The sequence below is a fragment of the Cupressus sempervirens genome, chromosome 3 (assembly GCF_028749045.1).
Source record: "Cupressus sempervirens isolate cs-2001-9-10 chromosome 3, ASM2874904v1, whole genome shotgun sequence".
NCBI classification, from domain to species: domain Eukaryota; kingdom Viridiplantae; phylum Streptophyta; class Pinopsida; order Cupressales; family Cupressaceae; genus Cupressus; species Cupressus sempervirens.
In genome coordinates, this window is record NC_143120.1 from 1,109,749,178 (window position 1) to 1,109,893,356 (window position 144,179).

At 34.2% G+C, this 144,179-nt stretch overlaps 1 protein-coding gene and 1 pseudogene across 1 annotated transcript; one reads left to right on the plus strand and one right to left on the minus strand.

The window, feature by feature from the left end:
• Positions 1–36,585: 36,585 nt before the first annotated feature.
• LOC149570673 (AUGMIN subunit 1-like) lies at positions 36,586–67,986 on the minus strand (annotated as a pseudogene).
• A 174-nt stretch (positions 67,987–68,160) lies between these two features.
• LOC149570674 (protein PHLOEM PROTEIN 2-LIKE A10-like) lies at positions 68,161–97,412 on the plus strand. The gene is made up of 2 exons (XM_089817241.1): positions 68,161–68,182; positions 96,859–97,412. Exons 1-2 carry the CDS (start codon positions 68,161–68,163, stop codon positions 97,410–97,412), a joined length of 576 nt encoding a protein of 191 aa, XP_089673367.1.
• The last annotated feature ends 46,767 nt before the right edge of the window (positions 97,413–144,179 follow it).

Sequence of the window (144,179 nt, forward strand, 5' to 3'; positions counted from 1 at the left end):
TGCACTTGCCCAAAAACTGCTTAGGATGGGTTATTACTAGCCCACCATGCAAGCTGATGTTGTTCACTATGTGAAGTCTTGTCTAAAATGTCAGCTCCATGGAAACTTGATACATGCTCTTGGGCGAGAGTTAATCCCTTCTCTGACATATTGGCCATTTCAAAAATGGGCCTTTGACTTAGTAGGAAAGATTCATCCAAACTCATCTAGCGGTCATAAATTCATCATCACAACGATAGAGTATTTCACTAAATGGGTTGAAGTTGTACCATTATCTGTTGCTACAAACAAACATATTGCACTATTTATACTAAATCACATCATTTTCCGATATGGTATCCCATCCTCTATTGTTACGGACAATGGAGGGCAGTTCAAGAATAAGGACATAAAGCAATTGTGCAAAAAGTTTCGAATCAAACAACATTAGTCCTCTATTTACTATCCCCAAGGGAATGGCCAAGCTAAGGCCTCCAACACAACATTGTTTAAAATCTTGCATCGTACAGTTCATAATTCTGGGAGAGATTGGCATCTACAGATAAATCCAACACTTTGGGCCTATAAAACTATCATCCATACTCCTGCAGGGGCCACACCTTTTTCTTTAGTCTATGGCTCTGAGGCTATTCTCCCATTAGAAGTAGAGATCCCCTCCTTGCAAGTCTCTTTACATGGGTTGATAACTAATGAAGACCATCGAGCTATGCGGATACATGAGTTAGAGACTCTTGATGAGTGTCGTAAGGCAACTTTTGATCACATGAGAGCTTATCAGAAGCACATGTCTGCTCAGTATAACAAGAAGGTTCATCCACATGAGTTTCAAGTTGGTGACCTCGTGCTTAGAGAAAATCCAAAAAATCAATAACATAGGGAGTAGAAAGGGAAGTTTGAACCTAATTGGTTAGGCCCATACATTATCACAGTAGCATTTGGGTCTGGGGCTTATTAGTTGTCTACTCATGAAGGTGAAGAACTCGCAAAACCTATTAATGTTCTATAGTTAAAGAAGTTCTATGCTTAACAACTTACTGCTCAACTATCTTGTACATATCTATGATCCTGAAAAAAATCCTAAAAATTGCAAAATGTCAAAAAAAAAAAAAAAAAAAAAAAGAAAATCTTAAAAAAATTGCAAAAGGTGAAAAAAAAATGGTACAAAAGAAGTAAGAATGCCACCTTTGATTTAAAAAAGGGCAAGAGATAGCACTTTTTGGACTTCCCTAAACAACACAAGGTCTTGAATGTTGAAAAGGGTTGTAGTTGAATGGTTGATTTTCTATCCCTAAGACAAATTTTGGTTCTTTGTGGCCTTCCATTGCAATTAATAGAAGATAGCAATAAGAGAAGGCGGTAGCATTTACAGTTGAATTATTCAGAGGTATTTGGTGCAAAAGTATTTGTTTATCTGGGGCTGAGAAGCTTATAGCTTAGACTAGAGGAGTCTATTAGGCTGGTATTTGATCTAGAATTAATTTCACAGATACCCAATTGACAAACACTTTGGGTTTTCAGTTCTACTCTGCCAATCAGTGGTTGCTCAGCATTAGAAATGGATGGAAGTAGGGGTAGCTAGAGAGAAGGTTGTTGCTCAGAGGAAACATGGAGTCTGATTATGTATTGAGATACCATAGACATGAATTGCAAGAAAACCAATGCACATCTACACTATCCACTTTGGTCAATGATCTCCAATGTTTATTTTAGCCCTTAGTCAACCCACTTGGCATCATAAACTCCCTTTGTTGCCTCTTTAGGTATCTCATGTGGTCCTAGTTACCTCATATTCCACCAAATCTTGCTCACATCCTCCGTTTCACCCCTATAGATCCAAAAAATATCAAAAAAATTCAAAAATTTCCTAAAAATATCAAAAAAAAAAAAAAAAAAATCCCTAAAAATGCCAAAAAAATTCAAAATTTTCTTTAAAATGCTAAAAAAAAATTCAAAAATTGCCTTAAAATATCAAAACAATTCAAAATTTTCCTTAAAATATCAAAAAATTCCACAAAAAGCCTAATAAATTCAAAAGGGGGTAAAAATTGCCCAACATGGTCGTAAAAGCTTGAAACATTTACCACCCCAAAATTCTTCTCAATTTTTGATATTAAGAAATTGATATTAAAAAGAAGCGTGATAATGTCCTGAAATGTAATTCCAGGCTTAGGAAAATCTAGCACAACTCGGATAGTGGAAGAGATGCCGCAAAGCCGATTGTCGCCTTCCTTCCATGCAGCCATTATTAATGTGAATCAAGAAGGATTTTTAGTCTTATTTAAGTTGCAGTGGCCACAATTAGTCTAACAACCTTCAACAAATATATCAATGCTATCTTGAAAGCCTCGATATCCATCAGATTACTTCATCTTCATTTAGTTGGGGGCACAGAATAAGTAGGCGTAAGCGTAAGAGTTTGGCTCCCCTTTTAGTGCCTTTTTCAAGGTCCATCAAGTGCCCTTTTAGGCCCAAGCACCTTTTTCAAGGCCCATTAAGTGCCTTTTCAGCCCAAAGCACCTTTTTCAAAGGCCCAAGTGTCCTTTTTGGACCCCTTTAAAGCCTTTTTAGGCCCAAGCACCTTTTTCAAGGCCCATCAAGTGCCTTTTTGGCCCAAAGTGCCTTTTTTGAAGGCCCAAGCATCCTTTTTGGACCCCTTTAGTGCCTTTTTAGGCCCAAGCACCTTTTTCAAGGCCCATCAAGTGCCTTTTTAGGAACAAGTGTCCTTTTTGGACGCCTTTAGCGCCTTTTTAGGCCCAAGTGCCTTTTTCAAGGCCCATCAAGTGCCTTTTTAGGCCCAAGCACCTTTTTCAAGGCCCATCAATTGCCTTTTCAGGCCCAAATGCCTTTTTCAAGGCCTATTAAGTCCTTTTTAGGCTCAAGCACCTTTTTCAAGGCTCATTTGGGTCAAAGCACCTTTTCCAAGGCCCTATTTTGTCCTTTTCTAGGCCCTAGGTGTCCTTTTTGGGTCAAAGCACCTTTTTAAAGGCCCTATTTTGTCCTTCCCGAGGCCCAGGTGTCCTTTTGGGCCCCCAAAATGCCTTTTCATAGACCTTGAGAATGTTTGTCTCGATGCACACTTAGAGAAACATCCCAATGTTGGCCTTGTCATCATTTTTAAGGGCTATTAGTACATACAGAATTACGCTTTACACACTACAGCTCTCCAAATGTTATGCAAGTTTGTAGACATTCAGTTCCCCACATACAAGTAAAAGTTTTCCCTACTCTACGGATTGTATTATTCACACTTTTACGAAAATTACCTTTACAATAGTCTTCAAAAATTCCAAAAACATTCATATATTCTTCAAAAAAATTCCAAAACATTCACATATTTTTCAAAAATTCCAAAAACATCCATATATTCATTAAAAAGCTTACAAAACATTTAAAACATTTTCAATAAAATCACAAGAACATCCACCTACGGCATGAGATTGCCACGATCCACTTGAACAAATACTTCCTACCACATGATACACAAAGCCACAACATCAGTACAATGCTCATCAATGTCCTCCTCGTGTAGGTGGGGCATTTGGGTTTCCCATTGGGGGTACTCCTATTTGTGCAGTCCCAGATGATGAAGCTCCTAGTGTCAGTCTAGCACCTTCCCAGATTGTATCCATCAGAATCGAGATATGGCCGCGTCTCAACAAAGTATTCATCTAACTAATAAACATCCTATCTGAGAAGGATATTCCTCTCCTATGCTATGGAGGGATTGCCTTATGGTACAAACCCATGTAGTACGTTGCCTCTTGTGCTAGCTTCTCTGACTTCTCCCTCACTTCATTCATGTCTGCTCACAATTTTGCTACCCTAGCAACTATCGTTGCCTATTGAGCAGTGTCTTGTTCCATTTTATATGTATTCACTGTCATCTTCCATGATTCCCTCTCATGCTTTACTTCATGCATCTAGTTCACGAAGTGGGTGATGCTTGCGTTGGTAGCATTTAATTGATCTTGTGATCGGTATGCTATGGAATTAGTCTTTGCCATAGTTTCTTTGAATGCTTCCACTTGAGCTTGTAGTAGCACCATCTCATTGCAAATTTGTTCCAGTGCTGCTCGCTCTACTGCCAGAGATGTCTCTGCAATTTTTGCCCGCACTCATTCTGTTGACAATGTTGCTTTCGCACGCTTCACTTCCTCCCATGCTCCATCTTCTCAAGCTCTTTCAATCAAACCTTGAAAGAAATCTACATATTTTTTTTCATTATCAGCCTGCTCTGTCTTCGCCACCAGTGCTTTCTTTAGCTCTGCCTCCATCACCTTGGCTGCATCATGAACTAGTGACAATGCCATGCTAGGTTGTGCTTCCTTAAATGGATGAAAGGCAAACCTTAGAGAACCAATTGTGTTCTCCTCGGGGATGTTTCTCATACTCCCTAAGGATTTTTTTGCCCACCTGCATGGTGACACAACAAGCTTTAGCACTGGTCCTTGTTCCATATCTTGGGAAGGTTCCTCCATCAGCATTTGCTCGTCTGCTTGGCTATCTATGAAACTGATATGCACATTTGTAGTATCACTAAGCCTCTCCAGGCTTGGTGATCTTATTTCCTTTGTTGGTTTCTCTTCTTCCATGAGTCGTGTTGTACTCTTTGCTAACAACTGAAGTAAGGTAGGGTCCTCTGCGTTGTCCTCCATTGGAACCTAGACTGGTAGCTTCACTGAACTTGCTCCAGCCACTTCTGGGTTGGCTCTATGAACCCTTTGATGAGATGATGCTCCTCTTGGTTCTAACCACTTGTGCTTTTCTCTTCTCTATCCCCTTCGCCCCATTCCATCCACCAAGCTATCGCTTCCCTCATCAATCCATCCCCCCTTCCCAGTATCTATCATCTCTGGCTCTTGTTGCACTTTATCTTGAGCACTGGCCATCACTATAACAATTCACAAACTTTTTTTTTCACTCCAATTTCTCAAGAATACTACTAATCTCATAGAGTTTTGAATTGGTTCACTCAATGTAGCTGCTCATTTATAGAAAAACGTTCACATACATTGTTGCCTCTACATGTCATTTCAATCATCTTGCCATTACAAAGTGTCAAAGTAATAATGGGAGTAGGTGAAGTTGTCTATTGATTTGTCAATATTAACTTGGGTAGTTGTGGACAGGTGTCTCACACATCCTTTGTTATTATACTATTTTCTCAATTTGTCCATTGGATACTGCATTTTTCATGATACAACATGATTTTTTTCAATTTCCACTATCCTTTAATGGTCAAAACCAACTCCCACTTTTGCTTTATTCAATAGGATAAGAACAAATTGCACATTATTAAATACTATCACACACTATTTTGCAATAAACAAAGACTATGTGATGTTTTCTTTTCTTTTGTCCCATGTCTCAGCCACTCAATGATGTTCAAAACTAGGGGAGGCACGACTGTGGGATATGATCTTTTATTTATTTTTTGCTTGATGGTTTAGTTCCAATGATCTAAAAAATCCATATCAAAGGGGTTTCTACTATAAGAGCCTCTATCTCGTGTTGGATGGCTGTGTATACCTTGACTCATTTTGTATGGATGCTTTAGTGAGGTTGGTTCTTCTCCTTGCTTGTTGTAGTGAACTCTTTATGCTATATTAAATACTACTACTCGTCCTGTTAAGTAAATGTATGGGTCACTACGAGTATCCTTTGCAATCCTCTATCTCAGGTTACGAACACAAGGGTCGTTGCGGACAAAAAACTTCCTAATTAATTAGCATAAGACGGATCCCTTATGTGTCTGATGTGCTTGTCTGCAAGAAACATTCTGGTCATCCTAGCCTTTATGCTTTGATGCTTATGTTCCCTTGCTAAATTAAAAGGGATAGGTGTTCTAGTCATTCTGGCTTCTTGTGCCTTAATGCTTACACCTCATCCCGACATCCCGATAAGGTCATATTCATATCTTCATAGCTCATGCTAGTATTGATTGTATGATCTTATAATAGCTCAATGATGAAATTAAAGTCTAAATGTTTTGTACTCCTTGCTAGTAAACCAATTTGCATATTCATTTGCATAGTCTTGCATTCCTTCATATGGTGAGAGCTCTCTCTTTATTTTTTTCAGACATCTCAGCTAACTACTTTCATCTCATCTTTTACTTTCTTCTTGATCATGTCTTTTCACTCTCTTGATCTTTCACTTCGCCTCTTTGATATTCTATCATCAAAAGGGTTAACCCTATCATCACATCTATCTACCCTTTTGTATCTCTTATTATTTTTGACCCTAGCTAATTTTTCCATCCTGGATACATTGTCAGGATCAAAATCAAAATTTGAGTTTATCTTTCAGGTCAAAATCACATTTTCCCATTCTACCTTCTTCTCTACAGTTAGGTGACTATTGGAGGTTTAGTCCTTGAATCTCCACTGGGGCATCTTCATTCCTCCATGAATTCACCATTACCACACTTCATGTCTGCTTCAATTCACAACTTTCACCTCTACATCATTATTTTCGATTGATTTGACCTCATTTTCATATTTTATCATTCATGGTCAACTCTTTCTCACTTGGGGCATTCCATCACTTCTTTATGGTCAACCTTTGGTTCTAATAAGCTATAAGTCATCATGGACTTTGATTTTCTCATATCTTCTGCACTTCCTCTCTACCATTTCAATTTCGATCTCGAGGGGGTAGACATAATCTATCGTCACTATGCTTGACAACATGATCATATTCAGGGGCATATGCTTGACCATCTCCATTTGCTCTTGATCTATCTACTAGTGTTCTAGACTATCGCTATTAGTCTAGTCACTCAATGCTTGCTGCATCCATTGCTATTATAGTCTCTTTATTCTTTGACTACATGTGTTCCCATATCGATCACACATTAGTTAGAGAATGGCTTCATTCTTTGAAGTTAGAGCTATCTATCTATTTGCTATCATGGCTTCTTCATTTGATGTGTTCCCATATCGATCACATATTGGATGAATAATTTTAAGCTTTTTCTATTCTTTGACCACATGTGTTCCCACATCGATCACACATTAGTCAATGAGGGGCAAATGTAATCACCTAAAAATGGTTACCTAGACCATAAACCCCCTTCTAGCATTTATTGCTAATGTTACCAAGTGTTTGATCACAAAAATAAAGTAAAATCAATTTATTTGATTTTAACCTATAATTTGACCATCATATTTGATTAAAAGAATTTGCTCCCTTTTATTTCAAATATAATTCTCAAAAATCCATCCACACATTTCTTATTTCATAAATAAAAGAAATGCATTTTTGTCTACAAATAAGCCCCCTATTTTGACAAAATATTTTGTCTACACATGAAGGTGTAATTTTCCATGTCTAGAGCCTTCTATTTTGACAAAATATTTTGTCTACACATGAAAGTGTAATTTTTCATGTGTTGAGAAGCCTCCCATTTTGACAAAACAAAATTATTTTCTACAAAAATGCATAATTTTCTATGAGTGGAGCCTTTTATTTTGACTAAGGATATTTTAATGTCAAAAATTAGGCAAGGATTATTCTCCACCCTTGATTAACCATTTCTTGTCTTTTGATCTCAACCATCCAATTTTCTTTAAAAAGAGGGCTCTCTCCTCATATGAGGACACACTCTTGAATATTGTTATGCTGTAGGTTTTCTTGGAGCTTTTGGAGAACTTCTTATTTCTTGTCTCATTCTTTCATCTACTTCATATTAGTCTTAAGATTATATTGCATGTTAGTATAGTTTCTTTGCAAATAGTTAGATCACATAGCTTAATAGTTGGATTTGTAACATTCCCATCTCATTTTATCATAGCTTGCATTGCACATCTCATCCTAATATAGGTTCATTTTTGCATTGCATGATCCAAGAGTTCTTTGACACTAGCACTCTTGCTCTCGTCTAAAGAATCTCCCATTTTGTGGTTTACTAGCAAGGGCTACATTTCTAAGGCTCAGCTGAGAGCTCTTATATGCTCATTTGTATGCCCCTTGCACTCCATGACTAGGGAGCTCTAAGTTGGCATTCAAGTTTTCCAATCTATGGAGAATCTCAGATATAATGGTTTAGAGAAGTGCACCTTTTCTAGTGTACACTAGTTATCATCCCCAAAGGGATAGACAAACTAAAATTGTTAACAAATGGATAGAAGGTTATCTCAAAAACTATGTGACAAGACAACAAAATGGATGGATCAAATGGTTATACTTAGGAGAATACTACTATAATAACACCCATCACATGTCAATTGGGATGAGTCCATTTAAAGCATTAAATGGATATGAGGCTACTACATTTGGAGATCTGATCATTCAAGAGAGATGGGTACTAGGAGCCAAGGATTTCATCCAATGAAGAATTGATATTATGAAAACTCTCAAGGATAATCCCACCATGCTCAAAACTAATAGAATATATATGTTGATAAAAAACAAGGGGAATGGTCATTCCAAGTTAGAGATTTGGTATTCTTAAGACTACAACCCTACAAACAATCTTCACTCAAAGTCAACAGAGCAAAAAAATTAAAACAACATTTCTATGGACCATACTAGATCCTAAGAAGGATAGGAGAGGTAGCCTATGAGATAGAATTACATGAGAATAGAAGGATTCATAATATCTTTCATGTATCTAGACTTAAGAAAGTCTTCAGGAAACATATAAGCCCTTGTGTTGATTTGCCACCACTAGACAATGAAGGAAAGCTCATCTTGGAGCCTAAGATTATTCTTGAAAGGCATGACAAGAGACTGAGGAATAGGGCTATTCTAGAATACTTAGTGAAATGGAAAAATCTTCCCAGGGAAGATGCTACATGGGTGGGAGAAGAAGTCATTTCTCAATTAGCATTGCTTGGGGACAAGCAAATTCAGGAAGGGGGGACTATCATGAGCCAAGATTAATATATTTCTTCTATATCAAACATATGCTATATTTTTTTAATTATTAAAGTTAATATCTTCAATACATTATCATAATAGCATTGTTGTTGAATTATATCAATCAATAGCATACAAATTATAATTCATAGTATTAATGTTGAATTAATGATCACTGAATAAAGATGTTGAACATTTATCTCTCATAACTATGTTACAAATATATTACTAATTCAAAATACACTAATCAAATAAATACTATCATAAACTATACATTAACCTTTATCATTACTATAAACTATAACTACTTTCAATTCAATAAAATAAAAACAAAACCTCAACCTAATTAATAACATTCAAAACTATGGTAAAACCTATATTGAGACACAAATTTTCAATCATGTGTACCCTAAGCCATATTTATTAGGGTTAGGTTATTTGTTGAAGGATACAAAAAAGGTGAGAAGAGAATAATTACAAAGGATGTCATAAGTGCGAGGAGTGGATAAGAAAAAGTACATTATGAACATAAGACAAGCCAAGCACCCTCCATGTCCAGTAAAAATCTATGAACAAGTACTATCATTCATCAGCACCAACTGTCTAATAGTCTCAGCATCACAGTTCTATCAATCTCTACGTTCAAGGAGATAGTACTCACATTCCCTGCACAAGGGCTAACGTCAGGTACAACAGGTGTGAATACATTTGATTTTCATACTATTCCATATTAATGCATATACATATAGTTTGATAAGAACAATTGATATTAATTCATGGATAAAGGTATAGGCATTAATTTGTATTTGTAATTCCATTCAGGAATTATACATTACAAAAATGTTAATTCATAAACCTGTCCAATTCTATGGCATTCAAAGAATATAGATAGAAATTATTAATGAATTAAATAAAGAAATTCATATAAGTAAAGGAATAAACATTAAGTGATATTGGAAATATCATTAAAGATCGATACATACTATAAGTTATTATATATATATATATATATATATATATATATATATATATATATATGTATATATGTATGTATGTATGTATGTATGTATGTATGTATGTATGTATGTATATGTATGTATGTGTGTGTGTGTGTGTGTGTGTGTGTGTGTGTGTGTGTGTGTGTGTGTGTGTGTGTGTGTGTGTGTGTGTGTGTGTGTGTGTGTGTGTGTGTGTGTGTGTGTGTGTGTGTGTGTGTGTGTGTGTGTGTGTGTGTGTGTATTTATAAAAAAATATACTTCAGTATAGATATGAATATTTGACATATAAGTAATATTGATTTAAGGAAAACGTGCATAAGATTTTAAATATAGCAATTAGAATACATTTCAATTATAGTAAAAATAGTCTATCTCTCATCCAAATTACAAAATCTTAAGATAGGGAGTTGGTGGAGTAATTATGGGTGCATGACATATATCCTCTAGGGAATCACTTGTAGCCTATCTCACGCACCCTCTGCACTGGAAATCTACCATCTCAAGATAATCATAATAAGGAGAGAGAAAGTTATCTATGTAATATAAGAAGAAATCTTCCAAATGAATTAAATAAATTAAATTAAACACTCATCTCCTCAAACACCTTAATAATAAAGATGGCCATAGATTGCTTTAATTGGATGATTCCCTAGCATATGCCTTAATTTTGAATTTTAGGTCAAGGAAATAAAAAGGGTTCATCACACATAGGCTCATAGCTTAATGTTCTAACCCAATCTTAACATCATGCAATGATGACACAGAGGCCTTTTCGTAGGTTTGTAGCTTGAAAGTGAATGTTCTACTAACTATATGTGATGAAGAAATAACGTTTAACTTAACTATTGCTGCCATTTTTGCAAGGTCACAACTTAACATGTCTCTATCTTACCAACCATAGAAAAGTAGCTACAATTTCATACTAACCATAATCATACTTTTGCAACATTAAAATTCACTATTATTTCAAACCTACAAAGTAAAAAAATCTTTTCAATCTGACTGTGTCTCTCCTGTACAATTGTTAATCAGCAAACATTTTTATTTCTTGTGATGTTGTGATCATTGTTTGATTTACTACGTCACAATTTCATCATAGTTCGAGACTTAACATTTCTTTCATTTATGACATTGTGACAACTTCACACTTAACCTCTCAAGCCATTTTTTGCAACTTTGTGATTTGAACACTTAACTCTGCCTCTAACCTCATGATGGTGAGATTGCTTGCTTTTTCCCTATCACTACCTTAACTCTAGGTTACTTCTAATCACTTGAGGCCATGCAAGAACTTTTTTGTCTTAACTACTAATATCTCTTGCACCTTCATAGCTTAGATCCCAAGTTAGTTTTAACTCCTTGTGAAGCTACAATAAGCATTGATCTTTAAGATTTGATGGCTAGGGAGGCTCATCTCTAGGACCATTTGACTTTTTAATCAGTGACATGGAACTCTAGCTATATTTCACATTATTAATCTAATTTCTATCTTTGTTTTTGCCACATTTGACCAAGAAAATTTCTACTATTTAGTAGATTGATAATTTTTGAGCATTTGTTCTTTCTCTTCTACATTTGATTGAAAATATATGCTCATGGGCCAAAACCCATCGAGGAGAAGGAAAGCTTAAAAATTCTTATAGAAGTTTTAATATAAGGACTGAGAATTTGAAATTCATCCTTGAAGAAATGCATTATGTCATGATTGAGTGGAATATGATCTTTATCAGTTTAGGTACTAAACTAACCCATTAGGAGGCGTGAATTTAGGATAATCCATCTAGTTCATTAGAAGAAAAGGAAAATGAGGGAAACCTGATAAAGATCTCCTAGGATAAGGAAAATTAGACTTAGAATCATCATAAGGAAAATAGAAAAATGCCACTTTTGACTTGAAATCTAAATTTAATTTTTTTAACATGGGGAGAACAAAAGTGGGGGCAATAGTTTGCTTTGTATGGGGACTTAGAGATTCCCATGTCTAAGCAAGGAATCTAAGATCTCTAGTTTTGCAAAAGAATAAACAAAAAGGTGGAAACACAAGAAAAATAAGAAAAATAAGAAAATTTGAAGAATGAAAGGAAACTAAGGAAACAAAAATAGGAACTAAACATAACTATAATACAATATAGGGGTTACCTATTTCCAATTAGAAAATTGGTATAAGTTCAAATCTTTACCATTATAGGTCAAGGGCAGTACTTCACCGTCTAGATATGCCAACTTGAAAGAGTTTTCCTTGAAATCTTTATGAATGGTGAATGCACCCTTCCAAAGTGTTTCAAATTTTACATGCATACCTTTAGGCACTCTTCACTTATCCCATAGCAACACTACATCTCCTATGATGAACATCCAAGGTCTAGTTTTCTTATCAAACAAATTGTTAACTTTCATTTGATGTTGTGTAATATGATCTACAATCTCCTCTCTTTCCTCTTTGAGTTTAATTAGATACAAAATCCTCTTTTCTAAACCATCTTTGTAAATGTCATCTTCTATCACAGTTCTCAACTTACTAGTAGTCATTTCTAAAGGTAGAGGAAGACCTACCCCAATTCCACAAACAAGTTCAAAAGGGGAAATATTAATCACCCTCTTTGGACTCACTCTGTCATCCCAGAGTGCTTCATTAATTTTCTTGTGCCAAGTTTTGTGGTTATCTAACACAAGCTTCTTCACAATGTTAATCAAGTTTTTGTTGATGGATTCAGCTTGACCATTTCCTTACAAAAAATAATCAAATGAGTGACTAATTGTTATGCCATATTTGAGACAAAACTCAATAATTTCAATGGAGTAAAACTAAGCTACATTATCTATCACTGCTTTTGTAGGAACCCCAAATCTTACCATGATGTTCTTTTTGATAAATTTGCACACTACTTCAGAAGTAGTTCTTCTCATTGCCATGGATTCCACACACTTTGTGAAGTAATATAGAGCAGTGATTATGTAAGTATGACCAACACTGGATGTAGGATTTATAGGACCTATGAAGTCAAGACCTCACTATTGAAATGGACCTTGAATTACTACTACTTTGAGAGCTAATGATGCCAATTGATGTTTTCATGTGAACATCTTGCACTTTTCACATTTGTGTACCTGATGGTAGGAATCTTTGAACATTCCAGGCCAATAGTAACATTACCTCAGTATCTTGAAAGTAGTGACTAAAGAGGAGAACTATCGACCACAAGCTTCATCATGGAATGTCTTTAACAACCTCTCCTTTTTTTTCTTATCTACACATCAAAGGAAGGTTCCATCTATGACTTCTTTGTATAATCTATCCTCCCAAATAATATATTTGGCTACCTTTAGCTTTAGATCTCTCTGTTGTTTCATCATTAGCCCTTCAAGAAATTCTCCATAACTTAAGAAGTATGTGATGTTTTTAAACCATGGATTTTGTAGATTCACTATCTTCAAGTTCTTTATCCAATTGATTTTCTTCCATAGCTCTGCATAATGCATTCCCTCTTACCAATTTCTAGGTTTGATTTCTATGTCATATTCCAGAGCTTTAGCTATCCATGTCCCTCTATTATTACATCCTACCTCTTGCTGGGTTAGTATACTTTTTACCTCTACACTAGGGACATACACTACGGAGTGAAGATGTAAAATATAAAATTCTTCAGAGCTTTTACCATAAAAAAGGCATGCTGTTTGCTTGTGAATACTTCAACTCATTATATTTCAAGGGTATACTCATGAATGCGATAGGAGCTTGGATTCCTTCTTTATTTTCCTACATAAGAATGGCTAACAAGGTATGTTTGAAAGCATAAAAATAGATCATGAAGTCTTTATTATAATTTGGGTGACATAAAATAGGAGCTTTATCTATATCTTCTTTAATATCTTTAATATCTTTAAAATCTTGTTTTCTAGAGCACTCCATTTGAAAGTTGAATTTCTTTTTCATTATATCCACAATACATTTGGTGATCTTAGAAATGTTAGGAAAAAATGTCCTGAGAAATTTCACTTGACCAAAGAAAGATTTGACCCTAGTCTTATTTATAGGTAGACTTAATCTTTGTATAAATTTGACTCATTTTTGGTTGATTCTTATCCCTTCCTAAGAAACTATGTGGCCAAGTAGCTTTCCTTCAGTCACACAAAATATTGACTTCTTTGCATTCAAGGAAATCCCATGCTCTTGGCATCATTATAGTACTTTCCTCAGATCTCTTATATGATCCTTCCTCTTCTTTGAAAACACTATCAAGTCATCTAAATATATGACAATTATCTTACCTTTCATATCTTTAAAATAAAGTTTCATACCTCATTGGAAAGTGGCACCGGCATTGATGAAGATGAAAAGCATTTTGTGGTACACAAAAGTTCCCGATGGGGTGGTGAAAGAAATTTTATGTTCATATTTCTTTCCCACCTCAACCTAATTGTTTCCTGAGAAGTCATCAAGAATAAACATCATTTCTACACCTGCCACCATCTGCAATAGATGATGCGTACTAGGAAATGTATAATTATCTTTTAGTTATGCTTGATTCAAGTTCAAAAAATCTATGCATATCTTATCTCTCCATTTTTCTTCCTAACTAGCACTATGTTATCGAGCTAGGTGGAATGATGGATCGAGTATATGATTCTTTCCTTAAGAGTTTTATCCACTTCTCTAAATATGGCATCAAAAACCTTTGGATTATAGCTTCTTTGTTTCTGTCGAAAAGGAGCAACATCTGGTTTTAAAGAAATTTCATGCTTGAATTTTCCATTCATGAAGCTTTTCAAATCTTCATAACTCCATGTGAATACATCTTGGTACTCAAGAAAAAGTTTCTCAACTTCTTTCCTTTCATTAGGTGTGTAGAATTTCCCAACATTAAGCATTTTAGGATTTTGTTCACATTTGATGTTCACTCCTTTGTATTCACCAGTGGTAGGCATTTTATTTTTGATATAAGTATCATAGTGATTAAACAAATTTTCCAATGATACAAAGTAGGGAGGAATAGTATTACCTTGTAACTAGATGATTCCAAATTCTGCGCGCCCCCCACCCCCCTCGCCTCCCCCTCCCCCACCCCCCTTTTTTTTGGGATGATCTTCTTGACAATCACTTGAATCATTTTCATTAAAACTCCTAGTGTTCTCTAGAAATAATTGCAGGCTCTTGTCATCTTCAAATACCTAATAGTATTTTACATTATCAGGCACAAATGGTACGTATATGACTTCCACATGATACATTTTATCTTTAAATTCTAGGTGGGGTAGTAGTAATGACACAGATACTATTAATGAATCTTCCTTGACACTCAACTCTCTCAGCATGGATTTAATTGAGAAGGTTTCTAGTCCTTCAATCTCATCCCATACTTTATTTTAGTAGTTCCTAAACCTATGGTTCTTCATAGAGTATTGACTCTTTACTTTTCATAGAATCAGTTCGGCATCACCTCTAGCTCTTAGAATCTTTACTCCCTTTCTTTTGTAGTAATTATTCCAAGAGGTAAAGCTTCATATTTAGCTATATTGTTTGTGTTCTTGAATTTTAATTTGAATGCCATTGGTTTAGGTTCACCTTTCATAGGTATCAATATAATTCTTGCACCCAAATTAGATGAGGATCAACTTCCATCAAATTCTAGCATTCAAATTTATGGTATTTCTTGTTTAGCAGATGTTTGATTCTCTTCTTCTTCATCCCTTTTATTCATCATCATTATCATTAGTGAATAATATCTAGTTGTCAAATTATAATTCTTAATATAGAATTTGATCTTTGAGATCATCTAATTTTAGAACAGTGAATTTAGCCTTCTCTTTAGGTTCTAGTTTAATTTTCATATTACCCACTTGAATTATGGCTTGAGACCAGTCTAATTTTATTTCTTTACCTAAATCTCTACAAAAACTTCTACTCAACAATAAACCATAGCTAGCAAGGACATCAACAGCCAAGATAGTCAACAATAGTTTATGTTCTAGATGAACAACTAGAGCTACTTGGGCATCTTTGATTTGTCCAAGTAATGGAACTTTCTTTGGCTATAGGGTAGGGCATAACATTGCCAAAAGCTCCTAAGTCTATAATACATTTGTCAAACTTGTAGCCATTTATATATAGGGATGTATAGAAAGGCTCAGGCTTTTGGCCAAGAAAAGTGTCTAGAACCATAAGTTCTTCTTGTTCAAAAATATTAGATGTCAAGTTTTCATCTTCTAAGGTTGATGAAACATTATGATTTAGGTTTATATCATTACTTTTACAATGGTATATTAATCTTTTTAATTTAGCAGGACTAAAATTCAAATAATCTATGGGAGAAATTTGAATTTTGAAATCTTGGAAAAATTTAATAAAATAAAAGGGACTTTGTTCCTTACCCAATTGAAGAATCTTCATTACTTGACTAACATCTTTAGTACCTAAAGTAGATGGATCGTGAGTTCTTGAAGGAGAATTAGGAACAATGAATTTTCCTTTTTGAATTCTAGTGAACATGGTATATACAATACCATCCACCATAGCATAGCATTCTCCATGACATTCTAAGTTAGATTGGTACTCTAAAAATAAATTTATTGAGTCATCATTTAAGCCCAAATCTATTTTAGCTCCTGATATTGAAGTTCTTAATTCAATAGTCATCAATAACTGTATCATGCAAACTAAATTTGGGTACCTATCTCCATCATGGTCTATTGTCAAATTATTTATACACACATGTTTCCCTTCTTAGGAGTTGCTTCTATAGCCAACCTTTGTTGTAGACTAGTCAATTGTCGGGTTTGTTGGCTTGGTTTTTCACCTTTTTTCATATGTTGTACCTCACAATGAAAAACCCTAGGGTTATAGTTCAAAATTGGTATTTCTCTGTTGAAACCCTAGTACAAAATTCTTGATGATCTTTTAAATTCTCATTGTGTGCCCTAACTTTCATAAAAGGTAATCAATTATAATTTCCAAATTCAAAATTGTGTGGGATGAGCTTAACCTAAGTTTTCCTTTTTACAAAGATTACTTTATTTTCATTTTCTATGAATTAAACCTTTTAACTTTAAAGCTTTCCCTAACCATGGTTATATCTCCTAAGCAGTGTATGACACATCTAAACTTAGATGGTTAGTTTTGATTAGCCGTCGATCCCAGTGGGATCGATGATTGGTGCTTACCCACAATATGAAGTTGCATGGTTTTAAAGAAAAGTAGGGAAGCGTCCTTTCCAGTAGCACTTGTTGATGATAGGTCTTGATTATTGCATAAATTTTGAAGTTTGTCAGACCCCTTTTCAAAGTTGTCAGTACCTGTTAGTGCACATTCTAATTTCCTACAATCTCATTGGTTGGCTCATTTTAGTAAGGTTGTTTTTTTTCAATTTTGATGCACTATTGATCTTTTCACAATCAATGACTAGTTCTTTATTGCTTGAAGGAGTTGCTAGAGTATTAACTAAAGTAGGGAAGCATTGTGGTGACACTTGTCCAAGCTGATGATAGAAGAAATATTACATACAACTCTCAAAAGTTTTTCTTTTATACCATTGATCTCAATGAGATTGACGATTGGCACTTACCTTCAAGATGAAAATGAGAGGTTTTTAAACAAAGTAGGCAAGCACCTTCATGACACCTAGCACATAATGACATCAGTGACATAGTCTCTAAAGAATATTACTACTACTGATAGTTGTTAGATAATAGTGTGACAAGTGTAATGCATTCATTGGTTGGAGTAATTGATTGAACACTAAATGATGTAAATTGTTTCCATCATCGATCTTAATAAGATCAATGGATGGCACTTTATCGCTATCCCAAGATGCAAGGTATTTAAACAAAGTGGGAAAGAACAGTAATGACACCTATCCCTACTAACGCCATGACTAATGTCACAATGTTCAAAAGATACAAATTTTTCCACCATTGATCTTGGAGAGATTGAAAGTTGGCCCTTTACTGCTATAAGAAAATGATCAACATTTACACAAAGTGGAGAAGTGCCAATAGGACATGTAGCAGATAATGATCTCATGAACCCACTCCTTTCAAAGGCAATAACAAAGATTGTACTGTGGTAGTTGTTAGACGTGTTGGAAAAAAGGAAACCATTCTATTGGTTAGTCTAGCTAACTGGGCATTATAAAGGCACAACTTCATAGCACCATTGATCTTGGTAAGATCAACAATTAGTACTTACCCACAATGTAAAGTTACAAAGTTTTTTAAACAAAGTGGGGAAGTGTCATTTTTCCATGTGGCAATGTGGGACCTATGTAAATGAAAAGCTGATGATTCATGGTAGGCTAGAAAGGCACTGAGATGGAGTGAATTAATTGGCTAGATAAATTATTGCTAGCTAGTTTGGAAATGAGTGGGCCAGTGGGGCTTCTTTTCAAAAGAGTTTTATTAATAAGATATTTCTTTTTCTTGTGATTTTCAATCTTGGTAAGATCAATGATTGGCATTTTCCCACAATGTAAAGTTGCATGAACTTTAAGAAAAGTGGGGAAGCATCTACTTGACACATGGCGAGGATCTCAAAACATTGAAAAAGCTTTTATTTTTCATGTAAAGCCATCCAATGCTATGAGATCAATGGATGAAATTCAAATTAGAAATGCAACACAAAAATTAATGGTTAGAAACATTAATGTTGCTCTTAATTCCTTCATGTGATCTTAATACTATAGTATAACTTGCAGATTCACCATTACTAAGCCACATAATCACAAATTTCTCAAAAGTGCAAAGGTTTCTAGAGCTAGGGCCCAAAATTCTACAAGGTTCTTAGTGAATTACAAAGAAATTTATAGAGAAGATGAAGCATAAATCAATAGTCTGTGACTTTTGAAAATCAAGGAATTATAACTATTTAAAGTTGAAATTTCAAAATGCCTCCATGAATATAATTCTCTAGTCTTACTAATTACCTTAAATGATTTGTTCATAAAAATTTCCTTGAACAATTTCCTTTGTTTGTGCATGAATTAAAAAAAGGTGGAGAACTCATCCCAAGAGACCCTAGGTTGGTTGTAGGTGAGGGTTTTTATTATAGATCCAATTCGGTAAGGGATGCTCAAGTTTCAATGGGGGGTTTAGAATTGTTCAAGAAATGGTTTGTAGAACGCAACCTAGACACCCCAATGAGTAATTTTTGGGAGTTTGATATTGGTAAATTGGTGGTTCACAGGGTATTCTTTGACAGTGACCTATTGTCTAATATAGCCAAGAAATATGACCACATGACTAGAGTTGTAATGACCCATGTTGGAGATAACCTCTTTAGGGTCTCACCTGCCTTGATTAGACAGATGTTTAAGCTCAACCCTAACCATGCAATCCATGAGATGATTGATATAGATGAGTTTTAGGAAATATATAATGCATAGAGGGTATATTTGAGAGCAGGGCCATTACAACAACATATTGTTAAGATTGGGTCACTACTCCTGGTTACACCACGCACCCCAGAGCCATTGATGAAAAAATAATCTAATCCTAGAGCCCAAGCCCTATATTTTACTATTTGAAAAATATTTGGAATGGATGAGAAAAATTACATCCAAGGCTCTATTATTCTCATTATGGTTTAGACCTTACAGTTTGGAATGAGTACAATTCTTGATTTTGCCACTTTCCTATCTGAGAAAATTCAGAATGGTTTAGTTTGAATATCTCAAGGTAAGGTAATTAGGCCCTTTTGTTGGTATTATTTGTTAATGCACATATGTCTTTACAAGGGAGTCACCTTCTTCTCTAAGGAAATGAAGTTAGAACTAGAAAGGGATGGAGAGAAGCTCCTAGATCAATTATGGAGTGCTGACATGACTTGGTAAGTCAAAGATTCTAGCTATGTTAGATTTGATAGATACTTTGCATCAAGGCTCAGATTTCTCTTGAGAGGGGATAGTCCAAGGATCCTACAGCCTCTACTAGAACTAATTAGACCCAAGGAATATGCCATGAGACTTTTGGTTAGTCATAATTGGGGGGACATAATCCCATATAATGTTTCCAATGTGATTAAGGCCTATGGTTTCTTGAAAAAACCTCATGTTTTACCTTTTCAGGTGCCTCTGAAGATAGGAATTGTAGAATTGCTATGGTAGATTGGAACAATTGAGGAAATGGATATGGTGGGCAAAGGTAAAGGCACATTCTTCCCTGCTATCATTGCGGTGCATGATTTTTTTTTTTTTAAGAAAGGATGGAGGAATCTAAGTTTATTTTTGGATAGATATCACATGGCCCAATCCCATTCAGGATAGATTGATCTAGAAGGATTCTATGACCTCCTAAGGGAGAGAACCAAGGCTAAGGCTATTACACAAAATGTGTACTTCCCAAAAGATGTTATTAGAAATATTTTTTCATTACAGGAACAAGAGGTTAGAAAAGAAAAGTGGATAGTTTTCAATGAAATTTTAGAATTCATTAATTCTTTTGAGCCCAAGTATAACCCATTGGTAGATAAGAAGTATTGGGGGGCAAAATGAATGCATTGATGAATAATTTTACTGTGATAATGCAAACTACGAATGAAAGAAGAACATCTTAGTCAAAGCATATCCTAATAAATTAGTAGAGGTGGAGAGAAGGGTAAATAGAAAAATGATGGTTACTTTAGGCCAATATACACTACAAAGGAGGGCTAGATATATTGTGGCTCAAAATATACAACACATTCCCCCCCTAAAAAAGGCTAAGACTAGAGAGTTCACCTGACACCAGTGCACCAAAGAGACAGAGATTAGAATAGGGATCCTCTTCTCATGTAGGAGAGTATTCACCATCTCAAACCCCACTTAGGATAGAAGATGAAGCATGTCTAAGAGAACAACTAAGACAAATGGGTGGGGAAGGAGATATCATTATTACCACTACTAATATGGAAAGAGGAAGGTCTGAGGAGCCTCCTATGCCATCCTTTGACCTCATTGTTACTAATTATAGAGGTAAGGAGATAGATCCTATCATTGCTCAAGCCTCTCAAAAGTTGATAGATGATGAAAATTTTGTTAAATCTAGGGCCTTTGCACAATTTTTGTGGAGGGAAAATATAGGAAATTTTTAGGAAAAATGTAAAACAATAAAGGCAAAGCAACCAAGCAAGTTGTACTTTGAAATTTAGGAAGAGGTAAGGCCAAATTTTTGGATGACTTTGCCCAGCTAACACCTTAGGCCAAGAGATAGTTAGCTAAAGAGTCGGGAGTCTTGGTTTTGCCTGAATGCGACATAGCTAATGTTATGATTTTTGACTCCATTAGAAAGGAAAAAGATGTGCAATACAAAACTAAAGAAGAAATATTATAAGCACATAGGGGAATAAAATTTAGTAATGATCACCAAGCCCTAGTTATATGGTCTATTTTAAAAGGAAATAAGACCAAAATGAAAGATATTTCAAGTGCTAAACATACTTGTACTCTTATAATATACATGGCTAATGAAGTAGATAGTCAGCAAGTCACAAGAATGGCTCAAGAAATGTTAAATTTTGGGGGTGTGTGTGTTAGGAAAGAAAAGAGTACATTCTTAGAACTCAATGCCAAGTTTGAAGAAATACTTAAGGCATATGAGGAAAGAGGAAAGAGGATACAATTTTTTGAAAATTAAGTATCCCAAATGGACAAACAGCTTGGAAAAAGGAAAACGGGAGAAACCAGTAGGCCAATAATTGTATATCCTCAACCCCCAATTGAGCCAGTTAAATCCATCCCCATTGTTGAGTTACCAAATACCCTAAAAAGACCTGAGTTCTACACCACAGAGTAATTTGAAGAGGAAAAGAATAAATTGTGGGAAGTGCATGTTGAATTAAACAATCAATATGAGGAGAAGCTCAAGCAAATTTTTTTGTACTTAGTAGATAAGATTGATTGGCTAGCATTTTATGGTCAGCTAGTAAGAATCCTAGAGAAGTGGGATGAAATAAAAAGAGACGAAGAAACATTAAAACACATTGTTCAGAAGTGGAATGAGAGAGATAATGATGTCACTTCTATGTGTATCTCCATCATCAAATTGTCATGTGATAAGATAGAAAAAACTTTTGATATAGTTAACAATCTAAAAGAATTTGATGAAAAAAGAGTTTCTATTTAGAAGAGGATAACAATTTGTTTTTCCAAGTATATAGTAGAGAAGTTTGATCTCTTTCCCAGTGCACTCAGAAAGACTGACAAATTAAAACAAAAGGATGAATGGGGAAAGGAAATAGATGAATTATTATGCTATAGAATGAATAATGTTATAAATAAAAAAGGGGCATGTACTATGGGCAATGAACAATGAAGAAATTATCAAAGTACAATTATTCTACAATGCTATTAGAAAATATTTTGTTGAAATTGAAAAGATTGGAGATTTTGTGATAAAAAATCAGAGGGAGATCCTGAATTTTGATTTGCCTGATGATACTATTTTCAAAAAATGGAAAGAATAAATTTGTCTTCAAGATAGGTGGCAGAAGATGATGGGGTAACTGATGACACAGAAATAATTGTTACCCTAACAGTTCATGATGAAGATAGTGGAAATCCTCAAGTTGAGGTTAACTTGCAAGCATCAGAGCATGACACATCATTAGCAAGTTTGATAGCTACATATTCTGAGGAATCAGAATAGAAAAAGAGCCAATCATGGAATTCATAGCTTTTTCAAGGTGTAACAAAAAGTGGGCCCACCAAAAGAATACTCTGATGTAAAATTGTTTTGTTACACATAATTTTGTCCTTTTATGACAACTTTAAAATGTAAATATCTTTTGTCAAAAGGACAATTGTCAATTCTCTATGCCTAAAGCTTGATGCTTCTCACATTATATAAGTGAGATTTAAGTGAGATTTTAGGGCTAGAGAAAGGGGTCTGAATTATTGTCTTTCAGTCTTTTATTAAGCCTATTTGGTCTAGTTTTCTTGATAGATATTTTGTGATATGTTTTCTCTACAAGTTTATGAGAACACACCAATTTGATAGGATTTAGATGTTTTATCTTGAGTCATTCTAAGTCTTGTTCAATTGTATACAAATTTTCAAATGAAATTAATACAAAGGAGAACTGTCCCCATGTCTTTTTTGGTTGAATCTTGTCTCCATTTTTGTCACTTGGCTATTTTGAAGTTGTATGAGCAAGTCTTGTTCAATTGAATGCAATTAAATTGAATTGTATGCCAATTTACTATTGATTTTAATTCATAGAATTAAGTAAATTCTTCGATAAAATTGACAAAATTTCCATGGTAATAGGAGGGATGTTTGTAAGAAAGAGTTTTAGTAAGAATTGCTGATAATATTGATTGTAATGCAATCAATCAGATCTAGGAATTGAATAGACTCTAAGTCCCAATAGATGAGGTACTGATCAATGATATCATTTTAAATCTTAAGTCTTAAATCTAAAATCATTTTATTTTACTATTTGAAGGATATCAATGATGGTCAACACTTGTTTGCATTTAACTATTGAGTTTTAGATGGCTACTATTGCTTGAATTATTTATAAAACTAAGAAGAAGAGTAACCAAATCTACTTCAAGGGATGTGTTCTATTGAGCAATGAATGAAATATGTATTTAGTGCCAAGTTGAACATATTCCATCCCTAAGATATACACACCTAGGTTCTGTAGAGCCTAAAGAGTAGAAAATTTATCTCAATTTTGTTCAAGTTGGGTCCAGATATGAAACACATTCAATTGTTTATAGGAAATAGCTAATCCTTAGATTTTTTTTCTTTTTCATTATTCTAGTATTAAGTTTTGTGTTTAATAGTTGAAAAAAACCAACAAAATGGTGACTCTGCTAGGGAATTTCTTAACACATGTTTGTGTATAAAAATATTGTGGTTTCTTTGGTCTAGGTGTATATGTATGTGTCTTTTCTTTAGTAGTGCTCATGGTTATAGTGGACCTTTTTTAATGACAAACCTTGAGAATTTAAAGAAAAGAGAAAGACCATAAGTACCATGGACTTACACTAACGTATAGAGACCTTATGAAGTGTCTTATCTATTAAGCAAGAGTTGTAGTCATGTGTTTTTTGTGATTAGTCCCTCTGTGTTGCAAAATTATCTCATATTTTATTGTGGTTTTTCTTTAAAGTCAAACATTATCTCATTGTCATAATTTCCCTCGAATAGGATGGAGACTTAGTCAAGGTTTTGAAGCTAGTGCTTATTTAATAAGAAATTCCCTGTTCATGGCTGATAAAAGGAAAAATACAAGAGCTTACACAAGGGCCAATCCTAATGTACCATTATATACTTATTTTCCCCAAGGTGGTAGGAATAATCAAAACTAAAAGAAAGTAGACCCAAACCCCACCTAGAAACCAAGGGGTAATACATTAGTTTACCCTCAATACCAACTAGTGGTAGGAAGGGAATCCTCTTCATTGAGTTTTGAGTTAGAAACTACAAGGCTTTGGGGAGGAATATTTAGTAGTCCACCATAAGAAGACCAAGTTTATCATGAAAAAAATGTTTCCTCGGTAGGAGATACACTTCATAGATCAGATATGAATCATAGGTTAGGATATGGGAATATTATGAAAGATCCTAAAATAGTTTCATTTATGGAGACTAATCTTATAGATCTTGATGATCCTGCTAATTTAGAAGCAACTTCTATAGATCCTAAAGAAATATTCTTAGAGATAGAAGTCCTAAAGAAATGGGTTGCTGAAGAGGAGGCCAAACATATCCATTTTGAAAAAGAAAGAGAGCAGGCCACCTTGAATGTCATTATTAAAAGAGATAGCTTGCTTAGAAGGATGGCTGCTTTAAAACAACAAAACAAGAAGTTAGAGGAAATGACCTCAGTCATTTATGCTAATGTGTTTGGGGATATAGATAGTTTAAGATCTAAGGTTCTGGAACAAGAAAAGCTCATGAGCCAAAGGCAAGAACCTGTCATTTCTCAAGTTCAAGCCTACAAGCCTATCCAAGTGGAACCTATAGAACCTCCTATGAAACCCACAAATAAAGGAAAGGGAAAAGCTATAGGAATCCAAATAAATGAACCCAAAGCTACACTAAACAAATTTGTAAATCCTTCCATGTCTAAACTGGACCTTGATTTGGAAAAATCTAGAAAGAAGAAAGAGGATCTGGAAAAAGAACTTGAGAAAGTTGAGAATGAAGCTCAAGCAGTAGAAACTAGAAGAAAGATTCAATTCATTAAGTCTAACTCTGCTTTAGCTTCCTAGCCTAATTTGTCTACTTAAATTGCAACTTCTATACCCACTTGTGGACCACTCATCTCTAATCAAGCTATGTCTTAATCTACCCCTATATCATCATCCACTAATACTATGTAGATCCCTACCATTCAAATACATCAATCCCAAAATGTTGCTCATAATCTGGATAATATAGCGAGCACATCCAATGCTACTAGTTTCTAGAAGAAGCCTATATATATGGAAAAATATAGAAAAATATCACTTTTATGGATTCGTAGTCTTCCTCGCCCTATATCTTTTGATCTAAGAGAAAAGGTTATCAAGTTTTCTAGAAATAATGTCGTTATTGGTGAGGAGCATTTGAGGGTTTTCATAGATATGTTGAATTATTTTGAAGTTGAACATGAAGGTGCAGTGATAAAATTATTTGTACATTAGATGATTGAGGATGCAAGGGATTGGTTTAGAACATTTCTAGATGATTGTATTAGTTCTTGGAATGATTTGGAGAAGTTGTTCAAAGAGCAATATGGAGACAACACTAATGTTGGTTTTATGTTAAATGATTTCAAAAATATCAAAAAGGACCCTAATGAGTCTACATTTGATTTTAATGTAAGATTTCAAAAGGGAATGTACAATTTGTTTCAGGTCATGAGATTGAATGAGGATATATGCCTTACAATGTACTTTAATGCCTTTGATAGCAAGATGGCTTATCAATTGAGGGATAAAGAGCCCAAAACTTTAAGGGATGCTTTCAAGTTTGTAGTAAATATTGAAAATAATAGAAAAGCCTATGGTAAGTTGGGTAGAAGAGATGATCCAAAGCTATTTAACCCTAAGAACAAAAAAAAGGATAATGATAAATCTCTTGTGAATAAGAAAGTTGAATAAGATACAATAAGTCAAGTATTGAATTTGTTAAAGAAGATGAATCCACCAATTTTCAATTCACACAAACCTAATGTTGGTAAAAAGGCCCCAATGAACAATAGCCATTTTAATAGATAGGCAAGGATGCAGAGTTTCCCTTATACCACTCAATGGAAAGATGGTAAACCCATCCCAAATCAAACCCAAAATGTAAAAGATAAGGGTATGCTAGACCCTTTGCAAAGAAGCTCTATTAATATGAATGATGATGTACCATGGTGCATTATATGTCAATCACCTCAGTCTATAGATTATTGTGTAGTTGCTCAATCATTTTCTTTAGATTAGAGTACACAACATGAAGAAGAAGAAGAAGAAGAAGAAGAAGAAGAAAGCCATGATGATTGTGTGGATTATGATTTGGAAGAACCTGAAAATGATGTTGTAGATCAAAGAATTGTCTATTAGTTACACCATCAAAAAGTGTTTTCATATGATCAAGGTTATGATAAGGACAAAGTATGTAATACATCCTCAACTATCGATAACATGAATTTGAGAATACCTTCCAAAGAGGAGATTGACAGGGTTACTATAGAGATGATTTCTCATGTGCATAGCAATTGTAATTTGAGAAGCAAAACAATTGGAAATGATGTTGGAAAACCTTTTGGTATATTAATTAAGGATATCACACATAAGATGAAGGATAAAAGTAAGAAGAATAGTGTAGATCTAGCTAAGGTCGAAGATAGCAAGATCAATAAGTGGGAGCCCATGAAGAAAGTTCAGTTCCAAATAAATGATACATTAAAGGTAATTGTACAAGAGAAGAAATTAGGGTTTGATGTTGTCAAACCAATGATAGTGCCTAATATTCAAAACATTTCCACTCCAGGTATTCTTGTAAATCCCACTATAGTTGAACCTATTGATATGATATCCATACTAGCACAAATAATTGTTAAAGTACCTTTGTCTGGGTTGTTCAGAATTGATGAGCATAAGAGCAAGGCCTTGTCATTATTGGGTGGGATAGGAAATAATGGTAATGTAGTTGAACCAAGTTCCATTCAAAAAACCCTAGTAGTGTTAGAAGATAATAGTATTATATCCCAAATCCCTCAAATGTTTTTGGATGATTCATCAGTAGCCTACATAGAATATATTGACCCATTTTTTCTTAGTTTGATCATAAAAGGAAAAACTCTAAAGAACTGCATGATAGACTTAGTACAATCTAACACCATCATGCCCTTTAAAGTTATGGAAGCTTTAGGTATGAAGGTAGCTACTAAACAAGGTAGATGTAGAGGCATGGATGCTAGAGAAGTCCTTGTCATAGATACTATTAATGCATTACCATTCAACCTAGCTGCATACCCTAAAGTAGAATTGACCATGTCCGTCCTTGTGGTTGAGATCCCTCCACATTATGAGATGTTGCTCTCTATAAAATGGAGTGCTGCTATGGGGGGTAGTCTACAATGTGACTTGTCTTATGCAACTTTCCATATAGGTGATAAGGTAGTGAGGGTAGATAGGGAGCCAAGGGTAAATAAAATTTTGGGAGAAGGAATTGATAAGGATTCAACTTGTTTCTTAGATACTGGTTTGAATGCTTTTAGAGCAGAATTGATTATTCAAGAAGTAGAGAAGTTTCCTTCTTTAATTGAACATGAAGTGGAATGTTGTATGGATTCACCAGTCTTGTGGACCATGTACTTTGATGGAGCTAGTTCTAAAGAAGGTTCAGGGGCAAGAGTAGTCTTTGTTTCTCCTGAAAAGAACACATTTAGATATTCATTCACTCTGAAATTTTCTTGTACCAAAAATATAGAAGAATATGAAGCTCTTCTATTAGGATTGAAAGTTGCCACCCATCACGGAATCAAAAAATTTCATGTCATAGGTGACTCTGAATTAGCTATTTCACAAATTAAGGAAACTTATGCTTCAAAAAAAAAAAGGTTGAAACAATATAGAAATGCAATATGGGACTAGATAGAGTTTTTTGATACATTTGGTATTTCATGGAGGGATAGAAGTCAAAATAAAATGGCAGACCTACTTGCAAATGTAGCAATCAAGCCTAAGGAAATGTCATTTGCAAGAATTTCATAGATTGGGGTTCAAAATATATGCCTTCAATACCTAATAATGTTGAACATTGGAAAGTCTTTGAAGATGACAAAGATATTTTAAATTTCATTTTAAGTGAGGAAAAGTACCATGGTCAAGAAATGGATTGTAATGATTTAGTTGAAACCATTAATGACAAGAAAACAATTTTTGGCTAGGAGATTATGTAGTTGAAAACTAACAAGGTACCTAAGGGGTTAGTAGTCTTGGAGAATATTTTTGATAATCAAGATAGAGTAAAACTTGGAACTAAGGACCCTAGGCTTCAAGAATTTGAAGAAATAAATATTGGTACTAAAGAGGCTCCCAAGAAGGCTTATATTGGCCAAAACTTGCTAGCTGAAATTAGAAAACCACTAATTTATTTGCTAAGGAAGTACAAACATGTTTTTGCATGGTCATATGAAGACTTCAAAGCCTATAGGGAATATTTATTCCAACATGTCATACCATTGAAAGATAATATAAAACCTTTTAGATAGAAGAAAAGATCAGTAAATCCTACCCTAGCCCCCAAAATGCAAGAAGAGTTGATGAAGCTAAGGGATGGAGGAATAATCAAACCAATTAGGCACTCCACTTGGTTTCAAATTTGATACCTTTCTAAAAAAAGAATGGGGATATAAGGCTATGTGTAGATTTTAGAAATTTTAATATTTCATCTCTAAAGGACAATTATGGGTTACTAAATATGGAAGCTATGCTGCAACAAGTAACTTGTTCTAAATTGATGTCCATGATGGATAGATTTTTAGGTTACAATTAGGTCCTTGTGAAAGAGAATGAATAATTTAAGACAATGTTTACAACTCCATGGGGAACCTATGTATATGTGAGAATGTCATTTGGATTGATTAATGTAGGTGCAACTTTTTAGAGAGCTATGGATGTAGCATTCCATGAATATATTAACAAATTCATGGTAGCATACCAAGATGACCTCACAGCTTATTCCAAGAAGGTTGAAGACCATTGTAGACATTTGGAGAAGATCTTTATCAAAGCCTTGGAATATGGTGTGTCCTTAAACCCAAAGAAATGTACATTTGGGGTAACTGAAGGCAAATTACTATGACATATATTATCAAAGGATGGAGTAAAGATAGATCCTGAAAGAGTAGTAGGCATTGAAAAGGTACCTAAGCCAAAAAATGTAAAGGGAATAAAATCTTTCTTTGGGCAAGTAAACTTTCTGAGGACATTTGTTACAAATTTTGTTGAGATAAATAGGCCCATTTCAAAAATGCTTAAGAAAGGAGCTATTATTAATTGGGATGGTGAACCTTCAGAGGCCTTTCAAGATATTAAAACTTCTATAAAAATTCTCTAGTCCTTAAAACCCAAGATTATACTAAGCCAATGCACATATTCTCTTTTGCATCCTTCCATACTATAGTTGTAGTCTTATTATAGAGGAATGAGGAGGGATATGAACAAATCATTGCATTTTATAGTAAATCATTATAGCTTGCAAAGTTGAAATTGTTGGAATGTTCAAAATGGGAAGAGTACTTCTAAGAGGGGGGGTGAATCAGAAGTATCACACTTTTTAACCTTTTCTAATCCTTTTAAATCAAATAACTGAAAGCAAGATGCATGCATATAGATACATTAAATAGTCATAAAGTAAACACATGCAATAACACACAACACTAGATTTAGTAACCTAGAAACTCTCTAGGAATAAGAAGGTAAAACTAGGGTGGGGATGACACCCACAAAAATTACTATAGTAATAATTATTTGACCACTTCTGATGGTCTTCCCTATTAAAGACTTTACACTATATCAATGGTGATCTGATTAGAGGATTTACAAACACTTAAATAAAGTGTCACCCTATTAAAGGATTTACAATAGGCTGTTAAACCCACCTAATACATAGGATTTTCAATCACCTTCTCCAAATGTTCTCCTACCTAGCTATTAAGCTAACTTATTAGTATAGGATTTTAGCATCTAATACAATGGCAAGAAAGTATTAGAACAATGAACCTGATAGTATGCAATCTTTAATTACTAGATTTAGGCACTTGATTTTCTCTCTTTGATCTTGATCCTTTGAGATCTAATGTTTGATCATGTCCCTTGTCCCTTGTGCTATTCTAATCAACTAGATATGAAATTGTTTCTCTATTCCTCTAAATCTTTCCTTCTTCACACTAAATTTCACTATATTCTCTCCATACGCTGTGTTGGCTATTGATTTAAAAGTTTTGAAAATGACCAAGAAACCAAACCAATGCATCTAAGACTAGCAAATTCCATGATAGATACACTTGACTACAGTCCTGGGCCAACTATAAGGCATAACTCCTTCTTCACTTCAGGCTCTGCAAAACCTAGGTAGGTTAACCTTGAGGTTTTGATATATGGTACCAGTGCAATTAAAACATAAATCTAAACCTATTTACTATAGATGAAAACCCCTTATATCTCCTAATGACTCATGAAATGACATAGATCTATAGTAGGTAAATGCAAATCTATGAAATTTATAAGTTAAGTGAGGGTTAGTTCCTTTCAGCCCACTATAAGACATGAAAAATTGAATTTATTTGATTAAAATGATTTGTGCAAATGACATTCATATTAGCTTGCATCTGATTCAATGATTAGTGCCTTATCCATTGAAACATAGAGTCATTACTAGTAGGATGACCTAACTTGTTTGCATTACAATCAAGTTTATCAACTAAAATCTCCAAATCCCATTCTTATGAAATATCCCCTTTATACACCCAAAAACCCTATCAGAACACTGAAGCATTTACCTAACTCCTTGAGTCAGAAGCAACAATAGATCTGATACACAACTCATCCAAGATGTCTTAAATCAACTGAACCTTGTTCACTCAATTACAAAGTTAATCACATATGAAGAAATGGGAGATAGGATAAGAAAATTTGGATAATTCATTATAAATCCCCTTTTTATTCATCCTTGCAAAGACTGAATACACAAACTGGTAACACAAAATGAGGCTCAAGATATGTCACATAATCTAGCATCCATTATCATATCTCAGAAACAATGCATGAAAAATGAAATGAAAAATTGCACAAGGCTGGATGTATGGCCTTCACTGCTAGAGCACAACTCAATAGATAGGAAGCAAAACCATCTACAATCCTAGTTTCAATAGTAAAACACGAGAACCCTACTAGTATTCCCCAGAGAAAACTGCCAACAACTACAAATGAAAAATAGAAAGAATGATATAGGAAAGAAAGAATTCCTAGATCTAATCTTAGAGTGACATGTGTCCACTTGGAATTCAATCCCCTACAACTGAATAACCTCTTTCTACCTTCTCCCATTTTGATCTAATTTGGTTTCATCATTATCCTATAATTGATTTGAAAATATCCACTTCTGAATGATGAAAACTTTTGAGTCACCAAAATATCTAATTTGGCTTATGAAATGCTAGTGAAATTTTGAGTTTTTACTGATTTGATGGTGGTTAAATTTACCTCAAATTGCATTTTCACTACATTTTAACTACATTCAGGTCATTGCCATGTCAAAAATTAGAACTGAACTTTGATACCTGAATGTAGTTGCAAATTGAGAACCTGAGAGAAAACCTTGAATAGCTTGAACATACTGCTTCTTGTGTAAAAACTAACTCCAAAATTAGAAATTTTGGTTTCTCCCAATTTTGGTGATATATAATATTGCATATTTACCCTATCAAAAAACCCCTGAAAGCATGTTTGAAAATTTCCCCTTTTGCTAGAAAACTCAAGTTTGCAACTTTATTTTTTTCAAAAATTTAAAATATTCTCTAAAGTTTGACTTTAGAAAATAATCCCTTCAATTTAAAAGTTCTGAACAGGCATCATTTTTTGAAAAAAAAATTTAAAAGACATTTTTTAGAAAACTTATTTTTTAACCCACCCCCTTCAATTTTAGGGTCAACCCAAGTTTGACCAGCACCATGTGATGCTTAGTGAGTGGCCAACTTGCATAGTCACTACCTCATCATCACTCAAAGAGCCCCTTCTTTTTCATTACCACGTTAGCACCAAGTAGGACTTGCTGACACATGTCAGCATCTTGCTTACCCGCATTGCTTAAACTTTGAGCACCTTCATTTTGTGGGCTTGCACCCATCATCAGATCTTGACACGTGGCATCATCTCATTGCATCTCACCTGAACCTGCATGTCTTTGCCACATCACTGCTAGTCGAGACCCGTGCCACATGTCAGACACCCACTATTCTGCATTATTTATCTCCCGGGCACCTTCATCTTGTAGGCCTACACCCACCGCCCATCTCGCCACGTGGCACAATCTCTATTTTGCACTCCACATCATCTTGCTTGTCAATTCATTCAAAATATGTTCTCTGACATCCTCTAGCTATCTTCACTTCTAACATGTGCACATAGGGCCCACCTTTTAACTTAATGGCTCATAGCTTCCAAGAGTTGTGAGTCATTTGGACACAATGTTATATGTGTACAATAATATTTAAACTATTTAAAATCATGCATACAAAGAATGTGGGATAAAAAATTTTACTCATTTTATTAGCTGGCTTCTTTCTAGCATTCAATATAATACTTTTTTCCAAATCCAAATTTTCATCTGTATCAACATAGTTTGCCTCCAGCCACTTTTTTTTTGGTGTGCATGCTTCTTTCAATATGTGTGGTTATTGGTTAGGATTTAAATTTCATGAATCTCCTTTTCTTTGATTGTGTTTTCTTTCACATTGTTTACGTCTAAGTTTGCTAGCAAACATAACTGGAGGTTTTTCTTTCCTTGGTGTTCTATCCTCAAGCCGTGAGCTCTCTATTATTTTGTGGGCTCTCTACCTTAAAATAGTAGCTTCCTTATTGTGTGGTATTGGCTTTAATTGTTTCTATGGTGTGCCTCCATCTTCAAATGTTTTCTTGCCAATTTAGTGTGAGCTTTCCCTATTTATGCATGATGTTTTTGGATGTGGATCTTCTCATGCTGTAGGCATCCCCTGTTCACTGGCACTTTCTAATTTGGCATGTGCTCTTTCTCTTCTATTCATGCGTGTGTGGGATCTTCATTGCATGGTTTCATTTACCTGCCCACGGGTTCTTCTATCTTTGCTGCTTTATCTTTTGCTATGCATTGACTATTTTAAATTTCTTGTAGGCTCTCTTTTCTTTAAATGGATATGGATTTCCTCTTCTCTTCTCTATGCTTCTTATACTTATTCTACCTCTTTCCATTTGTAGTCTCAATGATAAATTTAGTGGAGAAAATATTAGTGAGCTTGGCACCATAGCCATTCTTTCCACCAGTAGTCTTCTTGACATTGTCATCGTAATTTCTTGAGGTAAGTAGATGACCAAATTAGGTAAGCTCGGGCTCATAAACTCCCTCACCACTTTCTTTCATCACAAAATCATCCCAATCATATTTGACTTGTACCTTCATCACATAAAATATTGTGGTACATTTCAATTGCTACTTAATGGAATTACCCTCACTATGTTTTTCAATATCATCATTTTCTTTTCTTTTCAATATTGAGAGGAAAAAGACAATCAAACTAGAATAATAATAATGTTTCTGGACCCTTTTTACTCAGCCATGGGCTTACTATTGAAGCATTGATGGTTTCTACTTTATGCCAGTCACCTTTTGATGTGAGTTGCTTCCTTTATAAATTTTAATTCTTTTGGGGAAAGTTAATCTTGTTTTCCATTTCCTTTGGTTTACTTTCTTGCTTTGAACTCACACATGAATTCAAATGTTGGGTAGAAACCAGACCAAATTTCTTAAGGAGCTCATGCCAATTTTGAGGGTTGTATTTATGAATGAAATGATTAAGCATATTATCCTCCTCAGGACTCAATTGACCTTTCTTTAATTCCCTTTTATCATAGCATGCATGTTGGCCCATCTTCTCCCCTGCTAAAAGCATACATATTTCTTGAGAAAATGTATGGCTATAATTATGAAGATTCCAGTAAGAAACAGACACTCTTGGGATCATCCATTTGATTTCACATGATGATAAGCATACATTGAGACCTTATAAAATCAATGTTATCATAATAAATCCTTTTTAAAACACCATTAATCCTCTCAAGTGTCATAAATCTGATGAATTTTAGTTGAACCCCAAAGTGGGTCCAGCTAAAAAAAATATTCGTTTCCAAACAACTGAACTGTTAAATTGATCTATTGAACCATTCATACTAATTAAAATAAAACTTGATCCCTTACTAATCATTTAAAAATCATTTTATCAACTATTCTACAAACTATCAATTTGATGTCAAGAGGTCCTTTGAATGGCCTTAAAAATTGATCTAAACACCATACCAAGCTCTAAAATCTAGCACATTGAATCTTTGCTCTGCATACTTGTACCATGTTGAATCTCATCTCATGATGAATTTAGGGTCAAAAGATATTGACCGTCAAAGTTGACCTCTCAAAACTGACTACAATAAAACATGACAAAAAACACTAAATTGCATTTGGATTTGGCTTTGAAAACTGGGGCATTGGTTCACTGTCATGAGGAAATTATGAATCCAAGATTTGGGCTCATGATGAATCACAGGGCACAAATGGTAAGTGGTCAAAGTAGGCTACTTGGAATTGCTGACTAGGAACAATGATAGAAAATCAATTTTTGGAAATGGAATTGACCTGGAAAAGTGTTCAAATGGATTTTTCAAGATGTAAAATCTGGCACACTTAAAGTATTTTTAGAGGACAACATAGTGGTATAATCCATTCAATTTCACCTATCATAGATCAAAAGTTATAACATCATGAATAAGGGTACCAAACAATCTGCACTTGCTGACACCAATAAAACTTTAGAAATTACATTTGGAATCGCGCTTGAAAACTGATCAAATGGATTCGTCATAAGCTGAAACTTGAAACATAACAAGTATCTAACATCTACAATGCAAATAAAAAGGAATTTTAACATTTCAATCAACTAGATCAAAATTATAATATGTCAAACAAGGCATCCCAGAAATATGATCAAATTGCATTAGCATGAAAACAATAAACTACCAACTTTGAGGGATTCAAAGCCTAGTCAAATGGACTCAAAATGACTCAAAATCTGAAACATAGGTTCTTAGGTATGGACACTAAATACTACCAAAGTGTAAAGTCATGAAACATTTATGGGTGCAAGATATTTAGATGCAAACAAGGCCTCCTGTCAGTGTTTGACACTTTGGTAAAAATGCAGATTTTGCAATTTACTCAAAATGAGACTTCACAGAATGACTCGGAATGACAATTTAACTTCATGAAACACTTAGACAAGTTGAATGCAGGGTGTTAGAAATATTAAACACCTCTTGGGGTTCTCAAGTGCAACTGGGTACACACTCATCAAAAAGTATTCATAGGGCTTGAAATTCTCAATAGTGCTCAAAATTCAGGCTACAATTTTGAGTGCCAATAGTGGCTCTGTTTGGGGATGCATGTCCCTTGTTGGCACAGTAAGGATTCAGATCTTTGGAAGAAGCAAACCACACACCTGACTTCAAAAACTTCTCTCGAATAGCTTTATTGAAAATAGGAAACAACTACCACTACTATGTACAAATGATGACCCCGGGCCACTGAAATTCAACAAAAACTTTTACCTCTATTATATACCTGATTCCCATTAACATTTTCATGAGGTAAACTATGATTCTTACTCATATCAGTTTCACCAATTAGATACACATCACTTGGAAAAACAAAATCATCACCATTACTTTCATAGTGCATATGAAAACTTAACATAACTTCAACCTTTTGCTCACTATGAAAGATAAAACCAACATGCTCATGAATGCCAACATCAAACTAAAACTCATCCCTACTGATTGATTCCTACATGTTGTCCACCAAAAACACAAAGTGCTCAAATTCAACTTCATAGAAAGAGATATATATCATGAATTTTCAACTCACCTCGACTTTGCATTTCTTCAAGTGTTGCCGGTTGGATTTCAAATGAGCAATCAGATTTATATTCACACATAACATCATCATCAAAATCTGAAATTTCTTCACAACCACCTGATATATCTTCACAATTGAAGTGTTGATTAGTTTTTACCTCATAAAAATCATAATAAAACTTACCATGAGGGACATGCTGATTTTCAAAGACAACTCCATCAAGTACCTCATCTTCAAACTCACAAAATGCAACATCATTAGAAGATTCAATATCACAAATGGAAGAATAATATTTTGATTTATTACACCAGTATGACAGTGTATCACCATTTACATCTAACCCAGCTAAATCTGAAACCTTTGCATCCTCTTCAAACAATGGGTTAATGAATCCATGCAAGGATCCTCTTTGAACCCTTGGATGAAACATGGGTTTCTCATCATCACAAGCTTCATCATATAAAGCGTTAGTATATACATAAAATTCACTACCCATTTCATCCTCATGGAGAGTTTCAATGTATGAAGAAAAGCCTGAATTATATGAAGATTCACTTGCTATTTGTTCTACCAAACATATAGTGTCCATAATTACATTCTCTTCATCATCTTATTTAGGGTAACCATCTTGGATAAACTGTGATTCATTTCTAAACACCTCATTATATGTAGGATCTTTATTGTCTAAAGTAAAAGCACCTGACAACCCTTGATTGTAGTCTTCATATTCAAAATCATTAACATCAACTAAACTCAACATTTCTTTATCTTCATACCTTGAGGACAAATCACTCTTAAAATATTCATTGGCTAATTGATTTGTATGATGCAAAAACTGAGATGCATTTTCCTTTTCAGATTCAGAAAAAGAAGTCATACCTTCACCTTCGGATGAATGTTCACTTCCATCATTGTTTTCTTCTTCCCAATCAGCATCTGACTCATGTGAAGGTGAACATGTAGTGTCATTTTCCTGACTTTGATTTGAGTAACCACTCTCATCATCTCCTTCATATGTTGCCTCTTGATAATACATCGGATCAACAACTTTATTGTCATCACTCGAAACATGAATTTTAGCTTCTTCATACTCACATTGAGATGACTGTCTTTCAAATTCAGATTTAATAATGTTCTCAACATGATGTTATCTATGAATAAGATAAATCATTTCTTTCATATCCGATTGATCAAGTGAATCCATATTATCATCCACTATTGAAACATTACAAACATGTGAACTCTATTCTTCTAACTGTGACTAAGATAAATGTGACTTACATTCTTCATCATGTGTTATCTCTCCATGGCATGTCAGATCAACAACATCAAACTCATGATCGGAGAGATAATTTTCAGGCTCTTCACTTGCACAAGATTGAGATCTAGGTACAACAATTTCATTAGCAACATCATTAGGTACATAATCAACATTACAAGAACTCGCTAATGTAGCTAATCCTTGATCTACAATATCAACACATTGCTGATTTTTATCAAAGGATGAAATGCATCTTACTGCTATAGCATCAAAAATATATGTATCTTCATTTGTAATTGAACTAACCTTCCTTATACATACATTTTGATCTAAATTTTCAATTTGATTGAAACTTATAGCAGGGGTGTTGATATTTTGATTTGAAATTGAAGCATCAATATCACCTTCATCCTTTCTTTCCAATACATTATACCGACACATATTTTTAGCAAAATGACTTCTACTCAATCCATATTTCAAATTATTTTCAATATCCCTAGCAGTCATAAAAGCCTAATATAATGTCTGTGGTTCTTTATCCCTTAGTAGATAGTTCATTTTCTTGTCAAATGCATCAAAATAAATAGATAAACACATTTGATCATTGGGTCTATAACTCTTAGGGATTTCATTCAAGACTCTTGCAAATTTGATGTTAAATTGAGGAACCAATTCACCACTCTCAATGTGAATCCTCAAAAACTTATCATAAGAATCAGATATACTTACCCTTTCTCTAAATTGCTCCATGGAGGTTGAATGCAACTCACCCAAAGATGAAATAGAACACGTTGGTAGAAAAGAAAACCAGTCTCTAGCATCACCTTCCAAGGTTTGAACAAATAATTTCATGTGAATGTCATAATGAGCAATCTCATAGTCACCCATCAAATCACTAAACAACTTAACATGATGACTAGCTGAAACAAGATGGTTCCCACTAAACTTACACAAACTTTTTCTAACATCATTAGGAATGACATTCGAGAAACCATGAATATATCAAAATTTAATGGCATGTACCTCTTGGTAGAAATAGATCTAGGAATTTCACTAACAGGATGCATATTAGGTGAAATAAAACTTGACATTCTTTCAAAGGTTCAAAACTCATTCACCATTAATACTTAGATTCACAACTTGTAGCTGATCTATATAACCTTCTACCAAATAATTTCTCTTCAAATACACTTCACAAACTTAATACAACAAGCTGAAACTTATTCTCATGAAATGTATAAAATTTTTCAAACTATTCTCCTCTTAGTGTTGGAAATACCACTTGATGGAGAACACATATGTAGAATTCACTTTCATGGAAAATGAATCACATGAAAATATAAAATACCTTTAGTGTAGCTACTGAAACCTTGATCTACTGATTGGCCTGGTGCTATTCTCAATTCCTCACACCACTAATCATATCCTTACAGAGTCGCCATCTCCTTAAGGAGAACTAAATGAAATCATTAATGTGATTCATTTTTACATTTGGAAATCTTGTGACAACAGATCAAACAACTATTTAAAACTCATTAGTCAAGAACTTATATAGATCTCTCTTCTTGCTTGAAACTTCACATAACTTTTAGATCTTCCTGATTCAATTGAAAACTCTTTGAAAACATTTATACATAAATAGTTACCTTAGAGGATGAAAGAAAAAATAGAGCCATTCTTGCTTGTCTTTACAGAGAAGAGACCCCAGTAGACTTAACAGGGCAAGCTTGAGAAATCACTCCTAAGAAATATGGGCTTGGTCTTAGACTCACGAAGTATTTTGGCTGTAAGAGAACTGGTCCTATTGGATGCAATAATAATGACCTAGTTGATCCCATCAAGGCAATAGCTCAAAGAAATAAAGATACAACTGGTCTAGGCTTTAAGAAGGTTCCCTTTCATTTGGGAGCTAACAAATTCATACCAAAACCTTAAAATTCATCTAGAAATGAGTCACAAGATGGGTCTGATACTCAAGAGGAACAATCTAAGGATGAGGATCCCTTTCCTTATCTTATTCTTCATGATCTTGCTAAATTCTTTGTTGAGCCAGATGAATTTGTGCCATGTGTCAGCACTATAGATGATACTGCTGATTCTTCTAAGGACAATACTGATCAACCCAAAGCTCATTCAGAAAAGGGAGAATCTAGTCAATCATTGCATATTGAATACTTATGTAAAAACCTCGATGATGAAGGAGAGTATGTCCCTATCACTATTGAGGAATTCTATGGGTTATCCCCATGGAGTGCAAACTCTCATGAATATGAGTTTGAAATTCTCTTTGATGTAACTACTAATAAAGACATTCACCAAGTTCATGTCTATGAAAACCAAATCAAAGTGGGTGAAATGTTTAGGGTTAGGTTGGATGGGTTTGATCTAACTAATGTCCTAGAATTGTTAACTACTGATGGTAGTACTCATAGGCATTCAAACACACTTGTGGATGAAACCGTTGTAGGTCTTGAATTACTGGTCCAAGCATTCAATGATTATACTATGAATGCAAGTGAACCTACCACAACACTTTCACTCACACATCCTGAGCTTATAGACTGGAACCCTAATGCATCTAGTGAAGTCCTCACGTTCCAGAATAACTATGCTCTTGCCTACTACCTGAAAGCTGTCAAACCTATAACGTCTTCCACTAGTGAACAGAGCATCAACATGACTGAAGCTAACATCAAATATCTCAGTCATACAATTAAAAAGAAGAAAAATAAGAGGTCCAATGGTGAAAACCACATTATGACAGTATCGAAACCCAAAAAAGTAAAAACAAAAGATGTATCCAAGGGTGAAAACCCCTTTGAGGCACCTGTAGATGAGATATTTGATGCACTTCCAAGCCATTTTCAAGAGAGATCATCATTTTTGATAGAGCCAACATAGCCGATCAATTTGGGTACAAAAGAAAATCCTATTATGATACATCTGGCATAGTCACTGTCTCCTAAAGAAAAGAAAAAATTGACTAGCTTCTTCTGAGAAAAGAAGATAAATTTTGCTTGGACATATTCTAACATGCCAAGATTAGATCCTAATCATTTTATGCATCATTTGTCCATTACACCAGACATCAAACCAATTAAACAAAAACTTCAAAAAATGCATCCTCATGTTGCTTTGCTCAACAAAGAAAAACTAGAGAAGCTTCTAAAGGTAGGATTCGTCTGTGCAATTGACTACACCAAATGGATATCTGACATTGTTCCAATCTCTAAGCATGATAAATCTATCAAAGTTTGTACTAACTTCCATGATCTCAACTTAGCATGTCCCAAGGATGATTTTCCACTTCCCAATATTGATATGATAGTAGACATGACTACAGGCTATGAGATGTACTCACTCATGGATGGGTTTTTTGGTTATAACCAGATAAAAATTGTACCAAAAGATCAGGAGAAGACTACTTTTACATGTGCATTGGGAACCTTTTGCTAGAATGTAATGCCATTTGGTTTTAAAAATGTTGGTGTGACCTATCAGAGGGTAGTCACTATAATTTTCAATGACATGATGCATAAGACCATGGAGGACTACATGGATGATACCTTGGTCAAAAGTGCAAAGCATAATACTCATTTGTAAGATTTGGGACCCATCCTAGATCACATGGAAAAGTTCAGTCTTAGGCTTAATCCAAAGAAATGTACATTTGGCATCACATTAGGCAAGTTACTAGGATACATTGTGTGTACGAAAGGAATCGAAGTGGATCTAAAGAAAGTTCAAGCAATTATGAATATGCCTCCACCTTGAAACATCAACTAAATGATAGCTCAACAAGGAAGACTCCAATCTATTCACAGGTTCATCTCATAGTTGGCAGATAGATCACAACCCTTCACAAAAACTTTACATAAGGGTGTCAAATACAACTGGAGTTAGGATTGTGAACAAAGTTTAATGTAGATCAAACAATATCTTGCCAATCCACCAATCTTGATGCCTCCTATCTATGGGAAGCCCTTGATTTGGTACATTTTGGCAACCAAAACATCTCTGGGAATCCTATTAGCTCAAGAAGACAATGATAACAAAGAGAGAGATATTTACTACTTGAGTCACACATTGATCTCTTAGGAGAAGAATTACAATATTATAGAGAAAGCTTGCTTAGTAGTTGTTTTTGCTTCTCAAATTTTTGAGGCACTACATGCTTGCCCACACTATGTAGCTTGTGGCTAAAATAGATCCATTAAAGTACTTGCTCAGTAAGGCAACCCTTATAGGAAGATTTGCTAAATGGGTCATGATACTTAGTGAATTTGACATCCAGTACGTTGAACAAAAAGCCATCAAGCGATAGGCAATTGTAGATCAGCTACTAGATGCACCTATGTAGAGTCTCCTACCAATGAACATTGATTTCCTTGATGAGTTAATTTTGACACTCACATAGTGAACGTGGGTCATGTTCTTTGATGGGTCCTTCACACAATAGGGATCTAGTGCTAGATTACTCTTCATAACACCACAAAGATATTCATTGCCCAAAGCATACAAGATTTTGTTCCATTATACAAATAACATTGTTGAATACGAGGCTTTGATCAATGGCATGAAAATTGCAGCTAAATGGAGAGTGGATCAGTTAGACATCTTTGGTGATTCTCTATTGGTAATCAACCAAGTTAATGATGTCTATCAAACAAAGGATGAGAAATTAATTCCTTACAAATGCATGGTTGATGACTTAAAGAAGTATTTTGCACACATCACTTTCTAGAAAATTCCTCGAGTAGATAATAAAGTGGTTGATGCTATGTCTACTCTAGCCTCCTTACTACAGATGCCTAAAAATGATTTTTTACATGAGTTCTTGGTGGAAGCGTTACACTACCTAGCCTATGACACCCCTGATTCTAAGATGATCTATTCTATTGTAGGACTAGAGTCATCTTGTTACCATCACATCTATTCCTATCTCCATAATCAAACCATTCTAGAAGGTCTAACCTAGAATAAGAAATGCAACCTTATCCATAATGCTTCACATTATGTCATTATTGCTGATGTTCTATATAGGAGAGGTCTCGATGGAACACTCCTTAGGTGTTTAGAACCTAAAGAGTCCAAATGCACACTAATTGACATTTACGAGGGCATTTGTGGATCCCACTCAAATGGCCTGACACTACCTCACAAACTCCTTAGAGCTAGTTACTATTGGCCTAAAATGGAGTAGGAAGCCATCAAGTATGCCAGGTCCTGCAAGTAGTGTTAGCTCCATGGAAATGTGATGCACACTCCAGCTAGAGAGCTGATTCCCTCTACTACAACATGGCCATTCCAATAATGGGCCTTCAACTTGGTGGGTCAGATTCACCCAACCTCTTCTAATGGACATAAGTTCATTATCATAGCTATAGACTACTTCATGAAGTGGGTAGAGGTAGTACCTCTCACAGTCACCAATAGAAAAATTGCAGCTCTTTTTATCACAAACTATATCATCTGCAGGTATGGTGTACCGTCCACTGACAATGGAGGACAATTCAAAAAAAAAGACCTCAAGGAATTATGCAAGAAATTCAAAATCACACAACATTGGTCTTCCATTTATTACACCCTGGGTAATGGAAAGGCTGAGGCATCCAATAAGGTGATTCTCAAAATCCTTCATCACACAGTTAGCAAATCTAGGAGAGACTCACATCTCTAGAGTAATCCAGCCTTGTGGGCATATAGGAAAAGCATCAGGACTCCAATAGGTATAATGCCCTTTGCTTTGGTTTACAGAGTGGATGTTGTACTTCCAATAGAGGTCAAGATTCCTACTTTGAGAATCTCTATGAAGGGCCTTATTATTGATGACAATTACAAGATAGCTTGGCTTCAAGAACTAGTGTTACTGGATGAATGTTGACAAGTGGCATGTGATCATCTGCAAGCTTATCAGCAATGAATATCAAGAAGCTACAATCAAAAAGTCAGGCCACGTGACTTCTAGTTGGGTGATCTCGTCCTAAGAGAGAACCCTAAGAATCAATAGCAATAAGTCCAAAAAGGGAAGTTTGAAAAAAATTGGCTTGGTCCTTACATCATTACTATAGTATATGGATCTAGCGCCTACCAGCTTTCCATAACTAAAGGAGCAGTGCTCAAGGAACCTGTCAAAACTTTCCACCTAAAGTGGTTTTATAGTTGATCTAATCTCAGTAGCTCTTTGTACATATCTATATGTCCTAAAAAAATTCATAAAAATTTGAAAAGTCTTGAAAAAAATTGTTACCCTAGTGAAAATCTAGCAATAGGCACCTTGGTAACACCAAAAAAAAAAAAGAAACTGAAAAATTCAAAAATACAAAAAAAAAAGTCAAAAAGAGAAAAATACAAAAAAAAAAATTGAAAAAACAAAAAAAGCGCCATTGGTGAAAACTTAGAAATAGGCATTATGGTAGAAAAAAAAAAGAAACCCTACCAAGAAGGTGAAAACCTGGTAAATAGGCACCTCTTGTTCCTAATGCTCCATCTCGCAACGCATCTTCTAGCTATCTATACAGTTGCTTTACTACTTTTCCTGCTTTCCACTCATGTATCCATGGATTGAGTCTTGTTACAACTTGGGGGCATTCCCCTTTAGTGTCATAAAATCTCTTTTGTGATAGTCACCAGTTGTTCTAGTTGTGTCTGCCGACTATCACCAGTACCACTCTTTTCGAGATTCTCCTCATAGAATCTCTTTCGCAATAGTCACCAATTGTTTCAGCTATGTCTGCCTACTGTTGTTTGGGTCATGTCTTGAAATTACTTTATGGAATATCTCTCTTGCATCAATCACCATTCATTATGACTATGTCTCTCTACTATCGCTCAAACCTCTTTAGGTTCTTTGTCTTGAAGATTCCTCTTTTGACCTCAGTCACCAGTCATTCTACCTATGTCTAGCTATTGTTGTCACCCTACTAAAGAAATTTCTTTCATCCATATGCTGGACACTGACACTTGACATCAATCCCAAAAAAGTGAACTCAAAATGACATACTTGTTTGGATGTGTTGAACATTTTATTTTTTTTCTTTGTTTTCACTTTGTCATGTCTCCTTGAGCAACTTGATGATGTCATTTTTGACTAGTGAAGTAATGACTGGGGGCATGATCTTTTCTTTGCTTTCTATCTATAGCTTAGTTCCAATTAATTGACATATTTCTATAAGAGGGGTGTCCACTATAAGAGCCTCCATCTCATATTGGATGGCTAGGTGTACCTCAAACCCTTTTAATGGATATGTTAATAATGTTGGTTCTTCTCCTCATCTGTTGGAGTAAACTCTTCATGCTATAGTACATACTAATACTCATCCTATTAAGTGAATGTATAGGTCACTATGAGTATACCTAGCACATTTTTGTCTCAAGTTATGAACAAACTAAATACTTAGCATAAGATGGATCTCTCATGTGTTTGGTGTGCTCACCATGCAAGCAATATTCTAGTCATCCTAACATTTATGTTTTGATGCTTATGTTAACTTGCTAAAATAAAAGGGACAAATGTTCTAGTCATTCTGGCTTCCTATGCCTCAAATGCTTACATTTAATCCCGACAAAATTATAACATATGTCCTATTCATATTTCCATGATTGCAATGTTAGTGGGAATTTTACGACATATGATATTTCATCCTATGCTCAATGATAATAAATGGTTGAGACTTGGTAATCAAACCTAGGGTTGCATTTAACAAAGTATTGCATTACATACTTCACTTGCATAAGCATGCTATTCAATTGCAACTCTATTTCATCCTTTGTGGTGGGGGACTATGGATCTCTACAAACGTATCAAGATTCTCCATGACTGCATAAGTGTTTGGTTCTTTGGTTCATATTCGCATGCTCCTTGAGGGGGTACCTATCGCTGTCAAATAGAAACATGAAACACTTCATGAGATGTCAGTTCATTTACATATGCATTACACTCATATTATGTACATATCCATTACATCACATTTCACATTTCATAATCATTATATAAGCATCTCATATTCATTTTCATTTGCATGAAATCCATACATCAACATCACATTTGCATCTCATCCAAGTAACCATAAAAACATCTCATGTATATCAAAGAAAAGATAAACATTAACAATGACATGAACACAAGGCTACTCAATCCAAAAATCTCATATATATATATCTCCAAAATTGTGTGTCATTACAAAAAATGAGCACTATCAGTAAAAAATGATACAAAATGGTGTTGGCACACCAATCAATACATAACCAGAATCAAAATTAGAGGTAAGAGCATCATATAGCTAGCCATGTCCTATACCATCCGCCCTCTAGCTAAAGGAGGCAACATATCTAGTCTGGCAAGAGGATGTCTATCCCTAGAATCTCAAGCATACTATGAGAACCGAGGAACCTGCTGAGCCTCATCAGGCACAACTATAGAGTATGTTGCAAAGTAATAAGCTACTTGAGCCATCTACAATTAGACCTCATCCTACAACACCTCTATCCTCTGCTCGGCAACTTGCACTCGATCTCATAATCGCTGAATCTCCTAATCCTGCTTTGCAATCCATGCATCTCTCACTGCTACCTATATTTGTAGCTCTCTAATATGTTGAGATACCTCCCAAATCTTCTCCCTCTATCAGTGAAATGCATCCTATGATTCTATGGTAGGCTACTCCTGCATCTCTTCATTGAGAATCTTAGGTGCCTGCTCTGTGGGTGCCTACTCCTCCACCCTTGGCCTATGTCACCAACTCTACTCACCACCACTACCACCTACACCTAGATCTGACCCCATCTGATGTGGGGGAATCTGCACCTATCTGGCCCTTTGTCTCACTTATGGTGGTGGACCCTGTGGTTGTGTCTACTAGGGTACCTACTGCTACTGTACCGGCTATTGTACCAGTCCTTGTACTGGTGCCTACTAGGGAGCCTATGCTATTGCCCCTAAGGGATCTATAAATTGTGGGAAAGGGTGACTAATAAGATATGCCTAATATATTGGCATCACCCTTGCATTTTCTACCTCTAGCAGGTAGTTCCACTATGTTGTAACTAGGTTGCGCACATCAATCATGGATCTCCTAGCATCTAGTCTCACCAGCCATCCTCATGTTAGGTCCCAAGCTACCCATGCATAGGCATAATACTCTTGGGTGACATCCTGTGGGATCCCATTCTGTCTCCATACTCATGTGATGGAAAACTATTCAATGATCTATGTAGTCCTACTCACCAGTGGCTATGAGTAGAAAATCAACCCTAGCTCCCTAGGAGCATTGTACCAATCCTTTGTCTCTCACCAGGACCACCATATGACAGAGACCAGGTCATCAAGATGGGTCCTCTAGTGATCCATCTTACCTAGGCCTATTTGGGTAATCTGCCCCCTATATCTACAAATGTAAGGCTCTGCAGGCTTGTGGGCATCCTCAAAAATGGGTAATGTGACTAGTAGATGCTCCCATGCCTAGATCTAGAGAACATATACACCAGCGGACATACTCTTCTACTCATGATATACTATCTCATGCATCTCATAAAACATATAGGTGAGCATGCACTAGCCCATCCAAATCTTTCTGGAGCATCGAGCATCCTCTAAAGCAAAATACCCCATCCACACTCCAACCTATGCTATCCCCTATCTGGCAATAGGAAGAAACTAATAAATATGGCCAAAACTAAAGCCAACCTATGTGTCTACCCATATGTATAAATGAGCTCATCAAAGATGATGGCTCACCCAATTGCTAGCTGTCTCTGAAAAATGGCACATAAGGCCTCTGTACCTACTTGGGGCACCGTGTCATAGGCTACTCTCAGCCCATGGAAAGGGATCCATAGAATCTTGTAGATGTCTTTAGGGGTGATGGTCATCTCTCCCTAGGGTAGGTGGAAGGTGTTCATTTTTTAATGGAAATGCTCCACCAAAGCTGCAACAAGCAATGATTCACCAGCACTGCTAGGATCTAGCATAGGGAACTCAACCCCAATCTATCAATATGGGCCATGTTGGCCACATCTAGACTCCACAAAAAAGCCCCATATAGTGGATAATGTGATCTAAATGAGACATCATCGAATACCTCCTGCACACATGAACAACAACAATGCACAAATAGTCAGTACTCACTCAAAAAGTCAAAATGACAACAAAATAAGTGAAAAATCCAAGCTAAAACATCAACAATACAATTTTTTTCTTAAACTATTGTCACAGATTTTTGGATGAAGGTGTATTTCATCACGTGAGAATTCATTTCTTTGCTAGAGATTATGCATCTTCATGTGAGAAATCAAGTCCTCGCGTGAAGAGATACTCACCCATGAGAGTAATTAAATCTGCATGTGAAAAGAGACTAACTCACATGAAGAATCAAGCTCTTACTTGAATAGAGATTATTTCGTATGAAAGGCGACAGCCCCTCAAGCAAAATTCTTGCATTCTTCACGTGAGAAATGGGTACCTCCTGTGCAAGAATCCCCATTGATGCACGTGAAGAAACACTGAGTTGGTGAATCTTCCCACAAGAAAAGACTACCTTCACGCAAGAAAGGACAGTCTTGCATGAACACCAATTGATACTTCCTAAAATATGCTAAAACATGCAATAAATGCTCTCAAAAAGCATGAAAATGAAAGTACGAAGGACAATTATTGATCACTCACCAGTGGTCTGTAGTCTTCTGGCCGGCTATGTTGTTGGGAGTGGTTGAAATGATGATATCTTACATTTACTACCATCTTCCTCTCATAGCTCCTATTCACTAAAGACAAAAACACAAATGATTTGAAAATGATCCCTAGCGCCCTTATGTAGGTGTTGACCTAATTTTTCAAAGTGCTCCAATTTGCACAAAAATCACCCCCTTGGCTAATTCGATTACTCTAGACCCATTTTTGGGATTGGATTCAAAATCTGACACACCTAAGCACCTTAAAATCACACTTTAAAATTTTGGAATTGATGCGATTGAACGCTTGTGCAGTCTAATTTTTTTTGATATTTTAGGATTTCTAGAATCTTTTCTGCTCAAAATTCTTCATATTTTCAAAATTCATTTTGGAACTAGTCAACTCAAGTCAACTATACTCAATTTTGGTCAACATTTGGTCAAACTTGGTCTTTTGGACCTCAAAAACATGTTGAGTTGACTCTAATTTTTTTGCTAATCATTCTAATCTCTTCTACATTCTATTGAATCTTGTATTCATTTTTATCTATCAATCACACTAAATCTCATATTTCTTTCGTATCTTTTTGTATACTGCTTTACATCGTATTTTTGGTGTGTCATCTTTCAATTTCACTCTCAAGGGGGCAGGATGATTACATCATTGAACTTGAATTTCAACTCATTTTGAATCTCATTGCTTGGAGCATCTGGTTCCCATCTTATGTCCTCATCACTTGAGGCATCTTATCACTGGGGGCATCTTATTCCCCTCTTTTTGGCATCTTTGTCATCTCATAAAGAGTTCAATGGATAAGTATTGAGATAGTCTAAAACCCTGACTCTTGAGGATCAAGCCTCGTTCTGGGGATGATTCTATGACTCATAATTTGATCTTGCTATCTTTTATCAAATCTCAGGTATTTAGATGTTCTATTTGGATCCTTAAAGGTTAAGCTCCATTCTGGAGATAATCTTTTGAATGCTATCAATTCAAGTATCTAGATGTTCTATCTGGATTCTTAAAGGTTAAGCTCCGTTCTAGATATAATCTTTTAAATGCTATTAGTTTAGGTATCTAGATGTTCTATATGGATCCTTAAAGGTTAAGCTCCATTCTGGAGATAATCTTTTAAATGTTATTCAATCCCAAGTATCTAGGTGTTCTACTTAGATTCTTAAAGGTTAAATTTTGTTATGAGGAAACCTGTTAAATGCTTATTAACTTAGGTATCTAGGTATTCTGGTTGGATTCCTTAGGATTAAGCTCCATTCTCGAGATGGTCTTTAAAAGCTTATCAATTGGTCTCCATGACATTATTGTCGGAACCAATCTTACTTCTTGATCTATGCATCATACTTTTTGATTTTCTTTGAATCAAACGTACTACTCACACATTCATTGAAAGAGGGGCAAAATGTAATACTCCAAAATTGGCATAGTGCCATAATACCAATTTTGGTCTATCTAATCAATGCTAAAGCCCTATGTCACTAGGCAATTCTTATTTTGATATCCACTACTTGACTTAATTGTCAGATGCAGAAAACCCTAATCTGCATTCATCATATTCTTAATTTAATTCCTAAAGTATTGATTCATATTAGTCACATTAAACCTATTTGATTAATTTAATTTAAAGTATTTATACTTTATTAAAATTAAATTATTACCTAAGGCTAATGTACTAAGGAATTAAATTTATTTAATTTAATAACTATGCTTATTTTGAGCAATTGAATGTAATTATTCAATTAAATGAAAAAGATATTTATGAGGTCATATCTCATTTTCTTAAATTAAATATCTTTCCTAAATTCTATTTCTCACTTCAAAATAGAAATTCTTAGTTAACTACTTCTCGAATTAGAATTGATTCAAATCACTAACTCTCACATTGAAGTGAATCTAAGTTAACTATTTCTTGCACTCAAGATTTGAGGTAGTTGACTACATCTATATTTGGAATCTTCCATTTTAACTGAATCTTTGCTTCAATCCTAACCATTCATCAAAATTGATCTTGACTGTTGACGAATTCAATTCTATTTAAGAGACCCATCATTCCTCATTGAAAAAAGGTTGAATTGAATTGCTATCGAATCATTGTTGAATTGCATACTCATCTAAGCTCATTACATTTTCATAGACTTTAATTTCCTAGATTAATGATGTTAGGAATAAGGTGTCTCAACCTTGTATAATTCCTATTCTTATTATTTGTTTTGTAAAATGTATCTCTTGCAAATAATGTTGATGTGTCGACATCTTGAATTGTGTGTAAGGAGATCATGGCTAAAACGGCTATGACGGATTCCTATGACACGAAAGAGCTATGTTAGGAGGATTCAATGATAGGTGAAGACATGTGGCAACTAAGATATTTGAGTATTGTACACTCTACCCCAATAGTGGGGTTCAAATTTTTTTTTGGGGTTCCTATTTTCTTGAAGAATGGTAAAACCCTAATACGGTTTACCTCTGGGAGTAGCCCTAAAGTGAAGTGCATGTTATAAGCATTTTTAGGGTTGTGAAGAGATGTGATGCGAAAAGGGTTTATTGTTGGTACTGTGAGTAGCTACTGGAGTCTTCTGTTGTTGATGTTGAACTTGCATTGCAAGTGTATTGTAACCTTGTGTTGAAGATAATACATTGTGCAGGTTCTGAAGGGGTGGGGTTGTTTTACCAAAAGGTTTTTCCCCATCGAAAAATCTTTGTGTTATGTGTTTCTTTATCTATCTATTTTCTGTATGCATGGTTGGCTGCAATATTGTTGTTTACATGATATTGAATCTATAAGTGTAGAAGATTTTAAGAGGATTTGCATCATACTTTCCTTATGAGATTAGCGTAGGAAGCTATTTTCACACCTGAGTTTCCTTACAAATGACATTTAGTTTTAATATGCATACATTTAATCTAGTTTGTTTCACAAAGTTCTTAGAATAATTGCATAATTCATTTAGATTACTTGCATATTCATATAGATTAATCATCTTTAAAACCTTCGTTCTAGAATGGTCTAATTACCTTTACCTCAAATATGAGAGCATAAGTAGGTAAAATCCACCTAGAGAGAAGGCAACATGTCATCTTGCATGACTCATCTTTGGTGAATAATCTCATGTTCATTCCAGGATGAATCCACATACAAGGACTGTGTTGAAGTGTGTGTGTTAAATAGAGGCCACATTTACACATATACAATAGCCCATGTCAATAGCAATACATGGTACATTATTCAACTTTCTTGATTGGTAGAATTTATGTGTAAGGCCCACATTAATATTCTACTATAGATCTTGATGAAATAAATATGATTAGGAGTTAATAAGGTTATGATTAACATTTTTGATTACTAATAATGATTTATGAGATCCTATTAGAGTCCGATGTAGATTTTGATTATTATAAGGTTGATACCCTATCCAATAACATTAGGTTGATACGATAGGACTACACTAGAATAAAACTCAACATGTTCAAGCTGAGAACCTAGTCATGAGATTCAAGGTATGATTTACTAGATAATTAGGGGACATAAATTAACATTCACTCTTGTAAAATGAGCATAGATCCAATGATAACAAAGCATAATGGTTTCACTCATAGATTAGTTTTTAAATATGATGACATAAATTGGAAACATTCAATGGCATGAGAAATTAACCCTAGGGGCACACACACCCCATAATGAGATAAAAAGGACATTGTTAGAAATATTACTTTGGTCAGTTGATTTGGAAGAATACTGGTAACAAGTTTGCACAATAGTGATTTTCACTTATATAATAAGATCCATTTTACACTTTTTAATGATTTAATAGATATGAATTTCGTGTTTCATTGTTATGATAGACAAGGATTGTGATGGTATTTAGAATGGTAATTTTGCTATGATAAGAAAGATTAATGTTATATAGGTCTTGAAATTTCAATGTTTTGAATAATTTATGGAAACGATTAGATGGAAGATAATTGAATATGTTAATGCAATTAAGTGACATTGGATTATTTTGCACTTATCTACCTATATTTCTATATTATTTCATGGGGCTACTAACATTAAGTTGAGTGTGCAGGAAAGTTCAAACCAATGTGAACACGGTAAAGCCAAGGTGAATCTTTGGAAGATTCAAAACCTCGTTGTATTATGTTTGTTTTGTAATGTGATTGTGCATGGGTTTTATAAGTTTATAGATTGTGATTACTTAGAGACATGTCACCATGATGTGTAAGTGTTTTAATGTGTGTGTGTAATTTGACACTTGTGTTGTCTATGTGTAAATGACATGTCATATAGGGTTTTGGGCATGAAGTCACTTAACCTAAATTTAATCCCCATTGTGAGATTAAGTTAACCCACCTTGGTGAGTGTTAGGATGAGTCACCTTCATGATGGAATTCAAATTTAAATTTTGTAGGAACTTTAGAGAGTCTAAAAGTGGCTCCCAAGTGTAATTTTGGTGAAAATAAGTCTCCCACATGGTAGTAGTATAGGTGTGGGGTCCAAATATACCCATAAGTTGGTATAGGGGACTTAGGAGACCCTCTAAAGTAGTCATTTTCAAACCAATTCGAAAATTAGAGTGTTACATGACATCTTTCCTCATTCCACCACTTGGTTAAGTTCCTATTTGTAGAAAGGTAGAAAGGTGTAAGAGGGGTAAGTGGGGATGGAAGTGGAGGTCTTTTAGGGAGCTTGTGCCAAACTTAGTTTTTTGTTCACCCACTCTCTAATTGTAGAGACACTTAGGGTTTGAAGAAAGAAACTTGGAAGAAAATAAGGGAAGCTCTCCATCACCATTTTACATAAACCTAGCTTGGAAAGAGGTTAGTGCTTCATGCCGTGTTCTCTCCTATCTCATAAAAGTTGAAAGAAGGAAATTGGAAGAATGTTTTTGTAAGATGTATGTGTTTGCATTTGGTATGTAGTAGTTGTTGTATATGTAAATGAGCATGTTCGATTTACTTTTATTTGATTTTGTTTCTTGATTTTGTTGTGGTGGATTGAATGTTGCACTGGGTGTGAAGGCTTCACTCACCCTTGGGAGGGAAGAGAAGCCTTGGGGTGAAGGGGTTAGTTGGGCTTTTCATTGGAGTTCAGAAATCCTCCTCTTGGAGAGGGGATAGTTTTCATGGAGTATGGGCTCCATTGAAGTCATATGCATTTCTATTGTTCTATAGGAGGTATAAGTGAGGATATTTGAAGAAGAGTAAGTGTTGATAGCCTTGTTGAGGCATGTGTTATTGATAGCTTCTATTGTTCTATGGGAGGTATAAGTGAGGATATGTGAAGAGGAGTAAGTTTTGATAGCCTATTTGAGGCATGTGTTATTGATAGCCTCTATTGTTCTATGGGAGGTATAAGTGAGGATATGTGAAGAGGAGTTAGTGTTGATAGCCTTGTTGAGGCATGTGTTATTGATAGCCTTGTTGTGGCATGTTTCCTGGAAGAATTATTGAAATATTGCAATTGCAGGATTTATTGTTTCACAAGGATATGGTATTCTCCTCCTTGAAGAGCCCACCTTCACCCAGTGTTTTTGATTCCATCTATGAATAATTGTGCAATCCTTGGTTGGGGATTGTAAATGTGTTGTTAAAAATGTGGTATTCATGTTGGTTCTTGTTATTGTGATGTTGTTTGAATGTATCCCAATTGGGCCTTGTTTCCCCTAGCGTAGGGGTGGCCTCCTTGAGGCCTAGGTTGGGAGGTGAGCCTCCATGATTCCAAGTTTTGAGTTGTTGTGCAAGTTATGTGAAGATGGATTCCTTGAAGATGTTAGGGTTTCACCCTTGACAATGTTGGAAAAATCCAATGTGTAAAGAGAGACCCATGTTTTATGTCATCTCAAATATATTGTGGTCTTCAAGTCCCATTGTGATTTCATTTCTATGTAAGAGAGTATTTCCATCATGGTGTATTGTTTGAAAATGTGTAAGGAAAAGATTTAGTGATGGTAAATACTTTACTTGTAAGAAAATATCTATTGTGAAATTTGATGTAATATGATGAAAATTATGTATTAAAGATTCATCTTTTTTGTAAATCATTAGGTGGAAATGTTTTCATAAATGTTAGATGGAATAATATTATAGATATAAGTTGATCAATTAAAAAATAGATGTTGCATTGAAATTTTATAGGTTATGCAATGGAATATTGTTGCTATACTTGATAGTTCATTGTTGTATGAATGAAAATTTGAGCATAATGGCCTTCAAGTTTAAAATAAATTTGTAGGTTGAGTTAACATCATTACATCCTTAAACATGATCATCAAATACCATGGTAGGATAAGAGGAAATATATAGTTTGGGTATAATACATATTTTCCAATCCATGAAAGAAAAACCTAGCTGTAGGTATACATTTCCTCTCTAGAAAATGTATGGAGAAAGTAAATAAATCCCTTCTCATAATATAGAGTAATAAAATAATCAATAGCATATGCTCTAGAATCAAGTATATTAATATAATAATAGTATAATATAACTCCTATAACAAAACATATACATAATTAAGTTACCACTCTTTCAAAGCGAAACTAGTACCTACCCCCTTAGTACTAGGTTCCTTAGTCAATTTCTAAAGTCATCATATTTCTGAAACTGACATACCTTATTTTTAATTTTTTTTAAAGCAAAAGTGGGCTAGCCACTAAATATATTTATTAATAAAATTGGTTCAAAAATCTCAACCAGGAAAGAACCAGAAAGAAAACTTGGAATCATCGCTTATATATAAATTTACATAAAGATATTTGTCGATATTCACAATAATTATTATATCGACAAAATTGAAGCTCATAAAAATATACCATTTTCTAAATTCTACCCATATGATCCACTTCAAAAACCTCAAGATATTACAACATTAGAGGTAATTGAATCAGACAAAAAATATATATACATTCAACCTATAGTAATCACTCCTCCATAACAATTTTTTGCATTCGACCCTCTATATATCCTTTGAAAAAATGACAGATGCTTATCTTGACCTCACACCAATCCAAGCAATCAATAGTCTTTACTGTCTTTGTCTCATCATTGAATTTTCCATTAGTGATTTCCCGCATAGCTCGCCACAATACCATTGGCTTCCAGCTCAAATCAAATGTACAAAACTTATGCTAATACAACAATCATCTTGACAAGGTACCAAGGAAGGCCCTTTTGACCTAGGATGGTTAAGGCTAAATGAAGTAACCCATGAGTCACTTAAGATGTTCAATGATTTATGTAGTACATCTTCAAGATACCTCTCTGCAGCTTCACACTCGTACCTCTTCAAGATACCTCTTTGCAGCTTCACACTCACACCTCTTTTCCTCAATGGCCAATTCAACAAGATACTTATCAGGTGGTAAGTGTTGATAAGTCTACAGAATATTTAATACAAGTTTAGTTTTACTCTCTAGCTCTGTCTATTTATCAATCATTTGAATCAGTGTACCATGATTTATCTCAGGAGAATATCCCACTTTGTTCAATGCTATCTTAAAATTTGTAAGCTGCATCACATATTGATTTTCTTGTAAAGCCATAATCTTCAAGTTGTGTTGTCTCTACTAAATTATGTCCTCATGATGACTTGCTTCTTTTCAAGTTTAGTCACAATTCTCTTCAAAATCATGTTTAATAGCCTTATGGCTATTCTCCTCTACATATATCTTACATAGTAGAAGATCTCTCATTCCTTCTCAATTCACTATCCTACAGATTTAATGAATTTGCCACCATTCCTATTACTTTAGTTGAAGCCATTGCATTCTAAAAGAGATCCTCAAATGCTAATCCACACTATCCAAGATCGCTCTCACTCTTGCAGTTTGACTATGGTATTTTGAACTATTATAGGCTCACCTCTAATCCATTACTTTTAAAAATGTTGAAGACCTTCTTCTTTAAAATTATGTGCGGTAGGAGAAAATAAAAAATTTCCATTGCTGTCATTTCTACATGCTACTTGACGTATATCAAAAACCTCCTCACCAATTTTAACTCCTTCAATCTTCCTACGCTTGTTTGGTCTTTCTACAATCTCAGGTTTGGGACAGCTGACCCAAGAACAACATCCAAGAAATCAGCTACTACACTTAACACATGAGGTGATTACCTGTAATGTTTTGCAAAGTTTATGTAGTCACACATATGCATTGATAGAATGAAAGTGTTATCTCTCAGTAACTTCAAGTGAAATCTCAATGTAGATCCTATCATACACTCCCACATTTTCCTTGGATGATCTTTGACATTTTTTGTTTCAGCTGTCAAAAAAAATTGTTTTATATAGCCAAAGCATATTCCCATAGTAATGATGCATTGTCTTCTGAAGAAAAGAAGTATGGATAGCACCTAAGTGCTCCCTAGGTAATAGCTGGTAGTGGGGAGGATGTAATTGCTAGAACTATACCTTTGCTATCTCTAACACATGCCTCAAGACTTGAGTTACCTAAATTTTCTCTTGAAATGCCATCAAAACTAAGTTTCACTACACCCGACTTAGGAGGTAGCCATTACACAACTGCTCTATCTATCTTGGACTGTTGATTGTTGCTAATTCCACTCCCCCATGGAATAAGAAGATATTTTGACTCTTGAATAATGAAACTATCCCAAATTGAGATTGTAGGATTGATTTTGCATCTAAAAAGGCCTGCATTAGTGACTTCCGGTATAGACTTTTCAATGCAAAAATAAAATAAAATAATAAAACTCATCAATGAGTTGAATCCAAAAAAAAGAAAGACTAATATACATATAAGCAAGTCTTCAACATTATTAAATTTTTTTCAAACATAGAGAGACTTCCCAAGGCTGACCACCTTGGAAGTCTCCCAAACCACCCCCTTCCTCCTCACACATGAGAGGACTTGGCAAATGTGCAGATTTTAAATTTAAAACAGCAAGAAAATTAAGGGTAATTGATATTGGTAGAGGAAAGTCTCAACTTGCCAACTTTCCACATCACCCAATATCATAATGCCTAGGGAGGATTAGGGAAGTACTTTGGACAGAAAACCATGTTGGAGGAATGTTGTAATTTGAATTTGCCTTGGGATTTTATACTAGCACATGCTATGATTTTTGATTTGACCATCTACCTTGGGTTTGGTTAAAATAAAGGGTGCTTGCATAAAAGAAAAGACTAGTCCACTTTTTAAACAATTCATTTCCATCCCAAGTATGTAGGGGAAATAAAATTGCAGCAAGGTGTCCCTTAAGCCTTGTCACGTGGACCTAGGCAGGAGGTGGGTGAGTTAGTGGGCAGCCATGAATGTGGGGAGTATCTATTTAATATGAATGTTTTTTTTGATGGTTAGTAAAAGTTAGATTAGTTAATGTTAAATTTTTTTTGATAGGACATTTTTGGTGAATATTTTTAGAGGTAAGTTAGTAAGTAGAGTAGGAAATTAGGATAGGATTTGAGATGATAGTTGATGGGGTTAGGAATATATAAATATTAATGTAGTTTTTTCCCCCCCTTATATATATTTATTTCAATTATGATGTTAAGCATAGCAAGGAAAGTGTGTGTGTGTGTGTGTGTGTGTGTGTATCACTTGTTGTTTTCCACATAGATTATAACTAAATAAATAAATAGATGTATATAATAATTTAATATATAAAGTATGTTGCTAAGATATTCACATTTTATGATCTAGATTCATCTTGTTAAATGTGAAAAGAATTTTATGAGAGTCTAGAGATCTTTGGAGGGGAAATGTGATTTTTATCATTTAGCAAATGGACTCACAAGAAAAATTTAAATTAATTACTTCAATATATATCAATTAGGGTTCTCATGCAATACTAGATATTAAATAATAGAGGTGGTTGGTAATTAATACGTAAGAGTAAATTTAATTGAATATTCCATATGAAACTTGTATTGAATTCAATCCTATCCATGGAGGATGCCAAGTAAACTGGGAAGAGATTTTAGTGGATTACATTATGGAACAAAATGTATGTATGGATTCTATTATCTAATATGTGTAAACATATAGGAGATTTATATAAATGATTCTAGCAAATCACATGTCTTGTAGAATGTCTTAGAATTCCATTACCGACATTAATGTTGAGTGATCATTGAATGCATAATACTTACTATATGTTATGCAATGCTTGATACATCATGAATAATTACCAAATGTAACTATAAATATAAAAAATGACATCTAATGGTATTGTCTAGAAAACATCTTATTGTCAAGTAGTATGATAGCCCCACCCGATACTCATACTAGGTACCAACATATTATATATATGTCAAGAGATCAAAGTTGTTATATTCACAATATATATGATATACTACACTATCAAATATGATAGGCATGTAATACCTAGATCTCTAAGGAAACAAGTATTGGTGAGTGACTTCTTACATGAACCCACCACTTTTCAGGATGCACCTTTCTTCTGACCTTGTTTTACTTAACTAACTAGGAATATCTATGAAATCTTAAACTCGCCTTATAGACATCTGGATCTAAATTGTATTATCGTTGACCTCTAGGGCTTGGTTGATTTAGTGGATGTAAGCATGACATCAAACTTGACTAGGTGTGTTGGACTTCTATAATGCAACCATTATATATTCAATGTAATGTCTATTCAATAATTCATCATATCAATGTGTTGTTTTGCTAAGTACTTTAAATATATATTTTTTTTAAAAAGAAAAAAAATTTGAGGTTGTGTTTTTACCATGTAAAAATTAGGGCGTGACATTATGTGCTATTGTCCTCACTACAAATACAATTAGGGGATCTAAAATAGTGTCAATGGTCATGTCTCATTTGTTCTGCACTACCCATGTATTCTTCTCAATGACCTTGTTAGATTCACTTCTCATTGTTTCAGGTCGATAAAATGTTGGATACCATGTTACTCTATGTATAATTTTCTTAGTCATCTTCATTAGTCCACTATCAAACTATATAGAATTATCATGAATTCTACTTAAAACTATCTTAATCCATTCAGTCTTGAAAACATTTGGAAAATCTAGGGCACGGGTCAACCCTTTCCTCTCTATGATTTTGAATTCATCCTTTAATGCTCTATTTTTAGATCATTTTCCATAGATTTACTTAATCTCAATGTCTCTTATGCTTCCAACCTTACATATATAACAACATCTAACATCTTGAATCATTAAAACCCTCAGTGGTATCATTGACAATGCACTAGATGGATCTTACTTGTAAGTGATATCAGGATATCAAGTATGGCTCTAAAGTTTGGTTGTTTAATCTCATTACTTATCAATTTCACATTCAAAACTTCTCTACCCTATTTAACTTTAGCAACTAAAGAACTATATACCATAATGTAAACTAGGGTTTTCAAAAATTCAAACTGCATAGCTCAGCACATGATAAATACCTTTATGAATCTTCCATGATGGTGTCGAGTGACTATTGAATTTAGCTTGCAAACATTGGTATGATCTCTTTTAATTTCACCTTTTTTCCTTCATGCTGTCCTTCAAATTTGAATGATGTCAAATGATTAGAAATCAATAATATAGATTAGAAATCAATAATATAGACATTAAAACCTTGCAATTAATTCTTAGTTCTTACACAACTATAAGCTCAACTTTAATTAAAAAATTGACTCACCCAACTTCCATGGATTTTTCTTTCAACTTAGCAACCACTATGAGCTTTGTTAATACTATCAACTTTGATAGCTTGGCATCAACTAACATTTCACTCGGCAACCATAGTGAAACTTTTCATGCTCGAAAGCAACATGAATATTAACAAAACTTAAAGATTTCTTCTAGATTCTTAACAAAACCTTACATATTTATTCATGCATATGCAATCTTTTCATAACTAAATCCTTGGAACTAATGTATAGTATATCTTTTAAATATCAATCCCACATACTTCTTGATTGCTTAATTTGAGGAGGTGTGATCACCTAATCCATTGGGTGAAGTGATCCCATCTATACTTGATGTGCTACAATCTTCCTTTCTCTTCCATGTCTTGTTCATTTCATCTCTAACATTCTCAACATCTACTTTTCCTTTTCCTTTGTTGAGCTCACTGCTCTATGCCTTTGACCTTGTTGGACAATTCCTAATTATGTGACCAATCTTCACACAGCTAAAACATGTGGTTTGACTCAACCATCTACTATAGTCACTTATGAAATGTGTTCTTATGCAATTTTCAAAAACATGTCCATACTCTTGATAATAGTGATGACTATACCTTGTATTATAATCTGATTTATATGAGTTTCCATTGTGCTTTACCTTTGTCTACTTGTTTGATGACCATTTAGTCTTGGATCTACATTCATATGCTCTATGTCCATACTTATGATAGTTATAAGAATATCCTTCAAATCTTTGTGTTCTTGTGGTCTTGGTTCTGCATTCATGTGTTTGATGTCCTTGTTGGTTGCATTTATTTCAATGACCCATTAGCTTCTGCTTAGGATTCTAATTTGTAATCTTGAACCTACAAAAATTAGTAGTATGACCTATCTTACAACAATTATGACAAGTAGGTTTGGAGTTCTTACCTTTGTTACTTCTTTCTTCACCACTTTTGGATGATTCTCCTTCTTCAGTAGTAGTGTGACCCAATCCAGAAGTATCACTGTTGGATCTAGGGGATATATTAAATTGTTCAAATTATTTGATGGCTTCACTTTCAAACTCCTTTTCTCTTTTCAGATCATATCTTAGATGTTTATTCTATAACTTCAGTTTTGTTATCTCAATATCCTTTACATTCAGTTCATGATTTGCAATCATCATTTGACCAAAAGTTTCCAATTATATGTTAGTAATCATGGTTACCTCTAATTTTTTCTCTTCCACTCTATTTGTCAAGATCCTTTTGTCATCTTCAACCACAACTTTGTCCTCTTCATCTTTCTTTTCCTGCTCAGTCACCTCACATACTAATACTGATAGGAATTCTTGTTCTCTCTTTAAATTTATGAATTCTTTAGTTAGGATCCCATTCTTTTCCATCAAATCTACAAAGTCTATCTCAAATTCATTGGAGTTTCCATTTGCAAATAATTTAGTAGTTTAAATATCTTGGTATTGTGTGTCATTCTCTTCAATAGAAATTTCCTACCTTCTTTTCAATGATCTCTTTAACATGTCTCTTGCTTCATTCAACTGATGTAGGGAAAGTTGTATTTCAAGAGTCTCATGTTCAATAGTCTTTCACAACTTTTAGAATTCCATCTTCAAGATCTTTCCTCAAACCTGCAAATCTTTACTTTTAGAGAACTGTGCTCTAATACCAATTGTTGGAACTAAAATAAGGAAGTAAAATCTGAGGGGGGAGGGGTGGGGGTGAATCAACACTTAAAAATTTCAACATCTAAAAGTATTCACTACACAACTATCTCACAATCTATTCATTTAAATTGAAATACCAAATTAAACATAAAAATTCATAGCATGAAAGTAAAATATTTAACACATATATGACACAAGATATTTGGTTACCAAGAAACCCTCCAAGGAGAAGGTAAAACTGGGGTGGGGATGACACCCACAAATCTTCACTACTACAGTAATAGAATGTATCCAATGAAGGTTACAATTTTTGACCATGAAACATGATCTACTCTATGAAAAGTTTTCCCTATTAAAGGCTTACAAGATTGTTTGATCTTACCCTATTAAAGGATTTAAACAACCTACTAAAAGTGTGCCTAGCAAAAGGACTTTAACTTACAATAAAGTAAGCACCCTATTAAAGGATTTACAACAGCCTATCAAGACTACTCTGTTAAGAGATTTAACTGATTTACATGTTAGAATGTCTCAACAATGATCCTTTAGTTAGCACTCTATTTCTTGATGTCAAATCACCTCTATATTGATGTATACTTGATCCTTTCTGATTAGATGTATCTCTATTGTCCTCTGATTCCTTTCTTCTATTCTCCTTACTTAATTCATAACACCTTAATCACCATTAATTCTCTATTTGCACATACAAACTCTCTTCAATTCTCCTTCAACATTCTTCGAAAGTTTAGGGTTTTTATTCCTTAAGAAGACCTAGGTGACTTAGGGTGTGGCATGAACCAATAGTAGTGATTCACCCATATTGCCATTTAAACCTTCCCTTTTTCTGATTGGATGCATGTGATGCATAGGGATTCATAATTAAGATTCATCCTTATCAACAAATATTGTAAAAAAATCCTTAAGTTGGCCCAAAAATGGTTTACATAGAAGTTTGTGCCATTACAAAGATCTATGTCAAAACTATGTAACTTAGCACTTGAAGTTCCTAATGCTCGGCACAAACTACAACTTCAATTTTGTAAATCAGCCTTTGAATGATTTGGCATCCACTGATCACTTGATATCTAAAAGCTCAGCACATACCATCTACTCGACACTTGAGTGACTTGACACTTACTAGTTACTCAACTCATAGTAAATATCTATCGCTTGTCATGTACTATCTAACAACTTATGCTTTCCATGTGTTACTTGTTTAGCATGAACTAAGGAAATGAATAAATTATATTGTCACTCATATGTCAAAATGAATCTAAGATTAATAAAATCATTACAACTAAAAACATTTATAAGATATTGACATGCAATATGAAAAATGGTTCAAAGACTTAGGGATATAAAATAACGTATAGCCAAAGTTTTTACGTATACCTTTTATGTTTGCATGGAAATTATGAATAAATCATCAAAGAATAGAGCATGACTATCACGCTGGGTGTTTCATGAGGATGGAAAAACTAGACAAAAAGAAGGTGGATAAAAATGGCTAATATGTTTTTTCTTTGGTCTACACTCTTGAGCTCTATGTCCATACTTCTGACAATTGTAGCAATAAACTTAAAATATAGTTGCAACTAGTGTAATACTAACTTTGGATCTATACTCAAGTGTCTAATGTCCTTACTTCTTAATTAATATAGTGTCTAATGAATTTAGGCTTAGGATTTTTCCTACCAATTTTATCTTATGAAAATATTTTTTGTATGTCCTTGTTTCCCACAATGATAACATATAGGCTTACTTTTTTTGGATTTTCATTCTTCTATCCTCCACTCTTTAGTGATTCTCCTTGCTTGCTAGTTGATAGGCTCTTAAGATAGCCTATTCTAGATGCATCATGGGGTCTCCTTTGTGATATCGTCAACTCTTCATAGTATCTCACAACTTATTTGTGTTTGTTTAACTTTTTAATAAGTTCCTTTAGAACTCATTCATTAGACAACAATTCTTAGATTTTAGATCTATAATATCCACATATTTCCTATTGAGTTCTTTATTTTAACTTAGAAATTTATTGAACATGTAAAATTTCTTATGAGTGTGTTTCTACACATCATATATTCTTTCATTAAATCTTGTGATCATTTGTCTGTTGTACTCATCACCTATTGTCTTGTATTCCTTATCTTTTTTTTTCTATTTAATCACTTGATATATTCTTAATAATTTTATTTCATGCTCGCTTTGAGTCCTTTTATCTCATCATTTAGTTTATTGTTCCTTTCCAATATATTTCTATTGTTGAATCACTTTTACTAGAATTTTCATTGTCAACTAGTTCTCTAATGTCTTCTTCTTGATATTGAGTATTATTCTTCTAGACTGCCAACTCATTCTTTCTCTTTAAAGATTTCTTTAGTTCCTCTTTTGCTACCTCAGACTATGGGCACAACATGTTATAGATCAATCTTATAATTTTCAATGACCTTTCATAACTTATAATCTTCCATCTCCAAGATTTTGACTCTCAAGCAGTTAGAATTCTGCTAAGAGATTTGTAAAGAGAGATATTGAGGGGAGTAGGGGGGTGAATCAAAATTTGTAAAACTTTTTTCCTTGAAAAACCTATCAAACTTATATATGCCATTACTAAACCTTCTCTCAACAATATCATAAATAAAATAAACATATTCTACAATGATGTGTTCAATGTAATTTATTGATTAGAACCATAAACATGAAATTAAATGATCAACAATTAAAACAAATATATGATAACTCAAAAATCCTTCAAGGTTAAGATAAAAATTGGGTGGGGATGATAGCCACAAATATCCACTACTGCAGACACAAAATTTTTAGGGCTACAATTTTGATCACTTATGATAATCTACCCTATGAGGGGTCTGTCCTATTAAGAGCTACTAGTGTAAGGGCACTTAGGTAGGCTCATAGAATGCCTAAGGATCCTAGGATATTTTGGATTGTAGTAGTTATATCCACACCAATAGGATAATAAGATGGATAACCTAGTCCTAAGGTGGAGTATGTTAAGGTTAGGATGGCTCATGAGGCCTTAAATTCTCATATTTGCTCATAATAGTTGCATGACTAGGTCAAATAAGGTATTTTTGTGTTTTGAAGGGTAGGATGGAAAAAAGTATGATATTAGGTCCTTCTAAAAAAATGTGTATCCATTTAAGGATTTTGGGAAGTTTTGGTAACCTTTGGAGAAATTTTGAGGGTCAAACTCCAAAAGATGTAAAAGTTACCCAAAAATTGTCAATGTTGTTATTGACAACATTGAAAACTTTTTGTTGCATTCAAGAAATTTTTTAGATGGATCCTATTAAATCTCTAAAATAGTTAGGATAAGACTTTGGATGTGTATTTTAGGCCATCCTCAACCTTTTTAAATGGTTGGAAGTTTGAATAATTCTTGTGTGTACAGTCTATCATCAATTATACACTTGTAGATTATTGTTTTTGAGTATCTTAAAATCTTCATGGATTGATTTTGGTTTTTTAGTGGTTTGAAGTATTAAGGATTCCATTTCAAGATTTTTTAGATCACTAGTTTATATTTTTGTAAGGTTTTTGTTAGGTTTGAAAATTGTTTTGTGTTCTACCTGCTTGTTGTTATGAACTAGGCTGTTAAGAAACATGGAGTCATAACTCCTCTTCCCACCATAGGATGTCATGCCCTAAAATTTATGAGGAAAAAAGAAAACACAACCAAATGTTTTTTTTTCTATGAGGGATCACCTGGTGGGAAAACAATAGTTGCAATACTAAGTTATAAAAATGCTTTAGCTATAAACCCTTCATCCTCTATGATACTCCATAGTTGCAAGAAAAATTCAATTTTTGTATCAATAGAGTTGGAATGGTTCTAGGACTTGCAAACATGAAGACATTTCATAATTGTCCTAAAAGTTACAAATCTGAATTGTCCACCACATGCAGATGAGCATACCCATTATTCATGCATTTCTCATTAAATTGTGTGTGTGTGTGTGTGTGTGTGTGTGTGTGTGTGTGTGTGTGTGTGTGTGTGTGTGTGTGTGTGTGTATGTGTCCCCTTAAGGCTCCTACATATCTCTCCTCTGACTTAGATCAAAGCAACACATTAAAAATTAGGTATTTGTAATTAATTAATTGGTTATAATTTATGATTGATTAATGATTTATTTAGTTATCCAATTTTATTTCCATTTAAATCTTTATATATTTACTAATTATTCAATAGTGCCCATAACTCCAAAGGAAAGAATAAATTGATGTGATTAATTAATTCTTGAATTATTATGGCATGTCATAAAAGAGCGTAAATTATTAAGTTTAAGAATTGCTAACCATCATAAATTTATTTAATCATATAATTTAAATCTAGACAATCCCATTTAAAAGAATACTTTCCTCTATACTCCCATGTGTTATTATTATTAAAATCAAATTTCCCAACTTAATTCTAAATTCCTTAAGTTAATAAAAGAAAAACGTATACCCTCACCCATAACCCTTGACATCTACCCCAATCCACTAATTACACATGGCCCCACCCCATTAATCATAATAACTCAAAAATCCTAATTCCCACCCTAAGTTCAAATTAGAGCCATGGGATCACATGTCTCTAATAAAACATTTACATATTACTTATTCCAAGTTGTATTCTGTACCTAGGGAAGAGGTTTGACTCATGTGTTTGTTTAACTTTTAATTATGCAAATTCAAATGCTTCTCCAAATTTCAAAATTTAAGGGTATGCGGTCACATGCCTACATAATCCTCTTTCCATAACATTTTAGACAATATTATCTTCCTCCCCATTATAGCTCTAAAGACAATGCATGACATTTTATGATGCCAAGACATGGGCTTTTCCCCAAACACAACCCACTTCATCCCTCTCTCCAATGCATGGTGTTGGCTCCTAATTTAACAGTTTTGAAGATGACCAAGAAATCAGACAAATTTATCTAAGGCTAGAAAATTCCTATGACAGATATACCTAATTGTAGTCTTGGGCCAACTATAAGGCATAACTCCTTCTTCACTTTAGGCTCTGCAATACTTAGGTGGGTGAACCTCAGATTCAATTGATATCGTACCAATGCAAAAACATATTCCTAAATCTATTAAGCAGATGAAAACCCCTAAATCTCCTAATAACTCATGCAATAATAGAGATATACAGTAGTTAAATGCAAATCTATGAATCACATAATTTGAGTGAGGGTTAATCCTTTTCAGCCTACTACAAAACATGAAATACTGAAATGATTTTGATTAATAAGATTGAATGCAGCAAAACCTCAAATATGCAATAGCATGAACTAGTGATCCTGGAAATGATTAGTGTCTTATCTATTGGGAAACTCCATTAATTAATCACATATATATAGATATCTGATACTTATTCATATATTCAGATATACGATCTATCCATTCACCTTGTGAATAGACATCCATGTTCAATCTGAACCTCATTCTTACATAATATCCCCATCATAAAACTTACAACCTTGTTGATTCCCCTGAAGCATTTACATAACCCCTTGAGTTATAAGCAACAATGAAATAACATACAACCTTAAGGGACTGCAACTACAAACTAAGCTCTTTATTCAAAGATCATAAGACATTGAAGATCATTGATAAAGGGAGATGAGAATTAGAATGAAACTAATGAATTTTTGTTGCTCTTTGTATTTATTTCCTTGAAATTAATACATTCATATGCATGGAATCAAAATATGAAACAACTTAATAGATCTAAACTATCTATATATTCCTTCCTACTGCTGTTCACATGAGAGAATTATGCTGAAAAATATGGTGTCTCAGTATTGGGAATGCACCAAGATTGGAACCAAAACCCTGGTATCACAGTAATGTGCCTATTTTCTCCAAAAGACTAGAACCTATATAATTAGAAAGAAAGGGAATGGTATAGGAAGAAATGAATTCTCAGATCTGCTCTACATCTGACATGTGTCCACTCAAAATTCCTTCCCAAGAAGATGAAAAAACCTCTTTGTACCCTCTCTCTTCAATAGGTGAATCAAATCTTCATCATTTAACCTCCCAAATGCAAAAATATCTCAGAACGTAATGATGAAAGAATGTAACTAATTCTGATGTTAAAATGAATTCATGGTAAAAAGTGAGAATCAATTGAAAATAACCTCCAGAATGCAAAATAATCTTTTGAAAATTGAGTTTACCACATTTAGGCTTCAAAAGGTCTTCAAATCTACCCTCTAGCAAACTTTGATGCTCAAAGATCAAATCTGCCTATTGTGCTGCCAATGCCCTGGAAATCACAAACTGACGTATGGCATGAACTAGTGAAGACCTGTGCACAAACAGACTTCATATTTGAAAAATTTAAATCTTCTCAATTTTGTTGGTATATTGGAGGTGACCATTTTCAATAAAAACTATCCCTATTATGGCCTTCTGAAAATCAAACCTCTGTTCATGACTTTGGCAAAGAAAAGAATAAATTTTAAAATATTAAAAAAGGTCTATAGTTCACACTATGGAAATTCATTATTTGCAAACAAATTTTTCAAATTTGAATGAACGTGCAACATATATTTTTTATTTTAAAATTCTTTATATCCCCTTCACTTGTCTTATGGCTCTACATGTCATCATGTTGCTGGCCAATGACCTCAACCTCAGTGCCACGTTTCACCTTTTTACTGGCTTTGAACTTGAGCGGGATCCACCCTACATTATGCCAGATTCTTCAAATTTCCAGCAGGTTTCCAAGTCACTTGCCAAAAATTTTCCCATTTTCTGGTGGCGACATGGTGACCACTGGATTCTGATCACTTTTTCGGCAATTTTATTTGACACCACATCATCCTCATGTCAACCTGTTGGCTACCAATTGGCACTACTTGATTCACTATTAGATCTGTGGTGAGACCCACACTACTTTATTTAATCCTTGCCAGATTTTGAAATTTTTTGGCTAGTCGCTATGTCGCTAGCCAGAAAACCTGGTATTTTTTGGCTAGTGAGGTAGTGACTAGCCGAATTTTGAGACTTCTTTGGTGGCATGCAATGCTTACGTTAGCCGAATTTTGAGACTTCTTTAGTGGCATGCAATGCTTACGTCAGTGGTCATATTTGTCCATTGGTTCAAAATTAAACCTTACACACCATGTTGGTCAATTGGATGAGTGGGACCATTGCATAAGTTACAGCCTTTCCAAAAGGCTCTTTTCTTAATACACTCCACATTGAGTGTAAAATAATATTTAAAGTCTACAAGTGATATCACCTGAGTAATGTGGGATAACCTTCTCCCTTGATGTGTTGTGGACTACCTTTCTATGCATGAATCTCTTCAATACTGAGGCTTTATAAAAAATCACACCTGCCCCTATACACGTGGACCTCCTTTGTAATGGATTGGACTTGGATGCCTCTGGCCTATGTTTTATTATGGGAGGCCCTAGTTTATGTAGCGACTTCTCTTATTATGTGAGGCTCCATCCTCCATTGGCATTTTGCTCTAAAAATGTGTGTCTTCTTCCTTCTAAGTCGTGGGAGCCTGTAGCTTTTTGATTACTTACCTTTGACTGCGACTTCTTTAATGTGGAGTTGCCATCAGATGTTGCGACCTGTTCTTCTTTCAAAGCATGGACTTGGGGCTGTAGCTTATACGTGGGGATCCCCCTTTCTAATATGTAGGCTAGAGGCCATTGATGCTAAGCATTACTTCAAAAAATGTGGATTGCACTTTCTAAATCGTGGGGACCCTGTTTAATGCATGAGCTCCTCCATTTGATGTGGAGTTCCTCTTGTGAAAATCGTGGACTCTTGTTTCCATTTTGTTGGAGTGCTCTTGTTGTAAATGGCATCTCCAACCAAGGCCATGGGTTGCTTTTTATATGTATATAAATGTTTTCTCCTTCAATATGTGTGGAGCTCACGAGCCATCATTATTATCTCATTTCCTTATCATGGAATATGGTTGTCCATGAAACTCAAATCATTGTTTATTTATATTTCAAAATCATTGTACAACTCCACAATGAGAGACATCCAAATTTTAAAACACTATTTGACATTCTCTCACCTTTAATTTTAAGTCAAGAGGAAACCCATTCATATTTAACTCTACTTTAATAGAACATTGTTTTGTCAAAACAAACGCCCCCCTGCACTTATTGAACTCCTTTATCATTCACAAAATGTCAAATCTCACACATTTAGTGAACTCAGATGATGGCAATGCATATGATGAAACATTATAATCAATTAAAAGCATTATCATTTCTTCCTTAAAAATCTTCAACTCACACATAATCTTTATCAGTTTGATTGAGTTAGTCAGACCCCAAAGTGGGTTCGGCTAAAAAAAATTTTGTTTTCAAACAACTGACTTTGGAGAATGATCCAATGATCATCTCGAATTGTTTGAAAATGACTTCGAGAATTAATTTGATCATTAAAAACTAATTTACCCACTTTTTTCAAACTATGAATTTGGAGAAAGGAGGTCTGTTGACTAGCCTTAAAAATTGACCCAAACCTCTAACCAGGCCCTAAAATCTGACCCACTGATTCTCTGTACCACAAACGTACACCTTGTCAAATCTTGTCTCATGAAAAATTTGGGGTGAAAAGATATTCGTTGTCAAAGTTGACCTCTCAGAACTGCCTACAAGAAAACATGTCAGAAAACACTAAATTGCATTCAAATTTTGCTTTGAAAATCGGGCAAATGAACACTTGGGAAGACAAAAATTCAGACATTGGTTCTCTATCATGAGGACATTATAAATCTTCAATTTGGGCTCATGAGGAATAACAAGATGCAAATGGAAATCAGCCAAAATGGGCTACTCAGAATTTACAAACTGGAAACAATGACAAAAAAACATTTTTTACAAATGGAATTGACTTGGAAAAGTCTGCAGACAGATTTTTCATGACTTGCAAACTGACATACTTGAAGTATTTTTAGAGGACAACACAATGGTACAATCCATTTGATCTCACCTATCATGGATCTCAAGATATTGTTAGATTGTGGTGACTGATCAGGAAAGTACTGTACATACTTCATAAATAGTGGGGTTCAGGGCATTGGCCCAAAAAAATTTTTTTGGGCCGTGGCCGACATGTTATAACCCTAAAGCGGTTTAATACTTGTATAAAAGTGCTTAGGGTTGGGTATTTTTCATTATGTTGTGATGCAAAATTGGTTCTTGCAGCAGTATTGAGCTGTAAGGGATTACAGATTGTAATCAGGTTGTAATCACTGGATTGTAATAAGATCAGACTTGCTATTTGGTGGACGTAGCCCAGGGATTGGATGAAACACGTTAAATCTTGGTGCCTTGTGTTCATTTCTATGTGTTCTATTATTCTTTGTTATTGGTTATATTTGCATCTAGTTTTTATTTCTGTTCGTGGTTTATCCTAACAAGTGGTATTAGAGCGAGGTTGTCTTTCAGTTATCCTCTGTAGGAAAGTCTCACAGTTAAGTGGGAGTCTCATTGTTGAGTGGGAGCGATGGTAGATGAGGGTAAGCTGAGGGTTGACAGGTTTAATGGGCAGAACTTCCAATTATGGAAGATGTAAATGGAAGACTATCTATATCAGAAGGATTTATAGAAGCCGTTGGAAGGCAAAGCCAAGAATCATGGAACTATGTCAGAGGCTGAATGGGATCTCTTGGACAGAAAGGCACTCGAAAGCATTCAATTATGCTTGGCACCATCGGTGGCATTTAATATTACAAAAGCAAAGACGATAGAAGATTTGATGAAAACCCTAGCGACACTATACGAAAAGCCCTCCGCTTCAAACAAGGTATTTCTCATGAAGCATTTATTTAATATGAAAATGGCAGAAGGTGGATTTGTTGCAGATCATTTAAATGAGTTTAATACTATTACTAGTCAATTATCTTCTATGGGTATCAATTTTGATGAAGAAATTAGGGTTCTCTTGATTTTGTGTTCTTTACCTAAAAGCTGGAATGGCTTGGTAATGGCTGTGAGTAATTCTGTTCCTGGATCTAGTACACTAAAATATGATGATGTGATTGGTGTTATTTTAAGTGAGGAAACTCTTAGGAAATCCTCAGGTGGATCTACATCAAGAAGTGCTTTAAATGCACAAAGCAGGGGCAGAATGACTGAAAGAGGAAGTAACTCTGGAAATCATGGGAAATCAAGAGGAAAGTAAAAGGGGAAGAGGTCTCAATCGAGAGGACCAAATGATTGCTGGTACTGTGGGAAACCAGGGCACAAAAAGAAAAATTAAGGAGATAAATCAGATGGAGACAAGGAGGAAAATGTGGTAAGTAACAAATTCGAAGAGGATGCTTTGCTTCTATCTTTAGAGAGTGTTGATGATTCATGGATTTTAGATTCTGGTGCTTCATTTCATGCTACACCTCATAGAGGTTATTTCATTGATTATGTCCAAGGGGATTTTGGGCTTGTTTATTTGGGGGATAATGAACCCTGTCAGATTATTGGAAAGGGAAAAATTAAGATTAAGTTGCAGAATGGGAATCATTGGCTACTACATGAGGTAAGACATGTTCAAAAACTAAGTAGGAATTTAATTTCAGCAAGGCAACTTGGTGATGAGGGTTGTGTAGTTACTTTTAATGATAAAAATTGGAAGGTTTCAAAAGGTTCCCTTGTAGTAGCAAAAGGTGTGAAAGTAGGCACCTTATATCTTTGTACAGGTCATATTGTTCCTTCTACTTTGATTGTTTCAGAGAAAAATGAATGTTCAAGAACAATTGCTGCAGTTGAGCAGGGATAACAAATAGCTGTTGTAGATTCTGATACAACGTTGTGGCACAATAGACTTGGGCACATGAGTGAGAAAGGTATGAAAGTACTTCATTCAAAGAAATTTTTACCAGGTCTGAAATGTGTGAATATGGATTTCTGTGAAAGTTGTGTGTATGGAAAACAAAAGAGAGTGAGTTTTGTAAAGACATGGAAGGAAAACAAAAAGGAGAAATTAGAGCTTGTGCATACAGATGTATGGGGACCGGCTCAAGTATCTTCCCTTGGTGGCTCTCATTATTATGTTACATTTATTGATGATGCAACTAGAAAAGTATGGGTTTATTTCCTTAGACAGAAATCTGATGTATTTCAAACTTTTAAGAAATGGAAATGCTTGGTTGAAAATGAGACTGGTAAAAAATTAAAATGTCTCAGATCTGATAATGGTGGTGAGTATTTCAATCATGAATTTGAAGATTATTGCTCCACTAATGGTATTCATAGACAGAAAACTATTCCAAGGACTCCACAGGAAAATGGAGTGGCTGAACGCATGAACAGGACTATAATGGAGTGCGCAAGGAGCATGAGGTTGCATGTTGGGTTGCCCTTACATATGTGGGCGGAGGCTATCAATACTGTAGTATATTTGATTAATAGAGGTCCCTCTACTCCTTTGGGCTATGGTATTCCAGAGGAAGCATGGACTGGTAAGAAGGTGAGTTATTCTTTTCTCAAGACCTTCGGTTGTGAAGCTTTTTCTCATATAGACTCTGAAAATAGAACCAAGCTAGAAGCTAAATCAAAGAAATGTGTCTTTGTTGGATATGGCATTAATGAATTTGGTTATAGGCTTTGGGATTTTGAAAATCTTAAAATTTTTAGAAGTCGAGATGTCATATTCAATGAGAAAGTGTTGTACAAAGATCTGTTGCAGCAACATGAGAAGAAAGAAGATGATTATGTAGTGCTGGATGATACTCCAAAAGCTAATGTTCCAGCCATTCCTCATGATGTGCAACAACTGCAACAACAAATACTACACACACCAATAAATGTTAGACGGTCAACAAGGAAAATTAGACCTTCAAAAAGGTTTTCTACCTCTTTGTATTCTATTTTACTTACTGATGCTGGTGAACTTGAAAGTTATGATGAAGCTGTGCAGGTGGATACTAAGATTCAGTGGGAGTCTGCAATGAAAGATGAAATGGACTCTTTGCTGAAAAATAAGACATGGGATTTGTGCAAGTTACCTGCGGGTAAAAAGGCTTTACAGAATAAGTGGGTTTATAGGTTGAAAGAAGAGGAAGGAGGTAAGAAAAGATTTAAGGCCAGGTTATTTGTAAAAGGATTTGCACAGAAAAAAGGAATTGATTTTGATGAGATATTTTCTCCTGTTGTTAAAATGACTTCTATTCGTATTGTTTTAAGTCTTGTGGCTACTAAAGATTTTCATTTAGAGCAGATGGATGTTAAAATAGCCTTTCTTCATGGTGATTTGGATAAAGAAATATATATGGCTCAGCCACAAGGTTTTGAGGTCAAAGGTAAGGAGAACTTAGTGTGCAAATTGAAGAAAAGTTTATATGGCTTGAAGCAAGCACCTCGGCAATGGTATCTAAAATTTGACAGTTTTATGCATGAGCATGGATATAACAGGTGTCATTCAAATTATTGTGTTTATTTTAAGAGGTTGGATGATGATAGCTACATTATTTTATGTCTATATGTTGATGATATGCTTATAGCTGGGTCTAACATGGATCATATTAAGGGGCTAAAATGCCAGTTAGCACATGCATTTGCTATGAAGGATTTGGGGGTAGCAAAACAAATCCTTGGTATGAAGATTTGCAGAGATAGGAAGAACAGAACCTTGACGCTACCTCAGGCTGATTATGTTGAGAAGGTGTTGCAACATTTCTGTATGGAGAATGTTAAATCTGTCAGCACACCTTTACCTAGTCATTTGAAATTGACTAAGGAGATGTGTCCCAAGACACAGGAAGAGGAGGATAAGATGTCCAAGGTACCCTATGCTTCAGTTGTAGGAAGTTTGATGTATGCTATGGTATGCACTAGGCCAGATATTGCACATGCAGTGGGAGTCGTTAGCAGGTATATGAGTCATCCATAATTTGAGCATTGGAATGTTGTCAAGTGGATTCTCAGATATTTGAGAGGGACATCCAATAAGTGTTTACACTTTGGGGGCTCTACTACTGATTTATAGGGCTATGTTGGCTCAGATTTGGTAGGGGATATTGATACCAGGTGGAGTACTATAGGTTATGTCTTTACTGTTGGTGGGGCAGCCGTGAGCTGGGTTTCTAGGTTACAGAAGATTAATGCTTTATCCACTACAGAGGCAGCCAAGGAGATGATATGGCTTTAGTTCTTCTTGGAAGAATTGGGACATCCTCAGAAGGATAATTATTTATTTACAGATAGTCAGAGTGCTATTCATCTTGCTAAAAATTCAGCTCTGCATTCTAAGACCAAACACATATAGTTGCGGTACCATTTCATTCGGTCAATTTTGGAGGATGGATAGTTCAAGCTAGAGAAGATACATACCAATGCCAATCCAGCAGATATGTAGAAAAAGGTTCTAACAAGGGAGAAGTTGAACTCCTCTTCAGCTTCGGTTGGTCTTTTAGACTGAACATGAATAAAAGAACAACAGAGTCCAAGGTGGTTTGATCCAGTGGGAGCCCCATGTGGTAGTTGTATTGCTACAAGATCAATCTCCAAGTGGGAGATTGTTGTTTAGTGTGGAGCCTGATCAATCCCCAAGTGGGAGATTGTTAGATTGTGGTGACTGATCAGGAAAGTACTGTACATACTTCATAAATAGTGGGGTTTGGGGCATTGGCCCAAAAAAAATTTTTTGGGTCGTGGCCGACATGGTAGCCGACATATTATGGCCGACATATGGCTGACATGTTATAACCCTAAAGCGGTTTAATACTTGTATAAAAGGGCTTAGGGTTGGGTATGTTTCATTATGTTGTGATGCAAAATTGGTTCTTGCAGCGGTATTGAGTTGTAAGGGATTACAAATTGGAATCAGGTTGTAATCACTGGATTGTAATAAGATCAGACTTGTTGTTTGGTGGACGTAGCCTAGGGAATGGGTGAACCACATTAAATCTTGGTGCCTTGTGTTCATTTTTGTGTTCTATTATTTTTTGTTATTGGTTATATTTGCATCTAGTTTTTATTTATGTTCGTGGTTTATCCTAACAGATATGACATCACGAACAGGGGTTCTAACAAATCTGCAAATGCTGACACCAGTAAAAAGTTATAAATTGCGTTTGGAATCACATTTGAAAACTAATCAAATAGATTTTTCATAAGCTAAAACTTGAAACATAACAAGTATCTGATGTCTAAAATGCAACACAAAAGGAATTTTGGCATTTTGATCAATTGGGTCAAAATTACAACTCATCAAACAGGGCTTCCCAGAAATATGAACATTTTGCAAATGCATGAAAATAGTAATTGACCAAATTTGAGGGATTCAAAACCTAGCCAAACAAACTCAAAATAGCTCAAAATCTGAAACATAGGTTCTCAAGTATGGATACTAGACACTTCAAAAGTGGTGAGTCCTAAAACATTTCTAGGTGCAAGATATTCAATTGCGAACATGGCCTCTTGTCACTGTTTGACACTAAGGGCAAAATGTAGATTTAACAATTGCTCAAAATGAGATCTCACAGAATAGCTCGGAATGGAAATTTAACATCATGGAACACTTAGATATGTTGAATGGAAGGTGCTAGAAGCATTGAACACCTCTTAGGCCTCAAAGGTACAGCCATGTACATAAGCATTTAAAAACGTTTATAGGGCTCAATTTTCTCAATGGTACTCAAAATTGACCATGCAATTTTTAGTCCCAACACATGGGTCCCTTTCTCTAGGTAGGGGGGAATGAAGGAGGTCAGCATAAAGTGATTGACAAGCTTCCAAGCTTAGTAGGCACCAAAGAAGGAGATAGGTCTATGCCCACTTTAATAAAGTTATCATCATAGAAAATCTGCATGTGTTAGGTCAAGTATGCCAAGGTGGGGGATAAATCACAGCCCATTTACATATTTAAATATGATGATATGCAGAAAAAGTTAACACCTAGGATGGGCATGGAAACCAATGTTGGAAACATGTTTGTAAATATGTGTTAAATTTTTGGGTTTGGATCAATGTGGAATTTTATTATTATTATATTTCTTCTTTTTAGTTTCTTTATTATTATTTGTACTACATTGATTTGTATAAGGAGTTTTTTGACTTGGTAATTTGACTTAGGATGGTATAAATGGGTAGGTACTAACCTAGCATTGACATAGTCTTAGCTTATATATGTGGGTATAGATATATGTAACTTTTGTTTATTCATAGGTATATGTTATATTATTATTAATATTTAATGTACTTGGTTATAGGGTATATTCTACTGATTATTTTAATGCTCTATATTTTTGGAAGAGACTTAATTTTTTTCCCCATACATTTTCCAAAGAGAAAATCTATACCTACAACAAGACTTCCTCATAGAATTGTAAAATGCATTTTCTCTTTTCAAGCAAATTCTAGTTTATTCTACCAAGAATTTAAGTGATCATTTTGATAAGGAGATGGTGTTATCTATTAAGAATTTCTTTTGAACTTGGAATCCAAAGGAAATAATAATCTTGCATATACAAAGAGCTATTCAATGTAAAAAAATTCTTCTATCTTATTGAGTGCATATAAATTTGCAAACCAAAAACTATGGTTTTTCTTTTGAATTCACCAACTATACACATAATTTTCTTCCACTAAACATTATGACATATGTCTACCAATTATATTAACATGATAAGAATCTCATACATAGCTTCTTCCTAGTACAACAAATCTTACAATGAATATTTCCTTGCAAATAAAATTATATACCACTTCTCAATAATATCCAAACTCCTTTCATCGATATAAAATAATCTGAAAATTTCATTTTACATCATATTGGAATAATAATGGAGACTTAGAATCACAAAAAATTTAAGATGACATAAGCATTAATCTCTATTTACACTTTTAAATATTTTCTACTTCATCAAGGGTGAAACCCTAATGCCTTCATGGTATGTATCTTCACAAAACTTTCACATAACACACAAACTAGGAACCATGGAGTCTCACCTCCCATCCTAGGCTTCTATGAAGCCACCCAATGAGTAGGGGAAGTAAGAACCAAATGGGTTACACACATCTATCACTTGCCATTGCATAAACACTACACAAAACACAAAACAACTCCCTCCCATGGCTTGCCCAATGATCCACCATTGGGATCATCTCACATTGGGTGAAGGTGGACTCTTCAAAGAGGATGTGCCATATCCAAACATAGAATCATATTGCCATTGCATTTTTCCTCGCAATTCCATCATAAAATCTCCTCCTTATTCACACAAAACCCCTTGTATCTCCCAAAATAAAATAGGTATATGGCTTCAATGGAGACCATACTCCATGAAATAAAATAATTCCTCATCATGAGGTAAATCTCTCAACTACAATGTTGAGCCTAACTATGCCCTTCACCCAAGGCTTCTCTTCCCTCCCAAGGGTGAGTGAAGTGTTCACACCCATGACACATTCAACACTCACATTCAAACAAGAAGATCAAGAAGGCAACAAAACCAAAAGAAAATCTTCAAGAACACATAACACATTCATATTTCCACAACAAAATGTCAAAGTCCACAATGAAAGATTCAAAATACAATGCATGCTCCATTGACAAATCCTTCACAATTGAAGATTTGATTTGCCATACTAAAAGAAAGAAGAAAAGAAAGTGAAGCATAGTTTTGAAAACACAAACCTTGGTCCAAGCTAGGGTAATGATAGTTGTAGTAGAGCTCCCTTAATCCCCCTCCAAACCTAACTATCTCTAAACTTAGAGAGTGGGTGAACAACCACTAATTTGTCACCACTCCTCTAAAAGACTCTCTACCAACCTTTTTTTAGTAGGAACATCAAGCCCCCTCTTTCTTACATGGTTTCCCCTCCAAAATAAGAAAGTTGGCCAAGTGGGGTTTTGAGGGTACACTCATGGGGAAACCCAAAATTTTGAATTGGCTCAAGAGTGTATTGTTTAAGGGGTCCCCTAAGATTCAATAGAAGAAAGATGGTATTTACATTACTCAGCCTAAGTATATCAAGGAGATACTACAGAAGTTTGGAATGCAGGATTTAAACCCAATTGGAACACCTATTTCTAATGGACATAAGCTTTCCAAAAATGATGATTCCAAGAAGGTAGATCAATCCACATATAGATCAATGATTGGTAAACTACAGTATTTTGTGCATAATAGGCCTTACATTTCTCTTGCAGTTGGTATGGTGGCAATATTCTCAACAAATCCCAAAGAAAATAATATGATGGAAATCAAGAGAATCATGAGGTATTTGAAGGGTACTGAAGACTATGGATTATGGTAAAAGAAAGGAGGAAATCTAGAGTTAAAAGCCTTCACTGATATGGATTGGGAAGGAAGCATTTATGATAGAAACAACACCAATGGTGGAGCATTATTTCATGGTAAAAGACTAGTGTCTTGGATAAGAAAAAAAAAGAATTACATCTCTCAGTAAACAACAAAGGCAGACTATGTTGTAGTAGCAATAAATTGTTCCAATATTGTTTGGTTCAAGCAACTATTGGTAGGTATAAAGATAGAGATCAAGGATCTAGTGGTTATCTTCTACAATAACACCATCGCAATTAGCATATTAAAGAATCTTAAAATGCATACCAAAACCAAGCATATTGCTATAAAATATCATTTTCTAAGAGAATTGGTACAAGATAAAGAGGTAAGATTGGAATATGTGAATACTACAGAACAAATTGCAAACATATTCACTAAGCCATTACCTAAGGATGTATTTTTGTATCTAAGAGGTAAGTTAGGGGTCATTACCCTATCTAAAGGTCACTAAATGAAGTTTAGTGATGTATCAACCAAAGTACATTGAAGATCAGCCAGTTGATGTAGTAATAAAAAGGGCATATTGCATACAGATCAATACATAAGTTACACTGATATTCTTTGCATATTGTCTTTGGCATGAGATGTCAAAGAGGGAGATTTTTATATCATATTCACATAAATTTTATAATGAGGGAGAGTTTTCTATCATATCACAAAAAAATTGTTTGAAGATGTCACAGAGGGATAAATTTGTCTAATATCAAAGACATAGGGTTCTCTCACAAAAGGAGAAACTAAAGATAGAGGGAGTTCACACTAATAGAGGGAGTTCCAATGGATGAGAATTAGAATGAAACTAAAGATATGTTCCTTACTTTATTCTTTCTCTATAATTTCATTGTATTATGACATGTTGTGTTACCATCAATGCCAAAGAGGGAGATTCTTAAAAACAATTGGTAAATTGTGTATTGTCTTTGATGTTACACAAAATATCATATCATTTCCAGTCAGTGTATACCGAGTTCACGAAGGCATTAAAGGAAAGTTTGAAAAAATTGAGTATTAACTGAGCTCACTTAGTTAATGAAGAAAAGTTGGAAGGTTATTAGTGTTAACCAAGCTCATTTGGTTACCAAAGAGAATTTGCATATGACAATGTGTATCGAGTTCACTCACTTGAAAGAGGAAGAGTTGGACAAAACCAGTTCTAGATACCCCAAAATTGTCCTAATCAAAATTTTTCACAAAGTGTAGTGAGCCCATTCAAACTAACCATGCATCCAAGCTTAACATTCTTCTAAGCAACTTACTGATAAATCAACATGTAGATATCAAACAAGAAAGATCAACACATAACACAGTGATTTACGTGGAAACCCAATTTGGGAAAAACCACCAGTAACATGCTACCTTGTTTCTTACCCTTTTGAAGTGATGCCCTATGAAAGGCCTACCCTATTAAAGGATACAACACACTATTAAATGTGACCCTATTAAAGGATTTCAAACACCCTATTAGGAGTGTGCTTGGTTAAAAGAATTGAGAACATTCAACTTGGAATGTCACCCTATTAAAGGATTTCTCAGTGGCTATTAGGCCAACCTAAGTCCATAGGATTTTAATAACTAATATAATTGCAAGAGAGTAACAATAAGGGTTTGTAATGTCATACAACTCACAACTTAACTTTCAAATTTTAGATCACATTTTAGTTCAAAAATTTGTTTGGCTTTCAGTCTCTGTAGTTTCAAAAGCTTGTCCTCCTTTCGAGCTCTATTTCCTTGAGTCTTCTTGCTCATTGTGCCAATGTAATTCACCTCTATGGTTGCTTATTGAAGAAGAGTCTCTATGCTCTATTATTCCTTCTCTGTACCTTCCTCTTGACACTACACACTCTTGCCAACCACTCTCTCTAGCAACACACTTCAATTCTTGACCTATAAATCCTTAAGTAGAAGTCTAGAATTCATTTCCCCCTCTATTCTTCCCACTCATATTTGGGTTTGAATTGATTAGCTAAGATACGATGTATCTTTCCCTCCATTTTTTTTCTTCTAGAAACATCATCTAGAATCCACCTGTATTCACCTAAAAATAATTAACCTAAAATTCTGTGCCACTAGCTCAACCTTCTTATCTACCACCTGGTTCATAAAATTCAAGGTAACAACCTTATCATCTCAGATCCAAAAAATCTTTAACTTTTCAAATAATGCAGTAGCTCAACACCATTGAAGTATTGATGCTTGACACATACTATGTTACTCAACACCTTCTATGGATTCACTTAGCATCAACTAGATTTTAGTGATGCTTGGCACCTATTACATTTTTCTTGCTTGGCACATGAACTTTTCTCAACACCTACTATTTTCTCAACACTTGAACAATTTCACTTAGCACACACTACATTTTGCATTTGCTCGACACTAACTAAAAATTTTCTCAGCATGAACTAACTTGCTTGGCACCCACTAATGAATTTAGTCAAGCTTTGTAGACAACCTTGTTACAACTTATTCTTATAATGTTTCTGAGTGTGGCCAACCTTTGTATCTTCAAGTGTATTATCAATACATCATTTTACCATTGTCTTAACTGATCATTGTACTTCATTACAACATCATAACTCAACCTTTCCCTTAGGTGCTTTTGTTACATCTTATTGATTAACTCCTCCACATTAATCAACTAAGTGATAGTACTTGGATCTTATAAGCAATTATCATTCCAACAAATAGTAGGTTTGACATCAATGACAAAACAATGATTGAAAACATTCTTTATCAACAATCTCCCTTCTTCAATATCTTCAACAATGATTCATTTCAATCATATTTCAACAATCTCCCTCTCTGGCATTGATGTCAAACCAAATTGATCAACCAACCAAGTTATGAAAATGCTAACTAGGTTAAGAATGCCAAAAAGAAATCTTGTTGTCATTACTATCTTTATCATCTTTTATATCTCCCTCTTTGTTGATACATACTAATTCCTCTAATCTACTCCCTCTTAGATTTGTCATCTGGATTTCTGTGCTTTTGCTTCTACTTCTTCCTCTTAGCTACTATTTCTTCCTCATACACATTTGATCCTATAGATTTTCTATTTCTCCCCCTATTTATCTGATCCTATGGATTTGATCAGTTTCATATCTCCCTGTTTGACAAAAATGCCAAAGATATATCATCTTTAATTATGCAGATGTAGACTTTACAGCTTCCAACTTCTCCCTCTATCACCATGCTTTTGACTAATTTAGAATTTCAGCACTTTATGTATCCTCTACATAAATTTATATCATTTCAACAATCAACCCATTTAATGCAAGGAAATTTTGTTGTTGCTCAAACAACCTTAGATAGGGGCTTTACCCATAGCTTACCTCTAAGATACTCAAATGCATCTTTAGGTAATGGTTTTGTGAAGATGTCAGCAATTTGTTCCTTTGAGTTGATATATTACATCTTTACTTGTTTTTCTTCCACTAGTTCTTTTATATAGTGATACTTAATTGCAATGTTCTTTATTTTGGCATGCATCATAGGATTCTTTGATATATTGATGGCACTTGTGTTATTACAACAAAGAATCACTAGCTCAATTATCTCTTCCTTCATACCTTTCAACAAGTGCTTGATCCATACAATGTTGGTACAGTTGATGGTAGCTACAATGTACTCAGTTTCTATTGTGGACTGTGAGGTACAACTTTGCTTTTTGCTAGTCCAAGTGACTAATCTTCTTCCTAAGAAGAGTGCTCCTCCACTGGTACTTTTTCTATCATCAATGTTACCTCCCCAATCTGCATCAATGTAGGTATTCATATCAAACTTTTCACTCCTCTTGTAGTATAAGCCAAAGTCATCCGTTCCTTTTAGATACCTCATTATTCTCTTCACTTCCATAAGATGATTTTCTCTAGGATTTGCAAAAAATCTTGCCACTATTCCAACAGTCAATGCAATGTCTAGTCTACTATGGACAACATACTACCACTTTCCAATCATTGACCTATACATTGTTTGATTTACCTCAGCTAATTCATCATTCTTGGAAAACTTGTGTGTTATTATCATTGGTGTAATGACTGGTTTTGAATCCTCTAAGCCAAATTTTTTGAGTATCTCCTTGATATACTTTGACTGGGTCACAAATATGTCATAAATTAGTTAATGTACTTGTAATCTAACAAGGAATTTTATTTCCCCAAACATTGACATTTCAAACTCATGTTTCATTTGATCAAAAAAATCTTTGCATAGTGCATCCTTTCCTCCAACTATTATATCATCCACAAAGATTTCTGATATTAGGATATCATTAACTTTTCTTGACTTGATGTACAAATTGTTGTTGTCATCTATTCTTTCAAATCCTATCTTCACTAGATATTTGTGAAGTCTCTCATACCAAGTTCTATGCACTTCTTTCAAAGTATAGAGAGCTTTATGCAATTTGCAAACCATATCTTTTCATGTTCTCATTAACAAAACCTTCTAGTTGTTCTATGTAGAATTCCTCTTCCAGTATGCCATTTAGAAAAGTAGACTTTACATCCATTTGGTAGACTATAAAACCTTTTTAAGCAGCATATGCAAGTAGATTTCTAACTCCTTTCATCCTTGCAATAGGGGAAAAGTTTTCCCCATAGTCCAATCTTTCTTCTTGTGCATAACCTTTGTAGACTAGTCTAGCCTTATTTCTTATGATCTCACCATTCTCATCTAGCTTGTTCTTGAAGACCCACTTGGTACCAATCACATTCTTATTAGTTGGTTTTGGAACTAGAGTCCAAGTTTTGTTCTTCTCTATTTGCTCTATTTCCTCTTCCATAACCTTGCACCAATCACCATCTTGTAGTGCATCTCTCATTATCTTGGGTTCAATCTTGCTCAATAGACACGACTCATTTCTTAGTCTATTCCTTATGATTGGTCTAGCTTCCTTGTCACCAATGATTTGATCTGTAGGGTGATGCCTTCTCACATACTTTGATAGCCTATGTTATGTCCTTATTTTCATGTTTGATCTTTCAGCATCAGAGTCACTATGCACATCTCTATTAGGTAGCTCACCATCTCTTTCCTATGCACTAATTTCAGAATTAGAATGTGCATTTTCTTCATTCTACAACTCAAAATTTGAATGCAACTCAACATTCTTTAGTTATGATTCGGAAGATGCTGAAACCTGTTGTTGATTCCCAACTTGATTGGCAGTTTCTTCTTCTGCAGGCATTCCTTCATAGAAGTATACAAAGAATTTGTATTCTTCTAGTTTCTTGATGGATTCATTATCTTGAACTTTTGCATGCTCATCAAAGTTTACATTTTCACTCTCCACAACTATGTTAGTGTTAGTATTTAAACACTTATAAGCTTTACTTCCAGTGGAGTATCCAAGGAATATGCCTTCATCACTTTTTGCATCAAACTTGCCATTCCTAGACTCTTTAAGAATATAACATTTACAACCAAACACTTTGAAATACTTAACATTGGGTGAGTGACCATACCATAGTTCAAAGGGTGTTGCATTAGTACCTTTCTTGATTTGAACTTGATTGAGGGTGTAGACAGTTGTACTTATAGCTTCTCTCTAGTACTTTAGTGCAACATTCTTCTCCATCATTAAGGTTCTAGCATAGTCTATCGCTAATTTATTTCTTCTTTTTGCAATACCATTCTGTGGTGGAGTTCTAGGTGCTAAATTTAGTCTCTTAATTCCTTTATCATTGTAGAACACCTCAAATTCTCTTGATGTGAACTCACCTCCTCTATCTAATCTGAGGTACTTCAGACTTTCCTATTTCCTTCTCAACCCTAGGCAAATACCACTTGAACATTTGAAATGCATCAGACTTTTTCTTTAAGAACATGATAGTCATCATTCTAGAGTAGTCATCCACAAATAGCATTATATATCTATATCCTTTATAAATTTTCACTTCTATTGGACCACATAAGTCAATATGGACTAACTCTAGTACTTATTTGAAAATATAGGTTTTTCTTTTAAAACTTGACTTTGTCATCTTTCCTAGGTGACACTATTTGCACATTGTATTGATAGGCTTCTTCAATTTTGGCAAATGTCTGACTTTCTTCATCTAATTGATGCTGATCAAATTGTCAAACTTGACATGACACAACCTTTTATGCTGTAGCCACACATCATCAAATTTTATAATAAGATAAGCACCATATTCCATATCTAGGTAAAACAAGTTACTCCTAGTCCAGTCTCCTTTTCCTAATAGATTTTGACCAGTTTCATAGATTTCGGTAGTTTTGTTTACAAATTCTACTTTTCAGCCTACATTGCCTAACTGTGACACACTTAGTATATTATAGTTCAGACCTTCAATATAATATGCATTATCACATGATATTTTCTCTACAAGCTTAATGAAATGTTTTCCTTTGATTAGACATGGAGCATCATTTCCAAATCTAACACTATTACCATCATATTGAGTAAAGGTAACAAACTTACTTTTGTCTCATGTCATGTGATGTGAGCATCCACTACCTATGATCCACTTGTCATTCTTGTTTACATAGGTTACCAGTGTTGTTGCCTCATATTCATTTGATTCATCTTTCATGGCTACATAGATTGCTTCATCATCATTCTCATCTAAGTTCTCTTCTTCAACAATGTAGCACTTTTTTCCCTTGTCCTTGTAGTCTCTACTATCATCTTCTCTTCTATTCTTGTAATTGTTGTCTTCTTTGTAGTTCTTCTTCTATGTACACCTTGCAGTACTATGACCTACTTCATTGCAATTGAAAAAAATGATAGGAATCTTAACCTTGAATTTACCTTTATCTCTATAAAATCTTCTAGCTAGCAATACTTTTAACTATTCCACATCCTCTTCATCTATGTTGTATTCACTAGATGCATATTTGATCTTTATTTTCTTCTTCTTTGGTTTCACCTCTTCAGTTTCCTTCAACAATAGCTTGGCCTTGAAAGTTGATTCAAGGTTCTCAAGTCTGTAGTTCTCAAAGTTACATAACTCAAGTGCAGTAAGCCTACCCACTATACCTTCAAGAGTGAGTTTTTTTCCTAGTATGCATCTCAACTCTTGGATGACTAATACTCTAATAGCATAAATGTGGAGCAAGGTTCTCAGTACTTTGCTGATAATAGTCTCATCTTCCAAAACACCATTAGGACTTCTTATTGCACTTACTACTTCCCTTATTCTAGAAGCATATTCGACATTCTAATCTCCTCCATAGATATTTGACAAGGCTTCCTACATCCTAAATGCATATGTACATCCTTTGATGTCATAAAATTTAGCATAACTGAGGGTAGAGGAAATCTCCAACATTGCCTAATTATGCTCCTTCTTTTTCTTCATGTCTTCCACAGTAGGTACACTAGTTGGATCAACATGTTCGACTATGATTTCTTTTTGTGCATGATCACCTATAGATCCAAGATGCATCTTCATCAAAATTTTCCATGCAGCAAAGTTATCTTTGTTGAGCTTGGGAACTTCTCTCTTAGGCATCTTGACATTTCTTGCTTCTAGTACCTTCAAACAAAATCTGCATATGGCTCTAATACTAATTGTTAGAATTTTTTTAGAGTAACTTGGGAGGGGAGGTTGAATCAGTTATTCAAGGTACAAAATGTCCTAATGAAACTTTTTCACTAAGTTTAGTGAGCCCATTCAAACTAACCATGCATCCAAGTTGAACATTCTTCTAAGCAAGTTACTGATAAATCAACATGCAGAAATCAAACATGAAATATCAACACATAACATAGTGATTTACGTGGAAACCCAATTTGATACAAACCACCAGTAACATGCTACTTTGTTTCTCACCCTTCTAAAGTGATGCCCTATGAAAGGCCTACCCTGTTAAAGACTAAAACATACTATTAAATGTGACCTTGTTAAAGGATTTCAAACACCCTATTAGGAGTGTGCCTAGTTAAAGAAATTTAGAACATTCAACTTGGAATGTCACCCTATTAAAGGATTTCTCAATGGTTTTTAGGCCAACCTAAGTCCATAATATTTTCCCTAACTAATACAATTGAAAGAGAATAATAATAAGGGTTTTTGACCTGATACAACTCACAACTTAACTTGCAAATTTTAGATCACAATTCAGTTCACAAATTTGTCTGGATTTTAGTCTTTGTAATTTTAATAGTTTGTCCACCTTTCAAGCTCTATCTCCTTGAGTCTTCTTTCTCATTGTGCTAATGTAATTCACCTCCATGGTCACTTATTGAAGCAAAGTCTCTATTCTCTATTCTTCCTTCTCTATGCCTTCTTCTTGACACTACACACTCTTGCCAACCACTCTCTCTAGCCACACACTTTGATTCTTGACCTATAACTCCTTAAATTAGAAGTCTAAAATTCCTTTCCCACTCTATTTTTCCTACTCATATTTGAGTTTGAATTGATTAGGTAAGATACAGTGTATCTTTCCCTCCATTTTATTTCTTCTAGAAACATGATGTGGAATCCACTTGTATTCACCTAAAAATAGTTAACCTAAAATTTTGTTCCACTAGCTCAACCTTCTTATCTACCATTTGGTTCACAAAATTCAAGGTAACAACCTTATCATCTCAAATTTGGTGAATCTTTGACTTTTCAAATAATGTAGCAGCTTGACACTATTGAATTATTGATGCTTAGCACATACTGCGTTACTCGGCACCTTTTGTGGATTCACTCAGCATCAACTAGATTTTACTAATACTTGACACCTATTACATTTTCCTTGCTCGACACTTGAACTTTGCTTGGCACCTACTGTTTTCTTGACACCTGAACAATTTCACTCAAAACACACTAGATTTTGCATTTGCTTGGCACTAACTAAAAATTTTCTTAGCATGAACTAACTTGCTCGGCACCCACTAATGAATTTAGTCAAGCTTTGCAAATAACCTTGTTACAGGTTATCCTTCTAATGTATCTAAATGTGGCCAACCTTTGTATCTTCAAGTGTATTATCAATACATCATTTTACCATTGTCTTAACTAATCTTTGTGCTTCATTACAACATCATAACTCAACCTTTCCCTCAGGATCTTTTGTTACATCTTATTGATTAACTCCTCCTCATTAATCAACTAAGTGATAGTACTTGGATCTTATAAGCAATTGTCATTTCAAAAAATAGTAAGTTTGACATCAGTGACAAAAAAATGATTGAAAACATTCTTTATCAATAGTCTCCCTTCTTCAATATCTTCAACAATGATTTTTTTCAATCATATTTCAACAATCAGGTCATTAATCATCTATCAAATCAATAAGACCTAAATCAACTTCAAAAGAGGAGAAAAATAATTCAAAATTATAAAATGAAATTCAAAAAAGGGAGAAATAAAAACACAAACTTTTGAAAATAAATAGAATATTTATTAAATCAATAAAGTCTTTTATCCTCACAAAAGTGAAAATCCCCCTTTTACATTTAAAAGAATTGTAAAAGTCCTCATTTATTCTCAAAACTAAGTCTGTTGGACTCTTCCTCTTGGTCCCTTATGAGATACTTTCAATTTCACCTCCATCCACTAGTCAAAGGTAAAAATCCTATTTCTTACCCCACCCCCTTCCGAAATCCTATAAGTAGGAGGGAATTTCAAGAGCTAAGGGACCCACGTTTTAGGCATATGCACTATAGGCATATTTTGAGTTATCATCCTTTTAACATTGTCATTATAGCAAGTTCATTTCATTTTGATAGCATTTTAGCTTTATTTTCATGTTATTTAGTATCCTTTTAGCACATGTTTAACTCATTGCATATTCATTTAATAGCATTCTAGAGTTGTTACCCACATATAATTCTCATTATAGTCATAGATCTTGCATATATTCTTGCAGATCTTCATTTTAAGGACACTACCATTCTAGAACTATCACTGAGATGTTGGTCTGAGAGATTCCTTAGCGTTTTTAGTTAGGAAAATATGGGACATTCATAGAGTTTACACTTTGGTAATGATTTCTTAGGTTTAGTCTAGTTTGTTGTCATTTTATCTGCACTCCGCATTAAAGTCTCATGAATACATGAATATACCGTGTACAAATTGGCACCCACTATGGGACTTGAACTCAAATCCTCTCTATTCTTGAATCTCTCTTTCTAATCTTATATTTATAGTGTTGATCTATATTTCTTGTTGGTTTCTTGTGCAGATCTGATTGGTTGCAATTTCTACAACATTTTGGAGGCTTTATAACAACAAAAACAAACTCTCAAAGGCTTTCCCAAATGCACGAAGGCCGAATCTATAATCTTCTAATGCTACAATATTTTTGAACTCTATTTTAATGCTTTTGAGAAATATTTAAATGCATTTAAAGCTTTCTATAGAGCTTTTAAAGATTTCTATAACATATCTAAACATTTCTATAGTACAGCTAAAGTTTTCCACAGTGCATTTTCCACTTAATATAGCACATTTACTGGATTAAATAGTGCATATGATACATTTTGTAATGTAAATACTTATTCCTAAAGTGCATTTGATAAAAGTTATATTTCTTGAATCTGACTTCCAGATCTGATTATCAGTTGCTTATAGGTCTCTTCCAAGTTAATGAGAACTCCTGGACTACAGACAACACACAACAAGAATGAAGACTCTCAAAAATGTGCCTAGCCTTTGCTAGCACTAAATTAGGTAAGTGGACCTCAGCCCTTTTCAATTCAAAGTGCAACATTTCTATGTTCAAAACCTAGTTTAATAGAAATTTTTAATCTCATTGACCTAAACAGGAGTAGGCTTATGCTCTCAACTCTTTTGAGTTGATCAAAATGCCCAATCTTCTGTAAAGATCAGTTACAATTGAATGAGGAGAGAACTCACACATAGCATAACTAGGAGCCCCTTTGTCTTTGTTAGTATAAGGGTTAGTGATTGAAAAATTATGTCTATTATATTTGAGAGGTCAGGATAGTAGGGATATGCTCTCACTCTCCTAGATTGATCAAATTCCTAGACCTATTTGTGATATCCATTTTCTTACTTTTTATTGGGTAGGATTACTCAGCCATAGAAAGGCTACCTCACGAGTTGCATTAGCAGGGTCAATGAGAGGGAATGCCTCCCAATCTTGCATTTCTAATCAAATGCAAGCCACTTGTGTTCAAAATATAGCCTTCCTCTAGTAATGATATAAGAAATTGTGCCAAACCTCCTTAGCATTGGTGGAAATCACTCTATCACAAGAGAGGTAAATTTGAACATTGTTGGTTAAAAACTAAAACCCTCTAGTCAACAGCTCTAGACAACCTTGCTATGAAACCCTTTTCCTCCATTTTCTAGGTGTGTGCAATTTTATATTTTATTGTGGTTTCTACTATTATGGTGCTTGGATGTGTTTTAAAACTTAATAACAAACTCCAATTCAGATCACAATCCTTCCAAGAGACTAATATGAGAAACTAAGTTTAAAACAAGAACACTATTGAATGACCTTGAAATAGTGCATTTATTTCTCAAAACAATGCATTTGGCCCACTCTGTGACACATTTGGACTCTACTATAGTGCATCTAACTTTAAAATAGCACATCTAAAATTTTAAATAATGCATCTTCGCTACATAAAAATGCATTTAAATCCTGAAACAACACATATGAAAGATAAAATAATGCATATAATCAATGAAATAGTGCATTTGAGAAATCTTGTAGAACTTCTAAGAAAAAACCTAAAATAGAGGCTCACTAGTACACTTGTAAACAAATAGAGGATTCATAAACTCTTTTTCCTCATTGATATTTTCCAAGGCTAGGAGATCCTCACATTGATCGTAATTATTTTTGAAATAAACAAAGATATAAGGTCCCTTCAAAAGATCCCTAATCCAATAGTCATTATTGTTTCACTTCACACATCAAGTTAGAAATGTCCAAAGACACACATCCGTTCCCTACCTAACTTCACAATAGTGAACTTACCCTATCAAGATTTCCAAACACCTTGTCCAACCTAGCTTTTTACTCCCAATGAATCATGCTCAAAGAAACCCTCATATTGTGAAAATGCATAAGATTTAGAGGAATCCTATTCACATCTCATTCTCCTATGTAAAACCATTGTAGCCACAAAACCAAAATGATCACCTATATGGATAAGTGCTAGAATATCTAGTGTTGGGACTCAAAATTGAAGTGCTAATTTTGAGTACCATTGAGAAAAATCAAGCCCCATGAGTGCTTTTAAATGCATATGTACCCAGTTGTACTTTTGAGCCCCAAGAGGTGTTTAATTCTTCTAGCACCTTGTATTCATTATGCCTATGTGTTTCATGAAGTTAAATTGTCATTCTGAGCCATTTCGTGAAGTCCTGTTTTGAGCAATGGTCAACTTTGCATTTTTTTTAAAGTGTCAAACAACGACAGGAGGTTGTGTTTGCAACTAAATATCTCGCACCTAGTAATGTTTCACGAATTTCCACTTTGGGAATGCTTAGTGTCTATACTAGAGAACCTATGTTTTAGATTTTGGGTCATTTTGAATCAGTTTGACTAGGTTTTGAATCCCTCAAAGTTGGTCATTTATTGATATCATGCTGATATAAAATGTTCTAAATTTTGGAGGATGCCCTATTTGACTTATTATAATTTTGACCCAATTGACCAAAATGAGAGAATTCCTATTGCATTGCATTGTAGTGGTTAGAGACTTGCCATGTTTCAAGTTTGAGCTTATGATGAATCCATTTGTTTAGTTTTCAAACTTGACTCCAAATGCAATTTCTAACTTTTTACTGGTGTCGATAGATGTAGATTAGTTGGTACCCTTGTTCGTGATGTCATATCTCTAAATCTATGATAGGTGAGATTGAATGGATTGTACCACTATGTTGTCCTCTAAAAATACATTAAGTGTGCCAATTTCCAAGTCTTGAGAAATCCGTCTGCACACTTTACAAGGTCCATTCTGTTCGCAAAAAATGCTTTTCTGACATTGTTTCCAATTTGCAAATTTGAGTAGCATATTTTGACTGCTTACCAAATGTACCCTATTATTTGTCATGAGCCCAAATCACAGATTTATACTCTCCTCATGATAGTGAACCTATGCCACAATTTTTTGTTCTCCCAAGTGTCAATTTACCCAGTTTTTGAAGCCGAATTCGAAAGCATTTTATGGTTTTTTGACTTGTTTTCTTTTAGGTATTTTTGAGAGGGAAACTTTGTTAGTCACTATCTCTTGAGTAAGAATTTTTCATGAGACAAGATTTGACAGTGTGTAAGTATGCAAAACAAAAATTCAATATGTTTGATTTTAGAACCTGATTAGGTGTTTTAGTTATTTTTTAAAGCCAACCAACATGCCCTATTAGCAGAAAATCACAAGTTGTAGATCAATGATAAAATGAGTTTCAAATGTTGATCCATTGGTCAAATTTGATTTCAATTAATGCTAGATTGTTAATGGATTAGTTTTAGGATTTAGTTGTTTAGAAACGAATTTTTTTTTAGTCGTACCCACCTGGGGCCTGACTGATTTCATCATATTAATGTAAATATGTATGGAATAATGTTTCTCAAAGGTCTTTTTTTAAAAAAAGGGGATAAGATATGAATGGGAGCCCATGGACCTCCAAAATCTCCATTTTCTATAAGTCAAACATTAAGAAGTTTCACTAATACACTAAAAGAAAACTATGAAAGTTGAGGATTTCAAGAAAGAATTTTAAATTAGGTAAGGATGTTACTAAGAAATCTAAAAAGAAGAAGAATAAAAAAAGGATAAATACATTGAAGAAGAGTTAGCAGAAAGGTTTGGAGGGGCTCTTGCTCTTGGTAAAGGTGGTGAAAGTGACATAGAAGAGTTGAAAGAGGTGGCTCTCATAGAGTGATAGTGGAGGAGTTGGAGCATGTATTAACTAAAGATTTTGTTTCTAAAATAAAGGAGAAAGATGCTCCTGAGGTTATTGATGTTCGAAAGCCACAGACCTCTCTAATATCAAGAATTCAATATGCACTAATTGAGGTCATGGATACTTGCTTGAAGGAGCTTAGAAAGACTAATGAAGGTAATGTGGAGGATATGACTATAGGAAGTGGTCTTTTCATGTCATTTGATGAGATTGTGCAACAACAACAGGATCAAATTTGGCATATTATAAGGAAGAAAATAGAGTAGATGGTCAGAGCCTTTCAATGCTGATGCAAATTCTTCATCTATGTTGAAGATGTCTTTTTCAAAATAACAAAGGAGGAGCCCACAGTTTGCAAGTAGCTCACAAACATGGAGCAGAGCCGACCATACAAGTCAAGGGAGGTGTCCATCATCAAGAGTAGCATGCTCAAAGATAGAATAGTGGAAGCCGCAGGGTAAGGTGTGTGAAGAGAATGGAGGAATTTTTTTTATAAAGTATGAATTGATGCAATGGACATGTGAGGTGAAGTAGGGCATTGACCTTGCAAAAGAGGCAATCCACATTAAAACAATAGACACCAACATGTAATGGAGATGCCATAGTAGAAAATCTTAATGTGAAACCACACAGGAGGAGCCTCCATGTTAGAAAGAACTCCCATGCATGTAAGAGCAAGCCACATGTTAGAGTTTGAAGAAGGTAAGAAAGTTGCCAACTAAAGGAAAATAGCACCAACAAGGAAGGGAGAAAGTTGTGAGTTTGGAGTTATGTGGCAGTTGAGAAATCCACGCAAGAAGGTGATGCAGAGCCACACCTTGGAAAACTCAGGAGGAATCAGTCACTCAACTGAGTTGCTTCAAGGGGCATCTACAACCTCTAGGATCACACACTAAAATCAGATTCAAAACAAAACTTTGAAAATAAATCCCCCAAAATTTCTTCTTGTTTCCTCCGAATAGACCTGCACTCAGACATGAACAAATTTCGAACCAAAAATTATTTACTCAATCTAACCATTGAGATTTGGCATAACTAGGTTTCAAACAACATATAATATTTTTAGAGAAATCCAACGGTTCAAACCCGAGATATTGACCACGCATTAGAGTACATTTTTCTGCAAAACATTGCTTCTTGCTGTCTCTAGATAGACCCGTGAACAAACATGTATAACTTTTGAACCAGATAATATTTTCTCAATCTAACCATTGATATTTTGCATAACTAGGTTTCAAACAACATATAAAAATTTGAGAGAAATCCAAAGGTTCATTTGGGAGATATTACCCATGCACTGAGACTAATTTTCTGCAAACATACCAAATTCGACCCAAAACTAAAACTTTTTAATCTTCTGCAAACTATCAACTTGTTTCCAGTGAGAAGATAAGAAAAATCTGTTCAAAACTCAAACAATCGAAAAATTGCACAAAGACAAAATAAAAAAAACATTCCATATCTCTCCAAATTTGATTCATGTCTTACATAGCCGACTGGCTCACCCTTAAAACTGACTTTCTTTTTTTCCTATTAAAGGATGTGAAACGTTTTCTTCTTATTTAGAAAAGAAAAACGTCTTCTATCAAAAAAAAGGATAAGAATCTGAAATGTTTCTTCTACCAATATTAGACAATCGTTTTCTAAATCAGGAATATTCCAAAAACTGCCTACTACCTATTATTGGATTCTAAAAATCATTAAACACTCCACCTACGAACTAAAAAAAAACTATTCTAATTTAAGATCCACACACCTGGTCCTAGGTGGCTATATCTGGAGAGCTTATCGAACTGCTACTCTAGGTATGCCACCACATGTAGGACGTTATTACAAACTTCAAAAATTAAAAGCATTTAAAACATAACATTAAATTCCCTATTACATTTTCAACAATGTTGCCTCCTATAGCATTTCTCTACTCTGCCACTGCAACATACTCCCCTGTAGAATGAATCTCAAGTCCTCTTGAGATGATGTGTTGTAGAAATGAATCTCATTCTTCTTTCGAACTTTCCAATTTCTTTGAACTAGGATGAGCATATCTACAAGAAAAACAAAAATAATATCCAACTTCTCCACCTTGTAGCTTTGATTCTTTAATGCTGTAAATGTCAGAAAATCTCCAGTAGGATTCACTATACATGAAATCTGCATCCCTGCATAAACATTATTAGAAGAAAATATATCATCAGCATTAAGATTATTTGAGTTCTCTTCTTGAATATGAGCTTCCTTATACACCATGTAATGTGCATCATATCTATCTTCATCAATAGTAACCATAAACTTATATGCTTCTTGACTATCAACCAGTTTCACATCTTGAATCTTAAGGATCGTATTTATCTCTTCTTCCTTTATTAAACATTTATCATCATCTTGATCTTCTGTAGTAATCTCAATTTCAAATATCTCTTTCTTATTACAACTTTGCTCAAGAACAATAACATTATTGCACTCTTTCCTTTCTTCTTCAAGCTGAGTTTCTGTACTACCGCCATGCCTTTTCCATTCTCCCACAATGGCTGCAAATTTTTCCCATAAATCAGATTCTTCTTTAGAACTTGCTGTTACACATTCCTTAGCTTCATCTTCATGCCATTCCTCTTGACATTTTTCTTCATTATGCATATTTAAGGCTTCATCAGTTGCCTCCAAAGTCTTTTCCATAGAAGTACCTTCCAACATTGTACTCTTCTCTATTTTCAAAGGACACATTATTGTTCCAACCATAACTTTATCACACTCAAATCCCATAGGGCTTTCCTCTTTATTATTTTCATCAACATTTACTTGCTGCACTCCTTCTTTCTGCATTTTATTTTCTCTCAACTTAGCTTCATTCTCTTCACGTTTCCTTCTCAAACTTTTTCTTTCCTCTTCTATCTTGCTTACCTCTTCTCTTTGTTTTCTCATTTCTTCTTCCTCTCTTTTCTTCTTTTCCTCTATCTCCTTCTGTTTAGAATCCTTTCTCTGTCGATACCTTCTAAAAAGATACAATAAAGCTGCTTCTTCTTGTCCCATCATTCCTCAGCTAGGTTATTTTCTTCTTATCTAGTCTGCTGGACTTCTTCTCAGACTATTTCTCTCAATCTTTCACAATCACACAAACATATACACAACTACTTTTTCCCAAACCTTTTGCTGAGCTCTGATGCCAAAAATGATGCAGAGCCACACCTTGGAAAACTCAGGAGGAATCAGTCACTCAATTGAGTTGCTTCAAGGGGCATCTACAACCTCCAAGATCACACACTAAAATCAGATTCAAAACAAAACTTTGAAAATAAATCCCCCAAAATTTCTTCTTGCTGCCTCCGGATAGACCTGCACTCAGACATGAATAACTTTTGTTAGAAGTTGTAATCTTTCCTTGGTATATTTATAAACCAAGGTTAGACCTTCTTTCTTTATTGTTGTAATATATTAGGATATAAGCCAAGGTATCCTAATATTTTTTTTTTTGTCCTTTTTCCACTACATCTTATTTTGTCATCTAGTGGAATATGTGAGGACAAATATATATTGTAATTTCTAATTTTAGATTATTCCTCCTTAAGAGGAATCTCACACTTGGCCTCACACACATATGAATGGTGGCATTCATAGACATGGGAGTTACATCCAACTCCTCTCTCTCATCTCTATTTAAGAGATGACCCTCCTCTCTCATTCAACAACAATGAGGTTTCTTCCTCTTCTCAATTATTGTATGAGCGATTGCTCTCTCTTTCTCTCTCTCTTCTTTCTTAGGCTTTTCATGCCTCATTCATAATGTCACAAGGGGTTTTCTTTGCTTTCCCCTTTCCAAATATCTTGTCTCATGGTGTTGGAGCTTGAAGCTTTCTCTCTCCTATTTTATGGTAATATCTTTTCATGCATTTACTCACTTAGATTCTTTCCTGGTATTGTTTATTTACAAATTTCTTTTTCCATTTCTAACATGGTATCAGAGCAGTTTAATCTTTGTTTTGAGTGTTTGCATGAAGGTACGATTCGAAGGAGACTCTTGAGAGAGATTTCACTAATTTCTTCTTTAATCTTTTTAAGATGGAAGAAATTAATTTTTTTTTTTTGGATTTGGCTGGTTTACCGCCAAATCTGATTAACTTCTACTTGCTCTAATTTGTGCAAGTTTCATATTTTTTTTGCTAACCCTCTTTGGAAGGCTTGCCACCAAAGGGTTTTCTTGTAAAGCTTCATATTTTTTGTTGCTAACCCTCTTTGGAAGGCTTGCCGCCAAAGGATTTTCTTGTTATATTTCAATTTTTTTTCTTGTTTTGGACGGCATGCTGCCAAAACAAGAAGTAGTACATGAATAAAGTTTTAAATAACTCTTAAGTTACAGGCACATAATGAGGTGCCTTGCATTGTCACTGTGCACAACATGGAAGCTTACAAAAGTGAAAGATCATTAACACATCTGCAAAAGAATGCTTTCCTGTGACCTGTCCAATCAGACTTCTCGATGTGGGGCATAGATAATGTATATCATCAGATTCATCTGGTGAAGTACTAACGAGTTTAAAACAACTCAACAAGATCACTCAGTGCAGTGAATTTAATCAAACCCTAACGGGGGTTTCATCTGCCATGGCTGCAGGCATTTTCGAGGATTTCAATGCAGCAATCCCTAAAAGCCATGTTGCGGAGCTTTTAACGATGAGTGGAACAGGTTTTGTTTCTGTTGTTGTCGGAAGTTTCACCAAAAATTTGGTTTTATCATTGTTTGAAAACTTTCAAACCCTGAAAACTTTTGAATCAAATTATAGGCCGTCAGGGTTTGTTGATGCGACGCTAAGTTATGGTAAATTCAGGGGTTTCGTTGCTGAATGTGTCGAGGGCTTTGTGGGCACTGCGGTGGAAGTTTATCTGGACAAAACTATGGACATTAATGTGTCCGATGAGATTTTTTTTGGTCTTCCTAACCCTCAAACTTCTCAAAGTAATGCCCCCACCTGGCCGCAGAAGAGTCCTCTGCGACCCCCGGCGAGAAAAGTCGGTGCCCTTCTGTCTGTTCGGCATCTTCCCTCCATTATGACGCCCCTGTGAACCACAGCCCACGCTGTCTCGCGCCTCCCTGTTTTCACGTCCAGTGACATCGTCCCTGCCTTCTTGTCGTCACTGCCTCTGCGCGAATTGAGAGAGCGCTTGATGGCTTGTTCCAAGGTGGATGTACTACTGGCATTGCCCATGTTATTTCAGCACGTTCTGAACCCCTCCTGCGGAGGCCCCCTGTTTAATCTCTTCATGCTTTCCTACAGCGCGCTTTTCCTCTGTATCATTTTCGGCTTTATCTATGCCCTCGTTTATTGTGTCCTTGGAACCACCCCTACTATACCCTTTGTTGCCGATGCTGCCGATGCACAGTTATAGCCTGTCCTCTTTGTTCTATTCTCAGTTTTAGCTTTCAATATCAGTTTATCTGTCATGATCCATCCAACGGATGAAGGAAACTGATGCAATACAGGGTACAACAATGTTTTATCCATAATTTATATTTACCGGAACAATCATGTAGACAACTGGTTTCACAAATGTATATCCCCACACCATTAGCACATTTTGGCACGCAAGACCTCTCCAATTTTTATATTAAATTAATAAATGAGTAAATACTTAAATATCATTTTGCAATAGTATGCCTTAAAAGTACATAATGAAGAACATATAATTCCATGGCAATTATAGGCAAGCCTCCCAACTTTTAGCCTCATATATATGGGATATAAAACAGTGCTCATCTCAGCATAAAATTATTTACAAAGTCAACAATTCAGCTTCTTCGGAGATCTCTCATGCCCATCATCTTCATCATCACATGCATTATCACCTCCACTGAGTTGTTGCTCCCTGAATCTTTCACAAAGTCAGGCCAATGCATTGGATCCATTCCTTGACGCAATCTCTTTAATCTCTGGTGCACTTGATAAGGTGATGCTGTCTGCAAGTTTGAATTCACATAGCTCCTTTAAAGAATATGCATGTGTCAACACAGCTGAATGACCAACCTGTGCACTTCTCCAATGCACCTGTGATAAACAAGAGGAGAGGTCAATCAACAGGAGATGGATACCATGCATATGTAGTCTTATCAGTGGCTGCCTGTCCGTAACTGTTATAACCCCATCCAAGAATTGTTCCATCTTTCATAGAGACCAATGAATGTGAATGACCACACGTGACAAGTTGGACTCCTATAGGTAGCACCAACATTGGGATATTGCGTAAAAACATTTCCGATTCATTAGCTAAGCATGAAAGGAAACCATTTTGAGGACCCAACCCCATTTGACCTGCCTCCCCACCACCCCAAGCATATAAAGCTCCTTTGACAGTGACAGCACATGTGTGGACACCACCACAAGCAATATCCTTGACTGCTATGCCCTCCAAGCTAACACCCCGCCGAGGCAATAATTCTTTGTTTCCAATATTGTTTGTACAGATTCGATAAGCAAGGCATTTTTCCTTATCACATTTGAAACTTGGAATTCAATGCAATCGTGCTTCTTCAACAAATGAATAATCTTCTTTACGTTTAACAACGTTTGAAGTTTTTACAAGTGGGGTCAGCACTGGAAAATTCGAGTGATCTGGGCCTCGGAGAGGTTGAGTATAATCTCTCTATATTTAGATTCAGAGGTAACTTTTCTTGTCTTTTCATGCAAATTTTTTTTTTCTTTTTTATCTCTTGACAGAGGCATCATTTACTTTTATTATTGCCTCTTGTCAACCTATTTCTGGCAGGTAATCATTCATTGTCAGACAAGTGCAATATTCTCTTACACATTACAAGCTTTTATTCAAACTTTTTTAGAAAAGTTTTTAAAACTCTTTTTAGTATATTCTTATCTGCCACATCTGACCTCTATCATTAATTACTAATTTTTTTTTAATATTTTATTTCAAAAAATTCTTTTTGAATCACTTTCCATCATGAAAGCATAGTATGCGAAATATGGGGAGATCTTTTCTTGCCCCATGACTTTATGTTCTTATTACTTTGAGGTTATATTTTTGAACCAAGGTAAATATTGTGACTTTTTATAAATTGTGACTTTCCAAAATATTAAGTATGGAAAGGTGATTATTTTCTTTAACCAATCTATTTTCGTATATTTATTTGAGTATATATGGGGGCCCACATATATGCCCAGATAAATATATAATTTATGACTATAATGATTCAAAAATTAATATATACCTTTGCAAATGAATTAAATACTCATGTTTACCCTCAATGGAGTTTTATACCTGATATCTATATTTAGTTGATCTTCCTTAAATCATTTTACTTAATTGGTTTATGAGTAATTTTACACTATTGCCTTCATTATTTAATGATTTTATTTTATTGATCTATCTGCACATGGTTGCAGTTTTATGCTTTTATAGCATTGTTCTATGCCCATGTTGGCACTTTATGGTTTTATACCATTGATATACACGATTTATATGACATTTTTTGAGTTGCATAGGGAGCTTAATATTTTTTCAAGGTTAACTATGTAGGTCCCCTCAGTCTAACTGATACATAGTTTCCTTATCTGGCCCATGGAGTATCCCTCCATCCTATATTGGTATGCACTCATTTTTTATGGAGTTTCCCTCCATTTGATCCTATCTGTTCCATTTTGATAGGATAATATTTTTATGGAGTTTCCCTCCATGTTGTTCCATTTTTGTTCCTCAATAAAGAGGATGTTATTATTGGAGTTTTCCCTCCAAATTCAGATAATTTGATCCCATTTGAAGGCAATATGTTGTTATATCCTCATAATCCATTCTTTTGATTATCCTAACAAATCATGATAATTCTATTTTGATCAGCATGTCTCTCCTTTATGTTATTTTCATATATTAATGTGATAATGATCTGCATACTTCATTGCCTAGATCATGGGTCATGTAGGTGATGGAGTCGCGACCCATTCACTTGTAGTGGGATGACTCATTAGTGGACTGTCTATATCCACGTGATTGATGCATGATTGATGCAAGTATCATTAGTTGGCCTTGTCTGTGGTCATTTGTGCATTAGTATAATATTCTTTTCATGAGAGCATTGATCAAGCTTTTTACTCAATTTGTCCTTGTTGACAATTTTTTGAGCATATAATTTATCTTGATATCAGGTTATCTCCATTATTTTGTGGTAACATGTTTTACTCATTATTTCTCTATGAGACTTTTATTATCCTTATTCAAAAGGATTTCAAATTTTCATTTCTAAAAATTTGCATATATGATGGCATTCTACTTGTGGATATTTGTCTTGTTGTTCTTTTTTTCAGGTGATCCATCAAGGAACCTTCTTGGTTTTCCACATATAAAGAGGTGTCTATGCTTCCACTTGATCACATTCAAAGGACTCATGTACTTCTCTTGGATATGAAAATTTACCATATGGCTTGAAGACAATCAAATTACTTCATATTGAAGATTAAGTTGCAGATTTTTGTAAAAATTATGGGTTTAATACCCTTTGATGTAATTACCCCAAGTAAAGATTAAAGGGGGGTGTTAGAAGTTGTAATCTTTCCTTGGTATATTTATAAACCAAGGTTAGACCTTCTTTCTTTATTGTTGTAATATATTAGGATATAAGCCAAGGTATCCTAATATATTTCTTTTTTGTCCTTTTTCCACTACATCTTATTTTGTCATCTAGTGGAATATGTGAGGACAAATATATATTGTAATTTCTAATTTTAGATTATTCCTCCTTAAGAGGAATCTCACACTTGGCCTCACACACATATGAATGGTGGCATTCATAGACATGGGAGTTACATCCAACTCCTCTCTCTCATCTCTATTTAAGAGATGACCCTCCTCTCTCATTCAACAACAATGAGGTTTCTTCCTCTTCTCAATTATTGTATGAGTGATTGCTCTCTCTTTCTCTCTCTCTTCCTTCTTAGGCTTTTCATGCCTCATTCATAATGTCACAAGGGGTTTTCTTTGCTTTCCCCTTTCCAAATATCTTGTCTCATGGTGTTGGAGCTTGAAGCTTTCTCTCTCCTATTTTATGGTAATATCTTTTCATGCATTTACTCACTTAGATTCTTTCCTGGTATTGTTTATTTACAAATTTCTTTTTCCATTTCTAACAAATTTCAAACCAGAAAATATTTACTCAATCTAACCATTGAGATTTGGCGTAACTAGGTTTCAAACAACATATAATTTTTTTAGAGAAATCCAATGGTTCAAACCCGAGATATTGACCATGCATTAGAGTACATTTTTCTGCAAAACATTGCTTCTTGCTGTCTCTAGATAGACCTGTGAACAGACATGTATAACTTTTGAACCAGACAATATTTTCTCAATCCAACCATTGATATTTTGCGTAACTAGGTTTCAAACAACATATAAAAATTTGAGAGAAATCCAAATTTTCATTTGGGATATATTACCCATGCACTGAGACTAATTTTTTGCAAACATACCAAATTCGACCCAAAACTAAAACTTTTTAATCTTCTGCAAACTATCAACTTGTTTCTAGTGAGAAGATAAGAAAAATCTGTTCAAAACTCAAACCATCGAAAACTTGCAAAAAGAAAAAATAAAAAAAACATTCCATATCTCTCCAAATTCAATTTGTGTCTTACATAGCCGACTGGCTCACCCTTAAAACTGACTTTCTTTTTTTCCTAGTAAAGGATGTGAAACGTTTTCTTCTTATTTAGAAAAGAAGAACATCTTCTATCAAAAAAAAGGATAAGAATCTAAAACATTTTTTCTACCAATATTAGACAGTCGTTTTCTAAATCAGGAATATTCCAAAAACTGCCTACTACCTATTATTGGATTCTAAAAATCATTAAACACTCTACCTACGAACTAAAAAAAAACTATTCTAATTTAAGATCCACACACCTAGTCCTAGGTGGCTATATCTGGAGAGCTTATCGAACTGCTACTCTAGGTATGCCACCACATGTAGGACGTTATTACAAACTTCAAAAACTAAAAGCATTTAAAACATAACATTAAATTCCCTATTATATTTTCAACAATGTTGCCTCCTATAGCGTTTCTCTTCTCTGCCACTACAGCAGAAGGTAGCTAGCTAAACAAAGAACACATAAACATGGTTTTGATTTGATTAGCATGAATGGTATAGAGAGAAAAAGGAAATGGCTGGCTATTGCAAAGCAAACAAAATATTTCCTTTATCGCACATTGGGTGGGGATCCGTTCATCTAAGTGTTTAAATATAACAATGAGCATTATGTGCATTATCTTAAGGATGTGGGCTTTTGTAAGCCGAGGAGGTGATGAGGGGCCTGCTTGGATGCTCGGCTAGTGCAAGAAAGAAGGAATATTTTAAACAAACCAACTCATGCAATAATGTGGTGAGATCAAAGGAAGGTGGCATAGGATTGCACCATGCCATGCATCCTGTGGTGGTGCTTCCACACTTGGGGAATATGCTCAACTGATAAATAATGTGGTAAGGTGCCCAAGCATGACATAGCAGTGGGCCCAAGATGCATGGTAATGTGGCAAGGTCAATTAGTGTGGTAACATGAACATGATGTGGAACTTGGCAGCAAATCAAAAATTGACAAGTGGTAGCGTGAGATCAGTAGAAGCTCGAACGATTACAAGCATCAGATTGTGCCACGTCATGCATCTTATGGCTAGCACTTGTCTGCAATATAGAGATGTAGGGAGGTTAAGAAAAGTAGGAATGCACCTCGGCACCATGTGGTAGTGGGCCTAGGTTAGAGATTAGGTGGCAGATGACTAGATAGATAAATGGGCCAACCAGATGCTGCCATGAGGCAGCCGGTCAAACTAGGTTTGACCTCAAAATTCAAGGGTGAGGATAATTAGAAAATGATTAAAAATAAATATTTTAAATTTTTTTTCAAAACTGTATACATGTATAGGAATTTAAATGAAAAAAAGGTATTTTCTAAAGTTTAAACTTTAGACCTTTTTAAATTTTTGAAAATTTTAAGAGTTCAGTCATAGAGCTATAGTAGGGGGGATTTTTTTCAAACCTACTTTCAGGGGGTTTCTAAGAGGCAAATATAGAAATATTATATATCATTGGAATTGGGAGAAGACAAACTTTTTGATTGAGGTTAGTTTTTACACAGGTGCTACTGTTTTGAGTTTTAGGTAGAAATGTAAAATTTGGGGCCTTCTCAATGAAATGAGCTAAATTTGAAAATGCAGTTAAAAGATTGGTAAAACATGGTAAGAATGCAGTTGGAGTCAATTTTGATCACCTTTATTCAGTTTAAACCAAAGTATTTACCAGCATTTTATGAGGTTTTTAGATTTTGCGCAAACATAATGGTTTTAATCAATGAACAGGAGATGTTTCAAGTCAGTTACAGAAGCTTAATGAAAATCAAATTAGATCAAAGGGCAAAGAGATTAGAGAGATTCTTTTCATTGCAAAGGAGGGAATTTCAAGTGGACACATGTCATCTTTAGATCAAATCTAAGAATTCACTCTTTCTCTATATCTTCTTTCTCATCCATTGTAGGTTGTTGGAAAATATTGTAAATTCTAGAATGAAAACATTTCGCAGAATTGGCTCTAGAATTGATGAAGTCTGAATGGAAAGATCTGGGATGTGCTGGTTCTAGACCATGAATCTTTGCTTTGGCTATGATACCCCCTTCCTATCCCATCAGTTTCTTGTTCTTCCCATTTTCTCTCTTGTATGACAACCTATGTTATTGTACATTCTGGTTTATTAAGTATCTTTATGAGTTAATTTCATGCATTTTCATGTATTATTTCAAGGAAATCAACATAAAGAATAGTAGATGTTGAGTTTTATTTTAAATCATGTCTCCTTTCTCAATGAGTTGTAATGTTTTATGATCTTTGAACAAAGAGCCTAGTTCATAGTTGTAGTCCCTTAAGGTTGTATGTTGTTTCATTGTTGCTTGTAATTCAAGGAGTTATGTAAATGCTTCAGGGAAATAAATGGGGTTGCAAGTTTATTAAGGAGGATATTAGGTAAGAATGAGATTTAGATTGAACATTGATATCCAATTTACAAGGTAAATGGATAGATCTGGAGTCTTGGCATAAGATACATGTCTTAGATATCCAAAATGCATGAGGGAGATTTGTGAATTCCCCAATGGATGAGGCACTGATCAGCTACAAGTTTTGGAAATATAGATGGAGTAACTAAGAGGGGAGGGGTGAATCAGTTACTACAAAAACAAATCTACAAATCCCTTAAATGTCTTAATAATTAGTCACTGCTGTCACTCGGTAACCACACAGAAAAATAATGTTACTCGGTAGATAATCATGTTTATTAAGCATTCATAGTTATTTAATCATGCATGCATAAATGAACACAAGAGACACCAAATTTAATGTGAAAATCCAGTATGGGAAAAACCACCAAGTAACTAGTTACCAATTTTTAGGTTCCCTTTTGCTTTCTTTTTCAGTCCTTTCTGCAAACTCATCAACTTTCACATGTGCACTTTCTATGACTTTGTGAGTGGACAAGTTCAAACATCTTTATGCTTTGCTTTTACAAGAATATCCCAAAAATATTCCTTTTCTAGATTCTTTCAGAATGTAACATTTGCTTCCAAATACTTTTAGGTAACTCACATTAGGTTTATAGCCATACCACAACTCATAGGGGGGTTTGAATAAGTCCTTCTTCAGCTGTACTTAGTTCAAGTTATGAACTGCAGTGTTGATAGCTTCCTTCCAATATTTGATAGCAATGTTCTTTTCAATCATTAAGGTTCTTGCACAGTCCATGATATATCTGTTTCTTCTTTCAGCTATACCATTTTTCTCAGGAGTTCCAGGTGCTAATACCTATCTTTTGATTCCTCTTTCAATGCAAAAGTTATTGAACTCACGGGAGATGAATTCACCACCTCTGTCTGACCTCAAGCATTTCAATCTTTTACCTGTTTCTTTTTCTACTGTAGCCAAATACCACTTGAATTTCTCAAATGCTTCTAATTTTTCTCTCATGTACATGAAAATCATCATTCTTGAGTAATCATCAACAAAAAGAATGAAGAACTTTTCTCCATTATAACTTTCAATTCGAATGGGTCCACACAAATTAGTATGCACAATTTCTAAAATTTCTTCAGATTGATAGTTTTTACTTCTAAAACTAGTCTTTCCCATCTTTCCAATTTGACAATTCTCGTATAGACCAACCTTAGGTTTCTTTATACTAGGAATACCTCTTGCTTTCCTTAATTTTCTTATCTTCACTAGATTATCAAAATTCACATGACATAACCTTCTATGCCATAACCAACTTTCTTCAACTTGAGCAATAAAACATGAATATTCACCAAATTCAAAATAGAATAAGTTACCTTTTGTTTGAATGCCAGATCCAATCAGCTTTCCTTTGCCATCCAGCAGTCTTGCTTTCCCATGCATGAATTCTACTTTAGATCCATTTTTGAGTAGCTATGCCACACTCAACAGATTGTGCCTTAGACCTTCTACCCAATAGGCATTATTTCATACAAGTTCTTTGGTTAGTGAGATTCTCCCTCTTCCTTTTATACAACAAAGTTCATTATTACAAAATCTCACACTAACACCATCATAGTCTTCAAAATGTTCAAACTTAGTTTTATCACCATTCATATGATGAGAGCAACCACTATCTATGATCCATGTATCATTTTTTCTCACATGAGAAATAAGTGCCATCTTATCTTCCTCATCATCATCAGAATCATCTTTCACAACAATGTAAACAATTTCATCTTCACTATTGTCAGAATCCTTAGAATTTTTAGCCATAAAGCATGTCTTTTTACCTTTGTCCTTGAATGATTTGAAATCTTTCTTGCCATTCCACTTGTGACCTTTTTTCTCATCCTTGATTTTCTTATTTGGACACCTAGCAGCAATATGACCAATTTCTTCACATGAAAAATAGATTAGAGGAACTTTACCTTTGTATTTCCCTTTGCCTCTAGAATATTTCCTTGCTAGTAGAGCTTCAATCACCTCAAGATCACTATTTGAACTCTGTTCTAATTCATCTTCACTTTCTGATTGAGATTCCTTTAACTTTTTACCTTTCTCTTTGAGTGAAAACTTGGCTTCAAATGCTGATTCAATGTTCTTGGAAGCTGGAACATAGTTGTCATAATTGTCTAGCTCAAATGCAGCTAATCTTTCAACTATGGCCTCTAAATTTATCTTATGATTTGCTTCACATCTACTTTCCTGAATTGTAGTAACTCTAATTGCATAAATAGGAAGTAATGTTTTGAGAACCTTACTTATGACTATTTCCTCCTTGATATCTCCTCCAGAAGCTTTGATTGCACTAACATTTGCTTTGACTCTTTCAACATATTTTGCAATGTTTTCATCTTCTCTCATCCTCATTTGATCAAATTGACTTCTTAAACTTTCTACTTTAGCTCTCTTCACATTATCATCACCTCCATAGATAGCTTTCAGTTTGTTCCACATTTCAAAGGTAGTTTTGCAATCCTTGACATCATCAAATTCTTCATAGCTTAGGGCAGATGCAATGTCTATCATCATGGTGTTATGAGTCTTTTTCTTAGCAATGTCATTGATAGATAAAGTAACAGAAGGTGTCCCATATTCTTCATCAAGATATTTCAATCATGTATCACCAATGGAAGTCAGATGGAGTCTCATGAGACCTTACCATGCTGAAAAGTTATCTTTGTTAAGCCTTGGAATTTCCCTCTTGTAAGACATCCTAATCTTTAGCTTAGATCCTTGAAATCTTTCTTGCAATCACCAAATGCTCTAATACCAATTGTTGGAAATGTAGATGGAGTAACTGAGAGGGGAGGGGTGAATTAGTTACTACAAAAAAAAAATCTACAGATCCCTTAGATGTCTTAATAATTAGTCACTATTGTCACTCAATAACCACATAGAAAAATACTACTACTTGATAGATAATCATGTTTATTAAGCATTCATAGTGATTTAATCATGCATGCATAAATGAACACAAGAGACACTAGATTTAATGTGAAAACCCAGTATGGGAAAAACCACCAAGTAACTAGTTACCAATTTTCACTCTTCTAAAGTGAGCTCTATTAGGAGCCAACCTAGTTAAAGGTTACAAAACACACTATTAGGTGTGACCTTGTTAGAGGATTTAATCACCCTATTAGGAGTGTTCTTGCTAGAGGTCTTTAGAAAAATTCAACTAAATTGTCACCTTGTTAGAGGATTTTTAGAATGGCTATTAAATCAACTCGGTTAAGAGATTTTGGAATCACTGATACAATGGTTAGAAAGCAATGATAAAGTGACCTGAATGAGATGCAACTTATCTTTGTTGATACAGATCTCTATTTTGCTTCAATAGATCCTCGTTGATCAAATACAACTTTGCTGCTTGTCAAGAATATTTGATCCTTCTCCAAAATTTCCTCACACTTTCCTCTTTAAAAAATTAGCATGCTCACTCACATTCACCTTTTCCATACATTTTGAATTCACAACTTGACCTTTTATTTATAACTTACAAATTTGTCAAGTTGCTACATTACAAATATATTGATCAATAATCATCACACTAGTCGGCTACACATGTTACATTAAACAAATAAACTTAATTTCACAAAATAATGAAATCCTTCATTGGTTGACCCTACTTAGTAAATACTACTCTAGAAATGATTTCCTAAGTTAACCGACTGAAACTCAGTAAACACTATGAATCCAACAAAATCCTTTTGCTACCAAGTTAACTCAGTAAGAATTGTGTTCTGCCACATTTCCCTTTGATGACTGAGTAAGCTTGGTAGACACTAAACTTCCTCTTGCTAACTTTGAAACCTTGGTAGAAACTATCTGCACAAGGTAGAGTCTGAGAACGCTTGGTATACTCTATAAGACTTCTTGCTAATTGACTGAACTCGGTAGACTCTGTCTGATAACTGATATGACATTTGTGTAACATCAAAGACAACACACAATTGAACAATTGTTTCCAATAATAGGATCATTAGTTTGTTGTCCATACATGGTTTTCATCCACTTTCCCACCCACATAAAATCAAATCAAATTCAAATCATCTTTACATTTTATGTTGAAGAACTAGAATAGAATGCCCTCACTCAGCTTATGAATTGCATTGTTTTGCATTTAGCTATTACAGATCTATGTTATTGCATGATTCATTAGGAGAAATAAGGGTTAAATGTATGTATTATATTTAGGAATATATTTTTTAGCACTAGTACCATATAGATTGAATCTGAGGTTCACCTACCTATGTTTTATAGAGCCTAAAGTAGAAGAAGCGTCTAGCCTTATAGTTGGCCTGGTGTCTGAAAAGATATGTTAAAGATGGGAGTTAACCACCCCTAGATGTATCTTGTTCTCATCAAGGTAATTTGAAATTTGTAATATTTCAAAACACCAACAAAATGGTGACTTTGATGGGGAGTTGTGTATAGAAGAAACCAAAATATCTGGCATGACAAGGATTGGATAGAGCATATATATAGCAAGAAGTGTTTCTTATTTCCTTGCTGAAGTTTCATGTCCCCCAATGTTCTTATTCATTGATAGCACTAGTTTGACTGAATTGAATAATTCGTAGTATCAAAGTCATTTGGCATTTTTATATGTTGCTATTAGAATTTAGAGTTAATGTCAAAGTTCTTTCACTTTGTCAAGAGTGTCAAATTCCCATGTTGTTGAATAAAGTTTTCAAATACTAGTTGTAAATTCTGGACCAGCTTGTTATGTTTTACAAATTTGGTAAATCTTTTCTCACTAAGTGAGTGGCAACTCAAAGTCATATCTCTACACCAGTGCTTTGTGAATGTGAAGGTATTTTGATTGAAACAATAGTTGGAATGCTAATTTGAAGAACATATCTCGAGTTCTTGACAATGGGTGAAAGAATTAGGTGAGATGCAATGCAAATGTTACTAAATCTAGATAAGATCAAAATCTGCTATTATTTGTAGCATTGAAGTAGTTGTAGGCATCAATATTGAAAGGTATTTTCCACTTTCATGTGATTTCATTTCCATGAAAGTGAGCTTTACAAAAGATTCTTCGTCAAATGGTTTTCAGCATTAAATAGTAGAATGGTTTAATAAATTTCAACATACTTTATGAGAGAAAGATTCAGCAAAAGTGTTTTTACATTTCGAAGTATGTTTGAAGTTTTGAATTAGTAGAAAGAACTCTAGATCTGTTGTAATTAATGAATACTAAAAGTAATCTTGGTGATTGAGTTTTAAATTAGTGAGAAATGTCAAATTTCCCTTCACCTAGTATGTAGTCCATGGATAAGAATTCTAGATTTGTTTCTACCAAGAGATATATTCCATTAAATTTTAATGGTATTCATGGTTTCTCAAATACTATGCCATATAATCTTAGAAAATATTTTCCTAAGTTCAGTGGGAACCATGAAAATTAAGCCAGTCATCATGTTCAGATGTTTAGTGACTTGGTTGGTGATTATGAGATTGCTCATGAGGATTTGCACATGAAGTTATTTGTTCAAACTTTGGAAGGTGATGCTAGCAACTGATTTTCTTTTCTACCAGTATGTTCTATTCCATCTTGGGGTGAGTTGCATTCTACCTTCATGGATAAATTTGGAGAAAGAGTAAGCATATCTTATTCTTATGATAAGTTCTTGAAGATTCATGTTAAGTGTGATGAACTTGTGCCTCAATTCAATATCAAATTTGCAAAAGTTTTGAGTGATATGACTGAGAATTATAGATCAAATGATCAAATGTGTTTAGTTGCCTATTTTGATGCATTTGATAAGAAAATGAGTTATTTATTGAGGGATAAAGAACCTAGGACATTATATCAAGCTTTTATGACTGCTATAGAGATTGAAAACAATCTGAAATACAGATTGACTAGAAGTCATTTCACTAGAAATGTGTGCCAGTATAATGTGTTTGAAAGAAAGAATGAATATGGTGTTGATGTTTCAATTTCAAATCAGATTATCAATACCCCTACTATAAGTTTTAATCAAGTGGAAAGTTCAGATCAGCAAGTAGGTACCCCTTCAATGGTAGATGATTTTGTTGAAAATTTAAAATTAAAGACATGTGCAAATGAAGTTTATTGGTTTCAAGAAAACAATGATTCCATTCTTGCTAAATTGAATGCATGTGTTGGTAATATTACAATAGCAGAAGATAGAGATGGTTCACTTGATGAGTTATGCATGCAAGATGTAAATTCAATCATTCATTCTCCTATTGGTGATTTACTCTATGTTAAAAACATAACTGATCATGAAGTTGAAAGGTGTTCATCACAGTACGAGGATGAAGAAGCTAGAAGTGATGTGTCAAGTGATGAAGGTGAAGTTTCTGGTCCAATGTATTATGAAGAAACATCATGTGAAGACAATGATGAGAGTGGTTACTTGAGTCAAGAAGAGGATAGTGATAGTACATATTTGTCTTCATATGAATCAAATGCAAACTGGGAAGAAGAAAGCAATGATGGAAGTGAGTACTCTTACATGAGTAAAGGTATGAGTTCTATTTCTAAATCTAAAAGTGAAGTTTCATTTCAAAGTTATGTGAATTAGCTTGAGGTTGAAATTTGTGAGGAAGAGTTGTCTACACAATATGAAGATAAAAAGATTTTTTATAAAGATGAATTGATTAGTTGTGTAGAAGAATGTCTTGAAGATATATGTAGTAATAATTAGCAGTACATAAATGATTCTAAGATTAGTGCATCAACACCTATTGATAAGATAAAAGGTGATTGGTTTGCAAAACATCTGAATCATCTAAATCAAGACAATGAAAGTAACATTGATTTATATTCTACATGGTTCATTGATGGAGTTGATGGTGTGTCTTCTTGTGATGATTCTAATTTTTCTTCTTCACATGCTGAAAGTGTCCATGACAGTGATGTTAGAAATGGTTTCAAGGTTTTCACTAATTCATTGTATGGTGAAGAGTCTGATGTTGATCATCACATCACTTGTCATAATGTCTACAAAGGAGCTTTGCATGGAATTATCAACTCACTTTTTGAAGAGCACATGGAAGGTTCAAATTTAGTTGAAGATGAGTTTAATGATGATACATTGTCTTATTTCTGTAAGAGATCAGATTTATCTTCTTTTAGATGTGATAGTGAGAGTATTGATGAGATTGCATCTTATGAGATGGATAACAAGGTGTTTGATGAAGGTGTTATTGAAAATCAGCATGCACCTTGAATGAATTTTATGATGAATACTCTAATATGATGGCTGATCTATTTTTTGATTTTAAAGCACCATTTGAAGATCCTAGATTAGTTTTAGATTATGACATTGATGACATTTGTGAGTAGAAATCTGATTGCTCATCTGAATATCATCTAATTATGCATAAGGATATACAATTTCAAGGTATGTGTGATCCCTTTCCCCATGTTGAGTATGAAGTTTTCGTATTCAAGACTAATAGCATGCAATTTTCATTTGATGAAGAGGATTTTCAGTTTGAGTCTAATACTTTTGAGCATGCTGATCAAAAATTTCATAATGAGCAAGTGGTTGAAAGTGAAGCTAGTTTTTATATGTATTATGAAAGTGAAGGTGTAGATTTAGTTTTGCTAATTGTTGTGTTTCAAGATGTTAATCTGATTGGCAAGACTAATATGAATAATATTTCTAGATTACCTAATGAGAATACAAATGAAAATCAGATTTATGATAGAGGTTGGAAGTTTTGTTGAAGTTTGGTGGCCCGAGGTCATTGTTTGTATATAGTAGTAGTTTTCATGCTTTCAATAAGGTTGTTCGAGAGGAAGTTTTTGTGTGTGGTCTACTTCTTCCATAGATCTAAATCCTTGATATGCCCACAAGGAACATACATCCCTAGATAGAGCCACTATTGGGACTCAAAATCGAAGCCCTAATTTTGAATACCATTGAGAAAAATCAAGCCCCATGAGTGCTTTTAAATGCATATGTACTTGGTTTTACTTTTGATCCCCAAGAGGTGTTTAACGCTTCTAGCACCTTGAATTCAATATTCCTATGTGTTTCATGAAGTTAAATTGTCATTTTGAGCCATTTCATAAAGTCCCATTTTGAGCAATGATCAAAGCTGCATTTTTTCTTGTGTCAAACAATGAACACAAGGAACTTTTCCAACTCCTCAAGGAGGAAATCAAGATCCTATTGTGAACTAATATGCATATGAGCAACAACAATCCTCTTTTCCAACAACAGAAGTAGGAAATCCAAATCTTCATATGAATGAGTATGCAACAGTATCAGTATCTGAGAAACAACAACTTAAATTTTTCATCTTCACAAGGAAGAAATCTAGATCTTCATGTGAATGGATTTGCAACAATACCAACATCTAAGTAATAGTGACCCTATTTTTCAACTTCACAAGGAGGAAATCATGATCTTTTTGTCAATGGATATGTAGCAGTATCAATGTTTGAGCAACAACGACCCTCTTTTCCAACTTCTCAAGGAAGAAATCTAGATCTTGGTGTGAATGATTATGCAACAGCATCGACATTTGGGAAACAACAAGAGTTTTTCAGTGTGGATCATTCCCATCAACCATGGTATAGGAACAACCACTAAAGAGGCTCACTGTGACTCTAGATTATATGATTCATTCGGCATTTATAGCATTATCCTACATTCTAAAAACCATGTACACTGTATGGTGAAGATATCATTTCATTTCCTTTTGGTTACTATGGTTTTGATTTCATTCATATACTTTATGAGCTTGATTTGTGACTATGGTTTGATCTGGTCTTTAAGGGATTGTTGTGGCAATTGATTGGCCTATAAAAGTGAAGATATTGGTTATGCATCCTAGCATCTTGGGTCATATTATGTAAAAGGATTGATGGTAGTTAGGGACTTCTGCTTTGGGTTCATGTTACTATTAAAAAAGAAACATATGTTAGGAACAATGTATTCATTAAATTATTAAACCATTGAGGCTGAAATGACTATTATTTTTTGGTATATGTTTGTTTTCAATATTCTTGTATACTTAGCTTACTATTTTATCACATGTTTTCAAATACTATGATTTCAATTAAGATTAAGCCTGTATATTAACTTGTGTCTTCACTTTTTAAGAATTTTTAATTAAAAGTATGTTAATTTAATCATAATTATTTCTTTCTACTATCCCTTTGCACTCTTAATAAGAATTGAGACATTTAGGACATATTCACAAGCTCAAGGATGTACCCAAGGTATACCATGGCCATGCCCAAACTAAGATCAGTATCTGGTATGAAGGTGGTCCAGATAAGCAATATCAAAGCTAGGATAGAAATTGCTATGGGTCATCAGACAACATTTACCATAGTATATTCTATAAGTGATTTCAACATTTTAATTTTGTTAATGTCAATGATAATTGATTGGAAGATTTAATTTCATTATAAGATAATTACTGCAATCCCTAAACTTAGAATATTTGAGTTCACAATTAAACTATGTAATGGATGCTATGAATATAATTGTGTGGAAAATAACAATGAACAATTTCACTTGCTATCTCTGATATATACAATTATATATATGCTAAAAATAATTGATACTTCTTGCACTTAGTGGAATGATCCTTGCTATGTCAATTATGTCAATATAAACTATATGTAATGGTATTGCTTCTACCGATGCAAATTTTTGTCACTAGTATGACTTTGATAACATGCAATATCTAATCCTTATTTATTTCTAATGGCGATACAATTGTATTAATGTTGTTTCTAATATAATCCTTCAATGCTTGCAATCAAATCTAATCATTGCTTAAAGTGAGATTTGATGTTTTTGATTTTTTGATAGGCTTATGAAATTCTAGAAATGCTGCTATGTCTGATATGATCAAATAATTATTGCAATAGGGGTGCTATGTTTGATCTTTCTTTAAATGTGTACAACCAATAATGCCAAAGGCAGTCGTTCAACATAACATGTTTATTTCAAATTGATGTTGAAATAAATGATAATAAATGTCCTTTTATACCGTGCGCTTGGTGTGAGAAGTCATGTAGGATAAAGAATGTTCTCTATCTCTTTGTAATGTCACTCTTCATAATAGCTAATTGTAACACAACCTTGTAATTTCCTCCTTCCATTATTAATTACTTATCAGAACATATCATAATTCACTATCTTAATCCAGATCAGGCTTGATTACCATTGTCAAGGTACATATTAATGATTAGTAATTGTCAAGAATGGATTAACATTTTGTCTTTGCATAATGACATCAGTTTGTTAACAACTCAATGCTAACATTAACATAAACTATCATATTATGGATAACGTAGTCTTTTTTATCTTTATCGATCACTGTTTATGATATTGATTATCAATTTTATTCAATCATTAATGTTTGAAAATATTAGCCTCTAATATGATTAGTTCATTCCTTAGCCAATACTAGTTGCCAATGGCTATCATTGATTCTTGAAAATGTTCTCCATTAATTTTGTTCTTTGATGGCAAACATGGATCCTCCTCTTAGTCAATCTATTAATCTTTCTCTTGCTCTATGATTGTTTAGTTATTATAGAACTAAATAGACATATGGATATTTGCATTCACTCTTCAACCCTCGATATTGTTCGTTGTTCCTTATCAACCATTGATGCTTCTGTCAACTCCCTTAATCTTGTTTGTGATTTCTGACACTTGTCTTGACTGAGGTTCTAATCTTGCTCACTACTCTACAATGGATTTGTTTCGAACAGGTATCTAATCGATATTTTCAATTGATATTGATCAATGTAATCTTATCAATATCTTCTTTTTGATGCTCAGTGATCTTCTCTATTGGTTAGCTTCCTCACAATATTAATTATATGATCAATCTTAGTAGGATTCAGATGAATCATCAATATGCATTGATTCTGACTGTCCTTTGCAATTGTTGATCAATTGATCTATAAAATTCATGATGATGTCTTAAACGTGTCAATGAAAATGAAGATACATACTTGGTATGATTGACATGTTGCCCACTTTCTTGGCAAAGTCATCAAAATCTTGGACTAATCCTTATTCCTCTGATGCAACTATGGACTAATCCTTATTCCTCTAATGCAACTAGGAAAACCATCTTATTCATAAGACTTCACAGTTTTCCAAACATCTTATTCTTCTACTAATACATATGTACATCTAATTTTAACTATCAATATCGTATTGGTGTCGAGGACTGCCACTCCTTATCCACAAAAGTAATTTATTGTTTGGATGTTATTAGTCTGATAATGGGTACACCACAGAAAAGTAGGTATGTCAATGTCTCCAATTCCTTTGGTATATGGCTAGGCATAGAATCTAGTAGTTTTTAGTTTTTTTACACATAACTAAATATTGTTATATATTATAAACTATAAGTCTTATTTTGTCACAAATAAACTTCAGAAATGTTGATTGTATTTGTCAAAAGTAGAATTTGAGTGAAAAAAAAACACTATATGCTATGATCAGGGTTTGAGAGGCAAATTTTAGTTTCTTTTTGGCTATCATAGTGAAGGAATGTGTCTTTTTATACAAGGATTATATCTATGAATTAGTGGATAGGATACTTCAACAGAGAGACCCAGTCTATATTGAAATATCTAAAAATTAATCTTTATAGACTCCATTCAATAACCTAGATTACATAATGCAGTTCTTATTTTCATGAGCACTAAAAAATATGGCCCTTAAAATAGTTAATTGAATTAAAATATGGTGGCTATAAACTGAATAGATTGTCACATAGTGTAGACTTCGGATGACTTATATAATATAATGAGAGTAGAATAATCAAATCACTTCTAATTTCTAACTGTTCAGGATTGAAACACAAGAGACAAACTTGAGTAAGTAACAACATGATATACTTCGTACCTTAATAATTTTTTGTTGTGGCACACTACATGATGCTTTGAAACCATCTCTGGAACTCTAGTGCATAAAGCTGAAGTTTGCAATTGGATCTCTTAATGACTATGGCACAACCCATAATATAACTATTCCTATATAAGATCATGTGCAGCCTAGGCATGCCATCTTAGCATCCTTATTTCATAGTTGACTCCATCGTTAGTTTCCATGCAGAATTGTTGTTTCACAAGGTTTCATCTACCACTATAGTCAATTCAATTACTAATTAAATTGGAAAACTGTCATACTATTAGCCAAACTATCGGTCATATTTCAATATTATATAAGAATGGGATGCCAAGAAAATGCCTTATGATGAAGTGATCCTAGAGAATATATTTGTCAATGACAAAAATCAAATACAATGCTTAGTTCAAGTCCTATTAAAAATGATAAACTTTAATATTACCATTAGTCAAAATGCACACTGTCATATTTTGGATCATATAGTGTTATCTAAAACATTACCATTGTACAATCAATTTTAGAAAAAATAATTCATTAATATGAATTGTGGAAATTTGATATCGCTAAATGAGAAATCTATTTAAAAATAGAATGCCAATGTGAAAGCAATCCCAGAGAATATATATTTGTCAATGCTAACAATCAGCTGTAAGCATGAGGTTTCCAATTGAAACTAAACTACAAGCATGATACTCCAAACAAAATGTGCAATTGTATGATGAAACAATATGTGCAATTATAACTAAAGTTTCATCTAGTGGTTCTATCTTGCAATTGTAAACATGATTCACTAAAATATTTTGGGCATGAGAGCCTCAAACATAAATTCTATCATGGAAATGGTTTTGTCTTGTAACCATACACATAACAAGAGTGTCACCTAATAGCTCTATCTCACAATCAAACACAAGATACTCCAAAATATTTTGGGAGTTCAAATTGCATACATTCTATCTTACAAAAATCTTAGATAGTATGACAAGGGCCATGATCTAACTAATCTAGGTGAGCCCTTTAGTAGTTTCCTTTTCAAATAGCAATGAGCCTTAATGGCATGCATCTTCATAGCACATGGATCCTATAGTTCGCTACTAGTTAGAAAATTTATTTTATTGGCTTTCATCAAATGATTTGGTTGCAAAGAAGGCATACAATCTTGCAATTGATATAATCAAGAATGGCCATGGCGTACATCAACTCTTACTATATGTATTGTAATACTTTTTTTAAGGCCCTTTAGCTTAGGAACCACACTTGTCTTTGATGGATTTGTTAAGAAAGATTAAAAAACTTACACAAGATTTGTTCAAGAAATGTACCATCAAATAGAAAGACATGTGAACTTTGAGAAACAAAAAATTATATCAAATAGCTAGCAGAAATCTAAAGTTTATATCTTGATACCATGCTATTTTAAGAAACAAAGGTAGAAGATGATATGTATATGCAATTTTCTACCATAGTAGATGTAGAGAGGAGGTGACAAAGGAATTCCCAGACCTAGAATTTGTGATCCCTAATATTGTTGCAGTAAACATTCTCACATTCCCAAATTTTCAAAACTGATAGGAAAATGTCAAAATCTGCTCTGATGTCCTTATTCTCAATGGCCATGATGTAGAAGCTCTAAAATATCACTTTGTATATAGAGTAAAAGATAAGTTCTTGCAGACCACAAATGTTGGTTTCATATATGATTTGAACAAAGACTATATAGGAAATGTGTTAAGAAAGAGACTACAAAAATAGACAAGTAGAAGCTAGTGCATAAATAAAAGTTTGACAAATAGAAAACATTGAACTTATAATTGGATCAACATGACTATGTACACATGTCCAAACCCTCACCTATCGTACAGTTTAACAAATCTCCAAAAAATGAAGAGACAAGTAAATTGATTCACAAAGCTGATACATCCACCTAAAAGGATATTTTTATTGGAAAAGCTGCTCTCAATCCAAAAAATCATATCCAAATCTTATTGTGGATAGAAAGGAATGTTTGCAAGCAGTTGCCTATTTTGATCCCTAGATTCTTGGCTCAAAACACACAATGATAGACATGTGGAACATGGACAAGAAAAATAATATAGGCCACAACTAGAAAAGAGTTTAGAGATAGTAAAGTTGATACTAAAGTCAACCAAACAACAAATAACGTGAAATCATAATGGAAGAGTGAACAATGGGTAATGCACGGTATGCAAAAAGGGAGATTGGAAAACTTGGAAGATAATGACCAGAAAGGAAATTGAAGACTAGTGAATGGCAAAATCAAATTTCTTATAATAGTCATGAGTGAAGCCATAAGTAAATGAGTGGTCGCAACTTATTCCTAAAATATATGTAACCTCATAAAATTCCATACAATTGAGTAACATCATAAAATTCCACATAGCTCAGTAACATCATAAATCTTACAAGGCCTTATGATAGAATGTGAGCTTCCTTCTCAAAGTTATTATAATGAGATTAAATAGTATTTATACTCATAAACTCATAAATTTAGAAATCAATATTTCAAATGTAATATAATTAGGCTATGGGATGTGTGTGCACCTATGCAATAATTTGATACTATTTACAATCAAGAAAATGACAACAAACAAAATCATCATAAAAATAACTCTCCTACCACTCATACCTTTTTACTGGCTTCCTCCTAGCCTCCTTGTTTTCTATCCTGGCAGCCCTTAGCTTCCCCCTTGTAATCACCATTTAAGCATGTTGAAATCATTCAAATAAATATTAAAAAGAGTAGAAATTATTTAAATTTCAAATTTTACAAGGAAACTCACATTTATTATAATTTTCTAGTTAATATGAGCTGGAATGAGAAAGCACACTTTCAGAGGTAATAATGATGAATTCAATCTAAAATATAGACCAAAATAATTTTCAGACTTTGCAATTAAAGAATTTATTTATTTTCAAAAAGCTACATACATATAGATTATATCATTGCAAAATGATGTAGAGTTGACAGGTAAACATTAGAAATGAAAAAATTCGAAGCTCTAGAGACAAAGGTTGTGTCAAATTCTTCTCATGGATTAAATGGAGCTGTTTGAGAATGTCCAATCTCATTTCTATTGAGAAGAAGCTTAATGAAGACTCTAGATAGTAATGACAAACCTCTCAGACTCTGGATTAAAACCAAATCAAATGCTTGTGCAGCTCCCACGTGCACTCTGTGAAACATAACAATGAAATAGGAAACCCTTTTTCATTTTAACATGTTAAGCTCGTGTTGGTCAAAATTTCAACCAACACAGGCATGGATTTTTTTTTAAAGATATTTTTCCTTCCATATTCCAACCAATCTAAAACATTTTAATAGATGGTCAAAAATTTTGGTCGAAAAATGAGGTCAAATGTACTAGTGAGATATTTCCTATTTTTAGAGCCTTCTTCTTGCCTTTTGCTCCATTCTTCCTTGTGATAGTTTATTCTATATGTACGTTTTCACTAGGTTCTATGAATTTAGATTTATTAATTTCTCCAGAAAGAAAAAATATGACAAAATGGGGTATAGTTTTCATATTCAAGCCTCTGTGACCAAGACCCCAACATGGATTTCAACTCAACTGACACTTGAAAAATTATTTTAGAGAACACTAAAACACAAAAATAAATGAAAATAAATATGGATATGTTCTTAGAAATGGAGTCCATACCCAAAAATCATATAAAAGATCTTCTAATACCTTCAATTACTTATGCATCCCATAGTTATAGAGATAAGCTAGAGAGATAGACCTAGATCAAGAAAATACCAAAAAGATGCACCATTGGGTCAAATCATGATCACCATTTGAAAATTTGTAGCAACTATTATCCATAAAACAGGGGCATGAGAGAAAGGATATGAACATAATTTTCTCTTAAGGTGAGAAAAAAGCTAAAAAAACCTCAGGAAGGAATGAGATAGAACAAAGCTCTTCAAAGACCAATATGTCGTTACCCAATTTCTACCTAGAACATTGTTAAGACAATGACCTCCAAACTTACAAACTAAGAAGTTATGTCTTTCAATGGTAGTATATTGGTTAATGGAAGGGTCCAAGATGTTGATGCAAGTACTAGCCTCCAACTTATCAACCAAGATCCAACCTTCAAGGGTGTCTAGAACTTTAAAATAAGATTATTTTGTGCCACCATGGAATTATCAAAAAGTGAAAAAAGATATAGGGTATGAAGACCCACTCACCTTGGAATCACCTCCAATTATTTCCAACTTTTACAAACCACATATGTCTAGCATAAACATTTTTTTAAAAAAATGTGATGATTAACCATGCACTTGAGATTAGGATCTAGAACACCAATAGGGAGAGTTCCCCATAAAATTTTATTGACTACATTGTTTAAAATCCCTTTTCCAACCTAAAATTCATTTTGGGTTCTATATATTAAATCCTAAAGAGCCTACACCCCATCATCACATTTAAACCTTAATCAAAGGTTCTTCACCTTACACCCCTTATAGGGCTTATTTCAAAAGGACTTCTTCCAAAAATTAAAAACATATTTTAGAATGTACACATGCTAAGTATACAAAGACACTTTTAAAATATAAATGGAACTATACTAGAAAATCCAACCATACTAAAAATTGTAGTTAATCAAAAAAATTCATTAGTTTACCATTTTCCTACTTATTATATAGAATAAAATTTAATTTAAAATTTAAAAGTTTGAAGATTATATCCAATCTTTATAAATGAACTTGAATTAATTTTATAATTTTATAATTTGGTATTAATTAAAAAAATATAAAATGAGTACTAGAGTCAATAATTAAAAATATACATAAATAGAATAAAGTAGACAAAATACATTTAGTAATTTATTAAAACACCTCACTTATATGTGCAGTAATAAATTATACCAATAATAATAATTTCTATTATTATTAAGATAAAAACATGTTTTAAAGGGACTTGAAACCCTTTAACATCAAATGAAAAAAGAGATGGACAATATCACCACACTAATGACACAAGCCTAATAACCCTTGTGAAAAAATATACCAAATAGATTAGCAAGGAAAAAGGTAGGAAAAGACAACAAGAAAAGGGTAGCAAAAAGGTAGGAGATAGCTATAAGAAAAAAAAGAAAACTTAAAAGAAACAAGAGACAAACTACAGACCAACTCTCTAAGAGCTTCAAATGTTTGAACCTCTAGCTAGGTCATCTCCTTAGAAACAAAAATAATATCCATTTGCTTCTCTAGCATAGTGTTAGCCTTCCTCTTAAGGTTGGTCTTGGTCCTTTTTCTTAGGCTAAAGGACTCCATATTTTTCATGCTCCAACAAGATCAGTTGTTCTGCTAGAGATTATTGTTGAGATTGTCCATAAGTGGTTTATAGAGTCCACTATTAGCTTAATTATTTTGTGGGCTTAAGACATAACTTTTCACATGATGTCTTTCCCACTTTTATTTTTCTCTCAATCTCATTAAGCTTATCATCATTATCCTTGTTCAACTTCTATAAATCCCTATTATTTTATTGAGACCATCAATAGGAGACTTTTTTTCTTATAGAATTCATAAATTCTATCCTAGGAGTCCACAAGCTTCTATCGTTGTGCTAGTAGAACCATGTGAGGAGCTCATTACCACCTAACTCTCGAGAATCTCAATCTTACTAGTCATTTATATTTTCTTTATATACATCTCATTGATTTGCGTCACATCCATTTGAAGAGGGAGAAAGAATCAAACTCATTTTCTTTATCCATGCTTAGAACATCCACATAGTCATCCCTATCAGGCTTAAAGAGATTTAAATTAGGTCCTAATTTAAAGGAGGGGTAAACTTTATCCTTCATAGGAGTTTCCTCCATAGGAATCTAAGTGTTACTACATTTAAGAGAGGAGTTAGCTAAACTTCCATGTGAAACTTCTTTCCTTTCTCTTGCTCTAACATGATTGTATATTTTTTCTCAATCACATCCTTTTCTACCTCATCTACCAAAATATTTAAAACAAGGGTCGCAGTGCTAAGAGTTTTGGATGTAATTTTCTTCACCTTATCCTTCCCAACTAAGCCCACTTTTGACTTCGAGGTAGTCTTTATCTCTTTGGAAGGGACGTATTTTTCATCTATACCCACTTCCATTCCTTTCCTTATCTTCTCATATTTTTCCTTTTCTCAATGGGAGTTCTCTTAATCTCAAAGAGTGGTTCCCATTTGAAATAGATTCAATACAACTAGCCATAGCATTATCTATGTTTCATAGAATGGTAGAGTTTGAAGAAGAATTCCAATGGAATTGAACTGGTTGAAAAAGAGGACTAATAAATCCTTATGTAGATCTAGGATTAGAAACAAGGTTAGTTTTTGTGATTCTTAGGACTAGGCTTCAAAGAGGACCATAGATAGAAAGGTGACAAAAAAATTCTCCCATTATAAAAATGATAAATGGTGATTAAATGCTCTCACATAATGACAATCTAATGTAGCATTTCTATTATAACCCTAAATACCTATGTCCAAATGGAATTGATCTTACAATTGGGTAAAGTTGATTGAACCCATAATATTTATTCAAATAGATAGAATATATATTTTGCCTCTTTTTAAAAATTATACATTTTTTTTTCTTCCAAATATTAGAAGGGAATAAAAATGTTTAGACGAATAATGATTAAATTTGAAGACAAATTTCATCATTTTGATCTTCAAAGAATACACATTGAGGAAAGAGTTATTTGACTTCTAAAAGGCATCTTTTAGAAGTAGGTTTGTTGAAGTTTTATCCACCGAGTCTTCGAAATTTTTACCACTTCTACCTAGATCCTATATTTTAAGAATTGGTTTCTTCTAAAGATTATGATCCTATAGAGCTATATTTTGTTTATGTAGAGGTTTGGATTGAGCAATCTCCTTATCTCATGCAGTCTACAGAAAATAGTCCTAACTAGTTAGAAAAATCCTTCGATCTCCACAAACTAGTATTCAAGATCTATCAAGTTATCATTATCATGGCCAAATTTTTAGGTTGCAATTTGGTGGATTACAAAAGATCCCATGGAATCAACATGCACAATGGATAGATGAGGACCTCAAGGGGTCTTCCTAACTCTTTTAATTAGTGAAAGGATGAGGAAGATTATTATAGAACAAATAACAACATGAACACAAAGTACTTGTGATTTTTTGAAGAATAAGGTGCGGAGTTAGAGAGACGTGGTATTTGTGACGTTGAATTTATGAACATCTCTATTGGTTTGACATTTTGGATCCAACAAATTCTAATTTGTTTCAACAAAACATATTTCGACGTAATGATGATAGTGATTATAATTAGAATATTTAACTCTTTATTTTTTTCCTAATACATGTTAAAATAAAATTAGTGATTCTAACATGTTTCAACAAAACATTATTCATTCTGATGATGATAGTGATTCCAATTAGAATGTTTGAATCTTTGTTTTTCCTAAAAAAATGTAATTATGATGTTAAAATAAATTAAACTTATGAATGTTTCACATAAGAATTATATATTTACTTGAAATAATTTTTCATTAACTTTTAAATTGACGTATGTTATACATCAGATTCACTTTTACAAATATATAATTTGTACACATATTTTTTTCATCTAAGAATTTATAAATTGACAAATATATACACTATTTGTTTCACATTAGCAAATCACATTAAAGTTATCATTTTTTTAAATGGTAGTTTATATTTTTTTTAATGTGCTACATAGAATTTTCTATTTGTGGCATTTTTACACTTTTGTATCATATTATTGTTTCTCCATGTAATGTTCATTAATTGTATGTGTGTAACCCAATATAATTGTGTCATATTTTATTACTATTGTTCATTAGATTTTTCTGTATCTGGATTATATCTTATTTTTCATCTAAAACTGATAAATTATAATCAAATCTCATTTTCCTTTTTAATATTTGCATTTTTAGGAAAGATATAAAAAATCGATCTTTCAGAAAATGAATTTGAAAATATTGTGCCAAGTCATGTTGTTTTTGTGAACTTGGATGGCTCCCCTCAAACACCAATTGATAAATTTGTGAAAATTCTTTACTACAATGTTATTTCCAAATGATTCGGCATTTTGAAACTACAACATTGTCAATAGATTATTTTTTCTAATAATGATATTTTATGAATGCAAATTATTGTGGATAAGGCAAAGAAGATGTATAATTGAGTTTCTCAATTTTTAGAATATATGGAGGAAGTTTAGTCTAAACATAATGAAAATGAAGGCCAAAATACTATTGTCATTGGTTATTATTTCATTAGGTCTCTCCATTAGAACAATTAGCCTTTGTTGTTAGTATTTTTCATTTTTTGATTTGTTCACGATTTTAAATAGAATGGACCTATAAATCCTTAAGAGAAAAAGAAGATGTATAATCAAGTTTCTCCATTTCCAAAATATATGGAAAAACTTATGCTTGATCATAATGAAATTGAAGGCAGGAACACTATTCTCATTAATGATTATTTCATTGGGTCGCTTCATCAGAACAATTAATCTAAGTTGTTGTTAGTATTTTTTTTTTTTTACTTGTTCACAATTTTATATAGAACTGGTATAAACCCTTACTACAAAAAGACATTATGTTGAAGTATATAAATAATCATTGAAGTTTATACTTAGTATTCTATGTTGGATTTAGAAAAAGATATTATGTTAAAGTGTATATATATATATATAATCATTGAAGTTTACTTAGCATTCTATGTTGGATTGTCATATAGCTTTAATTGGAATCATGCATGTTTTTTTGAAACAAACTGATCACTATTTATTGGGATTGAAGTTATTGTATTAAATAGATATTATATATATATCTCCATTTAATAAATATCTATCATATTTAGAATGATTTTGTGGCTAGGTACTAGTAATAAAAATTATGACCATATTGATTATTGAAGGAAGCTAATAAAAACTGTCAATCAAGTAAATTAAACACTCATTTTTTAAAAAATAATTTTCTCCTAACAATTATTTCATACATAATCGTTGACTTAGTTGTAGGAAAAATTGAATACTATCCCTTTTATTGATAGTTTCTTAACCCTATGTATAAATATTGACTAAGAATTGGCCTACAATGTAATATACTCTTTTAATTCTTTTTCAAATTTATTTATAAACTTCAACTTCTCCCACTTAGAAGGCTTTATAGCCTACTACTAAACTTTGGGGTCATTCCTACTTTTTAAAATTACTCATATACAATAATATATTACATTTTTAAAAAATTATTTTTATTTTTGATCGGTAATAGATATGTTTTATTAAATAAAAGGAAGAATACAAGAGGTTCATAGCCTCAAATAAGGGCCCATACACCATACACCTTATTTCTAAAAAACCTACAAGTAATACATCTTTAAGGCATCTACCCACTTAAAAACAAAAATGCTTAAAATAGGATATCAACCTCCATATCACGCTCTATTTTTGCCTCCATTGGTATGAGAACGAAGAGTCATATCAAATGAACCCATCTTCGCCTTCCTATGCTTCTTGTCGTTTCCAATGTGTCAGCCCTCTTTCACCCTAGTTGCAACCGTTTGCCAATCCCTTGAGCCATCCATTAAATCCTAAGTGTTCTCCCCAGAAAATCCGCCCTTATCTTGTTCACCTGTAACATCCCCCATTTTATGGGAAAGAGTTCATCCTTCCACCTCATCATCACCCACTTTTTGAGTCCCAACTAGAATTTTTCTCTCTTCTATAGATTGGGTTGCAACCCCCTCATTCATGTTAGCCTCCTGCACACCACCGAGTGTATCCCTAAACTCATTGGACTTCGTGGGTTGCTCAACTGATATTTTAGGAGACATATTTTTTTCTCCCTGGAGGCTACTTGAGCAAATCTCATTTTCTGCTCTTCCTTTTTCTCCATAGTGTAGTGTTGGGTAGCAACATCCTTCCACCATGTCACTTGCCTCTGCACTCCTCCCTTATTGCACTTGGTTGCTAGATGTCGAGTCTGAAAACACTGCCTACATTGAAAGGGAATGCCCTCATAATCCACTAGTTACTTTTCCTCCCAATTCTACTAACTATATATCTATTATATATATTATATAATATATATAAAGAAAGCCTAGATATATTATTATAGTGATAATCTCATTGTGATGCGTAAGCTTAATTGCTACTAGAACACATTTCCTATACAAAATTAAAAAATTATAGAAAATAATAATCACACGATTGAAGATTAAAAAGCCTTGTTTTTTGGGTTTTTTATTTGATTAAATTTCTCAGATGTTGAAGCTGCGACTTCAGATAGTTTGTTCTCATGGCTGGAGCAAAAATAAGAATAAACCTTTAGAAAATGTACATAGATAGAAATTATAATCTTCTAATTTTTGGACTATCTTTATTAGAAGCGAAGAAAATGGAAAGAATCATCTGCAGGGGAGAAAACAAATATTAAGAAAATGCGAGTCTTGGAAGGAAATATTTTATTTGGCAATTGGTGCATTGAAGTGCGCACCAAGTTGGCATGCATACAACTTACCCTCGAATCTCGTAAAATGTAAATGTGCCTTCTGTAAAGTATATACAAATGGGTATAAAATAATTATAATTGACGGCAGAGCAATTTTTCAGGTTTTCTTTCCCTTTCAGTCCACCAGACTTCAACTATTTCTTTTCCATTTGTAGCCATTTCTCAGATCTCATTGCTTTCCTTTATGGAATATCAAGATTGATATGATAAAGGAAATCAGAGGAGGAGATCGTCATAAAAATGATGTAAGCAGAGATGCCTGGCCTTAATTACCTTTATTTTCTCATGTCATGGATTTAGCACATGAAGTTTTATATTTTCCAAGGGACGCTGGATCTTTGACCATGAATATCATACTCCTGCTCGATTTAAACGTGTTCCAACTGGAAATAAATAAGTTATAATATCATATTTCCTCTTGAATACCCTTGAATATCATTTATAACTTTTTAAATCAATTAAGAAAATAATTTAGTATAGTATTAAAATAGGTGTTTGGTACAAAGTTATTTATCAAACAGTGGAGTAGAGTTCAAAAAGAAAAGTATAACCTTATAAATATAAATAGATTAAGAAAACAATGAAATGTCAATAGGAAGAAGTTCTACATCATCAAGTTTCTCCCAAATATCACTATGGGTAAGAGTATCACAAAATGGCTCATAGTGGATGATAGCACCCTCTTTCATTAGTATTGTTCTATGAAGGCTTTTGAAAATGAATTGGTAAGATGTTGAGCCTTAATCTAATATATATGTACAAATTGGCAAGATGTTGAGTTTTAATTTAATATATTTGTTAGAGTCTAGCTAGCCAAATGTGCCACACCCATGGAAAGAGGCAAAAGTCAGTCATGAGCCCTATGAGACCAAATACAACAAAAATATTTCTTTTTGATTGGAGTTGAGACCTATGGGAAATAGAGTCAAGAGTTATGGAACAAAGAATCATCACATCTTATAGAAGACACTAATAGATATTTCGCTCAAAGATTCTAGCATGGAAAACGTAACTTGGAGAAATCTACACAAACAAGGACTCAAAATGTGCTTTCGTTAGACATGAAAAATTCTTTATTATAGAGCTTGTAAAAAATAGCCCAAGAAAATAACAAGCTAGTTGTCATAATTGAGAATAGCCTCAACAATGTTGGTTTTAACAAAATTAAAATACAAACAAACCGTTTGGAAAGTTATACATGGTTTCATCTATCAAACTCATCTAAATAAGCATCTATGAGAAGACTTCAATCTTGCATCAATTACATTAAGATCCATGATCAATATTCTTCAATGTACCTATGCAAATGCAATTGATTTCTTTAGTGCAACATTAGCATTATATGGATGAAAAACTTTAAAACATAATTAAGCATTATGTTTATATAAAAATGATGATAGATGAAAGGTCAAGAATTTATTCTTATTTTTAAAGATTAATAGATAGAAGAGGTTTTTGAATCTTCTGATACATGACATATGGAAAAAAATAGATAGAGTTTAGATTTTTTTTTTTTAATTAAAATTAAGATTATTATGCAACTAAATTTGATGAATTATAATAACTTAGCTACTTATATATTAAAAAATTAACTAAATGCATAGATGAGCACAAAGAACGTGCATGGAAGAATTGATATCATTGATTACAAGGAAAAATTGACTAAATAGGTGGATGAATTAGTTCATTTTAATTAATTAATTAATTAATTATGAGATAAAATTTGAGGATTGAATTAATTAAATAAATTGATATTTATTAATTTACTAATGAAAAATAGGTGGATAAATTAGTGTATTTGATTAATTCAATGGATAATGTTAACTCACTTAATAAATAAATAAAATAGTCGAATAACTATACAACATAATGATGATGATCTAATAATAATAGGATAATGATGAATATTGTTAATGAATAAAACATGTTGAAAATGAGATAAATGTAAATTAAAATTATTAGCAAAAAAATGATAATACAATTGGGGAATAATGAGGAAAGGAGTGTTAGGGTTTCATGGTGGACATTAGGACTGTTCATTGAACTAGAATTAATGAATAGAGGAGAAGAGAAAACTCCTAGATTAATGCCCACCCAGTAGGGCATGAGAGGATCAAAGGAGGGGCAAAGTTTAGGCATTAACACCAAAAAAAGGGATTCTCAAGAATCTTTAATTGAAATAAAGGAGGCTTTAAGGTGGTGGAAGGGAAACTTTAGAGATTGAAAAAAACTTATCTTGTTCCTCATCTCCAAACAGAGAAGTCTACAAAATTGACAATGGAGTGGTCACCATTTACACTTGAGACTAATGGATGGAAGGAGCCTATACGATTGTACAAGGATGTGGCCTTCTTTATGAAATAGGGAGATGGGTGGATAGCATATCCATGCATTTTTAAATGGTGCAGCAATAACTGAGTAAGTATTATATCTTGAAACCCTTCCAAATGGATTTTTCTTTGTCATTAGTGTTTGTACTCATGAAAATAATAGGACTTATATAACAGACCCTTTTTATGGATCAATGGGTTTTTTCATCAAGGAATGCAATCCAAACCTTAACCCTAAGCATGTTAGAAGCTCAAAGTTATTAGGAAAAATATTGGGAGATTTTTGAAAGCTAGCAAGGTCATCAAGTAAAGGACTTTAGTCTCGATGAATGAACTTGTGATGCATGGAAATATCATCCTCTATTGACTAATGCAATAGAACATAGAATAGCACTAGGAATACAAAAAATCCGTTATTCTTTTCAATCTTGGAGCTTCAAGAACAAAATTTTAGAAATTGAGGCAACAATGGTATTGTGTTATCCAATAGGGATGATATCAATCAAGAATTCATTTAGTAATTTTCTCTACTTCTTGAATATTTAACACGTAACATCAGTCACGATGGTAAGGTATCCTTGACCATCTTTGAGGTAATCACAAGAGATTAGAATGAGGATTGAATATGTTGAATTATTGAAAGAGGGGCCAATTGAAATCATTCTCATGCTCCTAATAAGACTTTTGTTTTCTTAGTAAATACATAGAAATAGTTAACAATTTATGATTGGTCAATTAAACATTAGAACTATTCATAGCATATATAAACATGAAATCATAGAAACACCAACACATATAACACGAAGATTTGTGTTTAAACCAAAACTAAGAAAAACCATAAAGAATCATATTCTCTTGAAAATACCACTTGTTAGTGTGATAATAGTTAAGGTAGTTTTTACAAAAGGATCAATGTTATTTATGCTTACTATAATTTGGGTTATTACCAAAAGGCTCACTAATAATGTGGCTAAATACAAGTCTCACTAACAAAAATAATTTGGCTCACTACCAATGAAATCAAGCTTATAACTAGTAAATAAGAAATGAGAGTTGAATCCACCACTGAACACATTTTTTGATACCCTCCACCATAGTTTATCACTATTTGCATCAACACACAAAAATTGTAACAAAAAATTCATCCTTACACCATATATTACCCTTCATATTTCTCTAAAACAACATCACCAACAATTAGAGGCCCTAAGGCCTATTAGACCATATTTTGGTATTTTAAGGTCCAAATATCTATTATGATTAATCCCAAAAACCTATACTCTCCCTTACATCCCAGTAAAATTTAGGTTTATTTTACCAAGGAAAAGTCAACTTTCCAACTTGACCCTATATTTTTGAGGCCATATATGGCCCAAGGCTTGATGTTGGAGTTTTACTCTAAGGTTTTGATTTGGGACCTTTGGACTTGATTTAATGTGAATACTAAAATAGAGAATAAGAGGACATATGCTCCTCTCATTTTTCATAACATAAAATCATAACTTTATTTATGACATAAGGAGAACAAAATAATTTCTAGAGAAAGTGCAATTTGTCATAAAGAATTCAAGTTGTTCAATAGACGATTTACATTCAATATTTGAAGGAAGTGTTTGATGCAGGAGCATCTTGGGTTTTCTCAGTAACTACTTTGGAGTTCATGGGAGGAGACACAGTAGTTTCTTTGGAGGATTCTTGTACTGGTGCTCAGCATGCTCTAGGAGCTCGGCATGGTCTATGGAGCTCGACATGTTCTAGGAGCTCAACATGGTCTATGGAGCTTGGCATGGTCTGGGAACTCGACATGGTCTATGGAGCTTGGCATGATCTTTGGAGCTCGACATGGTCTTGGAGCTCGGCATGGTCTTGGAGCTCACCATGGTTTATGGAGCTTAGCATGGTCTTGGAGCTTGGTATGGTCTTTGGAGGTCAACATGGTCTTGGAGCTCAACATGGTCTTGGTTGCTTAGCATGGTCTTTGGTTGCTCAGCATGATCTATGGAGCTTGGTCTTTCTTAGGAATTTGGTGCCTATTGTAGGCCATGTATGTAATTTTCCACAATGAGTTAGAGGATGAAACTTTTATGGATTGAAGAAGACCTATATTTCTACCTATGGTTCAAAGTGTGAGTTCTAATTCAATTGGAGCTAGGAGATATCACAATTTTACTCAGACATCAATTTTGGGCATTTAATTGTTGTTGCAGGGCAACTTATGGCATTTAATTTACGTATTTGTATTTAATTTTTGGTCTAGGCTGACTTGTGGCTTAGATTGGTATAAGTAGGGGTTGTGGGGAAGTCTTTAGTCATTATTCATCCATTATGGAGAAGAGGAGTAGCCGAAGAGCCAGTTTTCCTGAGTCTATGAATAGAGTGTTGAATGTGAGGCAATTTATAGTAGGATTGTGATGGAGATGTGAATGTGAGGATAGAGCACCAAATGTGAGGCAGTTTACACTTGGATCTTGGATGAATTTGGAGAAGATCTAGTTGTTGTGTCTTGGAAAACAAGGAGATTTCTTGGTGGGCTTGCGAGCACAAGTTGAGATCTTCCTTGGAGGTTTCTACTAGAGTGTAGATCTAGACTAGCTAGGGTTTGATTTGGATCTTGAGGGATCTTGTAGAACTATTACTTGCTTTGTATTTGGTCATAACTTGGAAGGCCTTATAGTTGGGCACATTGCATGTAATCAGTTATATTTTATGAATGTAATTGTAATTTGGTATTAGATCTTGCATTATTGCTTCTTGTTGTTGTGTTTTCATTGTATGATTATTTTATGGGGGCTAGGACATCTCCTTTGGGGATAATTGGGGATACTCCTACCCTACATTGCATCAAGTGGTATCAGAGCTAAATTTTTCCTGAGTGTGTAGATAGATCACTGAAGTTGTGGCAATTTGCACCAGGACTTAGGTTGGAGAAGTGGATTTGAATTGATATTGATTTGATGGTGGATTTTCTTTCTAGAGTCCTAGATCTCTTGGTTGTGAGGTGGCAGATTATGGTTCTAACTTGCAATTAAAGAGGGCTTGCAGATGGATGGATGGATGCAAATATGGAAAGTTGATCTTGTTGAGGCATAATCATAGAGAGTTTGTGGATTGCAAATCTGTGGTCTTCGACTTGTGATGTGGCTCCTAATTGTTCATGTGAGGTTGCAGGTTGCGATCTAACTTGCAAACAATTTTAAAGTTATCACAAGGAGCATCGGAAGGATTTTTTGCAAAGGGTTTACGAAGATCTTGGGAGATGGCTCCAAGAGGATTGGACCCTGAGATGATTGCAAATCTCTATGATGTGGTAGAGAGGAGATTTTCTAAGATGTCTACTCGATTTGAAGCTAGCTTAGCTGATTGAGTTAAGGATGGGGTGAGGAAGGAATTTCATAGATGTTTATAAAGATGGAGTCTACCAATCCAGAAGAGAGTTGTTTGGCCAGTTAAGAGACTTGTTTGTGAGAGAAGATGGAATAGCATGGTTGAGGTTGGTTTTGTTGATCAGTTTGTGGAGTCTAATATAGAACTTGTCGAGTAGCTAAAAGTTGTTGCTAAAGATATTCCTAACCTTGTTAATGTTGAGATGGACATTGGTTTTCATGATTAGTTGGCTAAGTCTAACATGGAAATTGTAGAGCACTTGGTCCTGGATGATCTGGTTGTTGTTGGTGATGTGTTATGCATTGCAGAGCATCTTGTTGTGAGCAATGAGATGGTTGGTGTTATGAGTTTGGCATATGTGGATGGAGATCTTCATATTGCTTATGATATGGAGTTTCTTGCTACTAGTGTGGATTCACTAGTTGTTGATGTGGATGAGGATTTGATGATGAAACATTATGTTCAATTCATTCTTGGGTGTGAGCATGTTGATCAGATGCTTGAGATTCTAGTGTTTGATAGCGTGATGCAAATATGGATGATGTGTAGATTGGTTTTCTTGTCCTTGTTGGAGTGGAAGCCTTTGGTGAAGCTAAAGATGGTTATTAATCTTTCTTTGGGCATCAAAGTGTGGGACACACTTTTCTATTTACCTGGAGAGTCTAATGCAGGAGCATCTTGGATTTTCTCGATGACTACTTTGGAGTTCATGGGAGGAGGATTAGTAGTTTCTTTGGAGGGTTCTTGTACTGGTGATTGGCATGCTCTAGGAGCTTAGCATGGTCTATGGAGCTCAACATGTTCTAGGAGCTTGGCATGGTCTATGGAGCTCGACATGGTCTTGGAACTCAACATGGTCTCAGAACTTGGCATGGTTTATGGAGCTTGGCATGGTCTATGGAGCTTGACATGGTCTATGGAGCTTGGCATGGTCTTGGAGCTTAGTATGGCCTTTGAAGGTCGACATGGTCTTGGAGCTTGGCATGGTCTTGGTTGCTCAGCATGGTCTTTGGTTGCTCAACATGATCTGTGGAGCTCGATCTTGCTTTGGAATTTGGTGCCTATTGCAAGCCATGTAAGTAATTTTACACAATGAGTTAGAGGATGAAAATTTTAATAATTGAAGAGGACCTAGATTTCTACCTATGGCTTGAAGTGAAAGTTCTAATTCAATCAATGCTAGGAGATATCACAATTTTACTCAAACATCAATTTTGGGCATTTAATTGTTGTTGCAGGCCGACTTATGACATTTAATATATGTATTTATATTTAATTTGTGTTCTAGGAAAACTTATGGCCTAGATTGGTATAAGTAGGGGTTGTGGGGAAGTCTTTAGTCATTATTCATCCATCGTGGAGAAGAGGAGTAGCCGAAGAACAAGTTTTCTTGAGTCTATGAATAGAGTGTTGAATGTGAGGCAATTTATAGCAGGATTGTGATGGAGATATGAATGTGAGGATAGAGCGCCAAATGTGAGGTAGTTTACACTTGGATCTTGAATGAATATGGAGAAGAGCTATTTGTTGTGGCTTGGAAAACAAGGAGATTGCTTGGTGGGCTTGCGAGCACAAGTTGAGATCTTCCTTGGAGGTTTCTACTAGAGTGTAGATCTAGACTAGCTAGGGTTTGATTTGGATCTTGAGGGATCTTGTAGAACTGTTACTTGCTTTTTATTTGGTCATAACTTGGAAGGCCTTACAGTTAGGCACATTGCATGTAATCAGTTATATTTTATGAATATAATTGTAATTTGGTATTAGATCTTGCATTATTGCTTCTTGTTGTTGTGTTTTCATTATGTGGTTATTTTTTGGGGGCTAGGACATCTCCTTTGGGGATAATCCTACCCTGCAATATGTCAAGTGGTATCAGAGCTCAGCTGTTCCTGAGTGTGTGATATATCACCAAAGTTGTGGCAATTTGCACCAGGACTTGGGTTGGAGAAGTAGATCTAAATTTATATTGATCTAATGGTGGATTTTCTTTCTAAAGTCCTAGATCTCTTGGTTACAAGGTGGTAGATTATGGTTCTAACTTGCAATTGCAGAGGGCTTGCAGATGGATGGATCGATGCAAATATGGAACGTTGATCTTGTTGAGGCATGATCGTAGAGAGTTTGTGGATTGCAAATCCGTGGTCTTGGACTTGTAATGTGGCTCCTAATTGTTCATGTGAGGTGGAAAGTTGCTATCTAACTTGCAAACGATTTGAAGTTATCACAAGGAGCATAGGAAGGATTTTTTGCAAAGGGTTCACGAAGATCTTTATAGATGGCTCCAAGAGGATTGGACCCTGAGATGATTGCAAATCTCTATGATGTGGTAGAGAGGAGATTTTCTAAGATGTCTGCTCGATTCAAAGCTAGCTTGGCTGATTGAGTTAAGGATGGGGTGAGGAATAAATTATGTAGATGTTTGTAGAGATGGATTCTACCAATCCAGAAGAGAGTTGTTTGCCTAATTAAGAGACTTGTTCATGAGAGAAGATCGAATAGCATGGTTGAGGTTGGTTTTGTTGATCAGTTTGTATAGTCTGATACAGAACTTGTAGAGCAGCTAGAGGTTGTTGCTAAAGATATTCCTAACCTTGTTGATGTTGAGATGGCCATTGGTTTTCATGATCAGTTGGCTAAGTCTGACATGGAAATTGTAGAGCACTTGGTCCTGGATGATCTAGTTGTTGTTGGTGATGAGTTGTGCATTGTAGAGGATCTCATTGTGAACAATGAGATGGTTGGTGTTATGATTTTGGCATGTATGGATGGAGATCTTCATATTTCTTATGATATGGAGTTTCTTGCTACTAGTTTGGATTCACTAATTGTTGATGTGGATGAGGATTTGATGATGAAGCATTATGTTTAGTTCGTTCTTGGGTGTGAGCATGTTGATCAGATGCTTGAGATTCTAGTGTTTGATAGTGTGATGTAGATATGGATGATGTCTAGATTTCTTTTCTTGTCCTTGTTGGAGTGGAAGCCTTTCGTGAAGATGAAGATGGTTGTTAATCTTTCTTTGGGCATCAAAGTGTGGGACACACTTTTCTATTTACCTGGGGAGTCTGATGCAGGAGCATCTTGGGTTTTCTCGATGACTACTTTGGAGTTCATGAGAGGAGGCTTAGTAGTTCCTTTGGAGGGTTCTTGTACTATTTATTGGCATGCTCTAGGAGCTTAGCATGGTCTATGGATCTCAACATGTTCTAGGAGCTTGGCATGGTCTATGGAGCTCAGCATGGTCTTGGAACTCAACATGGTCTTAGAACTTGGCATGGTATATGGAGCTTGGCATGGTCTATGGAGCTCAACATGGTCTATGGATCTTGGCATGGTCTTGGAGCTCGGTATGGTCTTTGAAGGTCAACATGGTCTTGGATCTCGGCATGGTCTTGGTTTCTCAGCATGGTCTTTGGTTTCATAGCATGATCTGTGGAGCTCGGTCTTGCTTTGGAATTTGGTGCCTATTGCAAGCCATGTAAGTAATTTTCCACATTGAGTTAGAGGATGAAAATTTTAAGAATTGAAGAGGACCTAGATTTCTACCTATGGCTTGAAGTGAAAGTTCTAATTCAATTGATGCTAGGAGATATCACAATTTTACTTAGACATCAATTTTGGGCATTTGATTGTTGTTGTAGGCTAAGTTATGGCATTTAATATATGTATTTATATTTAATTTGTGTTCTAGGCCAACTTATGGCCTAGATTGGTATAAGTAGGGGTTGTGGTGAAGTCTTTAGTCATTCTTCATCCATTATGGAGAAGAGGAGTAGCTGAAGAGAGATTTTTCCTAAGTTTATGAACAAAGCACCGAATGTGAGGTAGTTTACAGCAGGATTGTGATGGAGATATGAACGTGTGGACAGAGCACTGAATGTGAGGCATTTTACACTTGGATCTTGGATGAAGTTGGAGAAGAGCTAGTAGCTATGACTTGGAAAATGAAGAGATTGCTTGGTGGGCTTGCCAGCACAAGTTGAGATCTTCCTTGGAGGTTTCTACTAGAGTGTGGATCTAGCCTAGCTAGGGTTTGATTTGGATCTTGAGGGATCTTGTAGAACTATTACTTTCTTTGTATTTAGCTATAACTCAGAAGGCCTTACAATTAGGCACATTGCATGTAATTAGTTATATTTTATGAATATAATTATAATTTGGTATCAGATCTTGCATTATTGCCTCTTGTTTTTGTGTTTCTACTATGTGGTTATTTGTTGGGGGCTAGGACATCTCCTTTGGGGACATTATATTAATAACTGTGTTTGTCATTGATGACAACATAGTACTAAGTTTGTAAAAGACTAACAGAGTTGCAAATTGTGATTTTTGTATTGAGGACATTATATTACTTATCTTCTTATGTATTGTTACCAACATATACTACATTTTGTATTTGCTACATGGGCAAGTGTGCAGAACCTGAATCGATAGTATACAAAAGATACAATTGATTTATAGAGGACCCTATAGAAATAGAGTATCAGGAAAGCAGTTCTTATTGAATGATTGATATAGCTCTCTAAAATTACAGTAAAGGGTTGCACAACTAATTGGAGATATTTTATTGACTGTTGATGACATCAGAAAGTGTGCATGTGTGGAAGTCACACATGTGAAAGTTTTTCTGTAACTGTGAGCTAATATCATTGATTAAATGGGTATTTCATTTAATTAATGTAGGATAATAAAGCATGAAGCTAACTCAAGGATTTATGATTAAGCATGGTATAAAGGGAAGATGTTTCTATGTTTTACATATATGATGTGCAAGAAAAGACTTGTGAATTACTAAGTAGCAAAGCAGAGTGATTTACTAATGTGTGTAAGTGACCTTAAGGGTTACTATTACTGATCACAAAATTTCAAATTTGATTGCATGATTTGAAGGTGAAGGAGTCCAATGTACTGGATAGAAAAAGAAGTAAAATCCTGTTACACATCTATTATTCTAAAAGGAATAGTACTAAGGTCAATTGGGCAATGGGTTTGTTGATCTGATCTTGAAACTATTTGGATAGTGGGTTCAACTACCTTCCACAACTCCTAACAGGGTTGGAATCTCCTAACAAGGATTCAAAGTCTCCTAACAGGGACTCTTGTACTAAATTTTGTAATAGACTCCTAATAGGGTCCATCCTCTAACAAGGAATATTCATATTAGTACATCATTTTGTGGGCATCATTCTCACTGGGGTTTTCCTCTGATCAAGGGTTTCCCTAGTTAACATATCTGGTGTAATTATGTATGTGCATCACTTTATGGTTAAGATTGTTTAAGAGGATAATGTTTCAAATTTTTATATAACTGATTCACACCCCCCCAATTATATTGGTGGACTATTAGTTCTAACAATTGGTATCAGAGCCTTAGGTCCTTGAAGAAAAATTTTAACAACTTTGGGAGATCCATGGAAAATTTGTTTAGAAAGGAAAGTCTAAGATTTGATGACACAAACTATGACAGCTAGAAGGATAAAATGAAGACTCATCTCTTGTGCATGGGTCTAGGATATTGTCTTGTAACCAAGACATCTAAAAAAATTGCAAAAAAAGACAATCTTGAAAGTTGTATCGAGGAACAAAGAGAAGTATTCATGTGCAACATAAGGGCAAGAGAAGCAATACTGTCTGCTCTACCTAAAAGTGAGTATAGCTAGATAAAACATCTCAAAAAATCTCATGAAATTTGGAAAATCTTAGAAGCTAATTATGAGGGTGATACTCATGCAAAAAGGGTTAGATTAAAAAATTTGTATTTCACATTCCAAGATGCTAAGATAATGGAAGATGAATCTATGAAAACCTATATTGGTAGAATATCTAAGATTGTTGCAGGAATCACATCTCTTGGTGGAAAGAAATATGATGATGAATTAATATGGAAGATATTAAAAAGTTTAACACCACCTTTCAAGACAATAACATAGATGATTCGAGTAATGTTACCTTGCACCATTAATTTCACCAAAGAAGCATTGCTTGGTAGATTGGAAGTTGAAGAATTCAATCTAAAACAATCTGGAGAATTAGCAAAAATTGAGACAACATTTAGTGCATTTAACATTAAACCTGATCTAGCAAAGAACACAAAAGTGCAAGGAGACATTGCTAGCAATAGCAAGTCTATTGAGGAAAATATCCAAGAAGGAGTGGTTCTTCTTGTGGAAAGAGAAAAAGATGGTAATAATATCTTTAAATGTTTGACATGTAATGAATATGGTCATTATGCATCTAAGTGTCCTAAAAGAGAAAGAAAGTATAAGGGAAGATTCAAATATAGAAGACCTAGAAATTGTTTATATGCTAATGAAGAAGAACAAGAAGAATCTGATCAAAGAAAAAGTGAAGATGGATTAGGATTCATAGCTATAAAGGAGGTTGATCTTGATAGAGAAATCAAAGAAGAAAGTGTGCTGATCTAACAAATTGAAAGAAAATATTGGATCATTGATAGTAGTTGCTCACATCACATGACTAGTGATATGAGAAAAAATTTCAAATTATGAAGCCATGATGGAGGAATTGTCAGAGTAGGGGAGAATGTAGCTTACCACATTATAGGAATTGGATCTATCATATAGATGGTAAAACAAATACTAATGATGTTTATTTTGTTGATGGACTAAAACATAACTTGTTAAGTGTTGGATAGCTTATGGACAAAGGTTAGCAATTGCAGTTTGGCAATGACACATGCATTATCAAAAACAAGGAAGGAAAACTACTTGGTACTGGTACAAGAACTAGAGGTAATGTATTTCATTTAAACTCCACTAAAACAACATGTTTGGTAGTTAAAGTTGACAATAGTTGGTTATGGAATATAATATTTTGTCACATTAACTTTGATAACATTGTGAAAGCCAGTAATACACATGTTGTGAGAGATTTACCAAAGATCACTAAGCCCACTGACATTACTTGTAAGGAATATATCTTGGCTAAGTAGAAGAAAGTCTCATTTTCTAGCAAGCAGTTTGGTACTACACAAAAGCTGGAATTGGTTCATACAGATTTGAGTGCTCCTGCAAGAACAAGAGGATTCTATGGAGAAAGGTATTTTATGATTTTTGTTGATGATTTTACTAGAATCATGTGGGTAGCTTTTCTTAAGGAAAAATCAAAAGCATTTGATAAATTCAAGATATTCAAGAACAAAGTAGAGAATGAATCTAGAGTTAAAATCAAAAGCTTAAGATTAGATAGAGGAGGAGAATTCAATATCTATTGTGAAGAGCATGGTATCAGGAGATAACTATCCTCACCCCATACACCTGAGCAGAATGGGATTGCTGAAAGATGAAATAGATCAATTGTTGAAGCAGCAAGAGCTATGTTGTTCAAGAATGATGCACCAAAAACCTTTTGGAGAGAGGCAGTCAATACAACACTATATACACTAAATAGAGTATATATTAGAAAAGGTATGGAGAAAACACCATATGAATTATGGTTTGGTCACTCATGATCAGTCAAATACTTCAGAATATTTGGAAGAAAATGCTAAATGAAGGTATGAAGGTATGTTTCTTTTCTATTCATTAAAATTAAAGCTTACAAATGTTTCTTGGCTATTCATTAAAAAGTAAATCTTACAAATTGTTCAACTATAGAACAAAAACTATATTAGAGTGCACAAATGTAAAAATTGATGAAAAGTTTGGCACTAAGGAAAAGATGATGGATTATAACTTTGATGGAGATGATTATTCTAGGATGACCAATAGATGTAATGAACTATTTCTCAAGACTAACAATTACTTGCAGAATAATGTGCAAACTAAAGAATTAAGAGAAGAACAGAGCACAATACCTTAAGTAAGTGTTGAAATAGCAACTCCTACCCCAAATAAGAATATGATAAGAAATCATCCTACTGATCAAATAATAGGAAGTAAAGAAAAAGGAGTAATGACAAGAAGTAGAATCGATGAAGAACTATGTCTAATATCTCAAGTAGAACCAAAAAGCATAGATGCAACAAACAAGGATGATCATTGGTTGAAAGCAATGGAAGAATAACTTCAACTAATAATAAAAAATGACACATGGGAATTGGTTCCTAGACCCAAGGACAAAAATGTGATTGGCACAAAATGGGTATTTAGAAATAAAATGAATGAACCTTCATTTGGTACCAAATTGCAACAGCAGTGTCGTTGCAGTTTTTCTGTCACAACCTTGTCATCGTCGCAATTGTGACAACAACAAGGTTGTGACAGAAAAATTGCAACGCCACTACCGTTGTAATTTGGTACCAAATGTATTAGTGAAGGAGAAGTAATAAGAAACAAAAAAAGATTGGTATGCAAAGGTTACTCTTAGCAAAAAGGAATTAACTATGAGGAAACATATGGACCTGTAGCAAGAATGGCAATAGTTAGAATGTTCTTGGCATATGCAGCAAATAAAAATTTCAAGGTATATCAGATGGATGTTAAATCAGCATTCTTGAATGGAGAACTTGAAGAAGAAGTTTACATTGAGCAACCAGATGGTTTTCCTTTGAAAAAAGAGAAGTATATGGTTTGTAGATTAAAGAAATCCTTGTATGGATTAAAGCAAGCACCTAGAACCCGGTATGCAAGGCTAGATAAATACCTAGAAAATTTTGGATTTGCTAAAGGAACAACAGAGAGTAACTTGTACTTGAAAGAAATAGAAGATGGTTTGCTGATATTTATTGTATTTGTTGATGATATCATTTTTGGAGAAAATGATGAAGCCAGCAACAAATTCTCAAAAGATATGAAGAATGAGTTTGAGATGAGCATGATAGGGGAAATGATTTTTTTCTTAGGATTTCAAATTGTTCAAAACAAAGAAGGAATATTTATTTATCAGACTACTGTTGGTACCCAATATAGACCCAGTATTTGAAATTTTTAATTTATGGTTTCGAACTGCTTTGAACTAAGATTCAAAAGTAGTTTGTAGTGGTTCAATGGTTCAAATGGTTCATCTTGCAGGTTCAAATATAAAGGCTTCATATAGAATTTATGCTCAAATTTTGAAGGCTCGACATTTACAAATCGATGAGTCAAATTTAGAGGTTCAATCTTGAAATTTGGGTTTATTAGAGACACACTTTCAAAAGGCTCAAGATTTTGATTTCAAGTGTTCAAACTCAAGTGTTCATGACTAAAATACAAAATGTAGGTTCACTAGTCTTAAAGTGTAAATCTTAGGCTTTGGAATTCAAGTTTAGAAGATTTGAAATTTGCTTCAGTATTTGAACTTTTAGTTTTAGGTCTTGAACCTCTTTGAACAACTTTGAACTAGGTTCAAAGTGGTTCATTTGGTTCAGAAGAGTTCATCCTGCAACTTCAAATGAGTTTGGCAGTTCAAAGAATTCAATTAGTTTGAGATGTTTAAAATGGTACAATAGGTTCATGGAGGATAAAATGGTTCATAGGTTCAAGGATCTCAAATAGGGGTAGATTCAATGTAAAGGTTTGACAATTCAAAGTTTAGGTTTGAAACATGACATGGTTCAAAGTGGTTCGACAATTTTGATGGTTCGACAATTTTATATACCTCCACTCAGTCTTCAATAACTTTTGACTCGAACATAATTTTCTTGATTGCTCTAGTCAGTTTGTATGGAATTAGGACCTCTCCAACATATTCAAAAATGAAGGAAATCCAAGAGTGGAATAATTAGTTATGGCCCCCGCATCAAGACCCATTTAACTATCAAAACAAATCCACCTAGCAGCAAATTTTTATTATTATTTTGGACTGATTTATGCATTTGCCACTTGTCCAAATATGCTAAGATGACATTTGATTTAGTGAAAAACCTTTAAAAGCTAAATGTCATAAAAATCAAAAAAAATCTATCAAGGAAGGTGAAGAGAAATGGTTTCACGATTCAGTTAAGGAAACTGAAAAGCCATGGGAAGTGAAAAGATAAATAAGCCAGTAGCAGCAACACAAGGGGGTTCCATCTTTTCTATTAGAGATTGTAGACTTTAGGCTACAACAAAGTGAGAAACTTTCATGAACTTTCCCATTTTCTTGTGGAGGTTATAGGGAACAGAGCTAGGGTTTCTTTTCTCTTTCTGAACTATGTGTTAGAAAGTAGGAGAGTTGTGAGTTGTTTATGTAATGTAGAGGAGAAGTTTCAACTTTCTATAATAGTGATTGTAATTGCAAATGTGTAATAAGGTCTTTGCATCTTTTATGCTTGAGGGAAGGGAGACTTGAAAGTTGATTGTTTATCAAAACTTTGAATTTGATCAATCCTCTTTCCACTAATTGTGAACTTTGTGTCACTTTAGTTTTCTCTAAATGTGCTTTTACTATTGTTGTTTCCTGTATACATTCAGATTGCAAGACATCTTCATAGCTCTATTTCTACACTTTCTCAAGAAGATTGAAAATGTATTTCTTGATTTCGTCCTTTGTAGCATGTTGAGATGAATGGACTTTGTGTCATTTACCATTTAATTTCTTGTAGTTGTTTAGTTCTTCCCCGTCTACTTTGTGCTTATAAGCAGATGTTTGAAATCCTTTTGTGCTTTTTGGTTAAAAGTATCCATAATAAATTCATTATATATCTCACCCAGGGAGCTATACCTAATAAAATTCAAAGGAAAGTTATCAATCCAATGATAATCTATCCAACTGTTGGTGTTGATTAGTCCTCTCACTTGGGCATATAGGTTATAGTTGCATGTATTTTCTTAGAGGACAATCTATTCACTAATAGATTTTTGCCGACTCTATTGGGGAATCGAAGAAAAGATTTAAGTGCCTAACTTTTGCTTCCTCATTTTTATGATCATCTCCATGTGTAGGAGATTTTTGACTCTATACAAAGGCCATGCCAGATATTGAAGTCATAAGAAGACCAAGTCCATACCCTTCTCTCCTGGAACTTTGTCAAATTGATGACAAAGTGTTACGTGACTTTGTGGACAGATTTAGAGAAAGTATTTCAAGGGTATCCAAAAAAATTTGAGCTTTGAAGATGATGCAAGATCTTGGCTACTTTGGAAAGGCCTCTATGAAATATTTCACAAGTTGAAAGACTTGCAAAATCTTGAAGAGAAAGTGGCTCGGTTGAAGAAGCATTTGGAGGTAGATGATGATGAACCTCCCATTATTTTAGTCTCACCCATGTATCTCAATCTCTTTGTCATGAATGACCAAGAAGTACAACCAGAGTTACTCTAGCCTCATGCTAATCTAGTTTCAACGGATGAGAATATATGTGACAGCAATGGAGGAAAGGTAAGCAATAATGATGAAATATTGCCTCAAGATCTTTCTTCACCTCATGTAGAAAGTTTTCCAATTGAAGTTCATGATGACCATTCTTTTCTTAAAAATTCTATGGAAATGCTTTCCAAAAGTGTCTTAATAGGAAATGAATCTTTTAAAGTTACGAAAGATTATGAGAATGATGATTCTTTGTATGTGAATCTTGAAAAAGGTCCCTTTCCAGAATCCTCTTGTTGTAAAAATAATACAGTAGTAGATACTCTTGATAATGTTGATTTTAAAATTGGTGCTGAAATTTGCGTTGAAAGGAATTCTATTGTGGCTAAATATCTAACCAAAAGGATAAATCTAGAAGCAAGATGGGAGAACGAGAATACTCAGGTTGAAAATGAGAATCCTAGCACCAATGATCAAAAAGAAGAGGAAAAGTGTCATCAT

Bases quoted from the DNA above. Each gene is read 5' to 3' on its own strand.
- LOC149570674 (XM_089817241.1), top strand. From the start codon at position 68,161: ATGTCGCTAGCCAGAAAACCTG. The intron at 68,183-96,858 runs GTATTTTTTGGC...GTATATCATCAG, and splicing joins GTCGCTAGCCAGAAAACCTG to ATTCATCTGGTGAAGTACTA.